At 44.0% G+C, this 144,179-nt stretch overlaps 2 protein-coding genes across 3 annotated transcripts; both read right to left on the minus strand.

The window, feature by feature from the left end:
* Positions 1 to 42,570: 42,570 nt before the first annotated feature.
* LOC106851394 (monocarboxylate transporter 2-like) lies at positions 42,571 to 67,599 on the minus strand. Of its 2 annotated transcripts, none has more exons than XM_088171288.1 (5): positions 67,487 to 67,599; positions 66,625 to 66,869; positions 53,159 to 53,302; positions 46,987 to 47,835; positions 42,571 to 44,525 (listed from the first exon to the last, which is right to left on the minus strand). In XM_088171288.1, the coding sequence occupies exons 2-5, from the start codon at positions 66,839 to 66,841 to the stop codon at positions 44,233 to 44,235; spliced, it is 1,503 nt and encodes a 500-aa protein (XP_088027414.1). In that variant the 5' UTR covers positions 66,842 to 66,869; positions 67,487 to 67,599; the 3' UTR covers positions 42,571 to 44,232. The 2 variants fall into 2 exon arrangements, with proteins under 2 accessions (XP_088027414.1, XP_014728799.2); XM_014873313.2 differs by having other exon boundaries at positions 67,366 to 67,567.
* A 17,768-nt stretch (positions 67,600 to 85,367) lies between these two features.
* KBTBD8 (kelch repeat and BTB domain containing 8) lies at positions 85,368 to 94,594 on the minus strand. Its single transcript, XM_014873293.2, has 4 exons — positions 94,483 to 94,594; positions 93,021 to 93,231; positions 91,272 to 92,386; positions 85,368 to 89,036 (listed from the first exon to the last, which is right to left on the minus strand). The coding sequence occupies exons 1-4, from the start codon at positions 94,496 to 94,498 to the stop codon at positions 88,573 to 88,575; spliced, it is 1,806 nt and encodes a 601-aa protein (XP_014728779.1). The 5' UTR covers positions 94,499 to 94,594; the 3' UTR covers positions 85,368 to 88,572.
* Positions 94,595 to 144,179: the final 49,585 nt, after the last annotated feature.

Here is a 144,179-nt window from a genome sequence, read left to right on the forward strand (position 1 = left end):
GCTCAGGCCAGTACAGAGGGATTTACATGTGTATGGAAACTTCCAATAAAAGTTAATTTGCGTTTGTAGAAATCCCTTTGCATAGGGATGAGACTATATTTTGAGCCTTCACCATCTGCTCTGTCCTCTAATGATGAACCCAACATCATAATATTCAAAATCCACTTCTTCAAACACAGCTCTACCTGCATTTCTCCTCTGTAGAGAAACTTGCCTCTGTCTTGTTTACTGAGAGCAAGGTACCCTGAACAACACAGTTTTTCAAGGGAAAAATCTATTTTTCTTTGCTATGCTGATCCCAGAAAGCCCAAGAACTGTTGATGCAGTTGCAATATCAAAATTTAAGCTTACTGTCCCTCAAAAATGGAGCATGAATATTCTCTGGGCTGTGTTTAAGAGCTGTGTTATGAGCAGGGCTCTGTTAATGTATGTGTATTTTGCTCTGACGCTGTCAGCCTCATTTCCTTACAGAATTATAGAACCTGCTCTGTTTTGCTGTGATTCTGATGATAATATAAGTTTAATGGCCAACATGAAAGGGTAAGAAAGGGGAGATTTGTTTAGCTCCTGAAATCTTATAGCCCGATATTACTGCCTGATGCAAGGAGCTAAGCGGTGTCATTAAAGCTCCTGTGACTCTAACACACAGTGACAGAAATGCTTAAATATGTATGCACACGTCAGAGAGAGCTCATTTCATTTTTACCTCTCACTCGGGTTTTTATCAAGGGTGGCAAAATTGTCAGGAAGGAACAATAGTGAAAAATGGAGCTGAAGCAAGGCAGCTGTTGGTGGAGCTGTCCCAGAGGTGCAGCGTTCCCTGTGTGTGAGTGCTGCAGCAGTGTGGGATTGCTCACAGGGGGAAGTGCATTTTTAATGTGCTCAGAGCTGTCTGGAGGCTGTTATCTGTCATGCTGACACAGACAGAGTGATCTCCCAAAGCTGCACTGAACACCTTTCCCAGCACATCGCTCCTGTCCTGCCGAGTGATGTGGCACTTACAAGGAGTCTGGTGCTGTTCCTCCCCCCTTGCAGTGGGTTTAGGAAATTTGGAGATGAGAAATGAAGAGTAGGTGGCTTGGAGTTGCTTTAAATTTCCTGTTTGCCCTTTCCACTCTGAATCCTCACTGGCCTTGGCCAAAAGCAAGTGTATCGCTGCAAATCTCAGGAGCAGAAGTTCAGGCTGGAGCAGTGGGGATGGAAGGGATAGATGACATATTGCATGCAAGGAAGGTGCTTTTTCTCCTTTGTAATCTTATTTTCTTTGCCTCATCTGTTAATCTTCAGGATCCAGAAGAAGCAGAAGTCTCCCAGCCCAGTCCCCTGTAGGGACACAGCAATGGATTCCCAATGACTCCTACAGGACTGTGGGCAAGCAAAAGCAGCCAGTGACCAGTAAAGCTGCTCAGGTGAGTAAGAGCTCTCCACCCAAGTACACCCAATCTCCTCTTGATTTCTGTCCCCCTGTCTGCAGAGACCACCCCACCAACTGCCTGGCATGGAAATTAAATATTCAAGCTAAGAATTTTCTGAGAGCGCTAAGGGATTTAGATGCACACTTTGCATTAATTTTAATGGACAATACACCTAAATTACCTGCTGTGCTTGGGAGAGTCTCAGCTTGAGGTTTTATTTATTATTTATTGAATATTCCCTGAGTAAACAGAACTTAGTAGCACAAAAATGATCTGGCAGGAATAACAGTCTTAAAATGGAAGCTATTATTCATGCAATTATACTGCATCACTCATTCTTTTTTATTATTGTTTGTATTACTGTAGCACCTTGAGCCCCACAACAGAGATGAAAGTCTCTCCATCTCAGCTTCTGTTTGAACACACATTAGCAGCCAAACCCCATCCTAAGAGCTTCCAATCTAAATGGATAAGGAAAAACAAACTGTGAGAAAGGCAAGTGTGGAATGAAAAAGTTTGCTTGTCCAAGGTCGTTCAACAGCTTGTCAGTAGAAACAGACCTAAACCCCAGGTATCTTAAACTCTTTGGACAGTTAGACCCTCCTGCTTCTCTTCTTCTTCACATAACACAGGCATGCACTAAGTCCTGCTCTCTGATTCTTTCCTGCTGGGTTTCATTAGCTCTAGTAAAACCATTCTCTTTTTTGCCTCTTCAGCATTCTCCATTTCCAAACTATCAATTTCATTTTGCCAGGCCTAATATTACAGGGGAAGAAATATGTAGAGGTTCACAACACAAAACTCCCATGTTGTTGGATTTCCTTAACTGGACCCATGGAAACAGAGTGCAGCCTGACAGTTTTATAAATCATAAATCTTTAGCGAATTCTGCAAAGAACCGAAAAAACAATGAAAGCCCAAAATACAGCATAGCAAATATGAATATTACATTCAATTTGGACCTAGTTAGAGGTTTAAATGCTTCATTCTCACCCATAATGCTGGTGTGGGGAGACTGGGTGTCATCTCTTCGTTCCTGATAGAAATTTTGTTATTCTTACAGAACCCCTGTAGAAACAATGCCATCCTCAATCAGGCAGTGAAGCTCTTGGGGTAGAGACCATTAACTGAGGTAGGAGGAATTGTTCCCTATATTCTCTTACAGGGCAGTGAGAAAAGAAAAATCATCCTTGCTGAGGCTCTTGCCTGCTGGCTCTACCAAGAGAGCCCTAACCTGCTTCTGGCTGTGTGGATATATGCTGCACGTCAAGGTTTACTGCACCTCTGTGCAGGATGAGTGCCTTGCCTGGTTATTGACCTCCCTTTGCAAATGGAGCCCTGCAGGGGAGGGGGAGGCTTGGCTTGTGTCCCCTCACCCCTCACTGTGCTGCTGGATGGGCTTCATCCCCTTCCCAGGTGACAAAGCAGCTTGACACATCCCCCTGCACCTCTGCAGGCACAGCCTGGGTAAGGAACAGAGTGTGCAGGAACCTTTTTCTCATTTACTTGTATTTATTTATTCCTTCTTCTGTATTCACCAGTGCAGATGTGACTGTATTTGCACAGGATGTGCCTCAGCAGGGTGGTGATTTTGCTGCCACAATGTCAATTGAGTAATGTTAGCACTTGGGTCAGGAACCTTGTGCTCCTCCTGGGTAAAGCTGAGTTCTCTCTTCTGTCCAACACCCCTGTGTAAATAAAGGTTGCACATGGGCGTTTGCCTGCTCACTGGATAATGTACCCCAAGAAACAGAGGTGGTCTAATCTCTCTCTTAGGTTTCTGGTATGACACGAGTCTTCTTTGGGAATATTCTGCTCTGTCCAAGCCTTTCTCATGGCCACAAAGGACATCTGTATTTGGGGAGAGCTGTGCATCACCTTCCAAGTGCAGCACAGTGCCCTTTCCCCCATCCTTTGCTGCAGGGCTGAATGATGACTTGAAAGGACACACCCAAAACCTTCCTTCCTTCAGCCACCTGTGGCTACAGAGTTTTCAGAGCTTTGGCTAGTGCTTTCTGATGTTATCCATTAGGAATCATGAATAACTGTCTGTTGGAGAGGACGGGTGTAATTCTTTTCACATCCACGTGCCAGAGACAAGTGCTCAGTTATTATTTTCTATCTCCTTGTCTGCACATTTTGGCTGGGTAGTTGAGCATGTGATTCTTTGGCATCATTTGCATGTAAGTGTGCCAGGATAAGATTTGGTACCTGAAGTTGCTTTGCTCTGTCCACACTTGCCCACACATCCTCCTGCTGGAATACAGCTGTGGGAAGGCTCTGCACCCCCTGTTTCATGTGCTGAGAGTTTGTTGCATCTCTCAAGGACTGAAAGGGGTGAAATGCAGTTCTCCTGCCTCCTGTCTTCGTTGTTTATTTCTAGGGAGACAATGATGCTTAATTTCAATTTTAAGAAGGGGGTGATTTGTAGAAAGATCAGTGTGAAGCTGAAGGAATTAATTGGGTAGAAAAGCTGGAAGAGAAGGAAAGAAGGAAAACACTGCTAGAGGAAAGGAGCTTCCAGAGGCAAACCAGGCTCTTCCAACCCTTGGCAAGGCAGAGCATAACCCTGGTGAGTCAAGCCCTGCAAGAGACACAAACCAGAGGGTGCTATTACTATTCCTTAAGGCACTGGGAAATCTCAGTGCCGCACTGCAGAAACTTGATAATATATTTCCAAATATTAGTCACTGAGATCTCATTAAAGTCATTCTTTCCCAGATCTCCACCCCATTTTCTGTCAAATAGTTATTTCTTGAATTGAACAATTAATAAGTAATGGTCAGATCTGTACTGATCTCATAATACTCCATAAACTTTTGAAGACTCTTTCAATTTGTATTTCAACAGTGCCTTGGGAGAAGGTTTGGTCCTGCATAGAGACAGCCTTTTGATATGAGCAGAGTCTCATCATCAGGCAATTAAATCAGATGACTAGAGAGAGGCAGGAAAAGGACAGAGGCTGGAACAGATAATAATGGATCAAATCAAACTAATTCAATATGGGCCCTTTGCAGAACTGCTGCTGGATTAAAAGGGGATCTGCAGACCCCAGAAATCTGGCAGAGCTATAAGTCTTTAAAAAAAAAATCTTCAATACCTGCCCCTGGTCCAGGTCAGAGGAGACATGTAGGAACAGTTCAGAACAAAAGCTTTTCGAATGGGAGAAATCCATGAGCTACTAAATTACTTCCAACAGTCATTCTGCCTTACCCTACAATGGCCCAGCAGTAACAGGGATAACCTGAAAGTGCAGTGCTGGGCTCCCACTCTCCAACTTGCCCTCCAGCTGATGGCTCAGAGGCAGCCTGGCTTTCAGCTCTGCTGCCAGTCTCCCTCTTTGGGGACTCTAATGATGCCCAAAAGCAGTTCCTAATCCCCAAGTTTACTTACACTGATCTTCCCAGCTATGCAGAATAAGCCCTCGCTCCTCATGGGGATGTTTCCATTCCTTAAGACTGGTGGAACCCCACAACACCTGCCAGCAGCAGCTGTGCCCCTTCCAGGACAGGCCAGAGGACACTGGGGCAGGAATCCTGAGCCAGAGCATCCTGTGGGATAATGACACTGAATTTCTTCCTTTTCAAACAACAGCTCACAAATCAGGGAATTTCAGCATGAGGAATGGAACACTCTTTCCTACTGTCTTTTTTTTTTTTTTTTTTTTTTGGCTGTCTCCAGGAAGCACCCATGTCACAGGGATAATCTCTCTCCCTTGGTAAGAGAATGATGTTTGGCATCATTTCTTTCATATGCCCTGCAGGAAGCAAGAGCAGGATTCGACTCAGATAAAAGTCTCAAATGACCCTTGTGAAAGCAGGGAACCATGCTGGCTTTCAGAGAACAGCAGGATGGATAAAGTGCATGTCGATACACCAGGTCCCAGGATTTCAATATTTCTCTGTGACTTACAAATCACTTTTCTGGTAGGCTCAGCACTCTGGTAGAGGGCAGAAATCACAGTGAGGTCACAGAAGCCACCAATTACAAAACCTCTTTGAACTCCTGGATGGAAAAACCTGCTCCTTTTAAAATGTGCATGCTCAGAATGCCCTGGGTGGAAGTCCTGTTTCACTTCACTGTTCTGCAGTACTCAGGAGGCAAAATATTGCTTTGTGTGAAATATCTCTTTTGGAGGCTTTGTGTACCAGGGGGTGACCATCCCCAAATACTCTGTGTTTGAAAGTTAACCCCTTCTGGTTTGTCTGTTCACGTGTTTGCTGCTTCTTTTACATGGAATGGAGAGATGTCTGTGCTTAATCCAAATCTCACATCAAGGCTGAGAGCAGGAGGCATAAATCCTTTACCAGTGAGAAAAAAGCCAAAATAAATGGAGCTCTAGAGAGAATACCCTGGGATTGGAGTGAGAGTGGGACAAGGCTCACTGTTGGGACTGCTGGCCCACAGCATAAATTATGAAAGCCGTGTTTTTCCTCTACCATGCACTAGATACCACATTCTTTTTATTGTGTCCATTGTTCTTCTCATATCTTGTCTTGCCCTATATTTTTTCCTTTTTTCTAAAGCCTTGCTAAAAAAAAAAGTCTCAATTTTATAAGGGAAAGCAATATATGACAGTTCTATTCCAACCATTATCTCCCAAAATAAATTAGAAAAAAATGCCTCCCTTCTGTCACACAGCAACTTCCAAACTGTTACTAACAGCAGACAGAGTCCATAAATCATTCCTAAATTGCCTATCAGGCCACAGTTGGACTTTTATGTACAAAATAAAGTAGGGCAAATATATAAGGTCTATAAAGTTTAAGGACATAGTATTTACCATTGGTAATTAAAACCCAAGTGCTCTACAAGCAGCACACTGTCACAGTGGACTCTAGGCTGATGTGAATGGGCACAGCTCCATTGGGCACAACGAGGCAAATCACATTAATTTTAGCTGAAGATTTATTCCTTACACATCTTATTTTGCCACCAAAAGACCAGGTGGTTCTTTCCTTCCTTGCATTCTATAATCCCAAATTGATTTCAGTGGGACTATTTGAGTTACAAGGTACTCCTCAGCACAAGAGGGGATGGTTGTACTCAGGGCCTTCGTGTGCAATAGATTTGTTTTTAAAGCCTATAAAAACAGACATTTTTCTTTACATATTCTCTTCAAGGACTATAATGCAAATAGTTATAACTCTTCACACCATTTGTTGCTCTTTTATTTCAGTGACAATGGCAACAAACAGAACTAGTCCTAATCATGGAGTGAGATGGTATAATTGGCTTCCTCATGCATTCATCCCACAAAAGGGTTAAGGGAGTGTGGTGATCCCTGTCCCTTGCTGGGACACATAGCGTGCTAATGTTGGATTTCTGGAGTCACACTGCTCTGTCAGCTCTCTCCCTGTCAAGCAGGTGCTGAGTGAAAAGTTATTCAAGAATGGTGTTATGTACCCTTCATGAATTATGCATCTTAAACAAACTTACATGATCTGAAGCACTCAAGTGGAAGCCTTTTAGCTGGAAGCAGGCCACTGGAGAGCTTAGCTACAGATCTCCAATAATGGTTTAAAGCAGCTCTCTGTAGCACACTGCTCTCCTTCCCTCTTGGACTCAGTGGCCCATGCTTCACTCTGTTGGCTTCTGCAGCTGCAATGGGGCTTCTGAAATCCCTGTAGGAAAAGTCCATCCTAAAACATCTTCAGTGGTTAAAAAGGCTGTGTGGCTTTGTGGGGCTTTGTCTTCTCATGGGCTTGGGGGAGAAGTGCTGCCTTGGCTGAGTTTTATTTTGAAAGACTCAGAAGGAGAGACAAATTCTGCCAAGGTCACGGTTTTCTTTCCCTTTCATGAAAAGATAATGACTGTTGTTTTAATATTTGCTTTCAGTGAAATGGAATCTTGCTGTGTCTTCATTGCAGCTCTGAGCTGGTTGGGGAAATGTACTGTGCACCTAATCAACCTGTGACAATATTACCTGGCACTAATTAATTGTTTCCTCTTCAGAATGGATTACTTGGGTGCAAGAGATGGCATTTCATTTCTGATTCTCTGATGATGTTAAATTGGTGCGAAGATGAGTGGACTGCCTACTTACACTCCATAAATCACAGATTTTTAGCACCTGATGTTCCCCAAGCAGAGAGAAAATTTAACTTTTATTTATTTAATTCAATTTGACTTTGTCACTCTGTGAAGCCTGCTTTGTCTATGCACTAAGTTATGGTTTCATTGTGGATACACCACCAAACTTGCATTGGAAGGGGCTTTATTCCACTCAGATTTCCTCATCCTGATATAAAGTGCTGCACAGAGAGCAGCAGCACACAAAGCAGGACATTACAGCACAGTTCATGGCAGCCTGGCTCCAGCAGCTCCAGTCACTGGGACTCAGCTGTGCTGCTGGTGCTAATCCTACATCTGGCTTCTCCAAACATGGCTTAAAATGAAACTTCAACAGCTTGAACAGAAGTGAATGACATGGAGAGAATTCAGGTTATGAGGCTCAAGATGCTCCACTTTCCTCTACATTTCTAAAGCAAACCTGAGCTGGTCCAGCAAGGCTTTAATTGCCAACACGTCCTTAAGAGAAGAGTGAGCTTTATTGAGTGCGAATGTTTTTTAAAAACAGTCAGAAGAACAAAGGAGCTCAGTTTGACCCTGCGAGATCCCCCTTTAATCAGAGCTTTGATCAGCCTTTTCCCCACAGAGCAGGAAAACATCCTCCCTGGCACGCAGGCAGGCTCCTCTTGGAGGGAGCACAGCACAGACACCCAGGGAGCAGCTGCTCTGGGGGCTCCCACTGCACCAGCTCTGCCCTTTGCTCACCCTCATTGCCATTTCTGAGCAGTCACATCCTCAGACGGGGATTACAGATATAAAATCTGTGAGAACCAAACCATTCGGATAATGAGCCTGAGAGTAGAATCCAGAGGGGTTTTTTTAAAGTGGATTTGAAAAGTCTGATTTTTCTCAACAGTGGTTGTAGTAAAAATACAAATAAGAGTTTTGGAAAGCAATTACTGCAATTACTTAAGAGTGGCAGTAAGTTGGCAAGCCTTAACTTTTTTGAGAGGAATCTGCTGCCCATATTGTTAAAAAGTCTAATTACTTGTAGAAGGGGGAGACAGAGCAATGGCAGTGTTTGTCATTGTGAGTGTGACTTGGCCTTGATGTCCCTCACTGACTCCCCACTGCTCACAGTCGTTCTGCTTTGACATTCTGCCTTGGATGCTGTTCATATCTGCTTAGTTCTGGACACTTATTAAAAGGTTAAAGTCATTTCTCCAGCTGTACTTTGACCAAATTCTGTTTGGAGGCTCCATGAGCCAGGCTGTGGCCAGAGCCCCTGGTGGGAACCTTGCACCCAGGTGGGAATCTCAGCAGCCATGGCTTTGCTGAGACCACAATCTGACCTTTTAGCAGAATACATCATGCCCGTTCTTATTTCATCCTGCTCGTGTTCCCAGAGCTAGTTAAGCCATTATGACAGACATTAGAAAGCCAACCTACAGCTAAATCATCACAGCAAATAAAGGGAAATTGTAATTATATAATGAAATTAAGTCCCAGTCCCCAGCTACCTGGCTAATCCTGTGGAACAGCGTGGGGCTGTTCCTCCCATCTCCCTTGGACATTACTGACAGTAAGCCTGCAGTTTTCTTCTGAGTGTTCCATTGGGTTCTTCCCTTCAGATAAAATTCTAATTTAAAACCAGCTATTCTAGGTTTATATGGTAAGGGAAAAAAAAAAAAAAAAGAAAAACAAATCCATAAGACTGAAAAATTGTTCTTAATTGTCACAAAAGGATTTAAGTAAATTTTTAAGTATGTATAGTGTCCATGGTCTAAATTGGAGGTCCTCAGTAAAGCCATTCTAAAGTATCTTTTAAAACCAACTCACTGAATTGCATTAAATCACTGAAAAGACAGTCTTATACAGAATTAGACTGGATTTAATTGAGCTTACCTTAATTCACTTTGGAAACAAAAATCAAATTATTGCTCTTTTAGTCATGAATAATGATCCCTACAAAAAAGTAAATATGATTCAACAAATTCATTTTATGCTGGTGTCTACTTTTAATGTGGATACATTTCCCTAGTTTTGCTAAGTAGACAAGCTCTACACCAAGGTAAATTTGGAATAAATCAGAAGTTATTTCATGATTTCAAGATTCAGGAAGACAAACACAGCTGACCTGAGCTATGCACATTGGCTCTTGCATGGAGAAGGAGTTTGCTCCAAATGACCCTAAAAATTCAGTCCCTCTCCAAAACACTGATGTGCACTGGTGTAATTGAGCACATTGTGCTGTTTTTTCTCACTGTCAACTTATTTTTAGAGCAGAATTTTTATAATGGGACTCCTAATATTTAAATACAAGTATTTATGAGTTTCCAGAACTATTTTTTGATAGAGACATATGATGATAATATCTCATCTAGGTTTTTTAAGTCCTGAACTTTGTTTTAAATTTAAGCAAATTTAATCTGTCAGAATAAATCTGCTTCATGATGCATAATGTTAAAGCCTTGGCTTTATTTGGCATGTACAAATAAAAAAACTGAAAAAAAAATTGATAGGACCTTTAAAGTGCTCTGGGGATAACATAGTCCATTTAAATCAATAGGAAAAGAGTCAGAAAATCTGGTTTTTAGAGGTTTTGGATTTACAAGAGCCCTTAGGGAAGAATTTTTGGTAGCACTGTGTTGCTGAATTGCAGAAGCGCTTTACTGGAGATAACAGCTGAGATTTATAAAGTCTCACAAATGCAGGCTGCTGGGTTTGATTTACCCAGACAGGCTGGATTTTACATGGATTTTCCCAGACATTTCCTGGGAATGTGCTGAGCCCTGCCCTGTTTCACAGGGTCTCTGGAAGGTGATGGCTTTGAGCTGCTGCTTCTCAGCTGGGCTGCCTTCACATCTTCTGTCTAAACCTTTAAACCTCCTCCTCCTACACCTGCTTACCCTTATCAGGCAATGTAAAAACTGATTTTTTGAGGTAGAAACTTGGTTGCCATCCACCCCAACACAGAGATGTCCTCGGGTGCCAGCCCAGGCCAACTTTCACCTGGACACGACCCTACAATGCCTCCAAACTCTCCAGTGCCACAGCACCTGGCAGTTAAATGTGAAAGGTGAACAAAATCATTAGCATTTCACTGAAACACTTCATATGGTGTAGAGAAAAATAATTAGGCTGATTTTCAGGTCTTTTATTGCTGCCTGCAAAATGCCTGGAGTTCAAGTGTCAGATATTGGTTGAAAACAAAAAGAAATAATGAAAAATAGCCAGTTTGGGACCATGTGAGTTCTTCCTGGGGGTGCACACTGCTTGAAGGAGCCAGAGCAAACTTTCTGTTGAAACCTGTAGTCCAATCCTTTAACCTGGACCATTCCTATTTTGTGACATTAGGGAAAGGAGCCACTTTAAACAATACATGGAGCAACCACGAAACCAAAGAGGATATAATTTGCTTTACTCTATTGGAAATTACCCTTCGGTGCATCCTAGAGGATCTGGCTTGTAGGGAATTAGTCTTTTCAATCTCCCCCTAGAAAAATCATTAAATGATGACTGACCTGAATGAAATAGGGCTCTTGATTTTTACCAGCTGAGATTTCTTTAGATGAAGGAGAAATCTGTATTTACAATAGTCTTCCCACCAGACCTCATTTATTCCTCTCAGGGTGCACCACACCCATTTTTAGATGCATTGAGCTGATTGTCTATTTTTTTTTGATTGCATCAGTAATATTTTATATGTTCTGAAGCAGGATTAAAATTTAAATTATTTCAACAAGCTAGTGATTTATTTTCTACCTGGCAGACAGACAGTCTCTCATGCATAAGAGTAGACAAGAAGAGTGAGAGATGCTGTATTGGATGTACTTTAAGACTAAAGCACCTTCTGCAGTCCTGGAGGGTGAAGAACAGACACTTTGATGTAGTCATTGTGGTTTATTGATCCTATTAACATTATCTTGTGGTAAAATCAATGCTGGAGTTTGTCTTGCAGGAGACATGTAAATGAGAAGATGAAAAAGCATGCCAAGGCAAATGGTTTCCTGATGGAAAAAGAGATATGAAAATAAATAATGGGAAGAGAGGGTGTGTTAAGCAAAGATAGTGCTTGGGGACAGGGGAGTGAGCACAGGACCTTGCCAGGAGTTGTCCTCAGGGATGTGCTGTGCCTCCCTGTCAACCCCTCAGCCACACAGAGCATTGAGAAAACCCAAAGATCTTGGACAGGAGAGACAAAAACATGAAAGGAAAATCTTGGGAATACCTTGCACTCTTTTTGAAGGGTTTTAAAGAGTTTTTAGGATCAGGTTTTCAAGTAACTGAAATCACAGCATTAACTTGCAATAAAATAGGGGGTTTTTTTCCATTGCAATTATTGAATCTTTTCTTTCTTAATATGACCAACTCTGCAATCACCATAAATTCATGCAGTCATTTGGCTGAAGGATGCTGCACTTTTAAAGGGAGCTTTAGAACTTTGAAGGAACACAGGATGTACCCAGGAAATGAGATCTGGAGGTAACTCTAACAGATTCTTTACCTTTGTGTGTGGCTGCAGTAAGGCAGCATCACTCACAGACAGCAGTGAAGGCTCAGGGATGCACCCAAGCTGAGAGGACCAAAATAAATCTGTGTTCTGTGATAGCTGAGACAAAATGAAACATCAATGTCCTCTGCATTCTTTTGGAGTGAATGGTGGTTTCTTTCTTTCAGAAGTTTGGGAGTTTTGTTCTTTACACACCAAGAATCCCACCTCTATAACAATGTGTTCTTAATGGCCAATTAGTGAGTTTGCAAGCCACAATCCATATTACAGAATGACAAATTAGAAGTTTGGTGTGAGATCATTTTCCTCCTGCAGTACATTTAAATTAGTGTGACTTCATTTGCTGGGCAGGTTGGTCAGATGAGCTGTCTTTGCATGAGTGAATGTATAACTATGTTGCTTTTTTTAAAGTTCATTTGATCTGTAAAATATGAACTTATCCAATCCTCTGCTCTACCAGTTCAGCCAGGTTATTAATGAAAGGTAAAATAATATTTCTGGTAGAAATTTCAGGGATGACACACAAGCTGTACATTAAATCCTCATCCCCCCAAGCCCCTCTCATCAATATTTATCAAACTATCACCTAAAAAAGAAGAAAATAGCTGTACTGTGTGAAAAGTGTCCTGTTCCTGACAGCAACCAGGTGCAAATGGTTTAGAACACAAGGATGGACAGGTCTAGGTGTTCTCTGATGTCTTTGGGCTTTATCTTTGATGGGGCTTCACCGAACTGGCATCTGGACCTTTAGGAGAAAATCTGACTATCAGTGAGTTCCCTTTTCCCCTTTTGAATAAATGTATGTTCTTGATCTTTAACATCTATTTTTGTCAGAAACTTTTGTGGGCATGTTTCTTGGGGTTATATTTCTTTTGGTTACTTTCATACCTGCTCCCTGGTACATTCCCCAGGTTCTCTAGAGCTCCTGCTTTTATGAGAAATAGGGAATAATCTTTCCTGCCTGTCCTTGATTCACCATTCATTGTCGATTTATATTGCATCCTCACTCAGTTTATTTTTAATTTTAGTACATAAAGGGACATTTAAGTACGAGGGAACCCTTGTGCAGAGCTTCTGCCTATGGCTCCTGGAGGTGCTGATGGTGTCCAGGGTGTGAATTTAGGACCTGGAGCTGCAGCCTGTTCATCCTGGAGCAAACCTTGCTCTCCCAGGCAGGATGAGGCCATAAGCACATCTGTGTTGCAGCATCTTTCCAATAAAACACCCACAAAACCCCATAGTTCAAAAACCCCACAATGACTAAACAAATAGATCAAGACTCATTAGTAAGCACAGACTCCATTGCCAGTTTAGCATGAGGAGCAATTTAATTGGGACTTAGACTGCTTTGTGTAGCTTCGTTAATGTAATTGAGTAATGCATATTGATTTTTCATGGGGCCCAAATCTTCTTTTCTTCATCTTGTCTAAGAAAGCCTGTTAAGGAATTATTAATCACATTATAATTGCTTTAAGATCTATGCTCTAATTAAAACCATAAATTCTTTATTACATCTTTATTTTAATTAGACATCCAGAAAGACAATAATTTTTACAAGAAAACTCATGCAATCAAATTACCCCACTTAGCAATGCTTCAAAGGGCCTGTGCTTAGGACACACAGACTCCAATAGGACTTTGTAAATGAAGACATGCATGATTCTAGTCATAATCAGAATTAGATGTCCCCTGAATATAATTAAGTAACTTTATAAAAAGATCTTCTCTATGTAACAAAACTGGGTTCATCCACAGGAGTCGGACTTTACTTTTTCTTCTTGTTTTTCTTTTTGTCTTTCAAAAATGTAGGCTCTGAGAAGCATGTTCTGAAATTTTAAAAGCCTAATGAAAGGTTTAAAATATAATCCTACTGTAATGAAAATAAGCTTATTATCATAACCTCCTTCTGGTATTTTCTTTTGGGTTTCTTTGTTCCAGCTGTGATAGGTATTCTTTAGTTGCCAGAACGAATTAAAAATAAGCATATGTCCTCATCTACGCGGAAGGACTTGGTATTTCTCTAATTTATGTTGGGAAACTAAATCCTGCAGATCAGAACTGGTGTGGTTGATTGTTCAGTTTTTGAACTGTGGATCCTATGTGTCTTTTTGCTAGAATTTGAAGAGTCTTTAAAAGAACACTTTCACTTTTTTTTTTCTTTTTTAATCTTTAAAGTTATCTCTGTAATGTGAAATAGCATTGTGGTTTGAAATACTTGCTAGCCCACAACTTACTTGGTTTGGAATCCAAAACATCAAAAAGGTTAAAGGCTCAGACTGAAATTGACTATCCAAGCATGACTGGGAGTTCACCTTATCCCAACTAAGGATAAAATGCCTTAGTGTTCAAAATATTCACAGAGAAAACCTTTTGGATCCCCCACTTGAAGGTGGGCTTTGTGCTAGAAATCTTTATCACAATTTTGCAATCTCTGCCTGCCAAGGGTGATTTGGTCATGGCCAAATTCTCATTGCAGCCAGGAGAAGAACCTGCACTAAGCAAAACATGCTTTTATCCATATTTGTGGAGAAATGTGCAGGTTCATTCCTTATTGCCAGGCAGATTTTAAGCTGTGGCTGTGAGCAAACACCGGGTGTAAACTGCAGTGATGTGCTTGTAACAGCAATGAATGGCCTTAACCCATTTTCCTTGAAGGATCTGGAGTGTCTCCTTTCAAATCCCAGAGCAGCACTCCAGAGTGTGCTGCTATTTAGGCTGACAAGACCTGACTGAAAATCCAGCTCACAGCCTAGCAGTTGGTAGGTGGTAAAAAGATTGGTTTATTTGCCTCTAACTCCCCCACTCATCACCAGAGGAAGTGGAAGTGCACAGACAGTGCAGTGCCAGACACATCACTTGTCAGGTTATGTCTTAATGGTCACTCCATGCTCAGAATAGATGAGGAAGGTGTTGCTGGAGGTTTTGTGATAGTGGAAATTCGATGTGCAGCTCTGGCTCAGCTGTGACCCTCACCTGTGCTGGGCACTGCCTGCCCATCTCAGTGTGCCAGAGACAAATTCTGATGGCAGCTGACACACAGACAGATATTAGTGGCTAAATTCTTTTTCCTCTGCCTTCAGTCAGAGTCAGGATTGAAGCACAAGAGATGACTTTTCATGTTCAGATTCGGTTGTTTATTAAATCTTATCTATAGTACAGTGAATTCTACAGCACTTCTAGTTAACAAGCTGAAAATGACAAAACAGAGCTGGATCTTGCTCGTTACAAGTTATTTTAAAGGCAAACAGTCCAATTAAAAGCTAACATCTATGTTATTTATACTTTTGACCCAATGACCAAACACTTGTGACCCGCAGTGCAGTACTTTTATCCAACCAAAAACTACAACCTAAAACTAAGAAGAAGAAGGAGCAAGAATGAAGAAGAGCCAACTCTCCAGAACCTCCATTTTGTCCCATACCTATTACTATATTCTAACCCCCCAAATTCCAAACCCTTCACCATGTGATATTACACACTTCTATTCAAACTACACACCAGTGATTCCAACTCCATCACTCAATTTTGGGAGCCTTTTCCAAGGCCCCAGGTCAAAAGCAGTGTTCTTTTGAGGGTCAGTGCCAGAAAGCACAGAAAGTTCAAAACTCCCAGGCTTCAGGGTTCCAACAGAAAGAGGGACTTGCAAATATTCTGGTACTGCCTCTCCTCTCTTCTTCTTTCCTTTTTGATCACCTATCACTGTTTCCCAGCATTTTTTCACAGTTCTGTGTGGCTGTAGCTTTAATTTAATCTCTGCTTATTTGTGGACTAAACTGCTGATAGCTTTCTCATCTCTAAGGCATGGCAGATGATGACAGAGTAAATGAGCTCAAGGTTTAGGTGCCTCATCCTCAAAGCATTGCCTCCACCTGGAACCTGGCACCAAAACCACTGCCATGGGGACTTTTCCCTTTGTTTTAGTGCATCGTGGATCAGGAAACCTTGATACAGTGCAGGAAAAAAATGTGAATGGAAATGTTTGAAATTCCTAGAAACAGCTGACCTGGCAATGCAGAGTAGTCCCTCAGAAGGATGATAGGTTTCATGTCATGTAGGAAATTATTTATTTGGTAAATACATTTCAGCAATTTATCAAAAGAGGTTTTTGACATGTCTGGATTTTGGGCTCCACTTAATGTTAAAGACTGCCATTAATTTCCTGGGAATCCCTGGGTAGATATCCTACTCAGAGATTCAATATCTATTCCTTTAAGAATCAAAGAATATACATTAAGCATCTCTTTATTCAGATAATTTGTATGTATTTAGTATCCCTGAGTCTCTGATCTTATGAGTGAAATGTTTCCCCTCTTTGAGAAGCAAATAGCCTTTTTTACTACTCCAAATGTCAGGGAACTTAATTCGCAGTTTTTCATGAATGTGACAAAGGGAGGGAGATACCACATGACACTACTGAACAGAAATGTAAAAAAGGAAAAGCCTAAAGAAATTGTGGAACTCGTGGCTGCAGGATGCTGCAGGACCAAGAGAATAAAAAAAAAAAAATGAGGAAATTAATTGAAAAAATAAGTATATTGGAGGCCATTTAGCAGATCTCTAGGTTTCAGATTTCTAGGAACTGGGGGCATTGGATAGCTCAAGGCCATGCAATTGTAAGAAATAGGGCATCAGTTACTGGACACTTTGAGAGAGGATATTAGGCTAGAAATTCCTGTAAATGAGCAGCAAAGCAACAAACATCCAGAGCAATAACTTATTTAAGCATGGCCAGCAAACCTGGGAACACCAAACCTGGCCAAGTGTCTGTGTCCTGTTCAGATTGATGAAGAGCATGGTCTTCTCCTCCTTCCTCTCCTGGCTCTGTACATGTGATGGGAGTAGAGTTTGTTAAGAAAATGGATATTGAGGCCATTTTGTAGTTTTATTAATTTAAAATTTTTCATAACCCCAAATTCCTTGTTCTTAAGTAGTTTCTCTGCTCTGGATCCACGTGTCCCAAATCCACCCTGGCTGCCCCCAGCCTTGTGGGTTCTGTAGAAATAATCTTTGTGCAGCTGCATCCACCTGCCCTGTGATCCTTCAAAGTGGTGACTTCAGACTCCCTTCCCCCAGCCATGGGGGTGGATTTTAGGGTGATGTAAAGTGCGCCTTTCCACTTCCACACTGGCTTCCAAATTCCTGACCTGGAGCAATAGCCAAAACACCTCCTCTCCCCTCCAGTTTGCTTCAACAGGAGCCAGCTTCCTTTGCCATTAGAGCTGGGTGAGCCTACAGGGCCGTGAGGCTGTTTCTGTATTTCTTGGGAACAGTGTGACAAGGCTGCAGAAGAAATGGACTGGAGACATTTTCCCTCCATTATTACAGTTCCTGTCTGCACTATGGATCTTTATTGCACAGCCCCTGCCTGTTCTGCATTCAGAATGTCCCCATGGATGTGGATGCAAATTCCACACATTAGAGCCCTGACAGGTATTTAATATGAGCAGAGAAAGCCAAGTGAAGATTGAAATCTTCAGTCCTTCAGGCATCCATCCCAGCAATGAAACTGCTAACTGTTACAAATGCCTGTTGACAGTGCAGCTGAATTCCAGGTTTATTCCAGTAAAGAGGCAGAAATTTTATTGCTTCTATGGTCTGAGAACACCCCAAAGGCTGCTTGTGGTGGCACAGCTTGATTCATATGGATTAGGAAAAAAAAACTGGGAAGCCCGTGCTCCACCCAGCTGCAGTTGGCAGCTTTGGCTCAGGCCTCACTGCCCACCCTGGATTTGGGGGCACACAGATCATGGTGCCAACTGCTCACAGTAAAAAGGTAATTTTACCTGCACACTGATTGTCCTCAGCACCAACAGTGGGACCCTGTCAGTGTGGCACTCAGGGATTAAGTTGTATGGGAAGTTGTTTCAAGTTGTTGTGTGTTTCTTACCTCCATGCAAATAGGAGCTAAATTTATGCCAGGGAGCTTTGCCCTCACCACTGACACCTCTCCTCCCTTCCCAAATTCTGCCTGGCTGTGTGATTTTCTCCTGACCTGCCACCTGATCAGAGGCAGAATCTGCCCCTTCCCTTCTGTGTTTGCCCCTTGTGAGAGAGCAGAGGAGATGGAGAACGATGCTCTGGTGGTGCCTCGAGGCTCCCAGGCTGCCCCAGGCTCCCAGCACCAGCCCAGGAGCTGCTGTGCTGATGCTCAGGGCACTCAGGTACCTGCAGGGAAAGCTGTTTGCCAGTGGGACCAGTCTGTCCAGTGAGACCAGTCTGTCCAGCCTGCTGCCTCCTGCACTGGAAGAGCTATTGTAGCTGTGAAACCCCAGATTTGAGCACTTTGTGTGTGAACAAGCCCTCAGCTGTCAGTTTTGGGGTCCTTGAGATCCATAACTACCCTACAAGTTTATCGCCACTGCTGAGGATGGGCTGCTCTGTGGAGGCTGTGCTGTAGCTGAATGAATAAAGGCAATGAGAGGAAGAGGCAGCTAGAATGCAGCAAGTGTTTTGCCAATCAATTACCCCCAATTCTTCATCCAGAAAGATTAAAGGCTGTTTGTTTGCAGTTATGTGTAATGTCATGCTCTGTTTGTCATCTTATCAGCTCTCCTGGGATCACAAGACAGGCCTAAATGCTACAGTGCCACCTTTCAGAAAACAGCCTACTAAAACTAATTAATAGTGCACCCTAGTTAACACATGCAAACTTGGCATTATTAGTCTAATTAAAAGGATTTTAACAATCCAAGTTTCCTTCTCTCTCCCCCTCATAAATTCCAACATATGCAAGTCAAGTAAATTAAAGCCATTAATCACCATTGGTGCAAATGATATAGGTGCTTGTAATGCAGACTCGTCTCTGAAGAGAGGCACTAACAGACCTCGTTATGTTTAATTTCACTCCTTAGCAAAGGATAATAAATACAAATTGTAACATCACAATAAAATATTTAATTATTCACGAGTTTGGTAAGAAACATAATTAGCTTACTGGTATGTGTCTTCATTTGGGTGATAATGGATCCAATTTAGGAGCTTAACCATTTCTGGGTAAAGGCTGAAAATGCAAGGTTTGCCAGGACATTATTGCTTAAACACAGAGAGAATAAGCCCATTTCCACAATCTCCATTACCTCCTGTGGAGAAAGCTGTGTGGACATCCCAGCTCAAAGGAAAAGTGCCCCAGGAACCTGGAACTCTCCTGCCTGTGAACAGGTTTGAGTTGATCTCTTCAGTCTTGTACAGATAAGGAAAATTAATAGAGGGCTAATAACGTTTCCATAGATGATACTGGAGTTAAACCCAAAGAATAATATGTTGGTATTTCAGGCTTAATAATGGTGTGTTTTGATGTGCTGAAGGAAGAGACTGCTTTGGCTTTTGCAGCCAGTTTGAAATTCGGGTGTTTTCATTCAGCTCCATGAAAGGTGAGGCACAGCTGTCACAAGGTTTTGCCCCATTTGCAAAGGGGAATGAGCTGGATGGAGAGCCTGCTTGTCCTTCTCACCTCCATCCCTGGGCACCAGCCTGGCCATAATAAAAATGCCCCAGGAGCTGCTGGGGATGGGCCTGTGTCTTGCAGAGCTGGTGCTGCTGCAGTTGGGGTTCAAGAGTTAAAGTAGGAGGCACCCGAGCTGGCAATTCAGCTGCTGCTGTTTGCTTTTATGGGATCCTAATTTTATTTATTTTATGTTCTCCTTATTGCACGTATTTAGGTGACAGGTGTGTGCGTTCCTTAATCTCTTTCTCATTACCCTATGAAATTGTAGCTGCGTTTTGACAGCTTTCAGACAAAGATAAAAGAGGAGAGGAGAACTTCAAACATATGGAAATTTGCAGATACCCTGGACTGCCTCCTGGTGAGGAGAGCACTGAGCACAGTCAGAGGAATTAGTTAAGACTGGTGGCCCTTGAGTTCCTGGTGTCTGCCTGCAGATGTGAGGGGAAGTATTGCCCCAGCAGCCACCATCCCAGCTTCTGATTATGTATCCTACAGGAGCGAAGGGAGCTTAGGAGTGGATTAATGCTCTGAACAGATTAGCTCAAAATTGTGTTTCAGTGCATTTGCCACACGCCCCCACACTGTAAACTTTGCTGAAGAAAAGCAAAAACCACCAGGAAACCCAGGATGTCTGAGCACCTGCATGATGCAGCCAGTGCCATTCAAATTTCCTTTGCAAGGTAATTAACAGTGGATCGCTGGGTTTGGCAGAATACAGTATCTTACCACAAAGGGCTTGGGAGCTTTACACCAAAATAAATAAGAACGAGGCTCTGTATTTTTGCTTCATCTCAATTGTTTTGCATTATTTGCCATACCCATTTTCTTTACCTTATCACCTTTACCCTATCTCTACCCCACTCACCATTTCCAATCTAAACAGATTTTCAAAGAAACCCTTAAACCATAAATTTTATTATCTCTCTAAAGAAGACATTCGAATTAGTGCAAGAGAGTGTGAATATAATCTTGCAAGCAATGTAATAAATGTGGTGTGTTATTTCTTTCTCCACTAATTCTTCTGAGCAAGATTTACTGCCTGGGCGAGGTTTTTTTAAATAAATTAAATATAACATGAACTAGATAGTTGTTCATATGGAGCTAGAGCTGGAGAGGCTCATTAATCACTGGTTTAAATCCCAGAGTATCCAGTCATCCTAATTAATGATTCAGTGCTGAACTTTACTCTGGCAGTGGCAGCAGCAGCAGGCTATTACCCAGCTCAGCTGATAGGGACTGAGTGAGCCAGAGGAAATGGGGCAGCCCCTTGGGCTGGAGAGAATGAGCTGCTCCCTGGGCAGCTCTGCACCCCCCTGCCAGGCAGTGCTGGCCATTGGTGGTGCCAAAATCTGCTGTCCCTGTCACCAAATAGCCACTGGTGCAGGTTTGGGGTTTGGGGTTTGGGGTTTGGGGCTGAGCTCCCACCCTGCAGCCACTCCTGCTCCCCAAACAGCAGCAGCTCCCTGATGCATTACAGGGAGGATCCTGCAGCCTAAATGGCATATCTGTCTCCAGCAGGTGCTCCAGGAAGCATTTAAGTGGAAAGGGGCATATTTATTTATTTATCCAGGGTTTCCAGCCCCCTGGATTCCTGGGGAGCTCCAGGCCAAGGGACTCCTCTTGGCAGAGATGCAGGACCTCGGGAAAGAAGCCCTGACTATCCATGGTGCCTGAATCCTATCCATGCTGCCCTGAACCCTGTCTGGGCTCCTGGTGTTCCATGCATGGCAGCAGAGCAGCTTTTGTGCAACCAGTGCATAATTAAAGCTTGTGGAATTGAAGCTCGCTCTTGCAATGGGAAAATCATAAATCATAATCCCATTATTCAAATGAATTTACCTGCTCTTTAGGGTTCCATTTGTTCTGTATTTCATTTATCTGTGTTTCTAAGACAAATAACTCACACTGTTTCAGTGCCTTTTTTTTTTTTATTAAATGTTTTAGGATGTAAATTTTTTGCATTCCTCACAAATTCCAGGGAAAATACATTGTCTTTTGGTTTTTTTTATAGGAGTTTATTATACATTGGTAAGAAACTCCACTAGGAAAGTGTTTCATCCTGCCTTTGAGAATGAGGGACCCACTCAGGCCCTAGATTAGCAAAGCAACAAATTACCAACTCCTTTGCTTTTCTGCAGCCCTGCTGTCTGGAAGTTAATTAATTAGGTGGTCTTGAAGGGCTGAACTTTGCAGACTTTGGGGATAGCAGAGGTTTTTTTCCTCTTTTGTTTTGTTACGGGCAAATTCATCCAGGAGAAAGTGAACCTGAACTCAGTCTCAGCACATGGAAAATCTGCATAAAATGAGTTTTGCAGTTGCATCATTACTTTAGGCTTTAAGTTTTTCTCAACTGTTGTTATAATTAATTTAACCACAAGAGCTCTCAAGGTTCTACTTGCCTAATTCTTAACATAGAATCAAGGGTTTGCAGCAGCAAATAATTTTTATTCTTGTTGATTTTTAGCCTGGCTAGTGGGAGCTGGGAAATTTTAGCATATGTAATTTGAATTATTTCATGAAACATTTAACAAGAGCCTATTTCATTCTTCACTAAGGCAAGTTGATATAAGAAGGATGATGTTATGGTTAATGTAAATCATAATTATTACCAGGTGCATCACTGAACTGGGAAATTGTGCTAAAAATGTAAGTTTTGCTCCGTTTCATATTGAAAAATTACTTTGCAGCCTGACAGCCATTAATCTCAGTTACAGGAATATTATTCTTTATTTTGGTAAATTACAGAGCTAAAGCATAACAAGGCATAAATTACCAGGCCACAGGAGTCCACTTTGCTGAGCTGAGCTGGGCTCAAGCAGCCCCTGATGGTGAGAAGAACCAAACCACCCACAGCCCATGTCCCCACCCCAGTGCTGCCCACCCTGGGGACACCTCAGCCCCACACAGAGCCAAGCCTTGAGCAACTCTGCTCCCCAAAACTTTTCTTTTGGACATACCTAAAATGCTTTGCCAGACCAGCATTCCATCTTCATAGCTCCCACGAGGCTGTAACCTGGGCAGATTTGTGGGCTGGGTGCACTTCTGTTTGCTAAATCCTCTCTAAAAATAGGTTTTCCCATAAAAGAGGGCTCCAGGAAGAATTTAATCCAACAGCTTCACTCTAGTGCAGGATGGGATATCTGTGTTTGGTACTGAGCTCTGAAGGGGGGATGCAAAACTCTGCTGCTTTATTTGTTCCCAGGGGTGAGTTTGCTATTCCATGGTAGAAGCATGAAGTACATCCTAAGTTGTAATAAAGATGCTTTTCCAGAGGTGATTATCTCTCTGTTGGGCTTGGTGGATGGGGAAGCAGCATGGGAAGTAGGGCTCTAATAGTGCTGTGTGTAGTAAGGTCTGTTCTACTAACAGGGAGAGTGATGTACAAAGGAATTTTTATCAGAAAATACCTAAACTTCCTCAGAACAAAGTGCTGCTCACCTCAGTTTATGCCATAACATCAGAAATATAGATTCCTAGTATTTTGTGTTTTATAAGCAGAAGAAACAACTAAACATGAGTTCCAAGCACTGAATAATTCAATAGGAGTGTGCAGGTTTTTGAGATGATTCTCCACAAGGCTTTTCTTCTGCTTGCACTGAAATAGTTTTGGTTGACCCTGCTCTATTTACTGTGAGTCCAGATTCCAGGCTACTGATTCCATGAATGGTATGAAATTCAGAATACACTTCACTTTTTGATAGCTATGTCTTTCTGCATACAAATGATAACTCTTCTCTTCCTCTCACTTTTGGCAGCTATTCCAAATCAGTGTAATCATTGTCACTCTTCACAGCAGTTTTTTAAAAAACAGCACAAGACTGTCCATCAGCACATCATCACCTGCCACACAACACTTAAACCTAAGGAGGTGAATCTCAGTGACCCGTCTGAAATGCCTGTATCTCCCATTTTGTCAAAGCTCCTTTTATTCAAATCACTGCCTAAAAGCCCTGAGAATCCCTCCAAAGCTTTTTATTGATTGTGCAAACAATATTTCTCAGAAGAATCTTCATTAAATCCACCCTCACATTTGTTCTGCATACTTCATCTTTGACAGCTTCCCAGGACAGGATGATCAGTTTTGATAACATGACTGAGGGATAGACCAGAGCAAAGCCTGCCTGCCTTTAGTGACCATTTGTAATTTTGGCTGTCATCCTCAGGCTGCCAGGGAAAGGAGCTGGGCTGGACACATCAGCATCTCTGGTCTCCTCACTTGCAGAATGCAATATTGAAAGTGTTAGAAGTGCACAGCAAAGCTGAAGTGCAGCCTGTGAAAATGATGATAGCAGCAAACGGGAAACCATTTAATACGAGATGTGTTGGTCAGGGTGACAGCACTGTGAGAGTCTTGCCAAGCCTGAAATGTGTGCCCTGACAGCACAGAGTCAGCAGGAAAGTCCTGAGGCAGCTGATGATTCTGTTCAAAGAAATGGCTCAACAGATGCAACTCCTGTTGCATTCAGGGTTTGCTGCAAGCAGGTGACAGCAATGTGGAGCTGCCTTTTACCTTAGCAAGGCAAGGAATGGAACTCAATATGTTTCCCTAAAGTTGGTGCTCAGCCCAAATGATGCTCACAGGCTCATTAGGAACTAACCTGATGGAATTTGTTTGCCTAGGAATGCAATTCTGGGCATCTAGCTTCAAAAGATTGCTGAAAAATTATTGGCATTTTCCATGCCTTAGCATCTGGCATATTGTTCTATAGAAAGCTTATTTCTCCTGGAAAATACTGAAGCGAAAGTGGTTTTAGTAGGACCATTGCCTGCACCACAAACATTTCTCTATGTGCCATTTTCTGAGCTCTTCAAAGAAATGTAGTGTCTCAGCCAGAAAGAACAGATGTGAGGAAATTGCAAAATGGATGCCAAGCATCATGAATTAACTCTGCTGGTCAGATGTTCAACACCCCTGGATGATTGTGTGCTAATCTAAGGGTAGAGTAAATCAATCATTACCCAGGCTTGGGATATCTAGGTAGACCATAGGAAGTCTCTTGATTAATATGCACATCCTCACCTAGATGATGGTTGGCTCTGCAATTCATGGTTAAACTGAAGGCAGAAAGAATTGCTTTTTAATAACCTTGATAATAACCCTTCTGATAGCTCCATTTAGGCATCATTATTGAATAATAGCCTGTGCATGTCATCGAGTCACTCTGACATTAGAACAGAAAATACACAAATATCCTGGTCATGCCACTGATCAAAACAAGAGACAAATTCTCTTCTGGGGCATATTAACACAGTTCCCCTGGTATTAACAGAATGGAGTAGAATTTCTAAACAGACACCAAGGCAAAATGATGCTTAAAATTTTGATGCAGTATGTAAAAAATTTTATAGGTTCTTGAAAAAGCCTTAATTGTTTCTCTGCTGTCATTCTGGCACTGCAGCATCAAAACTTGTGCTCAGTGGGTTTGGGATAGACTCAAAAGTCCGCATGGATGAGCAGCAGAGCTGGGGGAAGCTGAGCCACTGCAGACCACCAAACTGTGAGGAGATAATCAGGGATATTGCAGGGTGGTGAACCAAAGTTTCCTGTCCCCATGATTTACAGAGGCACTTATCACAGCTGCTCTTGTGGCAAAGGCAAGCAAGTCCGGGGAGATGTGGTGTGCACACACACAGAAAAGGAAAAGTTGGGACATTCCTGCACCACTTGGAACGCCTCACAGAGGAGGAGATGTGCTCATTACTGGAATATGCTGCCATCAGCTCACAAGTGCCAGCGTCAGTAACACCACAGTGAATTACAGCAACTGCTCGTTATCTGCTCCATGACATCCTGCATCTGAGCCTGCTCCCACCCTGAATGTCTCTGCTGATTTCACTGGGAGCAAGGCTGTGTCCAGCACAAAGCACTGATTCTCTGCACAGTTAACACAACTTCAGCCATGCATGGCATGTGAAATACTCTTTTCATTGAGGCTTTTGGTTTTTTCTTCCAATAAACCAATTACTAGCTAATCATTTTGTATAAAATAACACAGTATGACACTAAAAGATCTGATCCATGCAAGCCCTTCATGTATAACAGCTTTGGTTTAATTTCATTTGTAGGATTAACAAACAAACCAACTTAACAGCAAAACTGGGATTAACGAAAACACAAATGAAGGCAAATCATTGTCACCCATGTTCAAGCAGTGTTAAATTATGTAAGTTTTGTTTAAATTTTCAGCTCTGGTTGCATGAACCCAAGAGGAATCTTCATGTCAGATAGACAGCAAAGAGAACTGAAATGATACAATCATATTATTGGCTGTTTCTGTCAGGCTAACACTCCATGATCCCTGTCAAACTCCTTTCTCTTTTCTTTTTGTGGTAATAATGCATTTGTTATGGTACCAGCCCTCTGTGTGTGCACCCATTCCCCTGAATGGCTCCAGCATGAAGCATTTACTGGCTGGGCAGAGAGGTGAGACCTGGGTGAACAGTAAAAATCAGTGACAGGAGAACAAAATGTGGATGTGATTCTAGAGGTACAGGGATGTGACAGCATTCCCGCTGCCTTATAATTTGTGGGCCCTAAATATTGCTGCCAAGGAGCTTGTAAAAAACATTTCACTGCTTTGAAATCAGTGCCAGCCACTCCTAGCAGCTTTCCAAGGAGATCAGGATTGTCCTCCAGCTCCAAATGGGCAAGATGAGGGAGGAGGAGAAGAGTCAATGTGTTGAGGTTGCTCAGCATGTGCAGACCAAGCCCTTCTTTTGGATGCCTTGTGCACCAAGAGACTGCTCTGTCCTGCTGCAAAGAGTGAGAAAGAGGTGACAAAGCCAACGAGGTGGTGATGGAAAGGAGCAATGTTCCAACCACTTGACCTCTTCCAGATGTATTAATCAGGGCAAGAGATACTTTTCCTGATTTAGGAAAGGAAGGACATATTTGCTCAAAGTTCTGTTCTGAATGGGTCCTTACAGGCTGTAAGACTCAGACGGCAAAGAAATGCTGCAGAAGAACCAGATTTTTTTTGAGGGAGGATTTGAAAGAGCATTTGCAGGGTAAACATTTCTTACTGCCCTTGTTCAGAGCACTCTGGCTCTGTAAGGTTGTACAGCAGCTATTGCTCCTGAGCTGCCAAGTCCTTCATGACTTGCTGTGGTCTGGTGCTTTGCAAGTGCCAGTGCAAAACTCCCTAAAGAAGCAAATCCCACTCTAAGTAAATCAAAGATGTAAACTGAAAGGTGCCTATAAATCACAGCACACTTTCATAACTCCACTCATGTGTGAACAATATCTGAGGGCCCTTATATTAACAAGCTGAGGTGAACAGCTCTGTGGACAAATCTGTATTAGCTGCCAAGAAAATATGATTTATCCAAAAACTCTGCGACACAGAAAACTGATGCTCTCTCCCAGGTGGCTTTTTTTTACCCCCATTCCTACTACTTATGGCAGAAAGGAATATTTAGAACTATCTGCCAAGCCAATTAACTGTCAATTAGCTGTTGATGTGCCCAGCACTGTGCAGCTGGACAGACTGTCAGAGCCTGGAACCAGGAGCTCACTCTGAGCTTGTGCCTTCCTGCCCTGCTTCCTTCTAAGTGGGTGTCAGGCTTCATCCAGGAGTACAAACAAATTTTAGTGAAGAAGCCCCCCCCTGGGTTTTGCACTTTCACTGCCACCACAGCCTTGTGTTTGGGTGGATTTAGAATGATTTTTGATTCTCTAAGTTTTACTTTGCCAAACTTCAGAATCCATGGTAGCAAGAGTGAGGAGGATCTCATCATCACTGCTTCCTGGGCTGGGAGATTTTGTTCTATCACCTCTACTAATGCTTAGTTACAGTTACATTTATTCCCAACAGTGCTGAGGCAAAAAACACAATTTGCTGTAAAAAACCCCCAAGAATTTGGTTTTTTTTAAATAGAATACCTCCAATTCTTTATTTATCCTCTCCTTTGACTACCCAGTCAGAGCTTCTTCTTATGCATTGGTTATACATTACAGATTTCTTATTCCCTATATCAGTGGCTCTTTATTCAGCTACCCTGTAGAAGGAAAAGGGATACAAACCTGCTAATATTAGCATCACAAGACTTAAATATGCTCCTTTCTTGCTCCTTCTCTCTCAATGGAAGCTGACTTCTAATTTCCGAGCTTGATGCCTTCAAAAAGCCAGATGATACCCATTTGTCTGCATGCTAGAATTGTTCAATAGCTAAAATAATTTTTCTCCTTCTCTAGGACTTGTTCCCCTTATGTAATGGTCTTTAAAATTTTCCAGTGGTTTAAACCAGTATTTGCTGCATTAATTTTTTTCCACATTTCCTAAAGCTTCTCTTTAAAGATGAAGATAAAAATGAATCCTTCTCAACAGTGAGTGGGTCTCTTCTCTCACTTATTAGTGTGATGGTTTTGAGATGCTGATAGAGAGCAGTTAATCCTTATGGAAAAGGGAGAGGGAGATTCCCTCTCCATGTCCCTGGGTCTATCTCTGTTTTCCCTCCCTTTCTGCAGTGTCTGATGAGACTGTTTCGCAAAGCAGTTGTGTAGTGCCCACAATAACTGTAAAATTCAGATAAATCAGCAACTTGAAGCTGTGTATGTGCACCGTTTTCAAAGCAATAGTGGATTTTAAACTCTTATCTCCAGATGTTAATCCTTAATGGGAGCAAAGATGGAGCTTGGCTTCCACAGCTCAATTTGTAAAATAGCAGCCACATGTTCCCTTCATCCCCTCATTGCTTTATTAAATAAAATGCAAAATTTCAATTCCCCTGCTTATTTTTTTTTTGTCCTATACAGTATTCCCATTTAAAAGAGTTCTCATCCAAAAACCCATTAATGGATTTGTCTCTTACATGAAGTCTTAATGCAAAAGGTTGCAGCTTTCAGAGGGTTGAGTTGAAGTTCATTATGAGCTTAAATTTTTAGTCCATTTTGACTTCTAGAGGCCAGAGTCTTACCTGGCAGGGACTAGGCCACCTTCCAGTGCAGCCTGGGGTTGCTGTGGTATCTGCTGGCCATCCATACCTTCTGCCCTGCTGTTCTGGGCAGCAGAAGACAGCTTGTTGTAATCCTACTTGTTGTCATTACATTATGTGTGATTTTGCACATAGCTACAGAAAGGCAAAATCCCTTTTTATTTCCATGCTTTCATTTTAGAGGATTTTCAAGTTTCAATTAGTCTGTGCAATGAGAAATGGGCTCCAATGAGTATGCAGGTGTCTAGTTTAGTTCTACAAGGAGGAGCTCCTAAAGTTCAGCTCCTCATTTGTTTGTGTGTACTTGGGAAAAAAAACAAACCTGCTTTTCTGCCAAAGTGGCAGCTGCTGAATTGGAGGGAAAAAAAGATTTATTAAAGGTGGTAAGCAAGAAATTTGGAGAGGATGGAGAAAACTATACAGCACTCAGGGGGAAATGATTCATCAATCCAGTCTGCAGCTTTTTGGGGCCACAGGGAAGAGCAGTTGGATGAAGATGGTGGATGTTTAATCCATTTTCCCTCTGTGGGGCTGACAGTCCCAGTGCCAGGGTGACAGCAGTAACAGGAGCAGCTCAGCACACTCCTCACCATGTGCCAGACAGGACATCTGCTCTGGCTGGACAGGAGGCAGAAACCTCTCACTGCCATTCTTCCTGCATTGGTTTCCTTCAGGTGAGATCTGAATTTCCCACTGTTTATCCAGGGCCTGGGGAAACTACAGGGAAGGCAGAATGAGGCACATCTGGAGTGGTGCAGCAGCTGGGAAATGCCCAGTGCTGGTATCATGTGAATGGCTGTGACCTTTTCAGTATTCCAGGTTTGGATTGATTGGCCATTTCTCCTCTTTCCCATGCTGTAAACAGGGGAGCTGTGAAATAGGTAGCCAAAGTAAACACAGACTTACGTAGGCTAAGACAAATTTATATTGAATTTATGAGAGAGGAAATTTTGCTAACTCATTCTACCCATACAAATTATAAAGGGGAAAGAAAGTGACATAAAATCAATCCATTTCCATGACAAAGCTCATTATGAGAAGAGAAAATATAGTCCCATACTAACTTGTTCTCATTACTGTTCTAAGATTTATCATGTCAGGTGCAATGTGCAAGGGAGGAAAGGAAAACCTTCCTTGCTCTCACCTGAAAAAAATTCCAAAACTATCCTCATCATGTCCAGTGAGCATATATTTTGTCAAGCTTCATAAGGGACATGATTAACTCAAACGTGTGACTTTGAGGAGCCCTTCCAGGCTGGATGCTCCAGGGCAGGGCAGGTCACCTTGTCCTGGCTGTCACTAACAAACCAGCTCTTCCCTTGGTGTCAGTGAAAACTGGAACTCTGGATGGAAGATGCTGCTTGAGGGCTTGACCAGATGAAGGAAAGCCCAGTTAACAGTCCTTAGCTGGTGAGAGCAGGATTTGGAGTGGGAATGAGCTGATGGAAGTAAAGCAGACCTGAGTTGCTCAGAGCTGGGAAGGGGAATTGCTGTGTTCAGGCCAGCCCCAAGGTCAGTGTGACTGCTGCATTTTGCCTGCAGTTCTCATCTCAGCTTAAGCACAGCAACAAGTCTAGGACAAAAGCCCAAGGCTGCCTTTGCAGATGGACTCGTTGCTGTATTTGCCATGCAAGCCCACATCCCTGGCTCTGAGGGGCCATTCCAGAGTCTGCTCTCATCCTCTCATGCATTGCTCCTTGTGTACTGCTGAACAGATGCAGCTCATTTTGGAGCTGACATCTGGTGCTGTCAGAGTACATAACTGGTGCTGATTTGCAATGCCAGCTGAATACTCTGACCTTTTTGGTGCATTCATAAGAGATGATGGTCTGTGTGTGCTCTGTGGATACACCAGGCACTGTGTGGTGTGTGTGTGTTTGTTTGCAGGGATGACAAGGAAGGAGTAAGTACACAAAACATTGCCTGCCAGATCTGGCCAGGGTAAAATCTCACTGGTCAGCTGAAGAAGGGAAGAGATGACAGATAAATGGAGGGTGTAATGCCCTGATAAACACAGGCATCTCCTCAAGTCAGAATTACAAATGTTGCTTCTCAATTCAACCAGTCTTCTCCTTATCCATGCAAATAACATTCCCAGTCGTGTCTTCTTACCTGTGGAATATGGCACAGAAATTCTGTGATGCTTTAATAGGATGCTGCCTTCATCATCCCAAAATCTGGGAGAGCACTATGAGATATCACAAAAGCTCAGGGATAATCATACTTCACGTCATGAAATGAATCCTGAGCTATCCTTGACACCTAACCTAGCATGACTCGAGTGGGAATTGCATTTGGGGTAATGCAGCACCCTGTAGCAAGAACAGCTCCAGTCTGGAAGTAGAGGCTCTCAGGACAGCTTAGGCTTGCTTTCCCATACATTTTTCTGGGATTTATATTGCTGTATGGCTGTAGTTGATTAAGGTTTTTGGCTTGCTTATCTTGTCCCACTTTTATGGTGTGGCCAGATTGGGATCTGGGGAATTGAGAGGCTCTTTAGGGATATGCTTTGCTCTACTTGGCTGTTAGCATCCAACTCTCACCCACCCCAAAGCCTGTTGGCACAGGGAAATGTAGGATCTAACAGTGCAGACCCTCAGCTCTCAGCTGAGAAGGGCACCTGGTGAAATGTGAAATGTGAAATGTGAAATGTGAAATGTGAAATGAAGAGGCGGAGGGAGGGGGAAGAGGCCAGGACCTCTCTTCAAATCCTCGGTGTCACACCCTGCTAGGAAGGAGTTGTGCATCCTCAGCTCTCCTTTGAACTTGCCCTGTGTTTTGAATTGCATCAAGTGATAGAAAACTGAGCGATCACAGGGCTGGGGTGGAACAGCAGAGCAGCTTCCACAGTGTCAGTGCAGACAGAAGTGAGGTACAAATGTTTAACTGCCAAGGTCTGAGCACTAAGTGACAGGGTTAAGGGAGAATTGAACATGGCTGTCCAAAGCCACAGGTTAGCCCATCCTTCCTGCATTCAGGATCAGGATCTCATACCTGTGTAAAGACCAACACGTGCCTATTGAAGGGCAAAACCTCATGCTTGAGTCCGTCAGATGCTTGGATCCTTAAGCCTAAGAGAGACACAGTCTGTTTCTTGCATTGGCCTTGAGATCTGTGTCTAAAAATGAGAAATAAAAAGCTCTCTCCTTACAAAACTTGCTCAGAAAAGTCGAATTTCAAATGAGCCACTCCTTCAGCAGTGGGATTAACAGAAGCTGATTTCTTCCAGTTGTACTCTGCAGTTTGATTTTCTGGTGCCAGGAAGGAGCAGGCTCCAGATGAACATTTTCCTGGGGATTGGGTGTTGATAACATCTTTTCTTTTGTGGATTCCGCCATATCATAGTAAGGGTGAGGTCTGGCTGCAGCCTTTCCACCAGTTGGAATAGGAGTACCTGTTTTCATGACAGCCAAGGGATCTCGGTTGCCTTTACAATTGTTGTTCCTTTTCAAACTTTGTGCAGAGGGCCCCATGGATTAAAAAATTACCCATGAGGAACAGACAGGGAGGCGTAGAGGTGTGTGGAGTACGAGTGTGTGAACCTCCTTTGCTTGGGAAAATAAGCTAAAAAATAATAAAATGTAGAAGTCATGTTATTATCCCAGCTGAACAGTCCTCCCTGGCATATTCTATTAAGTCACTTCTGTTTTTTCACTTAGGTTTTGCATTACTGACTCTCCTTTTCACAAATGACCTTTTTCATACCAGCCTCTGTAAAACTATTGCCATTCTTCATTTAAAAATTAGCTAAAGTGTGTTTGCAGAAGCCTTAGACTCCTTTTCTGATGAATCTTCCCTTTTTGGGGAAAGGAGTAAAAAATTATGTTACTGACCTTTCTTTAGATTTAACAGGATCTTTTTGCAAGTTGAATATCATACCATCGACTCTAGATAGGAATAGGTCTTCCTGTTCTGTGTCAGTGTTTATTCAGCCATTTCTCAGGTACATCTGTAATGGTATTTATAGCACATGTTTTGTGGGAAAACCTCACTTTATCATTCCACATAAAATGTAACATAAAACGTAACTGAGAAAATGAAAGAATATTATTAAAGCATTTAAGAGGACAAGGATAAGTTAATAGAGTGAAGCACTTGGTGTCCTTTATTTTGATGAGAGAGAGCAAAATCTATACTTTATTCAGCCATATTGCAGTTGTTTTGCATCTTTTGGGGTGTACTCAGGGTTACTCTCTCAGGCACAGCACCACTGTCTCCCCAGAGCAGGGAGGGAGCAGGGCTCTGATGCCCAGCACTGATTAATTAATTGTCTTACTGCTCTACACCACCATGGCCACAGGAGAGAACAGGAGGAAAACAAGATTTACCTTGACCTCCCTGGTTTTATAAAAGCTTGGTTCAATGTGCACACAACACCTGCTCTGTGCAGTTGTTATTTCCTGCCCCAGTAGTGTTATTTATTACTTAGGTCATGAGGACTTTTTGGTGTAGGATTTTAACTTCTGCACGAAAAACCCACTAACCTTTACCACTAAATTGGTTTTTGCAGCCATTCTGTTGCCTACCCTTGCAATGTACCTAAGCCTTGGTGATACACAACATCTCCTGGTGCACTGAGCACTGATGCTCACCAGTGCTGTGTGATCCCATGGTATGTCCTAAGGGCAGATGGATGAAATCATGCAATCTTCTTTGTGCCTGTCAAGGTCTACAAGAGCAAAGCTATAGCTGTTGATTTCCGTCTTTCTGAGCTGGCACATTACAGACTTAGGAGCTCGTGTCCAATTTCAACGTGATTCCTTCTTTAAAACCTGGCTCTTGGAAGTCAGCCCAGCTACATCTTGTGCTGGGATCATGCCAGACTGCTCCCCATGGCTGTGCACAGAGTTTGGGAATATTGCTGGTTGTCCCCATAAATCACTGCTGTCCATCCCTTCTGAGTGTGTCCACAATGGGTTTTTGTTCTCCCAGCATCTGGTCGTGCCTCACAGCACTGAGCAGACACCTGAGCCTGAGGCACCACACTCTGCTCTTCCACCTAATGCTCTACTGTTGCATATAGGTAAAACCTTACAAAAGGAAGGCCTGGAGAACCATGGATCATGGATTCTGCTAGTTTGGCTAAGCAGAACAGGACAGTGGGAAAGAGACTCAGCTGAATTAGAGGTAGAAAAACAAGTTCTATAACCACTGTGTGTTCACATCTTGGTGATTGGTGGAATTGTGTTTATTATGATTTAAAACTATGTAACTGATAATGGGCTAACTGCTTAAAAAGGCCTGTTTTTTTGCAATAAAGCAGCTGTTCTTTGCACCTGCCTGGGGACTCTGTGTCACTATGGACCCTCATCCACATTCTGCTGTGAAATACGTCCAGGTGAGAAAACCTGGTGCTGCAGCCCCTTCCTGTGCCACAATCCCCACCCAGGGCTGATCTGCAAAGCTGCCACTGTCGGTGCTGCAGCTGACTGAGGAGCCCAGCCCAGGAGCAGGGAGGGGGCACCAAGGAGCCCTGCTCATATCACCAGCCTCAGCCTGGGCTGCCAAAAGCCACAGCTGACTCAATTCTCTTTCATTCTCTCTCCTTGTTTCATGCAGTACATAAAAATAAATCCTCCAAGGACCAGAGCATTTAGGCTTAGCGTGTTCCTGTTTGCTCAGAGCACATCAGTCTGTTGTTCTTCCTGGCTAATCAGATAGAGCGGAAACTAAAACAATCTAAATTTGTTGTTCCGTTTCATTCTATACATAATCACTGCTTCTCGTTTGCTTCTAAATAGCTGCATAAATACACATTAAATGCAGTGCCATCTCTTTTGGGACTCAGCCCAGTGTTTCCTGATTATTTTCTCACTTTCAAAGAGATTGGGTTCTCAGATATTGTCACATTTCTTGTAAAATCCTCTGTACTGTGTACAATGGATATTATAATGCTGGGCTCATTCTTGTCCTCTGCAGGCATAAGGGAGTTGGTGACACTAAATGAATGTGGAAGAGGAGCATGGGCCCACATACCATGTGTGAAAGCAGAAAAGAGCTCTCACTCTGGGCAGACATGAAGGTTATTTGGGACTGACACTTCTTGCAGTGCTCCCCCTTCACCCAGCCCTCTCTCCTTCCACTCTCTCAAGCTCCCACCCCAGTTTGCAGGGAACACTTTGGGTTAGTGGTTCTGGTCTGGTTTCCATCACCCAGGACAGGTACTGTCACTTTTGGCTTTTCAAAGCTTCCTGCACATCACAAGCCTAATGGCACTTCAGGCTTTCAAGACTTAGGTAGATACAAGTCTCAGAATCTGAATTTTTGACTGGCCAATAACTTTCCCTCCAGTTCAAAAAGAGATATTTGATGCTGTATACATTGACTGCACCTCTAGAAAACTGAGCACTGCAATCTCTGCAGAATTCATAAACTAATTTTGGCCACCTTCCAGTACTTTCTGAATTTGTTTCCCAGAGATGGGCAGGAGGAGGTATATTCTCAGCCCCTGAGGACAGTGGCTTCCAAATTCACCCATTCAGACAGTTGCACAGCTTTATTCCCAGAGCAGCAGTGACCTCAGACAGGCACATCCCCAGGCCAGCTCAAAGCTGGAGAAGACTGAGCCTACATCTGTCCTCAGTCACATTGGTTTTTTAGCTTTCATTTATAAGTTTTTTTTTCTATTTTAGTGTAGAATCACAAGATCAGTCTTATCAGTTTAAGCCAAGCCACTGGCAGGTTTTTGCAGCATGGCACAATGAAATCTGATACACATTTTCCCAGAAAGGGCTGTAAGTAGTTAAAAATATCTACTGCAGTCTAACCATTTCACTGTAATAGTAAAGCATGTGTCCAAAACACGTGCACATCATGTGAGAGGCACATATGAACATAAACAGTGATTTGGTAAAGGACTGGGACAAATCCTGTGGGAAAACACAGCTCTGCCTGACACAAAGGTGTCTGAGGTGCTGTAAGGCAGGTGAAGCTGAAGCCCAGGCCATGGCATTTCACATCCTTTGCTATGCCAGGCGCTCCTCACATCTACACCACGATTTGTCACAGCCGGTTACATCCGCACATCATGTTCAATACATCTCCCAGGCGCAAAATGAGAGGTGATCAGAGAAGTTCTGAAATGCCTGACATGGGGAAAGTGGGAGATGAATTGCAGCATTAAGGCTGAGTGTGGCACAGAATGGGAGCTGGAAGAGCTCTGATCCATGAGGGAGCATCTGTAGAGTTGCTCCTTGTGGAGGACCACTGTGCACCACTTTGGCATTTTGGTTAAAATAAATAGCAGTGTGATATCACAGCCCCCAGCATCCCCAGTGTAAAAATGAACTGAGGTGGGCATGGGATGGAGGATGGATGCCCACCAGCCCTGCCCTGAGCCCACACAGAAATGCTGGGCTCGTCCTGCTGCCTCCAATCCCAGACAGCATGCGGCAGGTTGGGATAGGAGAACCTTTGTAGAAAAGCAAAATATCCTTCTCCTTTGTCTGTTTTTATCCCCTCCCTCCCAGATCCATGTGTATCTTAGGATGGAAAATGTCAGGCATAGCATTAAGACAGTAATCTCTCAGCAGATGGGAGTCGGGGGGGGAAAACAGAGCTCTAAAAGTTTATAGCAGAGGGTAGTATAAAAAAGCAGCTAAAGCAAAGCAAACAGCCTCGGGGACAGAGGGAGCTCGGCGTCTCTGCCGCAGAGACATGCACAGGCTCTGCCTGCAGGAAAATGTGCCTCTCGTGTCTCCAGCTAACTCACCACGGCCCAAAGTTTTTGGGGAAAGCAGGGAGGGTGTGGGAAGGCAGGGGGGAGAGCAGGCACATTGTATTGAGGCGGGATGCGAGCGGAGCATCCTGCGGGGCCAGCGCGGCGAGCGCGGGGCAAGGCTGATCTCTAGCGGTGCGCTGCGGCTCCCGCGGCTCCACACTCGCCCGCATTATTAGTATTATTTTTTTAATTTTTTTTTTTTTTTTTTAACTTTTAAGTAACACATCAGAATGTGTTTTCTCCCGCCAAAGCCGTTTCTGTTGCAGCGCTACGTGCATCTCTTGGAGCGGCGCTCCTCTGGAGTGCTGGGCTTCTTGACAAAGTTTGTTTGGATAAAAAAGGAGAACATTGATTTTCGATTCTTTCTAGAATATTTCGAATCGTTGTTCAAAGCTATTATTTCTCTTTCTTATCTGCTGAATACTTGTTTTTTATTTACTTCCCTGTCATGCGCACTCTAGTTCCTCCTATGACTGATGGAAGGAGAAAAGGTGGAGGAAGGGGAAATAAAATACCCCTTTCTTACCTGAGTCAAATCCCCCTGATGTTCCTCACACTTGAAAATCTCAGTGATGAGCATGTCTTTGGGCATGTCTCACTCAGTAGTGGAGCTGCTGCTCTCAGCAGTGCTCACAAACTGGGTGTGTTTGTTGAGGGCAGAGCCCTGCTCTGCTCATGTGCTCACTGTCATTTCTCACAGGTAATGGCTGCTGCTAAATCAGCCCCAAATCGGTTCTCCAAACACTGCTTAACTGCTTACATGCTTAGAAGTAAACCACGTTTAGCTGCCTTTGACTCTTTTCCATCTTTATTTTTATGCATTAAGATCAATTTCATGAACTTTCCTAGGTAAGATGATTGCCATCGGCAGGAAGAATGTAGTAAATTAATTATAGATGTGTGTTAAATTACTTTCATTACCACTCTGAGTTCTGGGAGGGAGTTGTGTGAGCGGGATGACTGATGAAACAGTGTTTTTACATATTCACCCAGTAATGGATATTTTTACTTGGCTGCCAGTGTTGTTGTTTCTCAGCCCAGAGAACTGGAATCACACATTTCAGAAAATGGAGGTTCACTCTAAAATTGATCTCCAAAGATTGCCAGAAAGCTGTGGCTAAGACAGGCTGGATGGAACACAAGCTGTCTGTTCAGGGCCCTGGTGATGCACAGAGGTGAACTGAGGGAGGATTCATCCTGTTTACATCAGACACACCCAAATCCAAGGGACTCACATGCATTTGGGGTGTTGTTCCTAACACTGACTAAGCCAAGACAAAAGCCAACATGAGTGGAAAGTTATTTTCCATATTCACCTTATAACAACCTTGGTGCAGGGTATTTTCCAGGGATTAATGGGCAGGCCAGTTTAATAGCTCTCTGCTGAACTTCAGGCTATCAACTTTTCACAGTGTATCATTAATCCCTGGAAAATATCTAGGTTCATAGCAGATATGAGTGAAAAATAATACACATGTGAAGGTAAGTATAGTGTTATATATACTGGGATTGGTGAAGGTAAGTGTTTAATCATGTCCTGGCCCTAATTGCTAACTCCAGATGCACTTCAGAATACAAGTAAATGAGGTATGGCTTAGTTACCCTGTAATTACAAAGCAGCTTCACTGCACTTCTATTTATATGGTATATAATTACTATCTTCTCTGGCTGAAAGCTGAAATCATAATATCATTGTTCTTCATGTTTCATACTGAAATGTGCTACAGAATACTGTATTTTGAAGGATTTCTGTAACAGGTAAGTCAGAGAACAAATACCTACTCAGTAAGTTAATTCAATTTATTTCTAGCCACTGCACTCACAGTCTTTTTTTTGATTAAAAAACCAAAAAGTCTAAAGAAATAATAAATACGAATCAATATACATCATGTCCCAGGTCATGAGCTGTGAACAAACTATATTATATTATTTGTCCTGCCTGGAAGAGTGGAAAGTGGATCCCAGACATGGAGAGCAGCCTGTGTTCCCTCCCTCCCCAGTCCCTGGCTGTGGTTTGGGGGTGTGATGAAAAGAGCTCCCTTCTCCCTTCCCATTGTGACTGACACCTCTGGGATCAAAGATGTAACATCAAAGATGCTTTGAGAATCCCTTCTGATACCATATTTGAGTATCCAGACATCCCAGAGGAATGCAGCCCGTGCATCCCAGCCTTCAGCAGGTGGAATTTCCCTTCGATCTGCCAGAGCAATGCTGGGTGTGGGTGTGTGCACATGCACACGAGGTAGGGCTATCTCAGAAGCCTGAAGCACATCACAGAGATTTCCCTGCCCACGCTGCCTCTGCAGGAGCAGGGCTGTGGAGGTTTCCATTAGAATTGTAGAAGTGCCAAAAAAAACCTCCACAGTCTGCTGGGAGAATAATTAGTGTTGGCAAGTTTGCTCAACAAGCACTTCTTATACATAGTATTAATGGGTGATAGGTGGTTTTTTCACTTAATAATGCATGGAACCTCCTAGATATTCTAAGGATCTCTCTCTGGAGCTGTGCTTTGTGATCACAGGCATAACTAATGGTCGGGACTGATTACATACTGATTAAAACTACTTAAGAATCTCATCTGTCCAGGAAGGGAATGCCAGGCTCTGCAGCAGGAGGCAAGTGCTTGTCCCTATTTCATTTCAATCATACCCATTCATGTGAAAGGTTCTGCTTTGCACATCAAACAGGATCCAGGATTCGTAAGGAATCTGATGTGTCAGAATTAGACCTTGAAGCTGACATCTTTGGTGAATTAATATCTTCCCCTTCTTGAAAACCAATGGATACAGGAAAGTGTAGAAGCACATTCTTGTTTGGTGCCTGTCCCAAACAGCAGTGTTCCCACAGGAGGTGGGAGTTTCTTCATGTAACACATTTTGTTGGGATACCTTTGCACCCAGCAGACAGAAGCCCAAAAGACTCTGGAGAGCCTTGGGAAGTCTGTGTTTCTCTATGTCTCTCTTTCCATGGATTTAGTCTGATGTGAAAAATAACAAATTCATGGGCTGGGGAGTTAGACCATGGGCTGGACCATGCAGAGATGATGATGGTGTGAGGGTGGGCAGTACCAGCCAAGGTGTTTACTCCATCAGACTGCCAGATACTTTCTGAAGTAGATGCAGACTTTGGCTCCTAAGGGCAAAGTGTCCTGTGTGTGCATTGAGGGACATCCCTGTCCTTTCCAGCATAAGATACATTGGCAATAGATCTATTTCCTTCTTATTCCTCCTAAAATCTTCTGGACTTGTATGCCTTGATAGGTGAGACATAAAACAGGCCTGTGTTCACCAAAAGACTTTGAACTCTACACTAGCTTGTTGGTTTTGCCTCCAGCCCTTGCCCCAGCATGGGCTGGGAAACACAAACTCAGCCACCTGCAAGCTTCTGGTGTGACATTAATAATCCTTGGCAGAGGAGCAGTGCTGGACATGCAGTCTGTGAAGAGGCTTTGCAGCACCAATGATCTCCAGAGGTCCTTTCCAACTTCAACCATCCTGGGATTGTGTGTGTGGTTCTGTGACAGCTGACACACACAGCCTTGGGCACCAAGAACCTGTCCCTGAGTTACCTGTGACATCAGAGCCATCAAAATGTAAATGCATCTTTTGAACACTGGGAGGGACTGCTGTATCTGGAGGGTGCAAACCTGGGTGTCTGTGCCAGACTCTCCATGAATTTCATGGTCCCTGCTTGGTGCTGCTCCTCTGAAGGTGTCCCTGTCTGACTTGTGCTGTAACAAACTTCTTAGGCTGTTCAGCAAACTGCATCCTGAATGGCTGACTAAAATATGATCTGCAACTCCTAAATGATTTTTTAGTACTTCAGAAATGTAGGAATAGGGGGGAAATATACTGTTAGAAAGTATAAAAGCAGAATGTTATGAGATCCAAGAGTTGTGTAAAGTTAGTGTGGCTGAATAAGGGAGTTTTGAAAGAGCTAAGAAAGGGAAGAATTTGCAGTCCGAAATCATCAGTAATACTAAAGTTGAAGAGACATACAGTACATTTCAGAAAGTAGTAACACATAAACAAACAAATACTGAAAAAATACAGATCATATTTAAATATTGTCCAAATTTATCCTTTTTGGAGGGAGGATACATACAATTCTCCCCTTATACAGACATCCTCTCTAACAGTTTGATTGATGGGCAAAGGGCTTGGATATCTCAAGCCTTTAGACACCTTCACTGTCAAACATGGGGAGCTTCACCTTCTGCAGAAAGTGCAGCACAAATGCCACACAAGGTCACACCTTGACCTGTGCAGGGTTCTGCAGGACAAAAGGTTGTGCAGTGTATAAAAAGGGAATTTCATGATGCTGTTACTGGTGATAGCAGGGTCTCAACCACAGTGACACAGAACACCCCATTTACTCGTGGATGTTCATATTTTTGGTGTCAGAATGTAAATGAACCTCTTTTCAAATCCCAAGTAAAGCACAGCAATACTTTAGTGAGTGTCAGAGCAGACAGCAAATCAAATCTGTGTTTCTGAGCCACAGAAACCATTGTGGGAAGCTTTGCTGACAGTTATGAATGTCACTCATCAAAACGCCCTCACACAGTTCTGATAAGTCTAAATAATACTATTTTATAGACAATGTCACTGTCACTGCAGAGGGCACGAAAGCCATCTTTTAAATTCATTCCAGATGTAATCTGAATGCACCTGTATTGTCTACGAGGCGTTTTCTGAACACAACCAAATAAATTTGGTGTCAGCTGCCATGGGAACTGTCCTTCTGAATTATCTCCTGTGTCGTCTAAAATGATTGCATATTTCAAACATATAGCTTGGCACTTCATTTGTTTGTTTGCTTGCTTACTAATTTTTAACACAGTTACTACCAAGTTGCCTCTATTTATTTGTGGTTCCAGACTTCTCGAGTCTCCTCGTGTGTTTTGTACTTTCTAGACATGGTTCATTCTTTCTGTTTAAATTATGTTTATGTGTGGGGCAAAGCAGCACCTGGCCCAAGGTGTGATGGCAGAAAATGTCCCCTTTCAGTAGCATAACACTCCATCTGGTGTCAGTCACTTCTCTAACATTCTTTTAAAAAGGGAGGGAGGAAGTTGTACAAATTTTGCCACGCCAAAGTAGTGAAATATTTGAATTCTACCTCCATATCTTTGAATTTAGAAAGCTAAATATAGGGAGGATAAAAGTGAGGGGAACTGCAAACAAAAAACAAGTACATGGGATAAATCTAAATCCAATCTGTGGTACTTGTCACACCTCCCCATCAAACACCACTGTCTTGGCTTCTTTTGTGGTTGTTGGGAATGATGGTTCAGCATCCTAATCAGGCTCTTTATGGAGTTTGAGCAGCCCTGGAAACAATGGCAATTGCTTCTAATAAGGTCACAAGCTAATGAAATATGAAAAAAAGTCTCATAACTGCACTCCAAAGAAAGTGTTTGCAATCATCTGATATCCCAAATATCCCCCATGTGCCTACCACACATATTTATGGCACAACACTCACACCTCTTGACTTGCTTACACAGGTGCTTTCCAAACCTAAGCAAATATGAATACTGTGTTCAATTTGCCACTCAAATCACTAAATTAGATGCACAGGCAGCTTCTACTGTGTCACAAGAGCTTTTTGCAATGGTTATTTCATATTGCACTAGTCCTTTTTAATAACTGAAAATGTTCTTAGGAAAGTTTGAGAGCTTTCCAAGAAAGGATTACAGCTTGAGTCTGCAAGGTGTTGAATTCATAGGATTTGAGTCAAGGAAGCATTTCTAGGGCTTATAAGTAAAAGTACAGAGTTATTTGGCATTTCTTTGCTGCAGTGATGAGTGGGATGTCATGATCAGAGGTTTGAGTGTAGGGTGGCAGCAGGAGCAGGTAACAGGGAAGAGTCAGGCCACCCACCACTGGAAACCAGCCATAATCACCAAAATGGTCCTAAAATAGTCTGGTTTCCTACCTGACAGAAATAGTGCCATAATCTTAAAGGCAGTGTAGGTTTCTTTGACAGCAGGGTGAGTAGGTTAAATGAAGTAGCTGCTTCATGTTAGAAGAATTCTGAAGCCTTAAAGATCTACTTATCCAGTGAAATATTTTTTGCCCTCAGGGGCAGTTTAACAAAGGCATCTTTTCCAGAGGATTTTCACAGATAGCTGAACAGAACGCCTTTTTATTAAAAATCTTACCTGTATTAACAAAGTTTTATGACCTAAAAAGCTTGCTTGGGGTTTCTGAGAGACGAGGAGCCCGAGTATCAGCTCCTGCTGTAAGGACAGCTGGGTATCTGGGTCATTGCACTGAGGATTAATTGTACAAACTGGTGGAAAGGTATGAGAATCATCTTGTCAGGTCCTTACCAGGTCATTCTGCACTGTTTCAGGCTGGCCCAGACCACCAAGGATGTCAAAGGAATCCAAATCAACACGAACATGAGGTTGTGACCAAGAGTTGTGTGACCCTGTGCATGGAGCCAGGACTAGAAACCCCCTGAGGATAAACGCCTTACTGAATCAAAAGGCTGCATTACACACACAGGAAAATGCAAACTAATGTAATTTTAAAAAATAGTTTTATTAAGTATATGACAGTATATGACAGAAGGCATACTGGAAAATATTCACGATCTTCTACTAATGCCTTTTTAAATGAAATATCACAGATATATTTGACAGCAATAAAGAGTATTAAAAACAAGCACTGAAGGCCTAATTAATTCATGTATGTTTTGGTTTTTTTTCAGAGAAAATACAATTATGATGTAAGGCTAAAATTTAAGTCCGACTGAAATCAAAGACCACTATTCTTCAAAGAAATTCACAGAAAAGGTTTTGTACAAGAAGACAAGAATGACCTAATTTTAAGAGTACAATGTATTTATGAAAGTATTCTTACAAGCCTTTCTTCATATTGTGTACACAAGTGACAAGAAAATAGAGTTGTTCGAAGGCAAAACTATGAAAAAATATTACCTGATTAGATATGGGTACCATTGAAATAAAGAAAAAGGAGAACTAACTTTTGGTCTAGTTTTAGCTTTGAATTTGGCTAATCTGCCTGAAAAAATCCTTGTTTTTAACTAATCAAATCCATGAAATTCCACAAAAGTCTGATGCTTCAACTGCATGATGCCTTGCTCAGCATGCACAGCTCTTGGGCAACAGCTGCTTGGTATAAAATACATCAGAGTGCAAATCCTCCCAGATCAGAATTATCACCACAGGATGGGAGCTTCCTAAGCGGTGTCAGCTCCACCTCTGCATCACTGACCCGGGCAAACATTACTGAATGCAAACAGGGTGGCAAGGGGCCAGCAGGTATTGCAGTGCCAGCACCAGGGAGCTGCCTACTCCAGCCCAAACAAGGGGAGGCAGCTGCGTTTGGATTCCCTCCAGGAGGGATGCAACTGAAGCAGGTTAAAAAAAAAATATATATAGCACAAGGTCCCAGCTGTGAGAGAGGGTTCAAAATCAGTAATCCTGAGTAGTGTGAGGCACACAGTGAGCAGAGTGCACTGTGGAGCAGGCTGTGGTTTAATGCACCACTGTCCTTTGTATTCCCTATTTTCTAGCAAGAGGATCCCTGTGCTCAGCAGGGCTTGTAGGCAGCTGAGGGCAGTGGATTCCATTTCAGCTCTGGCATGCCTAAGCTTTATTCACTGATGCAATGATGCCCAAAGCTCCTCTGTGCTTCAGTTCTTCATTTGTGCAATTAATTAATAGTGGCAACACTTACTGTCTCACCAGGGTGTTGTAAAGAAAAAGCTCACTAGAAATGGTAAGGCACTCAGAAATTGGATAATAAGGACTTTGTAACTTCCTAGGGAAAAATTAAATTTCACTGTTTGAATGTAGGTCAAGAGTTAAGCTTAAGACTAAAATTCTGCCCCGCACAGACAAAGCACCTGAAGAAGGACTCCTGTCTCATGTCAGCCTCGTCCTGGCCCCCTGTAAAACATCACCTTTCCCTTTTCTCTGGGAAATGGGGAATATCTAAAGGAAAATCTTGTAGGGTGTTTGGTATGCAAGTGGATACTGCAGTGTCCCAGCAGTTTATGTGAATAAGGACTTGTTTCTGTTCTAGTCTTCTCCTACAACAAAGAAGAGGATGCACATGGCAGAGAATAGAGTAAAATTTTAAATCCTAGTGTGATTTCAGAGCTGGTACTCACTTGAGCAACCCAGAAGTCATTTCCCATTGAGCCCATGAGAAAAAGTTTAAACTTCATTTGTGCCATTCATTTCCTTCTTTACTCCTTCTCTCTTCTCTCTCAAAGGTTCCAGCTCAGGCCCATCCTGTATGGAGTCTTTGTTCCAGTTTATTTTGCCTTCATTTTCTGTCCTTACAGATTTAGGATCCTCTTCTTTTATTTTTCTTTTCTTCTCCTCCTTGGCAAGCATACGATAATTATAATAATTCATGATGAACAGAAAGGTTCCTGCCAGGACCATCACAGCTCCACATTTAATGAACATATATTTATAGTCCCCAAAGGTATCAATAAGAATTCCTGTAAAATATATATTAAAAAAAAAAAAAAAAAAGAGGAAATTTAGAGATGAAGGCAAGGATATTGGGTTTTCAGATCCTATATATCAAGGAACACCCTTGTGGCTTTAGGATAAAACATTCTCTGAACTTCTGATCTCTTCCACGATCACTCTGAACCTACAAATACTGGACATGTGTTGCACTATACAGCCTGTGAGTAGTTGACATTGGTACAGGTAATGCTCTGATAATTTGCACAGTTCATTAGAAGGGGACAGAACCTACACTGCAAAGCCTGGACTTTTCCAGCACATCTAATTTTTCCATGCTAAACTACTCCTCTGATCACAGAGCCTGCAGGCAGCCTTTCCACTGACTCCAATGATCAACTACAAGGATATCCATTTGGTTTGGCAGTCAAAATGCAGCAGCAGGGAAGACTTCCATGAGATGTCACCTGCCCACTGGGTCTCATCTCAGACTCTTGGCAAAGAGTGTCTGTGATTTATTCCACCATGGGTCACCCACCAGCATTAGAGGGGACTCAGCTTTTGGTCACAGCTGCCCTTTCTGCAGTTACACTCATGACCTAAAGAGGAAAGGGCACAGCGTGAAACTGGAAAACATTAGTTCCAGGGAAAGCAAAGATGATGCTGTCAATGTCAGATAATTTCAATGCCAAGACAAATGTGACAGGTTCTTCTCAAAGGTTAATGCCTCTGCTACGGAGTTACAGAGTAATTGAAGGGAGACAGCTTAATTGAAATGTCACCATTCTCCATTACGTCAAAATGTAATGCAAATCTTATTGGGATTATGATCCTGAGCATTAATTCCCATTTACTGGGCAACACAGACCATTCTTAACATCCCAAATCCTAATTAAAGTAAGACCCACTCCTAACCTGGCCTTCACACTACAGACAATCTTCCCTGAAACTGGCCCATCATCCATTAGCTCTCTGACGTTTTGGAAAATGTTCTCCTCCTCAAAAAGAGGGACCTTCAATTACTTCCCAATTGACCCTTAACATTGAAAAGCTGATGATTAATTATCCCACTGCATTGCACTAACAAGAGTTTCTATGGTCACCAAATAGATTTTCTGATCACAAAAATAATAATTTTTAAGTGGTTTTGGTCAGTGGTTTTTCCTGAATCATCCCTAGCTGACTTGGTACACCATTTTCAATGCACTGTGTTTTTCATGCTACTGGTGAAACATCAACCAAATGCTAATTGCAACAATTTTTCCTTTTCTGCTCATCAGGATGACCTAGAGGTCTCCTAAATAGGTTTCAATGAGAGTTTTAATGAGTAGAGTATTGGAAAATTCAACAGTAGGATAGTCTTGCCTCTTTTCCTTTGAGAATAAGATAAAGTCATAAAACACATTGGGAACAATTTACTTAGTTCATTAAAGCAGAACCCTGCAGTAGGTTATTAAAATGCCAAAGAACCAATAAATTTGCTGCTTATTAAAATGGTGGGGAAAACCATACAAAACTAATATTACTGATTATTACACAGAACTCTTTTAGCCTCATTAGCAGTCTCTAGTCATTAACTTAATCTCCCACACAGAAAATTATATAATTCAGAAAACGGTCATTTAAAAATGGTATTTTCTTTTGTTTGTCATTAATTAAATAATGAATCTCTAAGACAGCAAGGGGATACAGCTGCTTCTGTCACACTGTATGAGCTACCCAGTAATATGCAGAATTAAACAGCTCTGCAGGATGTGTCATATGAAGCATTAGCCAGATCTCAGTTTTGAATCCAGGAAAGGGTTCAAACTGCAAAAGGAGCACATGCTATAGAGGGAATATTAAGGCTGTTAAATCACAGGAGATCACTGCCCTTACTTATCTTTAGATGACTGAAACTCCTCCTGGAGACTCAGCATTGTCCACATGGACTTTTGTGGGCTCTGCCTTTTGATATTTCAAACCATGCCATCCAAAATAAATCTTTTTTTAAAAATTCTTTTTGGAACAGCCTTAAATCTTTCAGCTGCACTAAGATGACTGAAATTCCTAAGTGGCATACTCAGAGTTTTAGAGACAAACAGCAAGGTTTGAGTCAACAAGAGGCTGTCATAGAACTGTTGTGTTTTTCTTAAAGTGTGGTGGGCTCCAGCCTTTTGCAAAAGGAGGAATCTCCAGGAGGAGCTGTCTGAAATGCAAGGTTCTTGGTGAAAGTCCCACTCTGCAAGTTCAGTTCAAGTGTCTGAAGGGATCCAGGATTAAAAGATGACTCTCCAAGACTCACTTCAACCAGAGGACTACACAGAAAGGAGGAAAGAGGAAACGCTGGAGAAGACATCAAGAGCATCTTTCCCTGTCCAGTTACTAGTGGGAAAACAGTGATTGTGAGGCCGAGAAAACACATTTAGAATAATTTCCCACAAAACTGTGCTTGCAAAAGTCTAAACCCCAGCGGCAGCCCAGTGTTAGAGAGGAGGAAAGCCCACTCACCTCCAATGGGTGGTCCCAGCAGTATGGTGCAGCACTCGGCGATGGTGACGAGGCCGACGGCGCTGGTGAAGCGGGCAGCTCCCACCAGGTCCATCAGCGTCTCGAAGAGCATGGCACACACCATGCCAAAGGCCAAGCCAAAGAAGCTGGAGTACACAATGAGCCCCGTGTAGCCTGAGGCCAGCGGGCACAGGAGGTGGCAGGCGCCGTTGAAAGCGATGGCGAAGCTGAAGAAGTACTGGATCCTTGGCCTCACCCACCTGCTGTTGGCAACGATGCCGGTGGCAGGGCGAGCAACCATGTCCACAATAGCAAGGATGGAAAGCAGGAAAGCAGCTGAATATTCATCAATGCCAGTGTGCTTTGCATAGGGTGCCAGGAAAACGATGGGGGCGAAGAACCCCAGGAACATGAGCACGTTTCCAATCAGGTAAATCAAGAAGCCTCTGTGTTTAAAGAGGGAGAAATCAAGGTACTGATTGACTTTTTCAAAGCAGTCCTTTCCTTCTTCCTCTTCTAATTTTTTCTCCATGGGGCCATCTTCAATGACCTTTTCTTTCAGAGCATCCTTCTCTTCCTTGCTCACCTGGGTTTTGATCGGTGCTGTGCCTGCCCCGATGGGTCTGAAGAGAGCTCCTGCCACGCAGCAGTTTAATAAAATTGCCCCAAGAATTAAAAAGCTGCCTCTCCATCCAAAATTGTCAAAAAGGAATTGGTTGAGAGGTGCCAGGGTGCAAAGCATCACGGGGCTCCCTGCCATAGCAAGGCCATTGGCAATGGGTCTTCTCTTCAAGAAGTATTTGCCTATGATTATCACTGATGGCTGAAGGTTGAGAGCGAGGCCAAATCCTGGAAAACAGTTCAGACAAACAAAGGAAGATTTGAGACCCATTTCTCTCCAGCTCATTGTTTAAGGAAATTCACAGCCAATTGGTTCACTAGTGGCTCTCCAATGCAATAATCTGGATGCAAATGTTGCTCAGGGTGTCTCTGAGTTCTGGCTGCCACATTTGGGTAACCAGACCCCAGAAACATTCAGAAAATCCCCCCTCCTTCTGTACTGCAAATCTCTTGTGTGGCAAAACTAGCACCAAGGGTTTGCTTCAGAGTGAACCAAAACAGCAGCAGCAGCCTTGCTGGGAGAGAGGATGAATCTATTTTTTAAAAATAGCAACTCCCAGTTTGAGGAAAGTTGTTTTGGCTTGGACAGTGCCAACCAACAAAGTGCATTTATCAAGGGCTGGCTTCCCCTTCCATGGGCACCCAAATCTGCTGCTGGGCAGCCAGACCTGCACAGAAAATAACATCATCCTCCTCAGCCACAACTGATTTGGTGCTGTGAGCAATTCAGGTCTGATGCAAAAAATTAAAAGGTCTGCAAGCACGCAGCAAAACAGTTACTGAGAATGCTGATTACACAGGACCCTAGAGTGTTTCTTTTAATTAGAATTTATTTTTATTGCATTTAGATATATAAATGCCATTATAAATCTGCATTGCTAATTTAGTTGGCCAGCTTCTCCTGCACAGGTGGAATCTGCAGGCACAGATACCAAATGCTGTGATGGTCTCAGTTTTCTGTGGTTCTGTTTGAGAGCACTGCCATATAGAACCATAGAATCACACAATCAGTAAGGCTGGAAAGGACCCCCAAGGCCATGGAGTCCAACCTTTGACCAATCATCACTTTATGAACTGGATCAGAGCACTGAGTGCCACATCCAGCTTGTTCTTGAACACTTCCAAGGATGGTGAATCCACCATCTCCCTGGGCAGCCCATTCCAATGCTTCATCACCTTTTCAGTGAAAAAATTCTTCCTGATGTCCAACATCAATAATCAATAATTAAACATCAAGAATATTTTCAAGCATTTCTTTGACATGCAGTATTTTCATAAAAAGTTCATTTTTCTGAACGCCATCAAAATGGCATTTAAAAATCATGCCACATATTTTCCACTCCATCATCCAGGAAAGAAAGCAACATTAGAACAAAGCAGAAATGTAATACTTGAAGTGATTATATCAGTGAACATGAATCCTGAAAATAGGGTCATGCAGATTTTTTCTTGTTCATTAGTTGATATAATTAGTTTGTTTAACTGTGCAGTACATAATTAGGCATATTGCTTTACAGAAGAGAATTTACAAAGGTCAAGGTCCTCAAAATTAATTAAGGAACACTATCATTAGTCACTGATAGAGTAGAATCCAACTGATGCAGCAGAATCCAGCCAATGCTGGATAGCTTCAGTTTAAATGGGTTTACAAAATTATGATTTTTGCCAAGTCTAAAGTTCTTTTTTTAAATTACTTTGAAGTTTACAACATTAAGAATAAATTGAGATGGCAACATATTAAAATAATTCTGGATAAAAAACATTTTCAGCATGAATTTTTTTAGATAGTCCACACATTAGGCAGAGCACATTTTTGCGAAGTGAAGCCTTCTTGTAATGCATTTAGGCCAAATTCAGGGTGACCTGGGAACTACAGAGGAAAACCATAGCCCTGCTTAGAGAATACCTTTGGACAGTGTTGAAATATAGAAATTTATTTTTTTCCACCTGAGAAGATGCAGCACAGCAGGTGAGAGTTTGCAATAACTCCCCATTTCCCAGGCTGGTCAGTAAGGGCAGAAATTGAACCATCATTTCCACAGAGTCATTTTTGTTAGGGACACTCCACATGTCTTCCAAAAGAGGAAAATCAGACTGGATGCCAGCTACCCACTTAAACAATAATCATCTCAATTTTTTTTATTATGTGAACATTAATTTGCTAGTCAGACAAATCTAATTTAATATTACCTCATGCTCTTCCCATTAATTAAATCTGGAGAGTTTCAAATTGAATAACTGGAATTTCAATTTACTTTAAGCTTTTGGCTGACTTTAGTGGGAAATATTTACATCCATTTTATTGCAGTTTTCAGAAACTACAGCAGCTTTTCCATAGCTGGAATTGTTACTCAATAACCACATTTTCTCCCCAGGGATATGATAGAGAGGTCTGTCAGTGGTGTTGCAAGAGCAGAAGCAAACCTGTGCCAGAGGGAGAGCCCTTTCCTGGATTAAATACATCTCACTCATATTAGAAGGAAATAAGTGGTGCTACAGGACTCAGCTGTGTACTTATTGATCTTGTTCTTACTTTATTAGCAAGGAACAATCTGACCAGGTATTTCAGTGCTCAGCATTTACAGCCATGGCAAAGACTCTGCTCTCATGAGTCCACATGCCTCACTCAAGATCCCATTTTATTTCATGGCAGTCTAATTGGTGCAGATTGAACTAAACTCTGACCAGTTGTTACTACCTTGCAATTAGCTTTGAAATTTGCTGCTTCTGCCTCCGATTTCAGAAGAGGTTGCATGCTGAAACACCTATTGAATGCATCCAGGCTGGCACCTGTCCAGGTGGACAGCTTGCAAACCCCATTTCTTTTTCTAAGCACTGTAGGGAAACAAATGGGAAGAGGCTGTGGGGTTTCCAGTGCATGCAAAACACCTCGTGCAGCCCGGAGTGCCATCAAGGACAGAGCTGCCTCCACCAGCAGAGCCTGGTTCCTGCTCTGCATGCAAATGGAAACAGGCATAATCGAGTCAGCAGCTGAGATTGCCGTGTCTAATCCCTGCACTGCAAACAGATACTTCCTGCTCTGCTCCTCCGAGGAGATTTCTGTTAATATGCCAAAGGCACAGGGCTGTAGAGAGACCTCATACCAAGACCTTGTTTTTACCCCCATCCCTGTGATTTACATGAGGCTTTTACATCGGGCTGTTTTCTTTCCAGGCTATTAGGAAGGAGGCTAGAAAGAGTGTGATGTTTACAGGTTGCTTTACAGTTTTGCAAATCCCCTTTACAAAAGCCTCTCTCCTCCTGCAGCCTCGTGATGGGCAGGCAGCCTCGTAATTGCCCTTGAATGCTCCATGTTAGGCCTGACCAGCAAAGATACTTCAAGCTTAATTAGAGGCATCAAGCATGTTAGCAGGCTTACAAGCATCTTCCCTTCTCTGTCAAATTAATCTTCCTTCCCCAGCACACACCCCGTGCCTGGAGATGATGAGTGATCAGCCAGCACCTCATCCACACAGCTGCCCTTGTTCAGCAGGCAGGGGGAGAAGATGCACACAAAAGATGTGCTTTGCTCAGAGGAAACAACAGCACTGCAGACAAAGAGATGTGGGTGATTTAGGTCTGTACCCTGGGGCTGGCACAAGGGTCACCTGTGTGCACTGAGCACTGCCCACACCGTCAGCTCTCTGTGCTGGACCAGACTTGCAGACACATCCAGGGACCAAGAGCAAGGTCTTTATCAATCCCAAGTCCATTGGGGTTATGCACAGAATTCCCTTCTGTCACTTTTTTAGCCAACTGCTTTAGAACACAGCAGCTGGTGCCTTCCTACAGCCCTGATTCTTGTCTGAGTCCTTCTGCTCACCAAAATGCATGGAAGTTTTTTAGCAAAGGATTTATGGTTTCCGTATGGTAATCCAGCATTAGTCAACTTAGAATCTCAGAATGGTTTAGGTTGGAAGGGATCTTAAAACTCATCCCATTCCAAATCCTTTGCCATGGGCAGGGACACCTTTCACTATCCCAGGCTGTCCCAAGCCTCATCCAACCTTGGACACTTCCAGGGATGGGGCAGCCACAGCTTCTCTGGGCACCCTGTGCCAGGGCCTCACCACCCTCACATAAAGAATTCCTTCCTAGCATCTAATCTAAACTGCCCTCTGTCAGCTGAAACTCATTCCCCCTTGTCCTGTCCCCCTTTGCCTTCCTAGAGGACATTTGCTGAGCAGGAAATGATGTAAGCTCATGCATTAAGAAATATTGGGAGACATTGGTTATTTTTTATTTCCCATCACATTGTTCCTGGAGTCTCTTTCAAGGAATCTTCAAGATTTATTCATGCAATAATTACACAGTTTCACTTAATTAAAATGACAGTCCTTAGGAAGAATAAGGTTTAAGAGAGGGAATCCTACACGGGGATTTATTCACTACTGTACAGATTTAATAAAGGAATATTGATATAGAAGAACAGATGACAAACTTTCTGTCCCAATTTACTTTGCTAGTGGCTGGTTTTATTGATTTTAAATGTTGAGCTCACATTTTCACATTCAGAAAGCAGCAACACTTAATGCATCTACAGAGAGATTGGGAACATTCATTAAACCATACACCTGGCAACCTCCTCAAAAGCCAATTTTGAACTCATTGTGTCATGTTTTCAAGCAGATGTCCTAGCTGCACTGGAATAAACTTTGGCTGTACCTTATCCAAAATAATAAAACAAAAATACTTACAATTAAGCATCTATACTCACACAGGTGGAGAGCCTTTATCCATCTACCTTTAAAAGCAATAACCTGGCACCTGCAGGCTTTAAAGATGCTGGACTGAGCCTATGCCTTATTCTGCTTGAGTTTCCAATATTGAATTTCATATTTCAATATAGGCAACTCAAATTAGAACTTCAAGAAGGAAATATAGGGTGGTTTTTTTTTTTTCACAAAAGGGAGATTGTTGCCTACTTTCAGTCAACTCCAGCAGTTCTTATTTTCAGATAAAGGACCTCCTCACCTCACAAGCTGGCAAAGGGCAAGTAAATTGAAGCAAACCCCTGAAACCTCATCTCAGGTATCTCCCAGAGGGAAGATAACACACAGTAACATAGGAGCAAGGGTGCTTTCTTTAGAGTCATACTTGTACCCAGAAGGACTTGCCTTGCCCAGGGCAGAGCACAGGCAACCTGGCTTTGCTTCAGGGAGACCTGAGGCCACTGATGGCCACCATCCCCAGCAGCCTGGCCCAGAGCACCCAGAGCTGCAGAGAGCACAGCCCTGCCGGGTCCCACACCTGCATCCCACACCTGGATCTCACACCTGCATCCCACACCTGGATCTCACACCTGGATCCCAGCCCTGCCTGGATCCCACGCCAGGAACAGCACTCAGCAGGGAACATGCTCTTTGCTAAAGTCCATCTGAAGCATTGATAAGGAGGGCTTTTGTCCCACCAGATTTTCATCCCACAGGATTTCTACCTCCCCAGCTTCCCACTGTGTTTGTGCTGGTGCACACATTGCCCAGGTGTGGAAACCCCAAGCCACCAGAAGGGAACCTCGCAGGTGGAGGGGAAGGAGGCGCTTTGTTCTCACCTGTGATGAAGCCCACACAGATGTAGAGCTGCAGGATGCTGGTGCAGAAGGCAGCTGAGATCATCCCCACACCACACAGGAGGCCCCCAAACATGACCACGGGGCGGCTGCCATAGCGGTTCACTAAAATGCTGCTGATGGGACCTGGGGAAAGAGGGCAAAAGGGTCCTTGAGGTCACATCTTCTGACAGAAGTCATGTTTGACACAAAGCAGGTAAAGCTCTGCCACATCAGTGGTCCTGAGTGCTGCTGACAGTTCCTAGACTGCGTTCAGGAAGAAAATGGAAAAGCAGAGATGCTCCGCATGGAGATGGCAGCATGTCCAATGCCATGGGTGTGTAGTCAGTGACAGCTCCTGACCCAGGATTTCCAAGTGTCACCAGAGAAGGCAAAGACCAACAACAAACCATGTGAACACAGCATCCCAGCACAGGAGCTTCTTGATTTATGATGATGTTAAACTATACACACAAAGCAGTGGCTCATATTGCAAAGCTAATATCACAAATGCTGTTGCATTTTTAATGCCTCTATTTTAATGCAATTCCAATACTGCTGACCAGGACCTAAGCTTTAGCAGAACAGTTGTTAATTAAATCTTAATTGCAGTCCATGTACGGAGAAGGTTTGGGATGATTGATTAGCCAAAGCTCGAAAGAACCAGTTTGGACTTGCATTTATGCAAAGAGGAGGTTCAGGGCAGTAGAAAATTATGAAAGAGGGAAATGGCTTGACAAAAACTGTGCACACTGAAACAAAGCATTGAAATCTGAGGAAGGGAGACCAATAAAAATCAGAATCACAGGATGAGATGTATTGGAGGGACTATGATGGTACCTCAGGACCAACCTCCTGCTCAGAGAAAAGCCAGCTCTGAAGTTAGAACAGACTGAGAAGTCAGAACTAGAGAAGGCAAACTGCACAGAAAAGAGCAGTCCAGAAGTACAAGCCATGAGATGTAAGGAAAAGATTCTGTATTACTCAAAACTCTCAATCAAAATGCTTCAAAAGTGATACTGGAAATGAGGAAGATGAATACAGGCAGATTTAATATCTGAACTTAACTGGCCCTTTGTTGTGCTACTCATCATGCAGTAATGGTGTTTCAGAGCCCAGTCTGCCTATCTGCCTTCATTCCTGCCACTTCCCACACCACCCACATGTACAATACTGCAAACAGGTATTTTAAACTCACGGGCTTCTTTGAAGAGTTTGGCTGTGGGACCTACCTCACCAAAGAGTCATGGTAGAATATTAACCTTTACTTAAATAAACTCAGCAGGAAATAGCTTCAGAGCTCTCTCCAGACCCTGCAAACCACAGCACTCCTGATGACAGGAATGAAACCCAGAAACCCCAACACTCCCTCAGCATGGCTGACAGCATCCAAACAAGTTCTCAGCTGTTAGAATGTGCAAGAATAGAAAACAGTAGGTATGGCTGGTTTAATGTGGGGAATGAATCCCATAGAAATACTTTCCACTTGATGTCTGAGGTCAAAAAGCTCATAAATTAAATGCACACAAGCACAGTCTCAACAACATCCCTGTAACTGTGTGAGCTGTGATCTAGTCCCATCAAATGCACCATTCAATTAAAATTTCTGTGTGTGTATAATTACATGGAGAGTTTTTCTGCTAATTCTGTAACTAGATTCACACACATGCATCCTTTTGCTGCACAGAGCACTACAGAATTCAATGAGAAGTTCTGGGGAAAGAGATACATATTTCAGATCAGCACAGTGAGAAAGAGACCCCCTTCTGTCTGAGTTTTCCCTGGTCAGGGCCTGAACTTGCATTGTGCTGAGCTGGTCTCAGCACGTCCTGTAATTCAATAGATCGAGCCAGTGTTCCTCAGAAAGGCACCAACATATTCATCTGCAGCCTAAGGGCATGCAACTCTTCCATTTTTCAATTTTCCACATGTCCGCATTTCTGCAGAATCAATCTAATTACTCAACTAAGAAAATGTGGTTTCAATTACCTTCGCCCACTGGCAGAGGGCTTTCACCCTATAGGATGTTGCACCATGGAGCAGAGCATTCAAAGCCCACAATATTCTGCTAAGGCTTCTCCCCTGCTCTGACCTGGGACAGCTACCATGGAGAGAAGCCCCTGCTATCAGAGGGAAAACAGAACTGCTCACATATGTCCTGCTCTTGCAGCATCCAGCTTAGGAGAAGGGAAATTGGGATTTATGTATTGGCTTCACCCATCAGGAAGGATGGGCTTGGACCATGACAGCACATAATGAACTGGAAGGGGCTGAGGGTAGGATACATTCTGCCCAGCTATGGGGACAGCCCAGGGCAGAGGCTGAAAAACAGGAAAATAAATGTTTGTATGCCAATGACTGGCTTTACAAATGAGAGCAGCCTTTCTGTGTCCCTGGGGACACTCCATGTGTGCTGTGTCCTCAGCCACATCCCAGCTTCACAGCAAGCATTTATTAAGCCATGAGACTGAAACTTTTCCCCATTCTTGTCATGTGTGATCTCTCAGCAATGTTTTACAGGAGGTCTGCATGACATTCAGCAAGCAGCCTTCATCTGCTGCAACCAGAACAATCAGTTTTACAAGAGGAAAATCAGATCCATGTTTGCCAGTCCGGGTGGCAAAGCTGTGCTCTCAAGGGTGTCACCTGCCTGGGCTGGGCTGAGTGGAGCTCACGGGGAGCTGTGACGAAATTCAGAAGCACAGAAGCTTTTCTCCTTCCTGAAAGTGTCCAGGCTCTTTGAGCCTGCTTTGGAAAAAGCCACAGCCCAGAGGATCACAGCCCATGCCTGTGAGGGACAGCACCTGAGCAGCCTCACCCATGCAGAACTGGGGATCAGAGACCTCTCAGGCACTGACTGCATCCAGTTAGAGGAGAAAACAGGAGCAGAACATCTGGACTAAACTTTCTCAGCCACAGGGAATCTACAGTAAAAGCCATGATGAACACTCAACCTGCAGGGAAAACTGGAACCAGGAGGAAAAGCTAGACTTACAAGAGACACCAAAAAATCCAACCCAGAGCCTCAAACAGTTGGGAAATCAAACTTCTTTGAGTTGTTGCTCAAAGGCTGAAGGGTTTCTAACAGTCCTGAGCAGACCTTTCAAATGCATTGAAACAAATGGAAAATCACATCCCCAAAATTACTTCCACTTAAGTCACTTGAACCTACAGAAACATGCACAGGCTTCAGCAGAGCAGCCTTTCAAAATCTGTCCCATCTCTAGGTGGGAAGTGGTAATCTGTAACATTTGGGGGCTGTGCACACTTCAGCCCCCAACCCTGCCAGTCTGGGCAGGTGACAGAGCACACCCAGACCCCTCATCCTGCCCAGTGCCATCAGCATCACACCCAGCAGATCTGAGTGCACCCTCCTGCCCTGCTCTGCCCCGTGCCTCCTGCAGCGCATTTCTTGAGGGGGAAGTTGATTAAACATCAAACATTAGATAAGTTTAACAGCAGCATTGTGGGGTAGCTTCAGAAAACATTAAATAGCTCAAGTCGGGGCAGAGGACTGAAGAAGAGCGAACACAAAGCCAGCACTGCAGTTGTGGGAAATGTGAAACACAATTACTGCTATGCTTGCAGCTATTGCACAAATTAAAAGCATGACAGGCCCTGGCAGCACGGTGGAATTGAAAAGCAGGACCTGTCATTTACCAGTTACTCAGCTGGCATGGAAAGAATAAAGATATTGTATATTACCACAGAGAAACCATTTACGGTAACAGTGTGTGCAGCTTGGATCCCAAGGCCCCTTTAGCTGCTAATACCTGCCTGGTCAAATGTGCAGCAACCACAGGCTCCCTGTCCTGGCATCCAAATGAAGTCATTGTTCCTCCTGCAAGCCTGCAGTGGGAGAAGCTAAGAGGAGTCAGGGTGATTTTTCGCTTTTTAATTTACAGCATCAGGTGAGAAGAGGGCAGGAGGAACAGCTGGCAAAGCTCTCAGAAAGCTGCCATTTACCCAGCTTGACCTTGCAGGAGCAGCCACACAAACGCTGTGCAAGTCCCTGAAACGTCAGAGCAGGCAGCAAAAGCCATCCCAGCTGTCGGGAATGTCCCCAGTGCACTGAGGCTTCCCAGGGAGCAGAGCAGTCAGGGCTGTCCCCACAGCCCCACCAATACAGCACAGCAACTCCCCACGATGAAACTAGAGGCATCATTTAGTTAACCCCTTGCACCCCAGTGCATTCCCATGACAAGAATGCTGACATGAGGGTGGTGTTTTGGTGCAGGAAGGAATGGCATTCCCCCACCCAAACACATGGCAGCTCCTCCCATGACCCAGTGACTTCCTCCCTTCCAGTGAACTTCCAGCCATTATCATTTTTATCACCCATTGCAGGGGGACAACACAGGACAGCAGAGGACACGGTGGGGATGCTCATCCTGCTGCTGGCTTCCCCCAGAGCTGTGCCTGTGGCTCTGCACCTCCCCTGGCTCACAGGGACACGCTCTCCATCATCTCCATCAGCCCATGGTAAGAGCAAGGAATGCCTGCTCACAAGTGCTTCACTTTACACCCCAAGCCTTTGCAGAGAAGGGTGCCCACCATGAGGCTTCCACTTCTTCCTGCAGTAAAGTTCTGCAGCCTGGAGAGCAACAGTTTGCACCAAATATCCCTAAAAGATGCAGCTGGGATCATGGAGCCCCTGGAAGACTGATGAAATGTAAAGCACTATCCTCAGCCTATATAAATCAGACTGGTTTAGTGCCTGTCCTGTTTAAAGCCTCTTTTCTCATACCTGTGGCAGATTTCCATTCTTTGTTAGTTGGTACATGAAAGGCCGTGTCAAAGAGGCTGCTCTTGGTGGCAAGAGAAACACGGAGACTCGCCAGTGGGGATTGCAGTAAGCCTGAACTCATTTGTTAGCTTGTCCAATTACTTTTCACCTTGAGTTTTGTGTTTGCAGAAGTGAAAAGGACCCTGAAGAGGAGACTGTAAAACCATAAAGAAAAAGCAAAATACCCTGGACTCTCCTCTCTTCTCCTCCACAAAGCCAGGCCACCTTGTCATTCATTCTTTTTGAGTCACTGAACTATGATCCAGAGAGGATCATAATGCAGAGTTGGCATATAACAAGAAATATCAATCCAGACTGGCTTAAACTCTTGCAAGTATGACAGTGCTCAAAAAATAGACACCTGAATTGCCTTCCTGTTTTCCTCAGCAAGCCTTATGAATTTTTTATGAGCTGCAAAACTTCCAGTGCCGGTGTGAAACACTGATGTATTTCTAATAGGGACTAAAACATTCTTCTCTCCCATACCTCTGACCCTGTGTGTGTATATATATCCCTTATTTGTAAGGTTTGTCTTTCTTTTTCTTTTTTTTTTAATGTAACCTAGTACTAATAGTAACAATATTCCTCTTTTCTGGTGGAACTCATCCTGGACGAATTTCTGCTGCAATATTTCTGTGTAGGGCTTTCAGATAAGCAGCTAAGAGCTTAGGCCCTGAAAATCTGTAACCCAGAGGCTTCCAGCAATGTGGATGTTTTCCCAGGTTTCACAACACTGACCTTCTGACAGTGCAAAATGGCACAGAGGGGGGAGTCTAGGTCTGCTGTTCAGACCATTTGATGACCACACAGGCAATAAAACAACAATACTTTAAAATATTCAACTGCACAGACCACAGGGCCGGAAGATTTGGGACCACCAGTGTCCCCACGGCTGGGGCTGCAGCAGGCAGCTCAGCTTTTCCTGCTTTTCAACATGATGAGTGGCTCTAAAGGGCTGTTCCTGCACAGGGACATCGGTCAGCACCAAAAGAACTGCCCAGATAGTTAATATTTGCCAAACTATTGTGGAAGTACAAATAGGAACTCAGCATGCCATGATTGCCACTGACTCTGGGGAGTCACTGGGGACATAAGAAGGAGTGCAAAACATACTCAGCAAAGAGGGAAAGGGGGGGAAAATCGTTTATACTAATGAAACCAAGTCTATTATTACACCAGTAGTAAAACAACGGCAGGAGCAGGCCTGCAATTTCCTCAGTAATAATCTCACTCCCTCCATGGAATAACAGCACTGCCTTTGGCTTTGTAATTTATCCACCAGGGTACCAGCCCATCATTACAGAGCAACCTCCTCATTGCCCCCCAATGAAAGTACCCCACATTATTAATGTGCTGCCAGAGCCCACCAGCCTCTGGAGATGGAGGGATCAGCCACCAGCTCCTGGTAACAATGCACAGCCTGCAAGGGAGGCAGCCAGAGAAAACACAGCTGTAACGTGGGGGGAAAGGCTGAAAGGGCTAAAGCTGCAGCCTTTCACTCTTTGTCATGCCAGAAAAAACTTGGCTAGCTCATGCTTTTAGGTGTTTGTGTCACCAGGGTGTGGAGAACTGCTGCTCACCCTCAGTGACTGAGCCCTTGCTCCAGATCACTGGAGAATAACTGGTGATACCTGCTAATAATGAAGCCTAATAATTATTAGTCTCAGCTGCTTGGTTCAGATGGTTTGGTTTGAGGAGCCCATAGACAACCAGTCCTTCCTCAGGCAGTGCTGCTGGAGGCAGGATGGTCACACACCAAGGACAAGTGGCAGCGAGCACACACCCCAGGTGACAACCACAGCCCCAAATACTCCTCTGCCAGAGCTGACAGAGCAGCTTCCAAAGACTTGTCCACACCTAGATCATCCTGATGCCTTCTATTAGCATTACTTTACATTGCAAATAATTGATTTTAAATAAGGAGGCTGAAATCCAACACATGCCACAGCAGCTCCAAAAGCTAACCTTGGCCCCAGAGATGCTTCATTTGCTTCCTCATAGATGAGGAAAACAGTCAGAGTTAAGGTTTTTAACAGTTTTTGTCAGTTTCATTTAAGGGGGTAATGGCTGCAGCTTCAGCACAATCCCTATGAGATGATGCATAAGCCAAGCTTGGGAGAAATTGTCTGGACATGCATTATTCAGTCATCAGACTGGTCAGTCCTGTGCTGCTGGGTCTCCTGGGCAGGACTGGCACTGTATTCAGCTGGGAAAGTAGTGAGAGCAGTGATCCACTGCAGCAACCAGGCTGCAGCAATCCTCCCTCCCCTGCACCCACCAGGCACACCCTTGGGAGCACAGGGACCCTGACCTCCCAGCAGAAATACTTACATTTGCACTGCAGCAACCTGATGTTAAAAAAATAAAATAAAGAAAGAAGAAGAAAAACAAAGCAGACAAGGCCCAACCTTCAGAAAGACAAAGTGTTCTCTTCCTTATTCAGTAGTCTTATCTGATCAGTGCTCTGGCTTTTCAATTTCCAGGTTACCCAGCTTAGATGCTGCTCCTGCAGCACAAGGAGGAGCCACAGGCCAGCAGCTCCCAAACTGGGGCTGGGGACAAGGTTCTTCATGTCACTTTGTATTGAGGCAATTAAATAACCTCTCCTGCAAAGGGACAGCACTCAGTGGTTTCCCCAGCTGCAGGTTTGGATCTCACCATGCAGCAGATCACAGCTTCATAAGGTCACAATATCACCGTGTTGGAGCTGCTCTCCTGTGGTTTCTTTAGCTGTCTTTTTGCCTTGGCAGGACCTCTGGCTTTGATCCCCTCCATCACTGGAAGCCCAGCTGCAGAACAGGAGTTCCCTGTGTGGCTGGAACATCCATTCCTGGAGGTCAGCAGTCCTTTGTTACCACTCTTAACATGCTGCTCCAAAAGCAATTTAGCCCTTGCCTGCTCGTGATGTCCAAAGGGCTCTGCCCACCCTGGGAAGCCCTGCATGACTTGGCCAAGAGATCAGTGGAGTGTCCATCCAGGGGCAGAAAGAGCTGCAGTGCTCTGGGATAGGTTGGCATCTGGGGGAAGAAGCTTTCACAGGTTTGAATTCCACTTGGGGGGAATGGATTATAACTTACTCCTTGGCTTAACACCATTAACAACCCCCCAGCCAAAACTCTTCACTTCCTTCTCCCTAGTTCTTATTAATCTTGGTTTTTATTAAGTCTATCACATCTCTATTACTGCTGACCTTGTTAGCTCCAATGAAGGGCAAAATGATAAAGCTTTGTGACCAAGTCCACGAACACAGAAATATTTCACCTGAACCTATAGTGCTATTATGGCTCTTAAGTAGAACAGAGCTATTTAAAAAAATAAAAAATATAAGCCCATACATGGTGACCTTGCAGAGCTGGAGTGCTCTCTGAGAGTCAGGAGAAGCATATGAATCTGCAGCACCATTCATTACAGAAATCAAATCATTCCTCATCCAGCTTTCTTATCAAAATCTAGATTCTAATAGTGCTGCTACCCCAGGGATTGCCCCTGCACAGGGGGCACAGGAAGATGTCTTGTTTCCACAGCATGAGGAGGCTGATTGAGTGGGACTCCAAGAGGTGGGGAAGAGAAGGAAAAAGGTGAAGTCCAGCATCAGGCAGCTCCAGGGAGCACCTGCCAGGGACTGGGCCAGGATAGCAGGATGCTGGATATCCACAGCACTGTGAATAAACAGAATAATCTTCCTCCTTTTGTTTCAGCCTCCATGAAGCACCCAGGTGGAAAAGCACACGCCTAGGGAAATCCTGGTAAAAGCTCCACTCGGGAATGAAAGTTTGTTAAACCAGTGCTGTAAGCACAGCACTAGAGAGAGCTGACATAGGTGAAAAAAAAACTCCCTCCCATGCCTCAGTTTCCCCTTGTAGTGCTGTGGTGCTTCACGGCTGTTTGGAGGCAATTGAGATGGGTGGGGAGCCCTGGGTGGAGTCTTCTGGAGGCAGAGAAGGTTTTGATAGAGTCTGGACCAGAGCAGGAAAGAACATTGGCAGTTTTGATTAAGTTAAAAACTGCAGAATCAAACTCATTATTAGTATAGCTTTACGCCACTGCATGTTGTAAGGCGCTTTCTAAACTTGTCACTGCAATTTATCATGCTAGCAGTGTAATAAAATATAGCTATAAAATTTTGGATTAAATGTTCAAGGTCAATGGTGGACTTTTCAGCTTCCCTATCTTTTCCTTGCTGCTTTAGCAGATGCTCTATTAAGCACTTAAAAGCTCTGGGAGAAAGTTTTTTTGGAGAAAAGATTTAGTTGTGGAGCATTTCCAGAATTAAATCTTCAGGTAATTTGATCTTCACCAAATTACTAACCAATAAATAACAAAACTAATAAACACCGGTTGGTTTCAGGTGGAGGCTTTTTACCACAAACACACTCATTTTTCTTGTGCTTGCAAATTGTGGCTCTCTGATGCTGCCTTTGTAAAATAGACAGACAGTGATTCCTTAATTTTAATGGAAATTTGGATGTGCTAGAGCAGCACCCTGCCGATTTTGGGGGGAGTTTTACAGCAGGGTATAAAGATTCTGAGGCAAGACTCCACTGCAGTACATTCTGAACAATTCATGGTGCTGATGCTGAGCTTTTTATGTATTGAAGGACAACAGAAGCACATATTTACACCTACAAGTGATACACAAACATGCACAGCAATCACAAAAGAGTGAAATTCTTCAAAATTACTAAAGAGAAGCTCCAATGTCCCCTGGTGTAGCCCCAGCTATTCAGGCCAAGCAGCTGAAATGACTCTGCAGGAGGATCTGCTCTCTGAGCTCCCCTTGGATGATTCCTGTTATTCCATTATAAAGATGAAGGAAGCATTTGGCCACGCAGTCACCATTTAAAAAATAAATAAATAAAATGCAGATCCTGTCCTAGTATTAAATTATTCTCTCTATTCTGGCACATGTGCCAAGAGGCTGGCTCGTTGTTCAAGCTCTAACAGTTGGCCATAATAAAAGATATTATTTCTTCCCATGATCCTTACCTCTCTTACAGCCTTACAGGACATCACAAGAGCTACAAGAGCATTACTGCTATTAAATTAGTGGCATCACTATTTCTTATTTTTAGAATGTTTGGCTGTTTCTCCTGATGCTGAATAGGGCAACTAATTTACTAGCAAATTAATACTGCTTATCTTTTCTTTCCTGAGAGCTCTTCTGCCTCCTGCTTTCCCTGGGTAATGGCTATCCCCAGGGACACATCTGTGGCTTAGCTTGAAATGTGTCACCCTTAAAAGTGGGAAAAGGGCAGCTGAGTTCAGTGAACCTGGCACCAAAACACAGCCCAAATCAGGAGATACAAATGCCAAAGGCTTTTAGCTTTGCAATTAAATTGTTTCCTAAACAAAACTCACCCCTGTACGTGAGGCAAAACCTTGGGAATCTTGGTCTTGTGCTGGCACAGCAAACAGTGCCCTAGAAGGCAGTTTGCAAAAAGCAGCCCTGCCCAGGGCATCTGGCAGCATGATGGGTACCCAGGGGTGCTCCACATTTTGGGACATTTGTTGTGTCCTCCTCACCCCTAGAGCCTGTTACCTGGGTGCTGGGGTGCAGCTGAAAGCACCTTTAGGGAAGGATGATGCCATGGCCCTTGGTCCCTTATAGAGTCAGGGAGTCATTAAGGTTGGAAAAGACCTCTCAGATCATTGATCAGATCCTTTTTCCTTTTTTTTTTCCATACATCAAAGACTCTGCTCTGTAATACCTTTCTCATTTGGGGTAAGGAATGAGCTCTTCACCCATGACAAGAAAAAAAAGAAAAGTAGAAACATTGTAAAACAAATCCTTCTTTATCAGATTGATAGGGCTTCAGCCTGTGGGATCTGGTCAGAGAAAAGCAATGTTCCTTCATGCTCCTCACTCTCAAACCTCCCAGTCTGCCTTCTGCAATTGGAAATGTGGAAATGCTGAACAGGAGTTCTGGCAAGAACTACAAGTACCCCATCATAAAGTCTAGGCTATCCACTTTACTGCACAGTAATCTGTTTTACTACTTTTGTTATAGTGACAGGATTGTTTTCTGCAACCTAGTTCAGATTAAGAAACTGAGGGATAAGACACATTAACTCCTGTAATATATATTACCAGAGCCTTGGCTGGTATAAAACAGCTTCCTGGGGGAATTCAGCAGAAAGTGAAGGGCAGAAACAGTCCTGGCTGCTGATTTTCAGTTTTAGACTGAAAAACTGAAACTCCTTCGGTGCTACAAGCAAAGCCTCAGGTGGTCACTGTAAATCTGCATCCATGCTGTCAAAATCAACACAGCTTCTCCAGTGGAGATTTGGGTTAGTTCATGTATTTTCAGAAAATAAGCTTCATTTGCATTATTTATGAAATGCAAACACAAGCTCTGTTACAGTGTAAGCAGCACAGTCCAAAAACAAGTCCTTAGACCAACAAGAACACCAAGGAAACCAAGCACCGTGTCAACAAAAGCTGTGGTCAGTGAAAACATCATCCTCTGAGTGCCCTGCCAGGGCACTGGGCAGCTGTGATGCTCCCGGGGATGGAAGGAGCTGGGATGGGTCAGTCCTCATGGGAATTTCCTTCCATGGCCCACACCCGGCATCAGCAAATGCACCACTGGCCCCTGCAGCCCCCCAGGGACGTGTGCCTGGTGTTTCATGTGGGAGATGCTCAATGCCCCCCATTATCCCCACAGGGCAGCATCACCTACACCTGCACACAGCCTGTGACCATTCTGCCTTTGGGAAAGGAAGGGAAGGGATGGACATGCTATGGCAACAATCATCTGGTTTGGTAGCTCTGTTAGTTACTCAGGAGTATGTTGAAACCTTGGCATTTTAAGAATTTGGTTTTTTGGCGGGGGAAGATTAGCAAAAATCCAGTGTTAAACTGTTTTCTAGTTTTTCAGCAGAGCAAATCAAGCCTTGTGTCCTCACAGTTCTAACAGGCACTGCCACAGAGCAAAACCTGGGCAGCTCAGAGGAGCTGTCCTTTAATGAGAATTTCCAAACCACTGGAGTCATTCATAAACTACACCTGCCCTGGTGTTAAATGCCCAGTCAATCAAAGCAGACGTGTTAAATACACTCTTGGGCACCCGTGTTTCATGGCTCCGTGTTCCATCAGCTCCCCCCATACCCTGTCTGCAGCCACTGAGCCACCCAGCAGCTCAGCCAGGGGCACAGGGAGGATCCAGCAAGCATCAGTCTCACCCCAGAGCAGAGCAGAGCAGAGCAGAGGAGGGGAGGGCTGGTAACTGGATATAACTGAGCAGCTGCAAGGCAAGGGATTGTACAAAGGTACAGTCACCTGAAATTCAGTTGTATCATCCCCCACATCACCAGGTAATGGCATTAACTAGGGTAAAGCTAAAGCTCCTGCAAAAAGGCAGGAGATGCTCAGTTAATCAGGATAAAATATCCCAGGTACAGAGCACACAGCACTGACTTGGAACTCTTGGAGAGACAGAGAAGAAGGTGGGTTGGAAAATGAGCAGCTGGGAGGAGGCAGAGGTGATCAGAGCAGCATTTCACCTGCTTCAGCACCATCTCTTTGGCCATGAGCTGAACCCCAGGAGGCTCAAGCTCCCCATCTAAATCCCTGTGAGCAACCTGAGGTGCTGCCAGTGCAGGGTTAATCTGCAGAGCATGTTCCTCCTTGGTCATGGTCAGGCACAAAGCATCTCTTCCATACCAGGGAGGGGACGACATTTTTTTATTGGAAGACAAAGCAGAGCTGCCAACAACTCACAGAGGCACCCCAGGGAGCCTCCAGCTCACAGGTAAATACTTTGGCACATTTATTGCCAAATAAATGGGACAGCCAGTGGGACAAAAGCACTAACACAAGCAGAGGATTTCTCTTTCTAAATCACTGCTTGGGTTCTGCCCTCCCAGTGCTCCATTTGTGGGTTCTCGTATAGGAAATCAGCCTTGCAGAGCTCATCTCTGTAGGACCCAGTCAGGGTTACAACAGAGTGGATTACAATCGCTCTGACTCAAGCCTTGCTTCCACCTTAGAAACTTATACAAAGCAACTTTATTTTCATTAAAATGTGAGCAACTGTGCTCTTCAAAAAACACTACAGTGCATTATTACGGGGGAAAAAAAGAAACCTTTGTAAAAACAAAGATTCGTTTCAGAATTTCTTTAATAGACAGGATAAATGTTAATGAAGCTTCCTCCAATTGCAGAGTGTGTTTCTTGTCCACTTCAACTGAAGATTTAATCAAGGGCAGCCCATGTATTTCATTCAGTCATGGAAGTGATATTGAAATAATGAAAAAGATCAGAGCTACATGTACTGTTTTACAACTGATAAGAGCAACTGGCGATTTTATTGCTGTGATTATCAGCACAATAAACAAGGAGCTACTTCATTTATTATTCTACTCCACACTCAGCTCTGGCTGAAACCCAGATCTAGTTATTTCCACCAGCCTATTCTCAGGGCTTTTTCCCTGATGCCCACAGAAAGTTTTCGTAGGTAATCTTCTGATTTCTGGGTAGGAGCCCCTCAGGCTCCACATATGACTTGTCTGCCTAAACAAACCTTCGGAAACATGATCAGAAAGTAAAGCTGTGGATGGCGCCGGTACAGATGGACACTGGTTGCTGTCCCTCTACTCTCCAGAGCGGCGATTCCTGCTCTTACACCTTTTATTCCTGCTCTTACACCACACCATGCCCCGGGGGCTGTGCAGGACCACTCACCTGCGCCGTAGGTCGTGGCCAGCATGATGGAGGAGACCCACGCGATCTCGCTATAGGACGTGCCAAAGAAATCCTGGATTTCTTTGAAGAAGATGGCCAAGCCTTTGGGGAAGGCGTAGGCGAAGCCGATGGAAACGAAGGCTCCGAAAACCACCACCCATCCCCAGCCGCCATCCGGCGGGCCGGGGGCTCGCCCTGCCTCGGCGGGGGCCGGCATGGCCGGGGGGCCACGCTCCCCGGGAGCCCTGGAATACAAAGGGGGGAATTGCGGGGTCAGTCCCGGGATGCTGCTGCTTTGGACCCTTAGTCCTGGGATGATGCTCCCCTGGACCCCCAATCCTGAGATTCTGCTCCTCTGGACTTCCAGTCCTGGGGTGCTGTTCCCCAAACCTCCAGTCCCGAGATTCTGCTCCCCTGGACCCCCAGTCCCGGAATGCTGCTCCTCTGGACCCCCAGACCCGGGATGCTGTTCCCCAAATCCCTAATCCTGAGATTCTGCTCCCTTGGACCCCCAGTCCAGGGATGCTGCTCCGCCAGACCCCAATCCTGAGATTCTGCTCCCTTGGACCACCAGTCCAGGGATGCTGCTCCTCCAGACCCCAATCCTGAGGTTCTGCTCCCCTGGACCCCTCGTCCCGGGATGCTGCTCCTCCAGACCTCATTCTCGGGGTGTTGCTCCCTAGACCCCCAGTCCCGGGATGCTGCTCCCACCCTGCAGCGCAGCACTGTCCCCACGCACACCTTGGTTCAGGTGAGTCCCGTGTGCTGTGGCTCCCACCCGAGCCCCCAGACGCTGACCGCGGAGCGCTCCAGCCGCTGGCGGCGGGACAGGGCAGGAATGCCACGTGTAAACGGGACAAACCTGAAACCGCGGCTCCAACAGCTGCTCCGCCCTCCTGCGGTGCCTGCCGAGCCCCCGGGACACTGGTGGGACACCGGTGGGACACTGGTGGGACACCGGTGGGATGCGGGACCCCGCGGCAGGACCCGCCTGCGGAGCGCGGCTCTGCCCCGGGGGAGCGGCACCGCTCCGGGCGGGACCGGCCCGCCCCGGCCCAGGGGACACCTCCAAACCTCCCCGGGACTCACGTCCCTTATCCAGCACCCCGGCCCCTCGTGTTTCCGAGCCCCCCGGCCGAGGCAGCAGCGCCAGTCACCCCGCGGGCATTAATTAAACCGCCCTCAGTCACTTAAATGCAAATTGTTCTTTACTTCCCGTGTGTTTCCACCTGCATCCCTCCCCTTTTCCATACTAAATCCCAGCTCTTTTCTCCTCCATACCAAGTTGTTTGCTGCTCTCCTGCCCCTGCCCCTGGATCACATCATCATTATTTAAAAAAAAAGGGACAGTGATTTTTTACACGGGTAGATGGTGGTCGGACAAGAGGGAACAGTTTTAAACTGCGAGAGGGGAGATTGAGATTAGATGTTGGGAGAAAATTCTTCATGGTGAGTGTGAGTTCTCCGGTTGCCCAGAGAACCTGTGGATGCCCCATCTCTGGAAGTGTTCAAGGACAGGTTGGACGGGGCTTGCAGCAAGCTGGGATAGGGGAAAGTAGCAGGGGGGTTAGAACAGGATGGCTCTAAGGTCCCTTCCAACCCAATTCAGAATTCTCTGATTCTCTGATCATTGCAGACTTCTGGCCCTTGTTCACATTCACCAGTTTGCTGTGTATTCTAGTTTTCTGTGGAGCTCTGGTTAGGAAAACATTAAGCTGTGTTTGCTCTGGCTGGAATGGTGCAGTTTCACCTCAGACCTTGTATCTTACTCAACCTTGCCTCCCCCTGGCAAGCCTAAGAGCCCCATGTGCATCTCATTTTTCTACTTGCACCATGAAGCAACTGAGAGCAGGAAAAATCAGGGCTTTGCTCTGCAGTTTACCTGGCACAGAATCTGCAGCTTTAAAATCTCCTCACAACACGGCTGTAAGATGTTTTATTACTGCCATTTCTTTCTTCCTATAAAACTGAGCAAACTCAAAATGATCAGAAACCTTTTCTCTCAGCTGTAGGGTCATAGCATGATGACTTGAAGAGTTTTATTTTAGGACAGCCCTGACCCACTTTATGGGCTGTGAGGATACCAGCATTCAGTTGTTTCAGCAGCTGGTTTCTGTGTTCTGTTAAAAATCAAAAATAAGACCAAATAAACACACCTAAGATTGAACTTGGCACATCCTTAGCAGCAGCATGGAAGGTGGGAGGAGAGATGGAAAGCCCAGGGAGCAGAGGGATGAAGAAGCAGGTACAACTTCAGCCATGGAAGATGCAACAACTCTCAGCCGGAAGGTGAAAATTTCCTTCTCCAGAACTACTAAATTGTGTGTCATGCTAAAGAATGGCCCCTGCAGCCAGCCCCAGCAGGACACCTCTGGGTAAACATTCACACAAACTCTTGGCAAACTCAGAACTGGAGTAGGAAACCAGTTGCAGCAGGTGGTATTGGGGACAAACAAATGATTTCTAAAGATGTCTAAATGTGGTATTTGCTCTGCTGTTGCTGCTCTGAAGAGAACTCACAAGCAAAGCAGAGCAGCCCGAGGGCAGAGGGTGGCACTGACCCTGGAAATCCTGGGCTCAGCAGGTCCAAGAGGACTTCCTAGCAATTTGGGAGGCCTGTGCTCATGTCCCAGCAGCTGCCTGTGCCAGTGCTCCCCTGCACAGACTGTCCCCTGGGACCAGGCTCTGCTCCCTCATCCACTGACAGCAGACACTTCCTGCAGGGCAGGCTTTTTAAATTTGCTGGCAAGCAACAACAAAATTGATTAAACTTGCAAAACACCTTTTCAAATGACTCATTTCCCTATCACAGTATTCCATGTAAATAAGTGACTGCTGCTGTAATTCCCAGTGCTCTGCTCCAGAGCTGTTCAAAGAAGAGGTGCACGCCAGGAAAAGGGGCCAGGAGCAAAACAGAATCTGAAACTCTTCCTTTCCCCACATTTTCTAACCTTCACAAAGCTTTAAGTGACAGTTCCCAGGTCATAATTTTTTAATCAAATGAACTAACACCCTTTATTTATTGAAGCCCAAGTTTTGGTGAGCAATATTTAAAATTATAGAACCACAGAATGCCTTGGGAGGACAGGGACCATTCCCCTGCCATGGGCAGGGACACTTTCCACCAGACCAGGTTGTTCCAAGCCCTATGCAACCTGGTCTTGAACATTTTCAGAGATGGGGCAGCCACAGTTTCCCTGGGCAAGCTGTGCCAGGGCCTCACTTAATTTCACCCATATACAGTGGAGCACTTAAGTTCCCCCCAAAAAAGTGACTAGTGAGGACAATTTGAGTGTTTTTTTCTTGCCTTGGAAAAAGAAAAAACAACAGGGTCAGGGGAAAACCCCTAGGCCCCCTCAAGAATCAAAACCATTTCTATTTGTTTTCAGCAAACGATTTTGGTATTTGGAAATAATTTTATTCAATGCCTTTTATGCAAAGCACTTTATAGCAGCCAAAGCTAAGAGCTACAACTCCTTAACTCCAACAGTTTTCCTTCACTGAGTCTTTGCAAATCAATTAAAATCTTTAGAAATTGCTTCCACATTAAATTAAAAAAAATCCATACCTAGCTCTGCTTCTTGAAAACAGCATCTTGTAAATGCCAAAAGAGGCACCTCTGCACTTCTTTAAAGGGCCTTTAAGGCACACCCCATTTCTTGAAACTGCTCTATTGTCATGTTCCATTTGCTCATAAAATGCAGCAGCAGTGAAATCCAATCCATAACCACAGTTAAAATGGAGCTCCTGAATTAAGGAATGAGACTATAGGCGGAAATTTTCTGCAAAACCAAAGGGCTGGACCCATGTGATATCATGCCTGGAAGATGAGAATTCCCTTCTCCAGAAACACTAAATTGGATGCCATTCTAAAGAACATGCCCTGCAGTTGCCTTGTGTGACCTGTCTTAGGAAGGGAGACATCCCAGTCCTCAAAAAAAGACCCATACATTTATGTTCCTAACAAAATTCTTAACTTTTTCCAAGGGATCAATCCATACAGATACAGAGTAATACTTGAGAGTAGATTTCAAGTCACCAAAATTATTGGCTCTGGACTCCAACCAGATGCCACCACAAAGTACCACATCACTTCCCTTCCCAGTGAGTGCAGAATTACCCTTATACCTTGTGTTCTCCCCACCACTGAGCATGACCAGGCTGATAAAACACATTCCTCTGTGTTTAGCCACAAGACTCCAGCATTCAGGGATTTACCACTAATATTTTCATGCCTGAGTTTTTAATTAAAGGGAACCTAACTCTGGCTGGTGGCTCCTGGGGCACTGAGCAGCAGGAGAGGTGCAGGCAGCACCCAACCAACATGCTCCAATGTGTTGGTCAAACATGGTCAATCCACATCCCCTGACATCTCCATGGCTATTTGGGAGTGAGGGGAATCTTTAATTTCCAGGCAGCCTCTTTGGTGCTGTGTGAGAGGCTCTGCTGCAGGCAGAGCCACCAGCCCCTCACCCCCTGCAGCTGGTGATGGGGTGACACTGCACAGAGCCAAGTGACATCAGTGCTGGCACCAAAACCACCTGGGACACTGGCAGAGCCTCCTGGCTTTGTTTTTCACTGAGTAATAGGTTTTACAAGGAGGGCAAGGAGAGGTCAAAATAGAAAGCTATGAAATGTCAAACTTGCTTTTTGCTAAACCCCGGTATTAATAGCGTGAAGCGCAGACAGGCAGAGAGATTCATGACATGAAATAAGTTTCTCTAGAGCCAGGAAACCTCTCAGACAGCCCCAGCCCTGTGCCATCAAACCAGCTAGGTACATGAAGCATCACTGCAGGATGTGCTGGTTTCCTGGAGAAAACAGAATAAATGAAGCAGTAACATCACTTCTGTTTTTCCCTTGTTGCAGGAGTTTAATCAGCAGCTCAAACCAAAACATTCTTGTTGGTAAAAAGATGGTGACAATTAATCTAGATCTAATAACAGGAATGTTTTCACTGGGGAATTAAAACAAATTATTCCTTTGCTATTGCATCTTTGTCTCATTTACATTTTAATCCCAGAAGGATCTTCCTCTGTTATATTTGGAAAATGACTGCATAGAAAGAAAAAAACAACATGGTTGAAGCACTCAGAGATGCATCAAGAATTTAGCTATTAAGTTTTATGGCAGAAGTCTGGTTATGCCAAGACTAAATGGCTGAAAATGAGGAGAAATACTGTGTTTTTTCCAAACACTGCTGAATGCAGAGCCTGAAGGCATTTAAGATTGTGCACACAAAGACAGGCAAACAAACAGCTGGGGCAGGAGGTTGTGTTGAAGATGTAATTACACATTAGCCAGAGCAGAGCAGGTCACTCTTTCATTTGTACTGAAAGTAAAGGGGACTCCACTGGTGACACTGTGCAGAGGGAAACCTCTGCCTTCCCCACCCTGTGACTCTGCAGTTCCAGACTCAAGCCTTGTCCTTGCTGTGAAGTTTTACCACAGGATAATGAGTCCATACATTTTTGCTCAAGGTGAACACATAATGAATAAAAACTCCTTAGTGTTGCCCAAGTAAAATCAGAGTGGTATCCCACCTTCTCCCAGTCTGTCTTACACACTTAGCCCGTCTGTGATTTCTGGTGGAAATATTCTTGGGAGGGTTTCCTTACTCCCTTCAGTGAAAAGAAACGAGGTTAGCAAAGATCTGCAGCTTAGACTGCCAAAACTAAAGAGATGAATTGTGACACATCCAGCCCCTCCACAGCATGGCCCTCAGCAGCTGTGGCACATCTGGGTCCAGAAATCCACTGCTGTCTCCAGCCCACTTCCAAGTAAACTCTTAAGTAGCTGTCAACAGGGCAGAAAAAGGATCAGCTGCCTCAAGGCTGCCTGAATAGCACCACCAAGCTGGAGAGCTTTAGATCTCATTAAACCCTCATGATGATGGAAAGAGATGTTGCAGGATCACCATGAAGAGTGATTTCCACTCCAGAGCAGCAAAAACTAGGAACTGCACAATGTTGACTGAGCCTGAATTGAGGGTCAGTGACCTGGGGACTGGGGGATGTCACAGCAGTTTCCAGGTAGTCTCTGGAACACCATTGTTTGCAGATCAAAGTACTCCTAGTCATTACGTAATGCAGGTGTTTTCCACAAAATTAACCCCACCTCACTCAAGTTCTAAGATGATGGAGAGATAGTCAATTATAAGTACAGACAAATATCATGAAGAGGCAGCTGGGGCTTTGGTTCCCCACCAAATAAAATTGTGACAAGTGATTGTAGCTCCACAAAGGTGTCTCCTCTTGACGTAAGAGTTTCCCCAAGAAATCTCCCTCTAGGATTGCAGTGTTCTGGCAGCAGGTATTGCTTTTTGCTGAGTGTGTGTAGGGCACTTTGATCTGCTTCAAGGACAAGGATGGTCTGAGCAGGAGAAGTCTCAGCTGGCACCAGTGCTTGTCACCAGCGAGGCTCTGGGCACTGTAAGAGAGCAGGTGGGAAGCAGGACAACAGGAGCAAGTCTGCAGCTCCTTGGAACACAACCAGCTCCTCCTGGTGGGGTGGAGGAAAGCCAAGAGGTTCCTCATTACCCTTCAAAATCCTCTAAAACGCTGGGATATGGAAACGAGAGATAGATAAACAAACCTGAGAGGAGCTGAGTGCAGAGAGCTGTGTGTAACATGCCGGTGCCCTTAACACAGAGTGATGCAACACAGGATTGCTGGGGGTAAACTCAGCCACGCTCCTGGGCCTGAATTCTCTGCTGCTTTGCCCTTCTGGCTGACCATTGCCCAGCAGATCAAGCACGATGCTTTAGCATTAACTTTCAAGGACTTACACAGAGTGTTCTTAAGGAACTTGCTGAACTTCTGACATTGCACATCCCTGTTACCTCACAAGAACAAAAAGAGGAGACTTTTTGGTCCCAGTGTGATATTTACTCAAGTCTGCTGTAATCCCAGGCTTACAGACTGACCTTCCCAAGAGGCCCCTAAGTTGCACAGAAATGACTCCTTGTGATATATGCTTCAAAGAGGCACCCATTACCTAGGTAAGAGTTACAGGGCACTCCATTACTTCCCATTCCTGAAGACCTTTGGGGAAGCCTCCTTTCCCAAAATGCTTGAGGTTGAAATTTGCCAGGCTTCTAGTGCTACAGTTCAACAGGTCAAACTCAGCATCTGAAACATGAAATCCTGCCTCCACTAAAGGTGATGGCAAGATGCCTGATGACTTCAGCACAGCCCAGGCTATACCCAAAAATTATGTTCAATGTTTGTTGAAGTTTTTTTTTCTATTTACTCTAATGCAGGCTGTCATAATCAGCTGTTTTATATACAGATAGCTGCAGCTTTTCTGAATATTATAAAATAAAAGTTGGGGTTTGAAGGGATCCCCTGCATTCTTTCAACCACTCTGGGCAGGCTTTGTTGGTGCTTTCCTCCTTCCCCAAACACAGCATGCAGCTTCACTGGATGCTACAGAATTGCTGTAGAAAGGAAGATCAAGATGAGTATTCAATTACTTATGCACTCAAAGGTATTTATTCCCCCAAGATCAAACTCCTAAATCTGTTATTATTGCCATTCCCTCTCCTATTACTGTTAGCAGGCTGCTGCTTTCAGATCTATGGAGATGTCAACACCACTTACTGGCAGCAAAACTGAAAGATGAGAACATGACAGGGAAATGTTTAGAATTATGAATCATGTGCAAAAACGGATGAGACACTTGATCTTCCTTAATTCTAGAAGACTACACAGGGATTTTTCCTCAGATTTATGTTTTTCCAAGACCTATTTCAGATGCTGCAGTGATTTAAAAGCTGAGTGAGATAAAGAGCAACAGGTACTGTCTGGAGGACAGACCTCCAGAGAGGAAAGGTGCTCTTGGAACAATGAACACAGGTGTTTGTGAAAGGGACAGGACTCCCCTACCAGCACTGAGGTCTTCACTCAGAGAAGAAGAACTGAGTGAATATAAATGCAATGCTGAAAAGGAAAAGTCAGCTTGCTTCACAGCGTCTCATATTTTCCTGCTTGTGCTGCACCCTCCTGTTGCTGCAAGGTGGCATCAGAAAAAGTCAAGCACTTGCACACACAGCTGTAGTTTATAATAACAGCTCTGCTGCAAGATGTTGTCATAAACGTCTGTATCTAAAGACGAGAAGATAGCGACGAAAACCACTGATACTGTAATGGCTTCTTCCCCATCAATACCACAGCCTGCAGCTCCCTTGCTGTTCCTTCTCTCCTCTCTTTCAATCCAGATGTCAAGGGCCCTTGCTCAGGGAACGAGGAGAATAAAAAGCCAGAAATCCCAACCACTCTGAGACATGTGCAATGTCTGGTGCTCAGTTTCAGACATCCAGCTTCCAGAGGGCTCTGAACAGCCACCCTAAGGAAATGAGCCCTCTAAATGAATCTCTGTTCAGTCTCTTGCTCTCACTCTGTCAGCCTTTCTCAGCTCCTGACACGAAACCACCAGAGCCAAACAGCAGAGGATCCACAGCCATTGTTCCAAGGGGAAATCAGTGCTCAGTAGAGCTGGTGATTTATTCCCCCTGGAAGTGAATCCTGTCCATCTGTAGCAGAGAGCACAGCCTAAAAAGCTCAGGGAATCTGCCTCACTGGCAGTCTGATCCACTCCAGCCAGATCTGAAAAGGCTCATTCTGCAAGCAGCTCATCCCTCACCCCACTCTGGTCAGGTACATCTCCTTTCACCTTAATCCATCCCACACCAGCTCCTTTTTTTAACGCCATGTAAAACCAGTTCCTAAAGGACCCAAGTGTGTGAGCCTGCTGTAACAGGGTGTATCCCTGATCTTTGCAATGAGTGACCCAGGAAGCCTCCAAACCACCCTGACCTGAAGGGAGAGGCTGCCAAGGAGATCCCTCCATCGACAAATTTTTTTGTAATAGTCTTCACCAAAAAGGGTCAGTGACTTGTTTTAGGAAAAATACATGTTTGGGTAGGTGTGAGGCTACTCACACTTGGGTGGCTATTCTTGTGCTGTTAAGTGTTAATCCTTTTACCTTTCACCCTTGCAAAACCAGCTAAGAACCGCCAGGATCTGCTAAGAGCCCAGGAATTACTGCCAGCAGCTGCACCTCACAGGCATCAGCAGCCTAAACCAGATGATCTCTACTAACCATTAACAGCAAGATTAACCAGCTACTCAGATCAAAGTGGCAGACTGATAACCTGGAAACATCCCTCAGGGAACATCTTGTTGATGATTTCATTATGAGGACAGTAGATACCTTCCCACAACAGCAACCTTTGTGGCCAAGGTACAGGTACCCCGTGAACATTTTAATTTGAAGAAACCGGTGAATGTATTTTTTCTTTTAGAAAGATTCTGCAGAGAAAAGTCTAAAACATCATCTCTTACTTATTTGAAGCAAGATTTTAGCAACAGAAAAACCATATTTCAATGCTGTCTCAAGATATACTTGCACATATTCCATGTCTGTACATCAGCAAAACTTGGGGTTTGAGTTTCAGTGGCTTCTCTACAATCATGAGTACAAGTTACACATTTTTGTTTGAAAAAGAAAGACAAGATTAGGAACAGAACAAAAGATTATGTATACTGAAATAAATGCCCAGACCCAAATAATTCCAAGCCTCCACTCACCCATGCATAGCAAGATTTCTGATTAAATAATAATATATATCATCAGAAAGCCAGAGTTAGAGTTAGCACTTTCCAGGAACTTTCTCAAAGAAATACCTTCTCCCCTTTTGGTGCAGAGATCAGATCTTCTCTTTCCAAAGGAAGATACAGCCTTGCTTCACTTACCTCCTCCATAGGTGGTGGCACACATGATGGATGTTGTCCAGGCAAGCTGGCTGTAGGAGATGCTGAAAACAGCCTGGATCTCTTTGAAGTAGACTGTGAAAGCTTTGGGAAAGGTAAATGCAAAGCCAATAGAGATGGAGGCTCCAAACACCACTGCCCAGCCCCATCCACCATCGGGGGGGACATAGCCCAGGTCTGAGAGGACTGGAGGAGCCATGGTCAGAGCAGATTCCAGAGCAAACCCTGCTTCCCGGTGTCCTGCAGAGCAGAGGAGATGTGTGTTCTACAGAATGTTCATAACATGTGGTCAGGCAGCATTTTAAAGCAAATTAAAATAATTTAGAGGTACAGAGAATCACCCACTCTTGAAGCCTTAATCCTTTTGCTGCCTTTTAACAGTTCTATTGTTCAATTCTAACACAACCCAGATCACCCTTCCCTCTCCAATAACCCTGCCCAGCTCTTCCACCTGTATTTCAAATACATACCCTCAAAATTCTCCTATGGCCTCCATGCCCAGGAACAGACCTCAGTCCCAGATGAATTCAGTGCCTCCACTTTCTGTTCTCTGCCACATCCAGCCTGTGGCTCTGTGTCCCACCTTGGGAGATGGCTTCTGGAGGTTACTTCTGTCACAGTCCCTCTGGAAAGAACACAATGCTGTGGCTGTACCTTTTTTAGCGTGAATCCTTCATTGAGTGGGTGGAAATCCTTATGATTTCAGGTTATTCCTGCTTAAAAGAATAATCCCCATGATGTAAGCAGCAGGTGAGCAGCCCCACAGTGGGCCCAGCTCCCCTGTTCTGCAGGGGGACAGGGCTCTTTTGGCTGTTGCTTCCCTCAAACCAACAACCAAACTGAGAAACAAAGGGGCTGAAGTTCCTTCCTACTTATGGGCAGCAATTCCACTCGTGCCTGATGCCTGCCAGGTTACCAGATTATGCTCAGGAACAGCACAGATCAAAGAGGGCATTCACTCATTTGCATTCTTCCCATTTTCCCTGGTCATTAAAACAAAATGAGGATAAAAAGAAAAGTAAGTAAAACATACAATGTCTTTTCTGTGAATCTTTCAGATGGAATCCCCTTGCAAAATAGTCAGACCTCCATTGAAAACTCTCAGTCCTGTCCTGAAAGATAATCATTGACTTTTGTTCTTGTTGTAGCCTTTCTTCACTGTTTTCTTGATAGAGTCCAAGACCATTCATCTCCATTTATTTTTAATTGAAGGAAATTCCTGTAAGCCCATGTTCAGTGCTCTAAAGGATTACTGCTGGTTCTGGATCTCAGAATCTCACCCAAAAAGGTGAGAGCTTACACTAAAAAAGGATCACCACACTCCTGTTCCATCCTCACCCTCATCCCTGGGCATCCACTCCCAGCCTCTGTGGGTGAGGAGTCCTGGTCAGATCCAATCTATAGGGCAAAGATTGCCCCAGATGTGGCTCCATGAGAGGATTCACTGCCATTTACACTGAACCACAGAATGGTTTGGGTTGGAAGGGACCTTAAAGATCATCCAGCTCCAACCCCTTTCCAAGGATTTCCCTGGAACATGAGAGGAACTTGATTGCAACTGGAAAAATTATTAGCCCAGAACGCTAATAATTAATAAATCCAGTCTTTAAGAACTCTAATTTCTATCTGGATAATATCCAGGATGGCAAGTTGTTTGGTTTCCTAAGATTTCCTTGCTATAGCAAGAGACGGCCAACTAAGTATTTGACAATAAAATGATAAATAATAAGGAAAATGCCCTGATACTCTATGAGGGATGCTATGTTTTAATTTCAGGATCAAGGAAGATTGTACTTGGAAAATTTCTCTTGCTCAGATATTAGGTAATAAAGTGGTCTGATAGATATTCATGGAACATTATTTTTCCCCTACAGGTATCTACAGTATATGGAACATTCTGATGCAGAGTCTGTTACACCCCATCATCTAAGCCTTTCCATAAAAAGAAATCATTTTCTTTTAGAATTGCATTAACCCTACTTCATTACTATAGGGTGAGATTTTAAAAGGAAAACCCAAGTTAAAAAGTAATAGAGGTGATGTTGGAATGCCTGTCTGTTGATGTTTAAGAGATCTTATTATTCATCAAATTGCATTTCATTGCACTGCTTCTTTCTTTTATGGCTATTCTAACCAGCTTAGGCCATTCAAATATTATAGAGAATACCAAGCTCCCAAAACTACTGACATATACTAGTGGTTCTGAAATGAGGCAAAATAAAACTGATTAAGGAGTGGTTAGAGTGAGGACATGTTTCCTTATTTAACATTATGTTTGGTATTCACAATCTACCAAAATTTAGGATATGCAAAATTCTCAGGCCTCTCAAATTCATTTTTTTTTGTAGTCCTTTAAAAAGGTTGAGCCTGAACTTTATATACGGGATTTAAAAGAAAGGCTATTTTTCATTACCACCAATTCTAAAACTAACAATTATACACCACCTTTAGAAGTCTTCCATGATGAATATATTTGTGCATTTAATTAGATTTTTTGTTTAATGAGAGATACATTGAGAAGACATTAGCATAAAATAAGATTATGGTATCAGATCATTGTCCAGCTTTTATGTATCAAGGCAAATTAATACAGAAAACCAAAGAGAGGAACCAAAGTTAAATGAAAATGTAGTGTACAGTCAAAAATAAAAATCACACCAGCTGACTCATGCTTCCCCAACTGTAAAACAAGGCTTCCAGAAGAAGATTTAGGGGAATCCAACTTGGGGATTATAAAATTTGGGATTATTTTTAGAGGGTTGGATAGCCTGAGCAATCAGCAGACAGTGATGTGATACAGTCCCAGTCTCCCCTCATTTCTCCTGTGGCAGCCCCTGTGGTTTGTGAGACATCAGCACTAAGGAGGGCCCAGCACCATTCCCTCACAGACATTACATCCCTTCTGCTACCACCCTTTTAACCACAACTTCATAATTTTAAAGCAAGAGTTGTCTTTGTTGGCACAAATTTACTTGTCAGCTCTCTCATTTTACCCCTCTTTCCTTTTTGTGGAGTTAAAGTCTGGATGTCCCATTTTTCCACCTACCATTCCCTGTAGGCTTCCTGCTTAATTTCTGTTCATTCATTTAGACTTACTCTTTAGACAGGTATTCTGGATCTTTTCTCCACTATTCTTCAATCCTATTCAGGAACCTCTCTGAGGCTACTAACAACAGCTGGAAATAAAGGAATTCCAGGTCTCTTGCAGAATCAAGGCTCTTCTTCTGGACATCTCAGTCCAGTTGATATTTACCATCTTCTTTCCTTGATTTATTGAACAGCTGTCTTTTGGAACCAACACATGCAACCAAAATCTTCATTCTGTAGCCTGGACCAACTGGGGACTATTCATGGGTTGTACAATTATTTTTCTACACCACTTGTTTAATTTGGTTGGGGCTGGGTTGTTTTTTTTTTTTTTTTTTTGCTAAATGAGAGCACCATGAAAAATCAAACTGGAGTCTAATGAAGCTTCACCTGCTGATCCAAGGACTCCATGGGGCCAAGATCCCTGAAGCCAAGCACTCCACCACCCCAAACACTCACTGAGCACTGGCTGCTGGCTGCTCCCTGTCCGGCCGAGGCAGGCACTGCTCACACTCCTGTCCCTTGGGAATGCTGCTGGCTCCACTGGGAGGGACCTGCTGGCTTTTAAACCCATCTGCTGACCTTGTCTCCCACCCCAGATGCAGCTGAGATCAAAGGTTGACATCAGAGGTTCCATTCTCACTTGTTAGACCCAAAGGCTACCATGTCTCACATTAACTCCTCTTGACTGGGGGTGGCCTTTCACCTACCCCAGAACAAATCCAGGGCAAACTCTCCATCCACTGTGCTTGGAATGCTGGCATGTCTCAGCTCCCCGGGGATGTTGATAAATTATTTGTCAGATATCACTTTTCCTTGTACATATTAACTGATTCTTTCTTTACAATGTGTTTTTGCAGGCTCTGCTCCCACTCTCGTCCCAGGAAATTTGCATATGGAGGTCTTTGCCCATCCTGCTAAAGGCAATTTTACCCTTCTCCCTGAAGTTCTCCTGCATGACTTCTGTGTCACCCAAAATCCTGCATCACATTGATTTTGGTCACCCAAGAAATGAAGGAATTGATAAGCCACAGCAACACTTATCAAGGGGTAAATGTCACTCTGGAGTGAGGGGAAAACATACAGAAAATTCCTGAATTTTTTTACCAGTAACGAAGTGGTTGACTTGGACTATTAAATGAGCAATATCTACAGTGTGAGTCCATGCTTTGTAAAGGTTAATGCAACCCAATTTCAGCAGGAATGTTTCCACCAGACTTATGTTGCAAATCCCCATTTGGGAGATTTAAAACATTCCCCTGCCGTGTTTATAATCCCAACGCTGCAATACATGACTGAAGCACAAAAAACATAGTAAAAAAACTGATTGTAGGTGGGCCAGGGAAATGTTTTCATCCAATCTGTGTAGAAAATTCGTCAGAAAGGTAAATGGAGACAGAAAAATGATACATCCAAGTTAACTTTGCCAGTCAGCATCTCCTGTAGCCCATATTTCCTGCCTTGTAGCCACATGCAGTCATCCATCCTCTTCCATGTGGCCCCAGCAGAAATATCTTCCTTGTAAGGACACAATAAATGCCCAAACCCACACACAAGTTCCCAGTTTGCACTGGCACAAAAGGCTGCAAATGGTGCTCTCCCAGCCAGCTCAGATGTTCTTCTCACAACACAGGACACACAATACACATCTCCCATTTAAAAAGATTTTCTACCAGGCAGTTGTAACAGCTTGATAAAAAAGTCCCCAGTGGTCAAAAGACAGCAAGATAAATTCTGGGAAGAAATCCATTGAGGGCTATTAAACACAGGGATGTCACCTCTGGCATTGCAGATGGCAAATTGCTGGAGCTTGGGGAGTATTGACAGGCAGCTCCATGCTTGTGTCCCCAGGCACCCACCATTAGTTCAGAGTCAGGGAGAGAATTCCAATTGCACGTTCCTTGGGCTGATCGATCTTGTGGTCCAGCTCTTTCTGCCTCACCAGTCATGGCTCCCACCAGTTATTCTCTCTAAAAATGTTTTACAGCCAGAAACACAACAAGCTTATCTGCTGCTTTTTCTGTCTTCTGAAATGAGTAAACCCAAAGCACCTATAACTGCCTTTATGGAGATTCATTACAGATTGCTGGGGGTGCATGTGGTCCTCTGTGCTCCACCCCATGGGAGGGCAGCAGGAGCTGCCTGCTGAGAATGCAACCACACCAGACCTAGAGTTCAGGGGAGTTATTTATTCCTGCAGGTATAGTGTTGGAAGAATGGTACCATAAAAAAGGATGGCATTGCAAGAGGTGAAATTCCTTCAGACTTTCAGAAGAAATTCGCTTCTACAATTCCAATGATGTACTTTCTATTTTGATAGTGGATACTTCACAGTTCCCTTGGCACTGAGCCATTTTAGACTGGTGCTTTACCAAATCAAAATATGGATTTGCCTTTGTTAGATATTGGCCCTCCTTCCATCTCTGTGTTAACAGCAATTGCCTAATTTATAAAGGTTTTTGCTGATGGTTACTGGGTTGTGACCATTTCTAGTGCCCTTCAGACACAAGAGCAATTCATGCTATTGATACTGCTCTTCAAAACTACTTTGGAAAATCTTTGACACCTCCCTTGTGGCTGAGATGGACAAAAGCAGCAGAAACTCTCCTTTGTTATTTCACTGCCCTATGAAAAATTGAAACTTGAATGATTAATCCAATGGCTCTTTCTTCCTAACATTTCCCCTCCATATACTAGTTTTGATATAAAATGTGGTATAACTTTTACTTAAGAAAAACAAAATGTAAATTTGCAGAGTAAAGACAACTTCAGTACTTAATTTATTGGCTGTTGGAGAAGGTTAATTTGCTATTCACCAAATATTCCTGCCCCTGAAACTTTCAGAATCTATAAAGAAATCTGTTACTGAGGGAATATGAACTGAATCAAACTGGAAGGTTTCAAGGTAATTCAGAATTTATCTGCAAATCTTTTTCTGCGATTGATGTGTTACACACCATTTTGACTTCAAAATAACTAATGAAATTTAGAACTGAGTTTATAGATAATTAAAAATTAGATATGTATAATTAAATAAAAGGTTCAAAAACTGGCACAAAGTGAGCATAGAGTTCTTACACTTGGACTGGACATTGCTACTTTTGTGTGACAGTGAGGGCAGCAAAAGAGGGCACCTGCAGATCTAAGGAGACATGGGGGAACAGAGGGCATTCCTTAAAATAGAAAGATTTGGTACCATTTTGGTTGATGTTTTACAGGTATGTTATCATTGCTAGCACTCAGTGACACTTAAAGGTCTAAATGTGCATGTACCATGCGTAAATTGTGGAGCTGATCTGTTAAAAGACAGCAGCTCGAGGCTATCTGGGCACAAGCTCCAGTCCTGTTACCCTGGAAAGGCTTTGGGACCAGGCTATGGACTGGCCCACAGCCACAGAAAGAGGGAGGGCAGAGGAGAAAGCTGTAGGAATTTGTATCAACTACACAGAGGTGCTTCCATGCTGGGAATGTCCCCCCATCACCCAGGTACCACAAAGAGTAGGGCATCATGCTTTACCTACTTCTCTTTTGTTCCTTTTCAGGCAGATCTAGGCCTTCTTCACTCAAAGCTTGTGACATGCAGGAATTCACCTAATCCTTCAAAAACAATCAAACCCAGTCAAATGTTCTCCAAGTGAGGATTTTTTAGTACTTCTTCCATGATGAAACACAATATTGAGGGTTTTATACATGTGCTTGATCACTCTCACTGTCTGCTCATCACCCCCCAACTCCTCAGGTGGTGGCTGCTTTAAATTGTATTTGTTGGAGGCCAAAAAGCTTTCAAAGATATAGATATTTGTGTCCTACTGATTGGTTGAAAACCAAGAGATCTCATCAGCACCTTCTGAATGGGAAAGCTAACACCTTTGTTGTAATTCAGAAATTCCTCTTGGAGAGATGTTAGAAATCAGTTGGTTTTGCTGCTTTTACTTGTTAAGTAACTTGATCACAATCTTTGTAAAAGTTAACAAATACCTGCCTCTTATAGCAGATATTTGCATCATTACTTGTGTAAAACAAAAATCAGCAATGAGGCACGGGGACTTTAGTGAGATATTAAGAAATGGAGGAGGTTCCAGCTTTGTTGGTCTCACTCTTCCATCTTAGAGGCCCAGAGGGGAGAACATGTGCAAAGAGATAAGGAGAAAGCAACAGCTGGATCGTTGTTTCCCCACCTATTGGCTGCACACCAGTGCCAAGCTCTGAGATATTCCCCTGCATGCAGCATGCACTGCACAGCTCTGGGGCACAAACACAGTGGAAAAGTTCATTTAAGTAATGCTACTTTGTTTTAGGGGGTATGCAGGGGTTGGTGAGTTCCTGTCCTTCAGCAGACACTTCCAAAATAACATGACTCATTTTCAAAAGGATGTCTGAAAGGAAAAACATGCCCAGCAAATAATTCCACCCACAACCTGTAGAGGGAAAGAATCTCTCAAGGGCTCAGCTACTTCTCTCTTCAAAAAAATACATTGGAATTTACCTTAGTATCCAAAGAAGGAAAATCCTTATTGACACTTAAAAGAGTATAATCATTTGCAAACCTGTGGCTCTCCAGCTCCCTCAGTTAGCTGCTCACCCTCCTTGCACCTGAGCAGGTTAACCTGACCTTGCAAAATGATCTCATCCTCTTCTGTTCTAGCACTGGCATTGTAACACATGCCAGCATTGAAAGGATTTCACAAGAGTGCCACAGGAACTTGGGGCACTGGGGGACAATCCATGGCTCTGTTCCTTGCCACGACAGCAGAAGAGAAATTAGGGAATCAAAGAGCATGGTTGAAACACTCTTGTCCCTTTCTTGTTCTGATGCTGCTTCCATCTCCGGTGTATTTCCTACTTATGCAGGAACTGAATCCCTTTTTTTTACTCACACAGGTGTCTTTCCCCTTTTACCCAATTTTTTGTTCCATCAGGTTGCATTATTTTAGACCCTGAAGGAAGTGATCCTTTTAATATCAACCAGCTCTCTTGGACCCCTGTTCCCTTCAGGGCCTGTTCCTATGGGATCGTTCCAAGATCTCTCAAGAGGCAGCCTGGAGAAAGCCTCATCCTCTCGTGCTCAGGTGGCCTGTAGCAAACACCCACAGCAGGTCACCCTTGCTACACTGCCCTACGAGCAGAGCCCATAAATCTGGACTCACTCATCATCCACCTCCATGTAGACTTTGATACATTCCCGGTATTGCCAGCAGATCCACGGTGCCTTCCTGTGGGTCTGTGTTTCCCAACCAGCACAGCTCTGCAGTCACAGCAACAACAGAGCCCTGGCACTGTGCACAGACACTGCCTGGAGAGCCTGACAACCTCAGCATCATCCCAAACAAGAGAATTCCATGGTGCTTTCCTAGGCTGCCATGACCTGGCATCTCCACTGGTCATGAGAATCTCTGGAACAAAGATTCTCAAACAACCGGCATCATGTCCAAGCAGCTCTGTAAGCACCATCACTGCAGCAAAACCACAAATGATGTTGGAGCTTTGTTTTAAAAAGGCAGGGGCCTCTAGTTCTCAGCTCTGCAGCAAGGGTGATGGGAAATTCAGTGTGAATGGGGTTGGGGCTTTCCAATATACAGTGCTCTCAGGCTGGAAAGCCCCACCGGACACTCCTGCTGGGATGCCAGCTGCAGACAAAGGCAAGGAGAAAGGGAAGGGAAAGACCAAGTCACCTGGGTATAAACAAATGAGAAGTTACACTTGAACAGCCACAAGGAATGAGACAAAAGAACAAAGCACCTTCCACCGTAAAAGAAAAAAAAGACATTACACACAGGCAAGACAAGTGCAGAAACAGAAGAACTGAACAAAAATACATCAGCTTAATTTTCAGAAATTTACTAAAATGCACACAGATTTGTCACAAAAACAGTTGAACTCTACTGTATTTCAACAATAGGTTTATTTTAAGAAACATAACATGACATTAAGTAAAAATGCAAAATTGTGCAATTATGGCAAAATGTTTAAAAATCCACACATTTGCCCTCATAGGACTACAGTACTTCTTACTAACATACCTGAGCACTGAATGTTGGATGCCACTTCTCAACAGCCTCGCAAACAGGGAGCTCTTGGATCTCTTGTAGAACATACACACACTGCATGTCTGGTGCACCAAAACTGCTTTGAGTTATTCTAAATTTCAGTGATGGAAGCAAGTGGAAATTACAAAATGTTTCCTTCTAAAGTAACTAATAATTTTGGAAGAGATTTACACTCACCTAAGTTCTTACAACACTAGAAATTCATTTCATAAAGGGAAATAAACTAATGCAAAAAAAAAAACTTCAAATGAGCAAAACGCACAGATTACTGCTCAAATATTATCAGTACCTTTGGTGCAATTATTTTTTTTTTTTTGTGCTGTGCAAGTTTACTTAAGCCTGACTCTAAAGCAAAACTTTACCAGGAATCTGACTTTCAGCATAACGTAGAAGCATTTAAGAATTGGCAAAATGTCACAGCTACATTACTGTCTCAACAAACTCCTCATGCAAAAGATTTAGTATATTCTACTCCCACAGCAAGTTCCAGGATTTAGCTTTCAAACACATGACAGACTTGGATCACACCCTCAGTTTGAATGGTTAAACAGAATGGAGATCTTCGTACTTTAGTGCAGATAAACAAAATTAACAAACCTACTGCAGAATTAACCACAGCATATTGTACTTCTATACATCACATGACCAGTCAACTGCTAACTCAATTCTATTTCATAGTTTCAAGTAATATATTGAAATTTGTTCTACTAAATAAATATAGATTGTCAAAAAGCAGCAAGAAATCTTGTAAATATTCAACCAAGCTCAAAAAAAACCAAAAAAAAGAAAAACAAACAAAAACAAGGAAAAAGTTACATAACACTTTGCAAAAATAAAAAGGGTCTCACACACAAATGCAACACTGTTAGGGAGGGTGCTTCAGAAAGCTTGCAGCTAGAGGCCTACAACAGCGCAAAGAGAGCTAGCCAAGGACTAAGGATCATTAGTTAAAAATTAAATTAGTTGTACTTTTCAGAAAACCCCTTATTCTTGGCTATGCATATAGATAAAACTAAACAAAGAAGCAATACACCTCAACACTTGGAAAATGCAGTCATAGCGAGAATTGCCAAATTCAGGAAAAAAAAAGAACAAAATGCAGGTGCTCGCATTGGAAGAAGAGTTTGGTGAATCTCTGGAAGATGAGGTATGTAATGCAAAGAGGCATTTTTATTTTGCTTCTCATTTCACAGTTTTTTGTTTGCTTTTGCCTCTCAAAACATTTTGTGCAAGAATTAATAAATAGAACCAGGCAAGTATTTTCATGTATTAGGAAGATTCCATTTGGGATCAGGAAGACCACATAGTAAACAAACATTATCCAAATCCTCAGCCATGCCAGGGGGATAAACAATGAGCTAAATATTTGGCTGACTGAAGTATCAGCTGTTAAGCCAGATAATGGTAAGCACTTTCAGGCAGTGATGGCCAGTGCCATGTCAAGTTAACTGGTTTACTTAGGTCAACAGGAAAAACAGGAAAGAGTAAGATAACTTAAAGCTCTGCAAAAAGTAGAGCTGTAAGAAACCTGGTAAATTACAGCTGATGCAAGTTTTAGGAGTCCTCTTTTCCCTTTTAAATCCAATTTTCACTACTGAAGTAAAGGCTGAACTTTGAACTTATTTACTTTTTAAAAATAAGTTAAATGTTAAATACATAAAGAAAATTGTTGCAATATATTCCTTATTCTGTATTTCCCGAAAGATTATTTAAGCCATGGATGCTTAATGTCAATTTTGCTTTTATACAAACTGGATAATGCTGACAGCTCAGTAGTGCAATTTTTCACATTATCGATCAGAAGGAAAGAGAAGATATTTGGGGGCTCGACTGCAAAGAGAAAAGAAAAACAACTTGCAAAGTTAAACCACACTTTTCCAAATCACCAGAGCACATGCCAACTCTACACATAGCACTGTACTGTAGTGGAGACAGAATGAACACTCCACACAAAGGGAAAAAAGTAAAAGAGAATCAGTATTATTAAGGCCGTATCCTGTCACCATTCTGTGCAAGAACACCACTGCAGTAAAAATGTTATGTTAGAAAAGACAATCTGATGACAGGACAGGGCCTGAAGACAGACACACACTCCATGGAAAATAACAGGCTATCTTAAACAGTAGCAGAAGGCTGGCCCAGTTGAGACAAACAAGTATTAAAAGTGTACTAGCACCATCAAATTTTGGGTTAAAGCCCTTTACGGGGTGAAAAAAAAAGGTTTTAATCCGTGTTAAAAAAAAAAAAAAGTTTTTACAGCACTACACCTATGTGGCAAAAAAGAGGTGTTGGGTTTTCTCCCCACTATCATTAAGCTCAATCTCAACAAAAATCCACAGACAAGAACTGGTACAACAATATGAACAGGCCTCCATCCGGGGCAAAGGTACTCCACAATCCAATTCTGACTTGAGTTTTTCTCCCAAATTGCAGTGCACAAACAACATCACAAACATCTTAGCAGACTTCAAAAACAGTACAAAAAGAAGAGCTCATTATGCATCAGGATCTACCATTCCTCTCTATGTACTTTCAATCTATATTAAAAAAAAAAAAAAAAAAAAAAAAAGCAACAAAACTTAGTGATATTGCCTCAAATTTTACCCGTATTAAAAAAAAAAGAGAAAAAGAAGAAAAGTCACTTCAACACATCTTGGACATCCTTAACTATTAATGCTAGATTTTCTTTCACTGTAGTGCATAGTTATCCTTGCTCTTCCACTTAATTTGCTTTTACCACAAAAAAAACCCTTTAGTATGACATGATTAAGTGTCTACCAGAAAAAAAATGCTGATAATTGCACTTTGTAACCTCCTTCTCATTTCCCAGGAAAATATTAGTAAATATGAAACTGAATCAACAATTCCCTCCCTGGACTGCAACCTTTAAAGAGCACCCATCCCCATATACAAAAAACTGTCTGTTTCATCTTACAATAAATACTGACAGAATTTCTTTGTTTTCTTTTAAGACATGTTTTCTCTAGCATCAAATTACCACTGAAATCACTAAGGCCTGTTACTGAGAAAAAAAAAAAAAATTAAATAACTTTCTGAAGACACTGCGGATACAATTTAGCAACAACACATTCAAAATGCCGGCCTAAATCCCAGAGCCTGTCTGGAGTCTCGTAGACTTTCTGCCATTGGTCAGTGACCTCATCGTACTGGTAGAGAGAATTCTTCCTGCTGGTTCTGAAAACGTGCTCTTCAACAGTGACTTGAGTAGCTCTGACAAAGAGATGGAGTTTGTTTTTGAGGAGAACAAGTTTTATGTATGGGTTGATGGACTGGTCACAGGGGAAGTCTTTTTTTCGAGTCCACTTGTTCTGCTCGATGTCGTAGGCCTCGACGGTGAACATGCGCTGATGGTTCCCGCACGTGCCGGCTATGTAGTAGATGGAGTCGTTGTACACGGTCGCCAAGCCTTGGATTCTAGGCACAGTCATGGGGGTCAGAAAGCCCCAGTAATCCTTCTGAGGGTCGTAGCAAAGGAAAAACTCCCCTGAAAAGAGAGAGGAAAAGTAAAACGGAGCTCATGATTTGTTCCCAGGCCAACAGCTGTGTGGTAACGAAGCTCTCGGGTATGTTCTTCCACAGAGAGAAACACTTTAAATTTTCTAGAGCCTGGATCCCAAAACAAACACCCCAGCATCATCAACTGCTTTCCTTTACAAAAATATTAATAGTATGACTGAAACCTACTTTGAGTTTCTGTTTCAGCTGAAGCAGAGGGAATTTGAAGCATATCAGAAACACATTTTACAGTTTCTAAGTATCCTCTTTTACTTCTAAACCACGCTTATTAATCTGGGACAAAACCCTTCTAGATTCCAGTCTTGAAATGTCTGAAGTACATTTGTTTCACTCTTTAACATCTTCACAATGTGTCATCTGCAGATGGGGATCTCACAATTATTTGCTCAGGTTTAGCAGCTTTCATACCCTGAATTCTGTCTTATACTACATACACACAGATGTTGAAGCTACTGGTATCAGGTGGCTGGGTTACACATTTAGACTGATTTGCTTAAAAGGAGGCAAGGCGGGAACCTGCATGAAGCTACTGATTCACAGTTAGATTTGTGGTCAGGTTATAAAACACCTCTGCTGCTCAGTGCACAGAGCACCAGCCACAGACTGCAGAGACAGGAAATTCAGATGACCAAAAATTCGTGCTCTTACATTTCATGACAAGAACCTTGACTTTTGTAAAGCCCAGTGGGAGAAAGGCCTGACATCTGCTAAATACTAGCATAATTCAAATCATGTGGCTACCTTAAGAATTTTAACCAAGCTGTTGTATGACCAAGCACCTCAAGTATAACAAAGAACACAGAAGCGAAACAGTAAAATTGGTGGAGCAGAGTTTAAGAGATTAAGTCCTACAGGTAGCAATAATTTTGATTATCCAGTTTTGTTCCACAGTGCAATCTCCTGTGACTGCCATTTGCATTCCATAGACATTTTCACATTCTCATCAATTCTTATTGACCACTTCTGAGTTTTACCTAGAAAAATTACTAAAAGCTAACCTCTTTGTACTACAGCACAACTCAATCAAGGTTTTTTCTAGCCAGTCATAACATTAGTCTTCAGAATTTGCTGGTTAGCAGAGAAGCAGCTTATTTATATGAGCAATCAGTGGTCACAAAGTACTGAAGCACAGAATCAGTGCAGCTAAAACTTATGAACAAGGTGCACTCTTATTCTATAGGTTATAATATCATCCACCTTTTATCAGTTCTAAAAAACATTAAAAAGAACAAATACTAAGTTCAGTATGCTTCCAGCATTCATTTCTAACTACCTAAAGCAGACATCTAATCCGAGAGAGAGAGATTTAGAGAACTTTTTAGCATAAGACAGCTATTTAAAGCCACAACCAAAAAGAGTCAAACATGTTACAGAAACAATGGAAGAAGAAAACTGCAAATCCCATGGAAGATCATGACTGCAAAGTCAAGAAATAATGTTACCTTCTTCTGGTAAATAATAAGGATCTTACAGTACCCTCTATCCTGCTTGTTCCCCGTGATCCACCTTTGTATGGAAGTGACCCAAGAAGGAGCTGGTGTGCATGCAAGACCCCAACTTGTGCAGGTGTTTACAGAGGTGGCCCTCAGCAAAACAAAACTGGGACACCTCCCCCCTCCTTCCTTCTTTGCACTTCGTGGGCCTCTTACCACGGCCTCAGACCAGTCTCAGCATTTTTCAGTGTGCACTGAATGCAAAGGCAGTACTGTAATTACTGACCAAAGAAACAGAGGTGACTAAGACAGATGCTTTCTTTTTCTAGTTTCTGGGATGACTTCAGAAAGTAGGGTAGGGTAGGGCAGGAAATGAAGACTTAGAAGCCGTTAATCGACTTTTACAAGTCACCAAGAATAAAGACACCAGGAATTTTCTTAGCTTTAGCCAAGTAAAATACAAAGTGTTTTTTCACAGGACAGTACCTTTTCTTCGATATCGGTGCGTTTCATCCAGGTAAAGACTTAATGAAGAATTTTCAGAGTTAAGCTTAATACTATATTGTTGACTCAGAATACCACCAAAAATGCCCTCTGTGCAATAACTCAGTACTACAACTTAGTGACACGTTCCCGGGGCATGAGAATTCAAGCAGCAACCTCCCTCTTCCTATTTTCCTCCCCTCCTCCCCCCGGTTTTCCCAAATTGCTTAAGAAAACACAGTCAGGATGAACAATAGAACACCACCGAGGCAGTCAAACCACCTTACCCTGTAGAACATAGATGTTATCCTTATACTCCACAGCACTGTGGAACTCCATAGCTACCGGCATGGGACACACAGCTGTCCAGCAGTTCTCCCGGCTGTCATAGCACTCCACAGACTTGAGAGAGTTCCGCCCATCTCCTTCATAAACTCTGCCCCCGATGGCATACAGCTTCCCACAGCAGTGAACCAACTTGCAGCCTATTCTGGCCCGCAGCAGAGGAGCCTTCGGAATCCACCTATTGCCAGAGTGATCGTACATCCAAAAATCACTCTCTGCTCGGTGGTCGATGGAGACCTCGCTGCTGCTCGGCCTGTAACCACCCGCAATGTAAATATCATTATCAGGGGACACGAGAATTCCCACCTCCCTCAAGTCATTTGGTGGCTTGCATAGTTTGAACACTCTCCCTGTGACCGAATCTAAACAAGGCACTGTTTGCTTCTTTCCTGAGTGTTTGTGGGCAGCATCAAAGCAGATGATCATTTCGGAAGCGGTCATTCCAAGCCGTTGTGTGTAGCCGTTGGCACTGGGTTGTCCCTTTTGTACACAGCTTTTGGCCATCGCCTGTGCAAACACGGGAGGGATTTTCTCTAAAAATGTCTCATCCAACAGAGGCATGCGGATGCATTTGGCAAATATTTCTGGAAGGTGCACTTCTCTCTTATTTTGTTCATGCTCAAACCACCTTATAATGCTCTCATAAACATGTTCTTCTTTATCTACATTTAAATCATCACTGTTGAGGATACTTATCAGTTGGTCTTTTCTCAACTGAAGAAACTCTTGCTCTTTGGTGACACTCAGAAACTTCTTGCGAATGTAGTCTTGTGACCTGTCTTTGAGTTCCTGATGGCCATAGTGATCAGCAAAGATGAACACCCCAATGGAGTTCTGCGGGTCCAAGTGACTGATCATGTATTTAGCACACTGGTCTTGTATGGAAGGGATCTGGAAGATACTGGCTGCAGTGAACAAAGCTTGAACGTTGGCCTCTGTCAGCACTACTCTGGAGGTATATGCATAGTTCAACACTAAATGCATCGACTCTGCTTCCACACCAACGATCCGAACTTCCTTCTGGGTACTCTCGGTAAGGCCGCTCGTGAACATCGATCTGCAGAGCAACAACATCCAGCAGTTTGTCTGCAATTACCTTTAACTACAGGCACTAAATTAAATATAGTGTACAGCTAGTCCCAGTGTGTTTGAACCTCCATCAGCACAAACACATTTATCACAGGTGCTAAACTTTCCTGTTGGGATACCTAAGTCTGAGATCATTTCTACACTCACTGAAACAAAAGTGGAACTTCTTGCTTAATTATCTCACTAACCCCATATTAAAATTCACTGAGTTTACAAGCAAAGCTCTTGACATATCCAAGTCTTTGTATTCAACTTTCAACAAGTTATTTCATATGCATACTCCAGCATGCTAAAAAATGTAATTTGAAAAGAAAACAAGTAGTTTCAATATGTTCTTACTGTATCTCTGCTACCCTCAGTACCAGAGGCAGTTTTGCTTGGTTTAAAATTGTGTGACATTTTCCCCAATGAAATTTTCCTTTGAGAAATAGGCACTGATAATACATTGACCTTAAGAGAACAATAATCTTGGCTTGCTAGGTGCACTGTATTATCTATAAATACACAGAACTTATTTTCATTAAATGAAAAATTTTAAAAAAACATACTTATACTAATATTCTAATTGCTTTGATCACCACTAGAACAATGCACAGCTGTACCTGAAATAAGGACTGATTGCAGCAAGAACATTCCTATGACAGGAGAATGTTTTCCCATGATCCACTTCCACCACAATATCTGTCAGCTGTCCTTCATCATACATGGTCTTCAGCTGCTGGAGAATACTACAAGCATGGAAGGGGTCCATTCCACTGGTGACTTGGCTTGAGGGAGGAACTCCGTTCAGTGTTTGTGAAAACTGACTTGGTTCTACAAAGCAAAATTGAAATTTTAACAGAAAACAACCAACAAAAAAAGACCCTCCAAAAAAAATTCACACATGTGCCAAAAACCCATGCATGACCACGAATTAGCACAAATTGATATTCCATACTTCCTCAGCATCATTATCCATTGACAGCAAGCCAAACATTATCAAGGGTGAGTAAATATATAAAAATACCTCAATACTTTTTTTTCTTTTTCACAATGCAAATGTCAGTTACCATTCAACTATAAAGTTTATACCCCTATAAAGTTCATATCCATTAAGGAAAACAATACAAATACTTCATACAACTGGGGAAGGGGAAATCAAGTCAAGAAAAACAACACTTAACTGTAACAAAAAAGGGACACAGAGGAATAAAATAAGTCCCCAACCTACCTCACCATTACACAAGTCTGCATGTAAATATTTAACTTCACATTGAAACAGGAACTGGCTCCTGCCTTACAGGAGCAGTGGCTCATGAAGAAACAGCCCCACAGTAAGTCCACTGGGAAACAAACTTAAACTCACATAAATTTGTACATACAGTTACATGTTTTCTCGACACATAAAACTGAATTATAATTTGAAATTTCTCAGGTGTGAAGGAGCTCATATATCACCGTGGAAACATATTCAGTAAAGCATATGCTACTAAATAACATGTGATAAACCTAATGAAGCAAATCCCAAAGTGAAAATTGAGCAATAGCTCAAGCACAAAAATCTGTTTCGCAATAGCAGCAAAATTTTTACGCAACAACAACAACAAAGGAGAGCTCAAAAGAAAAACATGAGGTGGCAAGAGCTGCAAATCAGGTAAAGCTGCTGACTGCAACAGAGTGCTTCCAACAAAATTTAGGCAACACAAAGGGGCAAAGAGGAGAGAGAGCACACCCATTTTCATAGAAGCCTTTCATCAACACCGCTTCCCTCTCCCGGCTGCGCCCCCCTCCCACAGCAGGGGGGTCCCTCATGGGACAGCCTCCTTCCACCCTAACACAGCACACTGCCTCCACACCCCCTCTGCCACACAGCCCCGCTCAGGAGCCCTCTCCCCTCACGCCATCACCTCCTACACCGAGCACCGCTGCCCCTCCCAGCCCGGGCACCCCCGAGCCCCCTCACGCGGTGCTGCCCCCAGCACAGGCCCGAACCCCCCCAGACACCCCTCAACACACAGGCCCCGATACCCTTCACCAGGACCCCCCCCGCTGGCACCGAGCGCTCCCCTGTCGCCCCGCACCGACCTCCCAGCGCTGCCATCCTGGGCCCCGCTCGGGCAGCGGCTCCGGGGGCGGCCCGGCAGGAAATGTCACCGCACCGCTTCCCCCGCTCACCGCCGGCCGCGCACCCCGCAGTATCAACAACACCGATTGGCCGCTGTCCCCACCGGCTGCCGGGATATGTAGTGCCGGCCGGCCGCCTCCGGCACGCGGGACCTGCCGGGAGTTGTAGTCCTTCCACAGCGGGATGCCTGGGAGTTGTAGTTCTCGGGGGGAGGAGGGCCCTGCCGGTCGCGTAGCAACGAGGCGGCGGCGCCTCCGGGCTAGCCGCCATTTTGGGCCTTCGGGCAGGGCCGTGTGGGCAGCTCCAGCGCCTTGTCCCGGCGGTTTGGAGCCTGTTCCCTCCTCACCAGGGACACAGGCAGAAATGGCTTCTCCAGAGGAGTAATTACCCCCAACAGCCCCAGTCCCTGCAGTTCTCTGTCCGCGCTGAGCTGTGGTTCCTGGGGAGAGGCCTGGCTCAGGGAGCGGAGGTGTCACCCAGGGATGGCTGCCCAGCAGAGCTGCCACCACCATCACTGCTGAAAACCGGCAGGAAGGGGCACAGAAATGCCTGCCAGTCTCCTAATGCTGCAAGGATGTGCTGAGGGGCAGGGGAGCCTCAGGATGTGAGGCTCATAACTGTGCGAGGTTAAATTCGCCTTTAATAGAAACCAATAACCAGCTACTTGGTCTGTTACACCAGGAATATTCTTAATTTTTCCAGGATTGGTAACCCCAGCATGCTGTGGGCAATCAAATCAGCCCTTACGTGGCCACAGAGCTGCTGGATGACTGCAGCACACAAGGGACCGTTTTGTTGCCCCTGACTTTTAATATCACAAAGCACATTTCTGTCTCTATCCCAGAGGTCAAGCACATGATAGTCACCAGGTTTCCCAGTTTTCTGCATTAATTAGCCATTAGTCTCACTGTTGGGAACTATGACATTATCAGGCATTTGCTGTGGCAGAGGTTTTGAGGTTTTTCCTTTGTGAAACACAATTAATGAAGAATTAAGTAATGGAAGTAAAATCGTGTATATTTTTCCTGGTTTTACACAAAATAGATTTAATACAGCTTCACAGCTTTTAGCTGGGAAGTTTTGTTCAGAAAAAAAAAAAAAAAGCTAATAAAACCAATTTGAATAATATTTTTTAATTAATTTCCCATTGACTCTCAGAAATGAGTAGCCTGAGTACATGACCACTTCTCTAAAGCAGGTGAATTTAAAGGCAGTGCCACCCCGCTGGTTTTACTTTTGCTGGCAAGGCACAGCCTTCCCCTCACTCAGCAATTATCAGTGGTGTCCAGGCTGCTCCGATGATAATGCTGCACAATGCAGGAGTGATGGAGACTCTGATGAAGGAGGTGTAAAAGAAAATAGAACTTCACGTCTGCAAATCGATTCTGCAGTTTTCCAATTTCCCCATTCAGCAATGGCACGGCCTGTGAAATTGTCCCTAGAAATCTAAAACGAAGGGATGGAGGATTCCTCTACTCTTACCCTTTAGCAAATGACATTGCCTGATACAGTTCATTTCTTTCGGTGTGGGCTCGTAGGCCAGGCTGGATTAGTGTTAAAATGCAGAAGCTAAAATGTGGAATGTTTTTTAATACAGATCCCGCATTGAACTGGCACTTTGGAGCATGAGCCTTTCTTGAAATAGCTTTCCTTTCTATGGTTTTTGGTGAAGCAAGTAAATTGCCATACAAACAGGTTTAGATGTGCTTTAAGAGGCATCAATCGCAGCACTTTTGCTAAGGCTGAAGCCTTTCTCAAGAGGAATAACATCATCACCCTCTCCCCACCCTGGAAACCTCCATTAGCACTCCTAGGATGTAGCACTCCCATGGAAGTCAGGGGATCTGGATTTTTCACCCAGTTCTTCTCTGAAGAATGAGATGTTTTGCCTGTGCAAGCTGCTCTGAAATCCATGACAGTCACACACCATGTTAGAGCTTCATATAAATGGCATTTGCATTACACACAAATATTTGAGCCTGTTCTTTCAGAAATTACAAGATGCTTAAAGAATTCCCTCACCCTTCTGCTGCATCATTTTCTTTCTCCTGTCATTGTTTTGTCTGTGAAATGATGAAGGCCCATATTTGAGTGTAGAAGAGAAAAATTGGGTTCTTAGCTTGATGCTGCCACAAATTTCTTCATGCTGTTGATCAAATAATTTGATTTCATGACGTCTGGCTTCCCAGGAGACAATGAGGAGCTGTGAATAGATATTTTTATGTAAATCCTTTTATAACAGATTTTGGTATGTATTTTAATATTTTTGGTACTTTTTTTTTTTTTTTAGATCTTCTGGCAGCAAAGCACTGAAACCTCTTTTAGGATTTTGAAAGGATTCAAAGTCCTTGTTATGGAGGGACTGGGATGCTTTCACTTGTGCTTTAATTTCACACCTAATTCCTGGAGATAGAGCTTGAAAACAAACACCTAGTGGCAAAATTTTCCCATTTGATATTCTAGAGGTTCAAAATAAAAATGAAATTATGTCAGCTGATAAGGAACACAGAGTCTATGTCTGTCTTTTATAAGTGATTAGAGAGATTTGACTCCTTATAGACTAACAATTGGGACTGTGTTCTGGGATTCTTTCCTTCAGAATGAAAATGTCTTTGTCATGAGCTCAAGAGAGAAAAGAGGAAAAGGAAAAGGGTTCAGGTGACAAAATACAAACTTTTTCAGATATTTGAGGGCTTAGAAGATATCCATAAAAAGAGTGAGCAAACAATGAAGTTATTGAAAAGGTTTTCCTTTGTCATTGCACCTGCAGAAAACTGGTTCATCTGGTTTCCTTCAACACAGGGACAGAGAGAACATCATATCTATGAAATGGTTGGTTTGGCTCACCTGGAAGGAACCTTCCCCAGTGCTCCTGCTGCACAAGAGAGGGTGCACAGAGCACTTTTGGAACTGGCAGCTCTTGCCTCACAGTATGAGGTGTGTAGGAAACTTCCCATGTTTTCTCTCATCAGCAAAATGAAACCAAGAAATGCAACCAGACCAAAATTTAAAGAAAATGTGAACCAGGGTTGCAGCTTTAAAAGAGAATGAATACACGTGAATATTCTCATTTTCATTCTGGATATTATGTTTACTTTAAATATAAAGTTGTTGGAGGAAATCACTGCATCCTGTTTTCCTTTATTTCCTTTGTCCTTTTCTGTTTTTTTCACTGAAAAGAGGGAATCATGAAAGGAAGGCACAGCCTATCTCCACATGTGCCAAATAGCCTGAAGAGAGAAAACCAAGGGCTGCAGAAGGTCTATAGTTTTTCATGACAACATTATGAATGGTGGCATTTTTCATGACTCGAGTTTAAACAAGCAAACAAAAATCCCACCAAAATAACCCCACAGTGATTTCCAGCAAAATTGTTTACCTATAAAATTTAAATACAAACTAGTAAAAAAACCCCAGTATTACTTGCTAACTCCCAAATATGTCTCAATTACTATTTACAGTTCTTCAGTTATTTGTACCTGTTAATTTGCACTGTGACACTGTGAGAAGCAATAGAGCTGATGTAGCTCCAAAAACCCCTCATATTTTAATTGGAAAAATCTTGGTATTCACTGTGGAACAATCTAACCTTGAAAAACAATCTTTTACTAGGTTGTCTTTAATGCATAAAACACTGCTCATTTTCTGCAATTCTGTCACCAAGGGGCACATTAATTTAGTTGCACAATAATTTAATACATCGATCCATTGATTGAAGCAGAGAGGTTTTTGTTTAGCGGTTCCAAGAAATCACACATTTCTTGCAGAATCCGTAAAAAGACAGTTCTGGCTGCAGTTTAAGTAGGGGGAATTGCAGATCATGAGGGAAAGTTGCCCTTCAAAGCCAATCGATGCCACCACACTGAGCACAGTGGGCGTTACATCAGCAGAGAGGGCAGGCTGGCAGGGGGCAATTAATGGGGCAGATATCAGAGTGCTTCCCTCGTTACCCCATACCGGACACTGGGTCCGGCCATGCTGAGCCAGCCTGGTAGAAACAAGAACCCTGATGAGATATGGCTCTGCTAATGTCAAGAAGTGCCACTTCCTAGCAGCAGGAGCAACTTTATTGAAACCATCTGTTGTTTTGGAAGACACATGCGCACGCACACTCATACTTCCTCCTCCCAAAGTCTTTAACCTTTCTATTAAGGCTGGCTGAAATCGCAGAGCTAATCCCTCCTTAATCTCAGAATGACAGGCTCTGCTGTGGTCAGCAAGTCCCAGCAGCTGCTGCAAACCAGGGTGACTGGTGCCATTTAGGTGACGTGACAGTGATGTATCCTGGAGCAGTCACTGCAAAACAAAACAGCCGTTCTTCCACTGTCAAAATAAAGTTTGGCAGGAGTAGTGTATGAAAAAGAGAAGGCTGGGGTACCTGCACCGAGACATGAACTCAGTGCTCTGCTGGATCTCACTGCTCTATGCAACACAGGGAACAGGAAGAAGAGACTGAGAGAGTTTGGTTCCCCTGAAAACCTTATTTTTCAGCAGGTATAACCCAAAGCCATCTGAAAGGGCACAGCCCTGTTCCAGCTTGTGAAGTCTCTAATCATCAGTTTTACAGTGATCCTTCCTTAAGGCACCAGGATCTTTAAGCTTCTCATGGCTGTGTTAGAGGTGAGCATCAGAGCCCAGGTTGCCAGCAGAAAATGCAGCACTACCAGAACATCCTCTGAGACTGAATTACCTCCAGCCTCTTTGCAAGTAAAGTATTTTTGTTGGTGTTTCATACATATGTGTGTGCTTCTTATTTCTTATTCCTAAAAATGGTGTTTAACAGCACCACTTAAAAAATTACCAGCTCCCAGCTCTTTGGAACAGACCTGGAATCTCCAAAATCCCTCTTGCCAGCAAACATGACCCATATCCCCCAGGCTTCTGGTCACTCTGTAACACAAACCACACACAGATGTCAAGTAATGCTCCATGCAGAGCAGGAAAGGTGTGTTTCTATCCTTGTCTCCAGGACTTGAACAAGTGGTTCAATCTCATCTCCAAGCCCAGATCAAACAGACCCTTGAAATGATGAAAGAGGTAAGAACAGAGAAGAGCAATGATGTCTTGCTGCCTCTTTCCTCCATCCAGTTTTGCTTCTGCCTGCATGTGTGTCACTAAAACTCTGCAGCTTGCATGGACAAACCCATAGCAGCCTCCACAGAAATATGTCACTGGTGGCCTGAGCAGTGACAACAAAGAGCTGGTTTAATGCACTGCTGCAGATGCAAACTGCTCTCTCAGTGGTCAGAATGTGATTCAACTGTGGGAAAGGTGCAGCCCTTTCCTGAAGAGCACAGATGGATAGAAGAAGGTGAGAGCAAAAATAAAGTGCCATTTCTGCCTGGAACAAGCCAAGAAAGGCAAGAGCAAACTGGTTTTCCTCCTTAATTGTGGGAGCAGTGAAGCCAGAGGGATCTTTTAGCAGAAAGTAAACTTGAATTACTCAACACCATCCTGTACCCTTGGGCTATTCTGAAGTCATCACTCAGAGCTAGTGTGTTTTTGAGTTCTTCGTCTTTTCAGTAACTCTTTTTCTTTTGCATTTTGAAGAATTTAAATATAAGACATACAATCCCCAGAGCTGCAATAGGAAGGAATGTAGCATTCCCCTTCATCCTTTCAGCCTAAAGAAAACTGGAAGCTTAATACACTGGAGTTCTTTTTACATCTCAGAAGTCCTGTACCTTAAAAATGAACATCTCAGACCTTCAACTTTTAATGGCTATTTTTGAGTCAGTACTATCTGAAAATAGGGGGCAGTGTGGTGTTACTCAAAATGCAGAAAGGTAACAACCAGAAACAATCTTAACATCTTGGAGAAGGTAATAGATAGTGTGGCCCTTTTGATAACAGAGGAAAGCTCCATGTGGGGCTTTGCATAAGGAATAATTTTAATACAGGACATTAGTTTTTTTTTTTTTTAAATAATAAAATAATGGGTGTGTTACAGGTACCCAAATAGCTTCCCTTATTTACTTGCCCCATCCAAATTCAATTGCATAATTTATATTATATGGACAATGATTATATTCAATTTGACTGTATATTTGACTGTAAAACTTCAGTTCACATATTTCTGTTTACTGGCAATTTTTATTTTCTCCTTTTGGTCAGTATCTTTATCATTGAATGGAAGGACATTGAGCTGAGGTCCAGAATTAATAAGATAATTGGAGGTCAGACAGTGGCTGGATTCCTAGAAATTATGTGCAAATACTGCATTAAAGTATACAAAAAGGAAGATGGATAGTGGGGTTTTCCATCATGTGACCCCCCACCACCCACAAATAAGGTCACACAGATTTTGCTCACTCATTCTTTTCCCAGGTAAGGCTGTGTCTAACTGCAGCCACTCAGCTTCAGCCTGACCCAGGGGGATCCCAGCAGCAGTGGGGCTGTGGTGATGCCAGCTGGGATGGGCCCCCAGTTTGGGCTCCTAAAGCCTCAGGGGCTAAGCTGCTCTTGGGTCCCTGGGCTTGTCACACTGTACCTGGCTGCACTTCCCCACATCCTGCCACTGCACCTCTGAAGCAGAGGAACCCTTCCAAACTGAATTCTTTTCATTTCTTCTCTACAAGTCTGTCTTAATGATCTATGGGAGATAATTGCCAGTTTAAAAGGCCATTTGGAAAACTGCCTTTTTGAAAGTCCTGACACGGCCCAGCTTTAAAGCCTGGAACTGTGTTCCATGTACAGGAGGCCTTGAACTCTCTCTGGGCAGCCCACTTTCATATCCTCTTGGATGGAACACTTTCATATCCTCTGAGCTTATGTATTTCATGGTAATAAGCTGTGGGATTTAACTGTGCTGAGACAACATGCCTGCTCCCAACCTAGCAGAATAAATAAGAGCTTTCCAAATAAAAATAGTTAAGATGAAATGGTTTATATTATACTTTGACCTGGCAGAGCATTCACTGTTTGCTGTTGGGTAGCAAGGGGAAGGCTGTCCAAGGTTTCAATTCAGATGTTTTAAAAATTACACTGAATACCACTATGTTGACTACTGAACATCCCTAGGGTGTTTTAATAAACTGACATATAAATAAAAGTAGAAATTCATATATAGCTATCTGTATTATCCTGCTGAAACATCCATTCATATTTAAACTTAATTATTTTGGTCTGCTACACAAGTTTAAGAGCAAACACTGAAGGCCACATTGGAATTGAAAATCAGGATTCTTATTTATTCATTTGCCTCAAGTCTCATGACAGAGAAGCACAGGACATACAATTCCCATAGGAAATCGGAGACAGTCACAGTAGAGATCAGGATAACATCCCCTGGGGGGATCCATCACTGCAACATCTGCACTCTTTTTAAAGCTTGATTGTGCCTCCAGAGCTAAACCTGCTGATCAGCCAAAGAGCCAGGCTACAAACTGGTCTGCCTGGGCCAGCCTGTGTTCCCATGGGCTCCTTGTGAAATCTTCAGGCCACTGCAGGCTCAGCCTTCCCTGCCCACACCTGGCTTGGGAAGAGCTCCTCCCTGGCTGGGAAATGACCTTTATCTCCTGCTGCCCCAAACAAACAGGAAGGGAAAACTTGTCAGCCACATGAGGAGCCCAGGAATTGAAGGGCAGAGAAAAAGGAATTAACGTCTTAACTCATTTTCCGATTTGTCATGCTTGCTTTTCATAGGCATGAAAAGCTCTGAGTTTGCTTCTTTTTATTAATAGTAGCAATAGTACAAATGCTAAAAGGGAAAGTAATTTTATTGCCATTTCCTTCTTGCAGAGACTATTCTCATTTCAAGCATGTGCTGTGCAGGCAAGATCTCAGGACAGTCCCTCTTAGTCACCACTCTTTTTACATTTCAAATCAGGGGAAATTAAAATTTTCCTCTGTTTGCCAAAGATGGCAATTGCACCTTGGAGACCTAGTAATAAAACAATTAAGTACCATTTTTTTGCAGCCAGCATAGCCACTCATCTAAAAGATTCTAATCTTTATAAATAAGGCTTTTATAAATTCAGATATGCATAAAGGTTCATCTTTTTATCATTAAAAAAATTTAAACTTGGTCCTGTCATAGTCAATATAAATGTCCCTTGGAGGCAAAAGGAAATGCTGGGAGAAAATTCACTATAAGCCAGACATTTCTCCACAGAGCAGTGGAAATGAAACTTGGGGCAGAACTTCATTCTTTCAGTGATTGAAATATCAACAATTGGGAAAGCAAAAGCATTTACTTGTTGAGAGGGGCTCCTGTGTGCTAATGCTGGCAGTCTTTTATGTCTTCCTGAATTTATATGCAGACTATTGATCCTGGCATTGCAGCTTTTATGTCAGGAGTAATGGACCAGAGCATACACGTATTAAACATAATATACATAATTTGGGCATATATGTAATCCATTATGTATTGTATCTACTTTCCATTAAATATATAGGCCTGTCATTCAGCTAAACAGAGATAGACCTGGAATTAGATACAACACACATTCTTAAGTGTAAAGCATATGTTTCAACTAATATATTAAACCCTTTACCTTCGAGCCAGAGGCCAGGTTTAGCTCCTGCCTCATTGTTCTCCTCTCGAGCTGAAATGTGGGATTAGTTCCACTCCCTGAATTCAATGCATAGCTAAGCTCACCTGGTGTGACTTGAGGACAGCTCCTCAGCAGGGAGGTTTGAAACCTGAGAGTGGAGCAGGAGCAAAGAAACTCCCCAGCGAGTCCAGAGCAGCAGCATGTGAAAGCCAGAGCTGCCACTCCAGCCAGGGTCGGGTGGGGGCTGAGGACTGCTCCTGGCAGCCACACATGGCAGGATGCAGATCCAGGGGAAGAGGCTGGAACAGTATCAGTGAGGGAAGGAGGAGAAAATCAGTGTCAGCCTTTTGGAAAATTAGCTTGGTTGGAAAGTTCGAATTGCAAAGTTTGGGATTTAACATAGGAGTCTCTTCCAAAAGCTGTTTGGTTTTTCAAGAGCATCCCGGTTTTCTTTCTTGAATGTTACAGCATAGAGAGGAAAACAAAAGAATTAGCAGTTGCAAAAAGCAGATGAGCCAACTCTGAGTGCCAGAGAAAGGTGTGAATGTCACACCACAGCACTCCACACTCAACAGATGTGGCCACATCCTGATTTCTGCCACCTCATCCCCTGCCAGACCTTACCTGGTGTGTCAGATGAAAATTCAGAGTGAAAGAAAGAGCACAGAGAATAAAGAGAACACACAGACCAGCAGAGAGCAGAGATGCCTTGCAGAGACAGGGAATTTGTGTCCTGTAGCAGTGATCTCACTCCAACCTCTGCTTCACCAAATGCGTCCACAGAGCTCTGCACATATCAGCATTTCTCTGTGAAATCTGCCAGCACCACAGCCCCAACACTGTCCCCTTCAGTGACACACTCCTGCCAGCAGGACTTGGCTGCTGCTGCATGCCACTGATTTTAGTTTGCTCAGACATAAAGGGCTGGTGCAGATCCACAGACAAAGGGAATGTGTCACCAGTTTAGTGATTTCTGGGTCAGGAGCAGCTCCCAGACAAGAGGCCAGGACAGTGGGCTGCCTGCTGTCATCATCCCAGCAGCTCTGCTGGGCTCTTTCCATAAGGAATACAGGATGGATGCTTAATGGTGCCTCTAATTCAAGTTTTCACTTTTAATTTACACAAAAACCAAAAAAGTCAAAACCAAAAAACCAAAGACTTTGCGTGACTAAGGTGGAAGCAAAGAAAACACATCCCAACCCTGTATTTGCCCGGACTGGCATTTCCTCCTCACTTTGCTCTGAGCCAGACCCTTGACTTTTACCTCCATTCTGTTGATTTTGAGGCTGAGTATTTCTGAACTCCAACTGTGCAGCTCAGCATCACTTCAGAACCGAACAGAGCTTTGCTGTTTTACAGCAGTGGAGCATCCTTAATCGAGGAAAAAACTCAGGAGAACGGCAGCATGTAATGAATGCAGTCCAATTTCCAACCAGCAATATTCATTTCAAGGCCAGGATCTTTCAGCCTCCCTGCACTGCCACAGATTACCTGCCAAACCTTCCCACACTTGTGGACTGGAACAATACCAGAAATGTTGATTAGAGTTAGTCAGTAAATAACATAGGATGAAAACAAATTAGGTAGTAAAAGGACCCTTGAGAAATTAGGAAAAAAGCTCTCTAGCCTTTCAGCTTATTCATGATTTACCAGAATGTTGTATAATGTAGCAGGCCTAAGAGCTAGCTAAAATACTTCTAAGACCAAAATATCCCAATTTGAATTGTTATAGTACCTACTGAAAGCCTAGGGAAGTGTTTAAAACAAGTTAAAAAGAAAACTGACACTCTCCCTTCCCCCCACCCCAAACCTTTGATTAAAAAAAAAAGAAAAGCAACAAAAATGCTAATCTTCTGTGGTTAAGCAGAAAGGCTTAAGAAGTGGCTGACAAACAACATGAATTATTCAGGGACAAGGTTACTGCTATTCCATACACATTGCTCCAGAATGCCAGTGCAAAGCTACACAAGCACAATAATTTCTACGAGTGTTACAGTGATAAAATAGTTTCGAGTAACCTCCTTTAATTGCATCAACATAATATAGCCTTTCTGGATCTTTAATGCTCCATAAAAGACTCTCTAAAAATGAAGGGCCTGATCCCAGCTGAAATTGAACAAGTTTTATATATTATAGGACTTCAGGAGAGCAAGTATTCTGCTGTGCTGGATGGGTATGGTTAGAAGCAGTCCCATTCTTCTATCTGTTACCTTGACTCAGGTTTAGAGTTTCCATGTTCATAATCATTGCCATCTTCCCTAAGCCCACCAGAAACCTTGTCCAGTTGCAGCCACATCTCTGTATCTGTACACAGGTACATGTCTTTAGCAAGAAAAGGGGAGGAGGAGCAGGCAGTCCAGTTTTAGAGATGAATGACCAGAGCAACTGCCCAGAGCTCAAACCACAGGAGGGAACCTGTGTGAGACACGTCCTGCAGTGTTTGGGAGGAGGCATTAACAGCCTCCACAAGCCTATTCTTGGCCCAGCTCCCAGCTCCCAACTCAGCAGCTTGGGGTCCTGCTGAGAGGCACTGGGACACCTTTGTCTCCATTATATCTTACTTTGTGCCTCACCTGCAGGTCTAAAAACCCTTTGGCCTGCTGCCCCACAGAGCTCGTTAAGGAAACAAGTTAAAGGGAATCAGAGTAAGGGACTTATTAATGAGCTATTCAAAGGGGGCTGCACATGACCCAGCATCTCCAAAGCACAAAGCAGGGTCAAGTCAGTGAATATATCTCTGACCAAACACCTACAGAACCAAGGGCCAGTCAGAACCATACTTGCAGTCCTGTTAAGGACCCTTTCAGCCCAGAAAGACCCTTTATTGCCACTCATATCTACACAGCTGTGATTAGACTCTAAGGGAGACAACTTGGTGCTGATGTCACAAGGAAGATCATCTGATGCTGCAGCACATCTGGTTGATGAGGATGCCAATGTGGGTGCAAACAGCAATGCTGTTGACTGCTCAGCTGTATGCAATGATTTGTCTTCTGTCAGTGGGTTTTGGAAGAGGATGGAAAGTAGAAAAACAGTCACAGAGAAGCTCAGTTAGAAAAAAAACCAAAGGTAAAGCTTCCAATTAAGCACATAGCAGTCAAGTTAAAATTATAGGTGACAATTACTGTAACTTGATTAGGCACAATAGCAAATTCACTTCCCTAAATCACTTTCACAACTCTCCTAGGAGGTCTGAAAGATGTAGTATATGAGGTTCATTTAATTTCTAATGTAGTAATTATCACTACTGAAAAAAAAAATAGCGGTGACAGACCCAGGAAATAAATTTAGCACTTGAGGTTTTAATAAAATTTTTATGTGCAACCCCGTTGCTTAGAAATTGTTTAATCAATCTTATCTGGTTCACAGACTTTCTGCTGAGCTTTTGCTTCATGTTATTACAAGGCAATATGCTGCAGCACCTTCTCAGCATCCCAAGTTGCAAAGTCACAACGCTGTTGTATCCAAAGCCAGTGCAAGCTCCTCTTTCAGTTGTGAACACCCACAGCTTTGTTCATGTGCCACCAGTTGTTTCCAGGTTGTAGAGTGGTTTAAGAGCTGATAACTCCAGAATAGGGTCCAGTCCACTCTGCCTGGTGTTGAAGGGGTCTCTGCTCTAGATGATAAGAGTTATCTAGTGAGCTAAATCAGGTTTTCACGATAGCAGTGTGTAGGAGACACTGCCAGTCCTGTCTGAAGGGGCTTTATGTTCCATACTCTGATACAGCACCTTGGGAGGAATCCACCCCAGCCTCTCCTGGCTCCTCCAGGCTCATCCCATGGGCACACCTGGAGACCAATCCAGTGGTTTGCTCAGGGGTAGTGGAAACAGCTAAAAGAAGCTAAGCCTGCAATCCAGGATGAATGGATTTTCTGAATTTTTCCTGACACCGTATGTTTTTCCTTAAAGTTTGAATTTTCCCAAGCTCCTGGGCACAGGTAAAGAGATGACTGAGCCCAGGTCTCCTATCCTGCTACTTACTTACTTACTTGCAGGGTCACTGCCCTGCATAAATTAAGCTGTAATGGTTTGTTTCTGTTTGCAAACCAGGTCACTGGGAGTAGCAGAGAAGTTAAAATGCAATAATTAGTATCTAGGAGGAAAAAGCCAGCAGGATTCCTGGACTATATCAGTATTTCTCTTATTTAGCCTAAAAAAGTCCAGCTCCTCTGTTGAACCAAGTGGTTCTCACTGCTGAGCTGCTTTAAATTGTTATAAAGTGTGCCAGTGGGAATGACTTTGTGCCATTTTAGCTGGTTTTGGTACCAATCCGAAATCCAAGGAATGGGCATGGCACTTACTGGGCTTTCTCCAATTTTCTCCATCACCAAAAGGTCTTCCCTCAGCCAGTGGGATTTAGTTCTGTTCTTTCTCTTTGCTGGAACTCTCTGTCCCAGCACCCAGAACCATAAATCATCCAAGTTGGCTATTCTCTTTTCCTGTTTGCAGTTAGTACAGTAATAATTTCTGGAGTGGCTAACAGGTAAATTGATAGCCTCCAGATCAATTAAAAGAAATTCAATAAATATTTGAGCATCATCATAAAGAAAATGCATTCAGGGTTCCATATTCCACTCCTGCAAAGGAGGTTTGTTAGCTGAGAGCATCTTAAAAAGACACAGCCTGTGGTCTCCTGGCCCAGCTTTTGGTCCTTGCCACAGTTTTAGTGCTGAGGGCAGGAGTGGCATGCAGGACTGGTACCAGGGCACAGTGGACAGGAGGCTCTAAACTGATGAAGCCAGAGGCATCCAACATCTTCCAAAGCCTCATGAGACCAAGGGCCAAAGATGCAGGATGCCACAATCCTCACTTACCCCTGGGGAGCTCCTCAGATGGCCACTTAACAATTGCTTTAACCAGGCACCCCAAAATCCCCATGGCCTTCAAAAACCCTGGTCCTTGCTCTCACTTCTCAGTGCACCATCAAAGCCACAAAATGATTAATTAAAGCACGCCTGAAGATAGGAATTCTCTTTCTTGACATTCTAAGTTGGCCTCTGTGTGTCATTTTGACACACTAAATAACTACAGCATGTAGATACTCAGTGCAATCTCATTTTGATGGCCCATGTGGGAACGGATTGAGCTGAAGGAAAGTACCAAGGGAAGCTGTCCTCGAAAAAGCTGGGATGCAGAGAAACATTTGCCAGCGTGTTCACCCAGAGCTGGATCCAAAGGCCACTGCTGCCATCTGGTGTCACTGTCACCGATGAGGAGAGCTGGGACATGGCAGGCAGGACCTGCTGCTGGATAAATGAGAAGTGACTTGATCCCAGACACAGGAAGGACAAAGAGTTCCCTGGCAAAGGAGAGCTCTGCACATCCAAACTGCCTCGCATCCATCTCTATCTCAAAAGAACCAGTTTGTGTGCTTGAAGGTAACAGCAGAAGACACAAGAAAGAAGGGAAATTTTGCTTTTTGTTGACAGGAGACACAACCTGGCAGTGTGAGTTATGGATCAGCAGCTCTGGACATCCTGCTCCATAAAAGCCACGGAGAAATGTTCATGAAAAGAGAAGGTTTGCAAAACTACAGAGCAGAGCAAGAACTTCAGGTCTTTGGGAGCTCAGACTGGAGCTGTGTGGAGAGGAGGAGGAGGCAGTGTCTCTGTCATGAGTCCAAGGTCTTCAAGCCTTGGCCTTAAGTTTTATATAAGAAGACAACATTCTCTGAAGACTAAAATGCATCTCACATCTCCCAGAGAGTGGGATCTAATTACACCCCTGCCCTCGTTAGAGGGGCTAATGGCCCCAGCGTTAACAGCCATGGTGCACATCAGTAAAAACCCCATGGGAGATGGGTTTCAGAACTCATCAGCAGACAAGACCCCCCAGAATGGCTCTAGGTTTGGGCAGCTGAACATTAATCATAACCTGGGCTTTGGTCCTCAAATCTCACCAGGGTTTGTCAGCCCCATAGCCACAGACACATCTCTGCATTTGCATAGGGACTAATAAAGGGATACAGCAGCAGTGGTTTTCTGCTGTAAATCCTACAAGATTGCAAATCCCACAAGGATTTAGATGTTAATTTGACTTTACACACTGTGAAGAGCTCCAGAAAAGTTGCAGGAGGGTGATAAATGGGGATTGGGATGTTGGCCACAGGAGGAGCTGTGTTCAATTCCCTGCTTTGGCAGAAATCTCCAGTGCTGTTTTAAGCAAATCATGTAGGTTCAGCACCTCAAAGGATGGGAATCATCCTTTTGCATCCCTGGAGACTTAGCCCAAGAGCCACAGCTCTAAAATGAAATTCCCCTGCCTTCCAAAGGTGCCCTGATACTAAATCTCATCATGGGACTTGGGTGCAAAGCTAATGTTAGTCAAGAGCCTTGGGGAAGATTGGAAAGGCAAACAGCCAGGACAGACCTGTATAGCCTGGTTAAACCACGAAACTGCTTCAGAAAAGAAGAAAATACCTGTTAGGAGAGTCTGTATGGATAGAAATGTGATTTTGGGATCATTCCCCAGGTAATTTCTGCATCCTCTCTAATCTTGGTGTGGCCAGTTCCCTGCAGCATCTCCCACTCAGAAGCCCCAAGATGCCAGTGCTGGGGCAGGATGGGACCAGCAGCTCTCACCCCTCTGTGCTCTCTGAGATCTGAGTGAGCTCCTCAGGCTCTCTTGGATACAGCAGAGCCACAGAACACCAAGAAATACATACAAAATTTTTCCAAAATCCTTCCTTTTGCAGCAATTCCTGTTCTTCAGGCCCTGTCCTATTTAAAAAAAAAAAAAAAGAAAAAAAAAAAAAAAAAAAAAGATCCACAAGTTAAGCATGAAATAAAACCAGCAGTAAGGGAATAGTAATTATTTGATCAGCTCCCAGGGTATCAAACGGCAGTAAATTGAGCTTCAGTTTAAAAAGCAGACAATTTTCAGTGTCATACCACGACATTTTTCAAAGCTAATTTAACTATTCCATTAAAAAATGAAAACATATTCAAATTAAAACACCCATAAGATATGAAAGGAGGGAAAAAAGCCTTGTTGGAGAGAGGACATGAAATGCATCAGTAATTTCCCATCAGGCAACAGTTCCCTTAACTGACCATGACAGTCAAAGATGAAATAGAAATTTCTATATCAAATAGGAACACAAAGGAGAACTGACCTTTGATCAAATGTCTGTTTGTAGTTTTGACAAGAAAATTTGCATTAAAATAATTTATGCTGGACACTTACAGGAGAAGTTAACTCCCAGCATGTAAAGGAAGAGAGAGGTCAAACCATCCTTAAACAGCCTGTCAGATGAAAGCCACACTCTCCCAGCTGCAGAGCTATGTGAAGTTTCCAGCCATTCAGGCTCTTTTTCTAAAATCCCAATGCTGTGGGTTTTGTGATGCAATTTTTCAAAGTGTTATTTATGCAGGGGTGGGAAAAGCCTGTTTCAGGCAAACAAAGGCTTTCTCACACAAAGAAAACCCACTTTTAGCATAGCAGCAAGAGGGATATAAAAAAAACCAAAAAGCACCAATTAATTATAATATTTAAGCTATAGGTTTAGCTAATCCTCCTTGTCTTCCAGCAGGAAAAAGAAATAAAAAAAAAAAAAAAGGAAACTGAGAAGGGAGATGTGGATCTGTTTGGACCCAGAGCACTGCCAGGGAGCTGCAGAGGGGTGAGTGCTGCCCCTTCCTGAAAGCAAATGTGAGTTCCCAGCTTATAGCTCAGCTCTGCTGTGAGGTGCAGGTGTTAAAATAAGCAGCTGAGAAATATCAGTCGATTGAGGTATTTTGAGATGGTTACATAAGTAAGAGGAATTTGTAGAAATCCGTAAGAATAGGGAGATGTTTGGCTTATCTTGTGAGGAAAATTACTGCTGCTGCTTATTTGAATTCTTACTACATCTGGACAATAACAACCATTTTTCATACAGGTTTTTACAGATGGTCCTACTAAGAGATGTACCAGATTCCTTCAGGGAATGATGCCCTCTCAAATACATTGGCTAACCTCTTGGATTTTCTCCTTTCTTCCTAATACTTATTTAATATTTCCCAGGTTGCCCAGTTTCTTCACGGGCATCATTTAGCAGCCCTCAGTTTTACCCCTAATTTTCTCCCAGTAAGGACTGTAGCATTGAGATGGATTTTTAGATGTTTCCAGGTCTCCTTTGTCCCTATACTGTGATTTATTTCTGCAATAATAACTCACAATCACAGATGCTTTTAGTTTGTTAAAGATACCACGGGAGATCTCCTGCGTGTCCCCAGAGGGTTGGTTCTGCCTCTCTTGCTGCCTTTTAACTGTGAGTTGTGTCCTGTCACTGTTTCCCAGCAGGAATATTCTCCCAGCTGGCTGAGAGTTGCCTGGGTCTGGCCAGGAGAGGTCAGTGAACACCCACACACCGAGCCCACAGCCTGCAAACCTGCCTGAAACTTCTGCATCCCATAAAAACGAGCCTTTGGCTGGGGCTGCCAGCAGTGGAAGTGAACATCTCATCCCATGGAGAGAAAGCACTCAACGTCTTGGGAATGCTCTGGGTGCAGGAGAGACATCTCAAACTGATGTTTTCCATGGGTCAGTGTCTCTGCTTCCTTCTCCACCTCCCATCGGACTGACCTGCAAGAGCCCAGGCAGGTGATGGGAACAGTGGCCTTTGTGCCAAGGTGACACCAGGGGATTGCTCTCCTGAGAGAGCTGGGAGTGGGAAGAGAAACTGAGCTGGAGTTGTGCAGCAACAGACAAGTAACCAAGGTTTCTCTGCTCCATCTGTTCCTTGGGAGTCACTGCTTTCATTCCTGTTCAATTAATTTTATAGATTTTGAGAACTCTCCATGAAAACATCCATTTCCTGAACCTATTATGGTGTGCTGCTTATTTCAAATGTTCACACTCTTGGTGTTTCCTCTCTCTGTGCTTTGAGATTTAATTAAAGATTTCTTCTGTTTCTTAGTAAAAAAGTCCTTCAAAATTATGGTAGATTTTAAATAAACTTCAGTTTGAATCAAGCATCTGCAGCACTGTCAGCACAGGCCCTTCCTTCCATCATCAGGCCCTTTAAAGGACAGGGTTACAAATATCATGTTGACCCTTTAACATATTTAGGTAATAGATAGTAGATACATGCTGATAACAGGCACACACTCTTGTCCTGGGGACTGCCAGGATATTAAATTCATGTTTGGGAAGTGCAGTGAAATGCTTCTGCTGGGAACAGGTGCACAGCTCAAATGCTACCATGGCATTTAGGTCAGGAGAGGAACTCTCCTGGTAAAGCTTACAGACAATTTACAGCACCCATGAAGAGGGAGATGGGGACTCATGACTGAATTAAAATGAATTTAATCTCAGGGGGTGGGATCAGGGCTGTGATCCCCAAGAGCAGCACAGGCAGATTTGCCTTCGCCACCCCCTTTCTGCTGCCTGCTTAGTGCTCAAAAGGAAAGACTTCAGCTGAGCAACTTGAGCTGCTTTTCCTGCTGCTTGGAAATTAGAGCATCTCATTTCAAGCAGATATTATCCAACTTCATTTGAGCTATACCATTTCATGCCAGCCATGAATCTTGTTCTCTAAATCAGAGCTGCCATACAAGGAGGAGATTCCTGACTTAGTCCACCTGCTTCTTTACCCCAGGGCAGGGATTTTCATTCTGGAAATCACCTTTTATGAGTGTGGAAGAGTCTCCACCTGCTCCCTAAGTATGCACAAGGGTGAAGGAAGCCACATCCCGAGGTTCCTAAATTGCTGCAGCTGATTTCCTACCATAAATAATGAGTGAAACTTATGGGTGAGAAATCACCACAGTGCTTGGAAGGCAAAGTCCAAGTTTGATGGCTATTGCTTGTCCACAGTGTTTTCCACCCAAGCTCCTGACTGCGAGCTAAGAGAAGCCAAAAATGGCTTATGAGTTATTACTTGCCAGCCTCTATGACACAAGATCTAAGTGTTGCAGGAAAGCAAAACCCCCTGGAGCAGAGGGCTGGGAAGGGTGAGGCTACCTGAGGCTAGGGCAGCTCTCTGCAGCAAACCATATCAAGCCATGGGAGAAGAACAATGTGTTCTGCTTGAAAAAAAACACCAAGCAAACAAAATAAAAATAAAAAGTAAACCCACAGCAAAAGCAGCAGCACAGCACTAAGAAGCAATGCACCCAGCTATGCTTAGGACAGCCAGCCTGTCTCTGTTAGCAGCAGCTGTGCAGCAGCTCACAGCAGTCTGTTTTGGGGCTGAGCTGATCTGGCTGTCAATATCCCAATATTTCACTCTAGGGGGGTGCTGTCTGCTCCTCCCCTGTGCCCTCTGTGTTCTTGGTGGTTTGATTTGCAACCCAAAGCCACAGAAGCTCTGAGTGAGGACAGAGGGGTCTGTCCATCTTATTTCAAGTGTAGCCTTCCAGCTCCATAAAGGCACATCATAAATCCCTCCAGCACTGGGAAGAAGCAGATGAAGGTCACAGGAGGTGGAAGGAAGCAGGTGGCCTTCTGTCCTGGCCACCCATCCCTCCTTCACCACCACGACAGGGACAGCAAAGCCAAGGCAGTGTCAGAGCTGCTTTGATGTCCTGCCAGCACACTCCCCCAGCCCCAGCTCCCTCCAGAGAAGGGGTGGGGGGTCGAGGAGCCTTTCCCACTCTGGCACCATTCCTGGGGTCAGGACTGGGGCTCAGCACCCCCTGGCAGGGCTGTGAACCTACTGGTGTGACTTGTCCCCACTTTGTCCCCTCTTGTGACCACTGAAAGTATTTTATTTTCCTCCCCTGGCTAGTCCTTGGATATATCAGCTCTTTTCCTTGCATGTTTAGGAAGGTGGCCAGAGACTATTATAACATAGAAAAGGTTCCAAATAACCTCAAAAATAAAAGACTTCCAGCACACGCCCTCATAAGCACTGGTTGGGAAAGGCCTCATTAAACCAGAGAACATTCAAGGACACACTCAAGCCCCACTGGCACCTGTGTTCTCCTGCAGAGAGGCCAGGATCCCAGAGCAAAGGTGGAAAGCTATCACCTGGTCCCTGGATGGTGTCTCCAGCAGGGTTTTTGGTTCCATTTCACTGTTACCTCATTGCTACCAAACCAAACAAGAGCTGAAACAACCCTCAGTCTGTCATCCTGCTGGTGTTCCCTGCAAGTGTCCTGCTCAGAGCCTGGTGAGCAGTGACAGGCATTGCACAGGTCAGCTGCAACAGAGGGAGAGCATCCAAAAACAAAGCAGAAGGATTTGGTAAGGAAAACTGGCACGTTCCTTGTGCTGTGTGTGAAGTGGGTTCACCTGGAGGAGTGCAGAAAGCTGAACCCCAGCCAGAGGAATAATCTGGTAAACTTCCTAATGAATATTTCTGCAACACAAAGTCTCTTTGTGGATTTAAATTAATCTAAAGCACATTCATTAATTCATAGCTAGGAATTGAATTATATTTCGTTGCTGACCTCCATGTTGTTTGTCTGTAACTAGATTTCCCCTTAAAGGCAGCAGCACTATTTAATCATAATGCCAACCTTTGGATCTACTTCAGCAGCAATTACCCTGAGGTTTGACTTTGATATAATTTATATTTCAGAACACATCATAAATAACTCTTTCTTCTCCTTTCAGTACGGCTGTGTGAATGTGCACAAAGCCATGGAAATATGAATCACAGCCTATTGATCTCATTCAGGCTGTGTGAGCAAATGCTGCTGCCCTGGCCACGTGTCCCTGGCCACCCCTGTCTGCCCCATGGTGACATTTTCATGTTCTGGTGGTGTGAGATGAGAGCTGTGTGTGCTTGTCATGGAGCTCCACCAGCAAAACCACCAGGCAGAGGGTCCTGAAAGTGTCATAAGATGGACCAAAACCCCGTGCTTGGATACAGAAGAAAGACAAATTCAGTGCAGGTGTCAGTTAGGAAGAGCCTAAGAACAAAATTTGAAAGCCAGCAGTATGAGATTCCCAACAACCCTAATAAAATTAACCCCAAATCATCAAAAATCCCATGAAATTCTGCTGGTTTGGATCAGGTAGCTACAGAGCTGCAATTAGCAGGAGAGGTGACTCGTGCTAGAGCAAACCTGGTGGCAATGGCCACATTTAGATGCTGTGTGTTTGCACCCACAAGGGAGTGTTAATCCTGATCCTGCTGATTTACATTCCAGCTGTTGTGGAAACACCCTGTGAATGCACAGGAGGGTTTGCAGGCTGTGTCCATGAGGGAACATAACAGTGAAGGTGCAGCATGAGCTCTGTCACTCTGCTTTTCCAGCTGCTGTCAGTAAAGTGCAGCATTTTAAATGTGTCTGTCAAGACTGGCAGGAAGAGGGGGGGAAGCTGCAGAAATCTTCAGTGTGTAATGAGCAGAGTTGGGTCTTCACAGAACAAGTGGGTTTTTACTGTTCTTTATTTTGTTCTGGATGAGTTTCACCCAAGAGGATGGCAGATTGTGAAAATCATTATGCATTGATTTCTTTTTTTTTTTTTTCATTTTTATCTTGATGTGAAAATAAGACTACAAAGTGCTTCTGCAGGAGTCCAACGTAGCCTTGCAATTAAATTCACGTTGCTTTCATGAAGAATGGCAGCCCAGTGGTGGGAAGAAACCTGCAAAAGCAATGCCTAACACTGTCAAAGCAATCAAATAACATCTGTTAACTTCTGCTCAGGAACAGAACTTCTGGCATCTCTCAAAACCTCCTTAATCTCAACAAACACACAATAAACCTGCATGATGAAGGCACAGCTTTCATGAATCCAGTAAAAACCCGTGGCTTCCCAAATCCTGAAGTGTTGTTTCACAGAAATGTTTGTCACATCCCAGTGGCTGGGTACAACCCCTGCCTTTTGGCTACCCTGGGGGCTGGTGAATCCCAGATGAGGCAGCCCAAAGGAGAACCTGAAACCCCAAACATCTAAACCATAAATTTAGGCATTTTTAAAGGATGGGAAATTCCCATAAGTCTTTCATGTTGCTCAGCCAGCACAAGGGAGGACCTGAAATGTGGGGGCTTTGGAACACCACGATGTCCCTTGGCTTTACAGTGATTTTTCAAGGCAGTTTCTATCCATCATCTGCTTTTCATACTGACCAGGTGGGCCCAAAAACAATCTCCCTGGCAGCAGCTTGTGTTGAAAAAGAGCTCCTGCCATCACTGTCTGGCCTCTCCCACCACTGAGAGAGCTCAACCAGTGGCTTCTGCATCAAGTTTAGCTTTGTGCATCAGGCTGGTTGGTCAGGAACCCCCACTGAAGGCTCCAAGTGGGAGAGACATCACTAATGCTCTTCCTTTCAAAGTAAAATTCCTGTTCAAGTCAAGTCTCTGCTTCTCAGCTTGGACAAGGCTCCATCACCCTGTCAGGACATCAGTCCTGCCAGAGGTGCCTTTCCTGGCCACAAGTCACTCAATGGCTGATCCAGCTGCACAATCCTCTGCCACTTTTCACTGTGTCTCAATAAAAAGCCTTTGAGGTAACAACCTGTGGTTTTTCTATCTGATTATTCTTCATTGGGATGCTTATAAGTGAAGTGCCATCCAGAGACAGTGGCCACGGCCCATAAATTTAATTACTAACCTTTAATTCATGGGTGGCAGAAACAGTTCTTCAAGCATCTGAGTTAATCAGGCTTTGCTGACAGTGGCAATCAATTGTTCAGCAGCCTGCTTTTTGCTTAATTACTGTTGGACTACATTGCATTTTCAAAATGTCAAGAATCCTCTTTTAGAAATGCAATAAATCATTTCCATGTGGTGTGCCAGCCTGGGGTAGGAGACTATTATTCTCTCACACCTGACCTTGGTTACAAGGAACAGAAATTGATCATTTACTGTACCAGTGAAATATCATTTAAGGAAAAATGAGTATTAACTAAGAACTTCAGCTCACTGAAAGAAAGGGAGTTACTTTCTGGCCAAGGAAGATGCTGGCAGGGGGATGTGGCTCCATTAAAACTCATCTGTTAATGAGGCACCATCTACACTGAGAATCAATATCAGAGTATCAATTTCAGCAGGAATCCACAAAGCACTTGTGGCCCAGGTTTTCACTGTGTCCCAGGCAGAGACATCCTGATTCCTGTTCTTCTGGTATGAGGCCAGGATATTTCCATGTCAACCAAAGAGTCATCCAGTCCTCTGAGTTTCAGAAAGGATGTTCCAGTGAAGACAGTTTAGCCAGTTTGAACTTGTCGAAGACAAAAAACTTGACTGTTGGGATTGCATTAATTAGAAAAATTAAGGCACTTCTCAGAACACATTTCTGGGGCCCACCAGCCTTAATGCCAGCCAGGGGCTTTGAGCACAAGAGCACAAAAGGGACGGGACTGCTGTGGAACGCATCTCGAGCTGCTTTATTATTATTTTTTCCTCCCAAGCATCAGTCTCATTACAAGGCTGGGACAGTGGGAAGATGGCAGCAGCTCACATCCTCAGCAGCAGCCACAGAACGTGATGTTACCATGGACTTTGAAAGTTTTTTGACCAATCACAAAAAGCATAAACATATTGGCAGTAGTTCTATCCAACCGCTATAAGTACACGTGCCTTTGGTTAAAATAATGCTTGCTTATTTCAAATACAATACCTGCTTGTAAGCCTTAAAATCCAATGCACAGAGCTCCATTATTAAGCTTAGACCTTCCTAATATCTTGCTAGATAGACTTTTCTGCAGCTTAGAGAGTTATTGTAGCCAGGCGTTAATACACAGACCATTGTTCTATTTGTCCTTGCTTTCTACATTTCACATAACTTTTCTGCTGACATGCCTTATGTTTTCCACTTAGCTCTAATTGCAGTTTGCTGTCTCTGAGGCCTTCTCTTTTGCAGCTGTCCCAAAACTCTCTGATTTTAGGCATTCCCACACAGCCTCACCTGGAACATCTCAGTGCTGGCACCCAGGCTGGCTCATGAGCTCTGGAGGGATGGAGCTGGAGATGGAGCTGTGGCCTTCACAGCAAGGACCTGAGGCAGAGAAGAGACAAATTTCCATAGCACAGCTCTGCTCCAGCACCTCACTGGCCCTGGGTCTGCCCTAAGGGACTGTGCCAAACTCTGTCCATTCCCACTGGTCTCCACCTTTAAGAATCAGTGAGCAATTTTTAATTGTGTGTATTTACATCAACTAACACAGAAGAAGCCTGCTCCCCACTCAGTCCCCGGAGACCAATGGGGTAGAAGTGATAAATGGCACCTTCCTGGCTGGGAAATGGGAGGTGTTTTCAGCAGCAAGACTGTGCTCAAGTGTGTTGAGAGCAGTACATGGGTTGTGGCTGGTGTCAGCCAAGATGATATGAAGATAAAAGACATCCTCTGAGAATGCTGCCAGAAATAAGAAGGAAGAGGCTGTGTGGAATCATATGTATCAAATTTCCTTTCTCATTGTGTTTAATAGAAAAGTTTTTCACCTCCCAAGGGTACCAATGAAAATTTTCTTCAAACCAGAGGTGGGATGAGTTTTTGGGCTTTCTTTTTTCATTAAACATACATGCATTCAGAAAAGAAAAACCTTTTTTCCCTTCTAAAAAGCAGAGCTGATTAGAGCCAGGAGCCAACAGCAAACAAACTGTGATCAAGAAATAAAATGAAGCAATAAAATGTTCAACACTTGCAAGACAATAGAAAACATTTCTTAGAGGAAAAAATAAAAGGAAGAAAGTTACAAAAGAAGTCTCTAGCCTAAACTAACATTGCTGTTTTTCTAATTCAAAACAGATTTAACTTTCCTCCCCATTTTTGGCAGTGGCACCTGTCTCCCCAGCAGTGTGACTGAGTGTCATCACCTCTTGGTTGAAACGTGGTGCTGTGGTGGCAGCAGAGTGGGACAGCTTGTAAAGGAGCTCCCCAGCATGAGTGTGCCACAGGTTTGGAGAGATCCTTGCCACCAGACTGAGGACAGAAGGCACCACCAGGAGAGGACATCCCACCACCCCTTATCTGTGCTCTTCCTGGGATTCCCATTCCAGATCTTCCTGGGATTCCAGGGGGAAATCCACTGTCTGTGTCTCACCTCTCCACAGTGTGCCAGTCTCTCCTCACCACTGGCCACCACGGCCACCACAATGCAGCTCCTCCAGGAGAAGGACAACCATGACCAGCCCATGCCCAGGGTGCTGGCAGAACTTAGGGATTTCTGTCCTTCTCTCTGTGCTGTCAGCTCTGACTAGAGCTTTGCTCTCTGTTTTTCTCGTTATTTCACATTCCCAGCTTTGTCCAAAAGGCAGCAGCACTAGAGGGCACTGCCTGCACGTGTGAGAAAAGGGGACACATCTCCAGCCATCTCCCAGGACACCCAATTTTGGCTGTTTGCTGGCACCTTCCCTCCTCACCTGTGCCCTTTCTCTAGGGAAAAACACGGAGCCAACTGGGGCTGTTAATTTTCCTGGCTGCAGATGAGGTTGGCAGCACAAGGTGATGTACAAGAGCACTCCCAACAAAGAGATTTGGGGAAGCCAAAGTGAGACAGTCAGGCGAGTTTGTTCCAGGCCCAAAGCAGGCAGTGAAACAGCTGCACACATGTTTAGGCCAAAAGATCAAGTCATGCTGGGGGGTGTCCAGGAGCACAGGGAAGACAGAGCCTCACAGAGCCCCTTCCTGGGGTGGCCAGCTGTGCTGGGGGGAACCTCACTGCTGCATCTCTGCTCCAAGCCTCTCCTGTGCACAGAAATTCCCTTCTGGATCCAGCCACATGGGTAAAAACAGCCCAGTCCTCCTGCTGCAGCAGCAAAGACTCATGGCTGGAGAAAGCTGCTAATTCAGATTAACCCAGAGTGAGTGAGCTAAAGCCTTCAAACAGAGTCGAGCTCTGCAGGGCTGGCCTGGGTTACAAGGAGCTTCTAGCCCAGGAGATGGGGAACTGAACCCCTTGTGTTGCCAAAAGCATCTCACTGAGCCCAGAAGGAGCCAGGCTCTGCTACCAGCACATGTCACAGCTGTAAAGTCCCCAGCAGCGTGGCTGGTGCTTTGGACCCTCTTTCTCCATGCCACATCCAGCCTCACCTTGCCCACAGATCCTCACAGGCTCCCTGGATGTCACTTCCACACCAAAAAGCCATCAGGCCTGGCCAGTCTGCCGTGTTAGATGAAGTCCAGACAGAGCCAAACTCCTCCAATCTTTCCTCTGGGGCCCTGTGCAGCTGAATTGACACTCCCGTGACTGATTCCTTCCAGCCTGAACTATTTCCCTTGATGATCTGCCCTAATGGAAAAACAGCTTTTCCACCTTTCAAATGAAAGCAAGATAAAAAATGCCTTCCTGGTTCAAAAAGCACGTGGAAATGCTGCCAAAGAATATGCATGTTAATAACATATCCTTTGTATGAGAAGACAGTGCTGAAATTTCAAGTGATCTCCCCAGAATACAAACAATACCCAGAGAATGGCAAGGAGATTAAAATAATCCTTGTGATGCCTTTCAGTTTTCATGGCTCTTGTCAAATAAATAAATAAGTACAAATTAGCAGTGTATTACAGTCTTCCAAAAGCTGGTGTTTTCATCCCAAAGGATTCCTCTCTGCAGTTAATAAAAACTACTTGCATAGATAGCAGGTCCCTGAGGCTGAGGTGTTATTTCTGAAATAAATTGCTTATTTGAAAAATCACAGGGAAATCATTGTGTTTGGGATGTTTGAAGACTTTTCTAATTAATCCAGGAGCATGAGGGGAAGGCACAGATTCCCTTGTCAGAACAGGGTTTCTCCAAGTGCTCAGTGTAAAACTGATCCTGCAGCCCTGAGGAGTCTGGGGACTTGTTCTGGAGGAGAATGACTTGATGATGCTGTTAAGACACCTTTTTTCACCAATCAGAATTCAACCCAGCTATTTGTTTTGCAGGAATCAGGATCAGGGAATGCAGCACCACAGCCACCTCCACAACAGAAGATATTTCTGTAGAGAGGGACAAATCTGCCTTTTCTGGGGTAATGCCTGGGCTCTGCTGCAGGGGAGCATGTTTCCTTTTCCCACAGAGGGAAATGATGCTGCTTTGACACCCCCTGAGCCTTCCTTGGCTGGGAGCTGCAGGGCCAGAGCAGCTTCAGAAATCTGCATGAACTTTATGACGATTTTTTCTCTCTCTTGAGTAGAAAAAAGAAAAAGAAACACTGGCATTCCCAAAACAAGGAGGTGACATCCTGACTCAGCAAAGCCATCTCCTGTGCTTTGTGAGAGTCCTTTCCACATGCTGGCACTTCCCTGTAGAGCTCTCCCATGGGATGTGCAGCCCAGTGCCCAGCTCAGCCCTGCAGAAGATCCCTGGGGCTGTGGCCCTTCCATAGGGCACCACACATCCAGATGGGATGAGTCCTGGAGCCCCTCCAGGACAGGGCTGTCCCTTAAAGACACAGTGCAAAGGCCCAGGATGTCTTTTGGGCTTTGATTTGTTGAAAGGGGAATATTCTATGTTAATTAAAAATGAAAGTGGTAGTCTGTGATGAAACTGCCATGAGATATTCCTTGCTGCTGGAGGAAGCCATGGGCAGATTCAGAGATCAGAGAAGTCCACACAGTCCTTCTGGCCTGGAAATGCTCAAGTTCTTGTGAGTGACCAAAGATCCACCCCCTTGAGTGCTGAGCTGAGGCTGCCTTGGGGATTTTGGCCCCAGGGAGATGAGCTCACTGGGACACAGGGCTACCAAGGAGCAAACACAGCCATGAAGACAAGGTGCATAGGCTGCACCTGGAGATGCTGTGTGTTCCCACACAGCTCCTGCAGGTACAGGTCATTCCTAGCAGGACCCACTCCTCCAGTCCCTCCACCACTTCCTGCACCTGTGAACTCAGCCTTCTGGAAAAGAACATAAAAGTAAATGGGAACACTTGAAAATTTCTATAGCATTGAGCAATTTCAGGATACTGATATGTGGAAATGACTGTGAACCCTACTGTATTTACTTTAGGAAAAAAAACACAAACAATCTCCCACCCCAAAAAAACCTCAAAACCAAAATAACAAAACCAAGGTTCCCATTTTTAAATTAATTTAATTAAAATATAAATAAATATGGGGCCTTGCTTTGTTAATGTGTACTTATAGAGACCCTTCTTAGCCTTCATCTCTGCCAGACTAAGGGCTGGTTTAGCTGCTTTTCTGACAGACTCCCCATTGCTTCCCCATCCCCAGGCTTCCCATGCACCCTCTCTGGGTCTGTGAGTTCTGGATGGTGCCTCACCCACAGCTTCTACAAGCTTGATCTATCCATCCCTGCTCCTCCTGGAAACATTTGGCCTGCATCATTCTCAGAAAATATTTTGGGCATCACAAGCACTCTGCAGAACTTTTTCTCTAAGGACTTTCCAACACTTTTGCAATTGAGAAGGACAATGAGAGCTTTGGTTTCCATTTTTTCATCCCCTTGGTGTCCTTCTGGAGCCCAGTCTCTTTTCACACTAGTGACAGCTGAGGAGCACAGCTCATCACAGGCATGGGTGAAGCAGTAGGATGCACTTGGATCTGCTCTTTTCCCAGTTCCTGAAATCCCTGCCAGCTCCTGGAGGCAGGCATGTTGGTCTGCCATGAATACATGTCATGAGAGAGGTGCAGGTGGACAGGACATCCTCAGCCTCCTTTCTATTAGATGGAAATCACACTGGTTTGCCCACTCATGGCTTATCCCAGACTCCAGCCTTGCCCCTTTCCTGGCTGGCTGCACCCAGTCATGGACAGGACTGAGAACTTAAACCACCAACCTTAACCCATCCCATTCCCCTGACTGTGCTGGGATTTCCCAAAATTGAAGTGTGTGCATGGAGACAGAGAGAAGGGACAGTGTGTGCAGCACTGAGGAAGCCCATGGCCTCCTTTGGTTAATGGCCCTTGCAGTGGGCAGCACAGTATATTTTTACTCATTAAATCAAAGTGGCTGCTCCTTGCCCTTCAAGTCCCCAGAGAGCAACTATTCCTGATAACAGCCAGTCCCCACAGACTCATTAAGCTTTCTGGAAGCTGTTTGCAGAGGCAGGGTGCTAATCTATGAAGATAAGAAGTCAAACCTTTCACTACGAGGACGTTTTTTACTACTTGTCTCCTGCTCTCCCTCGTAATTTCATCAAAGGCCAAACCTAAAAACCTATCTAATCTGTCAGAAAGGCCAATCTAATCTATCATTATTAAACACTTTTATGGAGAAAAATGGATTGCAACATTAGAGAACTTGTGATTTAGCACATGAAAGAGATGGAAAAAATGTCTCTGAAATGACAAACAATACAAAATCTGCTTTCCCAAAAGAACAGATTAGCTGGTGACACAAATAAATAAGTAAATGCAGTTAAAACTGCCTAGGTTTATGGCAAGAGGTGTAGAAAATGCCTGAGACTTGCCAGTGATAGCCTTTTATGGCAGAAGTAGATTTTATTGGACTTACATTGAAATGAACCTTCACCTACTCTGGGAGCTCTGGGAGCCAAGTGCCTTGGAAGCAAACCATGCAAGGTCTGTTCTGGGCTTGAAAAAGCCATTGAAAGGTGGTGGGTGAAGAGAGGGGTGGTCTTTAATGCAGGAAGCATGATGGGGAGAAGATTAATACTCATATAGTCTGTGGAGAAAAACGGGCTTTTCCAGAAGATAATCAAAGAAAGGGATAAAAATCCAGCTCAAATGTCCTTGTGGAGCAATTCTCAGCACTTCCCTCTCCAGGCAAAGACCTGGGAGGGATGGGACTTTTCCCTGTAGACACAGAAGCATTGTTTGCTCCATCATTTCCACCTGAACAGGGAAAGCAAAGGCCTGGCCAGAGGAGTTTTGGATGGTCTGGAAAATTCAGAGTCTGAGCCTTTCTTGCACCCACAGCTGAGGTGCTCAGTGAGGTTCAGAGCTGCTCACAGCCAGCAGCAGGGCTCTGGCACTTTGGGTGCCATGCTGAGCCCAGGGCTTTCTGCTAGAATAATGAGTCTGATTTCAACAAGGGGAAACTTGTCATCATCACAGACAGATTAATTAGACTTGGCAGGTTTCTCACTAGCTGGAAACGAGATCTGTTGCCATGAAAATGAGGGGAGAAAGAGAGGCACGGGGTGATTTGTACAGGGATATATTTGCCTGGGCACTGGCTGGGAGCACTCCCTGGAATAGTCATGGTCTAAAGCTCAGTCTGTGCACAGCCAGGGCTGAAGATGGCATTGGGATGCAGCAGCAACCCCAACCCTCTCCTCCCTCAGCTCCTGCAGTGTCAGGGCAGGGCTGGGGCTGGGGATGACTGGGGTGTTCAGCCATCCCTTGCATTGCTCCAGTGTGTGCTCACCCAGGGATTAACTCCCACCCGTGGGCTACCAGGCCACCAAACTGCAGCATGAGCCATGGATGGCATCGTCTCCCTGCAGAGCAAATGCCCCCACAGCAGGGGAGGGATGCTGTGACACCTTCAGCTTTAGCTTTCATATTTTCCAGATTCTGTTCTGCATTAGCATATAACTCGGAACTTCAAATAAAGTGTTAGCAAATTCTCCTCACAGCTCAGTCAGACAAAACAATCCTTTTGCAGCCTGAGAAGCAAGGACATTGTTGCAGCTTCAGGCCCAAAAAGTGCAAACAACAGCGAATTGAGGAGAGAATCTGGGAGGATGGGACTGCAGAACCTGGAGCTGGAATTGGACAATTAATCCCAGTATGGAAATGGACCAGAACTTATAAAAGTGTGAAAATTCATGACAAGCCATCCATCTTGGGTCCATCTTGGCTGGAGCCACAGCCAGGCTCTTGTGCTGCCCAAGGTGAATCCTTTGAAGGCCTTTTAATAAATACCCACTTTATTCCTTTAGCACTGTCTAGCCTCTGTTCTAAGTAGCCCTGAAGGCATCAGCTGTGCCTGCAAAGGGCTGAGAACACGACGATCCCACCTGCAAAGCAGGATATGTGTCCCGACCCCTCCACTGACATTTGGTTAGAAATCTGCTCTTTAACTGTGCTGAACACTTCCAGATTTCCAGCATTTCAAGGGAGATTTGGCAGGGCTCGCTTGTGCTTGATTTTATTTCAGATGCCATAACATTTGGGCCTTTTTATGCAGCTTTTGGCTGGTGTTGAAGCAATTTCTGTCTGTTTCTTCTTTCTCTTCCTCCTCTCCCTTGCCATCCATGGTGGGAGGCTGACAAAAGTCAGTGACTCAGCCATAGAAGAGAATGGAAAACTCCAACAGGGCTTTGAATTGAAATGCAGGCAAGGAAGGAGAGACCCAAGGGGAGGTTGGAGAAAGGGGAGGAAAGGGATTGTAATGAGAAAAAACATGAAGAGAGCAAATAAACGCTCTATTTGAATAAGCAAGCAAGAATAAATTCTTACAGAAAAGTCACTTCTACTTCACAGGCTGGGGAAAGAGAAATTTGCATACAAAAAAATCCCAAATTATTTTAACAAACAAGGAATTTCAGAAGCTGCAGAACTATGGCTTTATTAAGCACAAATTTGTGTCTTCTATGCCCTTACCAACACCTCCTTTCTCTGTAGCTCTTATCAAGTATGAAAGAGACTGTGTTAGGGCTTAAAATGTGAGCAGAGGGATAAGCAGGAAAGAAAAGAAGTGCCCCTAAACTTCATGGGGTGTAGGAGACACACTAGTAAAATCCAGAAGTGGGTTTGAATGCCAGCCCTTCTATCAGATTCCCACATATCACACAGGGGCTTTGCAAGTTTTTCAGTTTCTCAGGACAGCCAGCTTCTCTGCTACCCCAGGCATTTGTGTACACCCCGAGCACACTCTGTGATGGGTGTGAGCATATCCACGTCCTCCCAGGCCATCCCAACACCAAATTACTCAGCTGTTTGCTGCCCTGGGTCCTTGACACATCTGTGCAACACACCATGGAAAAATTTCAGAGTCCAAATCTGCCATTTTGGGCTGTGGGTCTCCCTCAATGCCTCCTTGTGGGCGACAACCAAGGCATTGTCCTGGCAAGCATTTCTCACTGTTCTGGGTGAGCCTGGCCCACTCTAAAGAGCTGTTGTCTTTTGCCTGCCACCACACCACCATAACATATCTCACACTTCCATGGCAGCCTCCTCGCTTCCCATTCACAAATTCCTGTCCTGAATAACACCAAAGAGTTAAGGCTTTGTCAAAAGGTTGCTCTCTGGGAAGGGAAACTGAAGGGAAAATGGCTTTCAATGCAAGGCGAGCATAGACAATACTGTTTTGTAACTGCGCCGTTTGATGTGCAGTGACAGGAATTAATCATTTTACTTAACAGAATTACTCTTTGTTATGTAAACTTTGTAAAGTCAGTCTCATGTGACCTCTTTCAATTAGGAACAAATTGTTTAAAACTGTCGTCTTTCTGAAGGCGCAGTATTCCTAAGAGCGACCTCGGGGATGGGTTGTCATTTCACCCTGGAGTACTCACAGCTGTGCAGTTCCACACCAAATGGAGACCAAAATGTGCAGAATTACTCTCCTTTTTTTTCTTTTTTTTTTTTTTCCAACAGAGCAAGCAGTCCCTCTGCATTTATTCTAATATGGGTTGAACATTTGTTTACCATTTCATTTTCAGTTCTGACAGAGCTGGATATGTTTTTATAGGTTTCTCATCACCTCGGTCTGTAAGCACCTCAGTGGTGAGAACAGACATGCATCCTGAGAACCCCTTGGAGAAAAGGAAGCATTTTTCATCTACCAAGAGAGAACCCCGACCTGAAAAAATGAAGGACCCCATCGTCAGCAAATGAAAATAATTTCTTCACAAAAAAAAAAAAGTAGAGCTAATGTAATGCAGAAAGCCAACAGCATGGCCAAGAAGAGCCTCCAGAGGTCCACGATTTCACCCCAACATCTCAGCCTCCTCTCCTGGTTCCCATAACCTCGAGAGCTGCTGCAGCTCCCTTTGCTGTCAAACATTTTCACACAAACTATTTGACCTGGGAAGGCTGGAAGTGTCCTCTGTTACACACAGGGGTGCTCAGACTTTGCTGTATTGGCCATATTAAGGCACAAGGTGAGACTGCCAGGCTGGTGTGGGCACCACAGGTTTGCTTTCAGAGCTGCTTGCAGAAGTGAGGCAGCAGCAGCCTCAGGATGTGCACACCCTGACAAGCTGGGAATAACAGCCAAGCTGACAAGCTGGGAATAACCTGATGGGCTGGGAGTTCAGCCCTCTTTGGAGATCCCATTTCACCTCTGCAGCCCATGGAGGTGGCTGCCCGTGTTCCCACTCCAGTCTTGTTTCTCAGAGTGAAAAACTCATTGCACCCCATAACCTCTCTGAGCAGCATCAACACATTCAATTTTTGTCCTCTTAATGCTGTGTTCAGCTACTAACCAGCCCTGATTGCTCTGGGTGATAAAAGCATTTGCTCTGGGTGTTTCCCATGCATAATGCAAGGTTTATGCTGGGTCCAGGCACTTTCAAAGGGTGGCTTTAGTTAAGAGCCCAATCAGAAGTTTTTTGCTGCTTTGCTTTGAAAGGCTTCGGCTGAACTTTGATCTCATTTCCCTGCCTGCCCTGCCCAGCAGCATTGGCTGCATTAAGAAAAACCACCCTGCCTTGTCAGACAAGGAGAAGGATCACATCCAAGGGCTTTCAAGTGGAGTTGAGCCATTATATACATCCCCCTGAAATCAAACATGGTCAGAGATTGCAGGAGCAGTGATAGTGGCGCCTGTCAGCTGAGCTTGTCCCTCATATGGCACTGCCCTACAACTCCCTGAAAGGAAGCTGTAGACAGGTGAAGGTCAGTCTTTTCTTCCAGGTAACAAGAGATAGAACAAGAAGAAACTGGCTGAAGTTGCACCAGGAGAGGTTTAGATTGGATATTAGGAAATATTTCTTCACTGAAAGGGTGGTCAGGCATTGGAAGAGGCCACCAGGGAAGTGGTTGAATCACCATCCCTGGAAGTGTTCAAATAGCAGGTATATGTCATACTTAGGGACATGGTTTGGTGGTGGGCTTGTCAGTGTTAGATTAATGATTGGACTCAATAATCTGAGAGCTCTTCTTCAGCTTTAATTATTCTGTAGTTCTGTCCTGGCCCATATGGACTTTCCCAGCCTGCAAATCACCAGCATGACTGGTATGGCCTAGGACTCACTTACTGCTTACCCCAATGTAAAGTGAGGAATCTGTGGGGTCTACAAGGCTAGATTAAAGCTGCAGCCACAGCCCTGTTAAACAGCAGCCCAGAGTTGTCCCAGGAATTCAGCCACTGCAGTGGGTTTTTCTCGACATCTTCCCATGGGAGTATCTGAACACCACCCCCATCCCCTCCAGGGGAAAGGTGCAGAAGGATGAAGCCCAAGGAGGTTAAACAGGTGCATGAAGGGGTCTGGGGAGACTGCAGCACGGCTCATATCACAGCTGACATCCCCAGGGACACCAGGCTGGACCTTGCAGGATGCTGTCACAGGATGGAAACCATGCTCTGCAATAAGCCATGCTGCAAACCAAACCCCACGAGCAGCAGTTTATTGAACAGGCAGGCTGCAAGGATCTGCAGGAGCTAATAATAGTGTCTTCCTCTAACGAGCTTATTAGCTTCTGGAACAGTGAAATCATCTCTGGCATATCCCTCTTGATCACTGTGGTTGTATCTTGTGTTTCTATCGAGACATTACTAATAGCTAATATTCATTGTGGTATTTCAATATGGGATTTACTCCCACTCTGCAAAATAGCCCTGGTTCAGCCCCAGGGAATAAAAACAACAGCAGCTATCGGAAGTGTTAAGTAGTTGAGGATTTTTCTCCTCTGTTTCTGCCAGTCTTTTACATCATTTCATCAGTTCTTTGTGAAAAGGAGCCCTTCCTCCCTGGGACAGAGGCTGTGTGTGCTGGGCAGAGCCTGACCCAGGGAGCAGCTGGGCGTGCCCCAGCATCGAGGAGGGGAAAGAACCTTGGCTGTACCATGGGTGGAAACAAGCTTTTATCTTGGCACTACCATGAACACATCCCTGCAAACAACAGCCAGTGCCGTTGGCCCCCCTGAGCCAAGGAAATCAGCTAATGGTGGGGAACCAAGCACTGATCCCATGAAAGAATAAGGCTTGAGCCCACGAGACCAAACTACCTCACAACTGAAACACCAGACAACAGGATGCCCACTCTGCAAAACCATTTCTCATCCTTTAGTGTCTTTCTCAGTCCTCTTCTGGTCTCTTTCTGTGATGCTGCGTTTACATTCCCAACTGCTGCCTCCATGTCCAATAATGTTCAGGTACTCTATGGACCCAGACCACCCACACAGCTCACTGGAAGCCACCAGCACCACTCACAAGCTACACGACCTAACAGTGTTGCAGTTCCTTCCCCTGCAGCATGGTTGTTGGTAGCATTAACAGAAAGTGTGGAAATTCTCCAGCCCCAGCTTGGATCCTGTGGATGGAGCCAATGTTATCAGCAGAGTCTGCCCTCATCCCAGCCTCCTGCCTTGTTTTCAGTTACAAGCTCCATTCCTCTGGGTTTTATTTTCACTAAGAATTCTTCATAACTTGTATTTATTTACTCAGTGTCAGTTAAATGTCTGCTTTTCTGCCTGGGCTATCTTTAGCTTACAAAATGTTTTGCATTTCAGGGAAGTATTTGGGCAACTTTTCTGAGAAGAAATAAGGCAGAGCATCATCCCACAGAAACTGTCCTATTTGCTTTTTCTCTTTTCTATGTGGGGGCATCCTGTACTGAAATGACTGAGCGAGGCTTGTACCCAAGGTTAGATTAGTGTGGCTCATGGAAATAGGATGGGCATGGCAGCACACAGCCATGCACAGCCCAGCTCACAGTTTTTCACTAAAGAAGGATTTCCAGGGAGGAAATGTGAATAAAACTGAACTCCCAGAAAACTTGCAGGATTAATTTTCTCTTTTTGTTGTCACTGAGACAGTTGTTTGCCTGTAATACTTGCCATGTGGTTTGGGTCCTGTTTTTTTCTTCTCAAGTGTTTTCCTTTAAGAATCAGTGCCTGCACTATTCGTAAGTAATCATTAATTAGCATGTTAACTTCTGTTTTGCATATGCAAATTATCCATTTGCCTTTTCTATTTTAATTTTAGCACATAAAAATAGCAAGCAAAGAAAATAACAAGAACATACTACGTTATAAAAATTTAATGGTAGGAAGTCCCCTCTGAGGTAAGTGAACAGGAGAGGTTTGACAGTGTCTGTCTAGGGCTGGCACAGTCCCCAACCACCCATCCTTCCCATGCAGGCTGTCACATTGCAGAGCAGCTCTGGTGAATGCAGTCTGGGGTCAGTTGGGACCATGAGCATCACTCAGGGTGGGGATTAATCCATCCCAGTGACCTTCAGAGGCCTCTGCCACTTATGAGGACAACTCACTGGGAGCTGGAGCAGATCTGGCTCCTCTCAGCCATCCCAGCACACACGGGTAGACCTCACCACTGTGGCATTGTGCTGATGCCCAGCTCCCTCCATCCGTGGTGCTGCAGAGCTGGCAGGGTCATTTCCTCTGCTGTAGCTGTTCCTCAAAGCCCTGCCTCTGTGTGTGTATGTGTGTGTGTGTGTGTGTGTGAGGGGGGTACACAGCGGGCTGCAGAGTGGCCCAGTGGAGCTTGTCATCGTTAATGAGATTACACTGCCCTAATCTCACAGCAAATCCAATTGTCATGGTGTGCACACCGATGGCGCAGGGAGCGCGCAGCGCACAGCAGGGCTCTGCAGCACAGGGCATCCACTCCTTTGGTGTCTCCTGAAACCAGACAGGAGGGGCTGGTGGCTTTGCCTTGGATCCCGGGGCTGGGAGCGAGTGTGACCACGCAGGAGAGGGGAAGGGAGCCCATCCGAGCACACACCTCTGGCAGGGAGCAGAGCGCAGCTCTTGGCGCGCTGTCCGGCACGAACAGCTGCGCTGTTTTCTACAGGGTTATGCAACTGCTTTGTTCCCAAATAACATAACCAGTGTTATGTTTAAATTCATACTAAATCTTGTTTATCTTGCTGAAGTTTCACAGAGAAATCATGTGTGAAATTCTAGTGGGGCCTGAGGATGGCTGGCCACAACCGCAGCGCTCGCTGCCTCTTGTGGATCCTTCCGGGCAGGTTGGGGGCTCTTCCAGCCCTCCAGACCCTCGCTGGGGAGTGGCTTCTGCTCCTGTCTGGGGGACACAGCCTCTTGGCTGATCACAGCTTGTCCTATCTCAATATGAGCTGCAATCCCAGAGCAACACCCCCGTGGTGAAACCCTGCTGCCTGATCCATGCGGACATGGAGCAGGAGATGAGATGGGGCCCGAGGGAAAGGCATCCCCGAAAACGACCCAGTAGGAAGAGCAAGTGCCCAAACCACAGAACATCCCTCAGCCTAAAAGAGACCTTTCATCTCCTGGTAAGCCCAAAGCAACAATTACATCTACCACTGGCTGATGTGACAAAACAGCCACATTTCTTTTCAAGCACTCATCAGAAACATGGTAAAATTCCAAGGTCCCACTTTGAGTGAGGAAAAGAGGTTCCTATAACCTCTCTGGGCTCCTGCTGCAGCCAAACCCACACTTCTGTGAAATGCAGCTACAAACTCAGTGTCTGTGGCATTGCTGGAGGTGGGAGCAGCATCCCTGCATGTGCTGGGCAGAAACTGCACGGGAAGTCATGTGTGCACAACTGAAATGTAGCAGTCCAGCCCAACTGTTCAGCCGCATATTTAGGACAAAGCTGCAATAACCAGAGAGGCTTTTGAACTTGGGAACAATAGGAGCTATTTTCAATGGGTGAATAATGTTGAAAATCTGTCCCTTAATGTCAGCTCGCAGAATCATCATTTTTCCCAGCAAATAATATAAAAGTTTAATTTTTTTCTCAATGGATTTCAATGCAACATTTACTCTGAGACTGTTTGTTCCTCCTCCAAGAATAACAGGGAGACACACTTAAAAGGGACAAGTTGATCTTTATCATTTTAAATAGAGCAATTCCAATTTTTTGAATCATCTCACTGTAGTTCTGCATGCTTAAATGCATGCCATAAAAACAATTTTACGAAATAATTTCTTTTCATGTTTTGCATCACATGCTTTTGATGAAGAGAAATAAATCTGAAGCTCACAGATATTGCTACTGTTGGTGTAAAAAAATAAAATAATTCGTTTTCTATGCAAAAATTAAGCATGTCTGAAGTAATGTACTTCAGGAGGCTGTTTTGATGTTTAAAGGAAAAGAAACATTATTCAACTGGATTATTTTTCATGGTAATAATTTACAAATGTTCACTGAAGGCTTAAATATTGTAGGAGACACATATTGTGACTGGCATAATATTTTGACACTACTAAAAAAACTTTCTGAATAGATACATTTCAGAAATCCAACTTGGAATGGAAACTAATTTTGAAATGCTGGCATCTCTCTGATTTCAAAGTAGGTCTCCTCATTACTCAGTGGAAGTATCTCTTCTTAATTAAAAGAATACTTAGAAGCATTTTTCATAGCCTGGCAGCAGTGTGCTGGGCAAATAATGAATCTTGCATTGTCTTTTTGGCAGTGTAGCCCTTTCCTGCAACACCACTTGGACAGAAGTTTATCCCTGTATGAACTAGGAGCAGGCTCTGCTAAAATAAATTTCTGATGCGGATATATTACAAGGACTGAAATTTTATTGTCACAAAAGCAGCTTTGCACAACAATTAGAAAATAGCAGCTTATTTAATCCTGTGTTTAATGAACATGGCTCTCGTTTTGTCAATTCAGAGATACCATCCTGCTCATGTCAGGCTCTGTGCTTGCAGTATTTTCTTTTTTGCTTCTTGTTGCACACATTTAAACATCTGTTTTCCATTACTGACCCCCCGAAATGCAACTTGCCACTGTAGCACAGGCAAAAGCGTTGAGGATGGCCATGAAACCCCAGCTTTTGTTTAGAACAGAGTGCCAGATAAGATTATTTAAACTGATAAAACTCCACACAATCTCACGGTCACCAGTGTTGCCGTTCTGGCCCACTTCTCTTTATGAGATGGTTTTGGCCCAGGGGCTCCTGCTGATCTTGTGGCCATTGCTCGTAGCCTCCTGCCCAGTGATGATTTCAGCTGCTTCTTGACACCGTTCTGCTGTGATTAGAAATGATCGTCTGATAACAGGCCTGGAGCAGAGGGATGGGCAGAGCTTATGTCTCAGACAGATGTGGGCAGGGTTCTCTGCTGCAATTCCGTGAGTGATCAGCTGTGGCACCCATTTCTGTGCTGCATCCTCTGACACCAGCTTGGTACAACGGGAGTGTCCCCATGCCAGTGTCCCACCCTGCATCACCTTCACCTCACTGCTGACCACAGGCTGTTGCTGAAACAAGAGGGATTAAGTAGGTGGCAGCAAGGGAACCAGCAGTGTCCTTTGGTGATGTTCTACACATGGAGGAGGCTGGAAATCCATTAGGTTAAAGAAAAAAGCGAGGATGGGGATGTTGGCTCCCTGCAATGTACATCCCTTTAGGCAACAGCAAAGCAGAGCTGGAACAAACTGCATTTTCCCCATAGTGAAGTGACAACAGCAGCTGCTTCCCAAAGCTTCTGGGTGGCTGCTGTCCTTAAAAGCCACCTGCTATGCCACAGCCCCGGGCTGGGCTCACGGCACATCTGACAGCCACGCACCGAGCAATTTCCTGCCAGATTCCCACTGCCGTGAGAGAAGGTTATAAATGCCTGGGTAGCTGCTCCTCTGCACTAATTAATGCTGTAACTCTACACAGCCCTTTTTTAGGCCAGCAGTTTCTCATGCTTTGTAGCCCAGATGCTTTCCCTGTCTGTTCCAGCACTTGCTTCTCCTCTAACAGGACAGGACAGAGTCCAGTGAGAAGTTTCCACCTCCCCTCAAGGCACTGACACACTGGCAAGCAGAGGGAAGATCCCTTGAGTTTAAACTTGAACGGAACTGACTGAATGTGGCTGACTTTTGCCACAAGTTCAAGAACATGGAAATTTTTAATGCGTGTTTTGATATGTCCTGGGATAATCTATGGCCTTTTGAGTCCTTTTATATCCAAAGCAAACTTCAGAACACGATCCCGGAAGATTTCTCAGAATTGTGACGCTGAGGGATTCTACAGATATTCCAAGTGATGCTCTGAGAGGAATGAAAATATTTTCAAGTTATGTCCCATTTACCCAGGGATGAAAGTAAATAGTAAATACTGAGTGCTCATTGCATGGGAAGCTGTCAGAGCAATCCGTTTGTATGTCTGTATTGTGTATCCTAGTCCCAAAGGAATTCCTTGCATGTTTCTGTAAAATTTAAATAATGCCCACTCTTCAGAAAACAATTTGTTTCACAGCCTTCATATGCTCTTCCAGCGTTTGAGGGTAGGGAGTTCTGGTCTTTCTCAGGGTTGCAGTTTGTCTGAATCTGCCAATTTTACCAGCACCCAGAGTGTCCCGAGGCACAGCTGCCTGGGTACAGCACAGCCAGGTGTCCCTGCGTGACTGTCCCCATGGCCAGAGAAACGTCTGCATCATGTCCTTCACCCAGAGCAAAGCAAACTGCCCCAAAAATGGCATGGGACTTGCTGGAGACAGCTGTGGCTGAGCAGGCTTTGCTCAAGGACACCAGGACAGCAAGTTATGTTTTCAAAGTTGAGTTGCTCCTTGTGCATGCAGAGCATGAGGAACTCCTCATTATTATCTCATTGTAAAAGTCAAGAATTATTTTCCCTAACCCTGACCTGTCTAAACTCCTTGAGGAATTCCTCCTGCAGCATTACCATGGAGCAGGGCAGACTTGGTAAAGAGCCTTCAAATAAAGAAGATTTTAGCCCAGGTTTTCACTGCTCCCCTGCACCAGGAACAGAATTTCCTTCGCCCCTGAACTCTTGTGGCTGTATCTAACCCTACTGATGGCCAAGAGAAGATCATTCAGTGTTCCTCTAATGCCAAACACCCATTTAACGTGTTCCATTTTCAATACAACCCCTTCAGAAGCTCTGCAAACACCAGCTAAATGTGTCACAGCTGAAACCCCATCTCACAGATTTTAAACAAATGCTTGACTACTGCAGGCACAGCTCACCACCTTTCTCATTGATCCTGGTTTCTGGAGTGCTTAAAGGATTATCTTAGATACCTGCTAGCTAATGGTTTTGGCTGGATGAGCTTTTCTTCAGCTGCTCCCTTCATCATTGTTAAGGGAAGTCCAAGTTTGCCACAAAGAGGAAGAAGAGAGGACAATGATCTAAAACGACATAATGAAGACATAAACGCAGTGGCATCTGTCAGGAGATGTTGTTGTAGGAAACACAGTGTTTGTGTGTTTGTTTACTTCCAAATCACTTTGTTTAGCTGCCAGGAGGACATTGCATGAGGAACTTTCTTTCCAAACATCATGTAGATGCCATCAGCCCCCACTCCTTCCTACTCCAGATGAGTTTCTTGCATGTTATTCCCAAGCAGAACGAGTGGATGAACCTCTCTATTGAGCTTGTTCTCTTTCAATGGGAAAGAGAACAAGAAAAACACACAGTCTTGATTCTGGAGAGGACAGCAGCATGTGTGAAAGTCCATCTTTGTCCATCAAAGCACTTAAGCTCACACTTAAAGCTAAGAAAACGCTTAAGTGCTTTGATAAAAAGGGAAGATCCAATAATTTGGGATTAAAGAGATGCTACAGTTAATTGATTTCCTTTGAGAGCAGCCTGTGTTTTCCCCAAAGGGCTAATACTGTAGTTCTTCTATTCAACTCTAAAGCTGTTCCAAAGCTGCAGTAAGTTTGATAGGGTTGGCATTTCTTAGAAGCTATTTATTCACCCATGACCAAAGTATTAAGACTCTTTCTCTGCAGTAAATATGCACAAGTGGACACACACTGGGAAATTCTTTGTCTTGTCCTGTTCTGCTGCTGAAGGAAGACACATGGTTTCAATGATGTCTTTGTTATCTGATCAAGCATTCAGTCCAATTTGCAATTTTAATGAAAATCAGACACCTGCACTGCAACTGATCTCCACTCCCAGGATTAACAACAACAACAAGGAAAAGAAGCAATCCCCCTTATCGGCAGAACTGAAGCCACCAGTATCCTGTTACCAGAGCTCAGGCTGTGATTTCAGATGTTACCCAGAAGAAAGGAACCCTTTATCCCTCTTTGGACAGTGATCTCCTCAGATGGAGAACCAGCCCGAAATGGCCAGCTAGGGGTAACTTTAGCCCGAGGGCAGAGCCACAGGCTCGGGAGCTCTGGCTGCACCAAACCTCTGCAAGCTCCAGACAGGCTGTGCTGGCTGGCCCTGGAAGCACAAGCATTGCACTGACCACAGAGATAGCTCTCCTTTAAACATCATCTTCCCAGAATTGTTACCAGAACATGCAGCTTTTGGTGTTGATTCAAGTTTTTTTCCTCTTTTTTAAGTCTATACAGGTTCATTTTTAGTCTGTCTTTGGTATGAAGATGCCAAACACTGTAGCCTGAGAAAAACCCCAAAATGAAACTGGAAGGGGATTTGGAAATGGAACAGGTGTCCTGGATCTAATGCCACCCAGGAGAGGTCCCCCAGTACATCACCTTGTCACAGCTGAGCCTGAGTAATGCCCAGGAGGGAGAATGGGCAGAGGCTGCACAAGGGACATGCAGACAACAGGGGTAAAACAGCAGCTCGGCACACGCCTGGTACCTGCTTGCAAAGCCACAGCTCCAAATGTGTGCTCCAAAAATCTCCACAGCTCTCTAAAATGGGAAATCATGTAACAGACCGCATCAGAGTGTATCTTCCACTCCAAGATGTGAAGAAATCCACTTCCCCAGAGTTTTAGCCAATGTTTACTGAAGTGCTTTCCAAAATGTTTCCTGATTTCTCGTCTTGCCTGAAGCCCACTTCTTCCCGTCATCTGGGTTGTTTGTGTTTGTTGGTGTTTTTCACACAGGGAGAGAAGGATAAGAGAAGGAAAAGAGGAAGTAACAACATTAGTGAGCATCTTCAACGAGTTCATAAACTTCAAAGACTACCTCAAATCAAGCACTTCTACTGAAATAGGCATTTTTTTTCACACAGCCTTTGGTGTTAAAACTTGTTTCAATTGAACCCCTGGTCTGCTGTGATGATGCTCAGGTAGATCTGATGAGATCAGGGGAGTTTTACATGCCAGAACTCTTGGGATCTTCCTTGTCCTGGGAAGAAAGTTTTATCTGCAATAGGACCAGAAGAAATGGTCACAAATTGCACCGGGGGAGGTTTAGGTGAGGAGTTAGGAAAATCTTCACAGAAAGGGCTGTTTTGGAAAGCATTGGAACAGGCTGCCCAGGAAAGTGGTGGAGTCACCATTGCTGGAAGGATTTAAGAGATGTGCAGATGTGGCACTGGGGGACATGGTTTAGTGGTGATCGTGGGAATGGGGGAATGGTTGGACTCGATGCTCTCAGAGGTCTTTTCCAGCCGGAAGGATTCCGTGGTTCCCTGATCCATTGCACTGCTCTTTGTCTCCTTTAACTTGAGCTCCCTCTTTTGCCCTGCTGAAGGTAAGTCAGGCAGCTCCAAAGAAGGGACTTGTCAAATTGCTTCAAGCCGTGGCTCTCTTCCTGTCCTACAGCAAGGCAAACAATTTGGAGACCCCAGGTCACATGTATTGCTGAATTGAGCTCTTTATGTGCCTGGGCTTATGTTTCAGAGAGGCAGTGATGCTTTTTATAGCAAGACCATTTTCTATTCAGCTCTGAGTTGGGCTTTGCTTCCCTGATAAGGATTCTTCACCCCATTTTACAAAGGAAATTGCACTATTTTGAGACAACATTTAGTCACCCCAGCCTCAGAAAGTATTCTTGAAAACACTGTGCGCCTGAACCTACCAGCTATGGAATAACAGAGGGAGCTTTCTCCCCAGGCTGTTTCTCTTTCTGTGTGGTTTAGGGACAGCCACTCCACCATGCAGTGGTTTGTGTCCTATGGTAACACACCCAAGCCCAGCAGGCTGGTGCTGCTGCTGACAACGTGCACACTCATTTCTAACGTGATCCAGGGCTCGTGTAAGTTGATGGGAAAATTCTCCTGTTGATTCCAGGAGAGCTGGACACGCCTGTAGCATCCCTGTGTGGCATTTAGGCATACCAGTGCAAGTGCTGCAGCAATTCTAATGCAAAGGAGCTCCTTAAGAGCATTTTTTATGTCCTCCTGTTCATCCAAATGACACCCACTGCACCTCTCTCTCCCATCCGGTATCTTCCTGCCTCCTGTAAACACCAGGTCTGAAAAAGTTATTAAACAACCATAAAAAGTGTTTAAACACCAGGTTCAGGTCTCTATAATGCCTCAGACCTCTTCTCCAAGTCCCACTGTCCCTGTGCATGTTGGTTAAGAAGCATTTGGGGAAGATAGTCCAGAAACACAGTGGGACATTAACAGGAACTATGAGATGGCGTTTGCAAACACCATCCACGGGTGGGGTTATGTGACTTAGTGCTGAAAACTGGATGTTTGTGTCCTAAAGCTCAGGGCTGTGATTACCCCGTGGCCAGCTCTACCCTGCACAGCAGTCCTAGGAGAAGTCCTGGAGGCAGTGCAGCTGTGTTGGCTCTTTATCCAGTGAGGAGCTGTTCTGATACAGCTACACTTTCTAATAACCAAAGTTTGATTTTTGACAGCTTCCAGGAGGGTTTGTGACCAAGATGAGCAGAAGTGCCTAATTCAGTTGTGCCTAACTGATTTCAGTGCCCAAAGCTGACCCTGTAATAAAGGAGTTTTAGGAAAATTCTATGCAAAGACATCTATAAGCTGGAATGGAGGGGATGTCAAGGGCTGAGCACAGTTCCTGGGAATGTCCCCCTGCTCTGGGAAGGGCCAAAGCAGAAGCAAGCCTGTCTAAGAGCTGTGCACATGTCCTGGACACTATCCCTGCTCACTTGTCACTGGCTGTGCTCAGCATGTCCCTGTGGGCACAGAGGGGCCATCCAGGTTTCTTCCACCAGAGCCTCGAGGGGCCAGCACAGTCCAAAACCAAATCAGCAACTTCAGCTCTGCCTCCATCCAAGGTTTTTAGCAGTTGTGGTGTAACTGTTGGGAGAGAAAATTTAAAGCTTTGTTTTTTCCTTCCTCTCTCTCTCTCTCTCTCTCTCTCTCTCTGCTCCTTTTTTCTCTCCTTTTGTTTTTGAAGCAGGCAAACATCTGCAGAGCACTTTGAGATAACCATAGCAATGACATGAGGACAGTTGGCAGGCACTCTCTGTGCTCCTCAGCTGTGATTCACTGGCCCGAGCAGCCCAGCAAGGAGGGACCTCTCTGCATCGGGACCTTGCCCCGGGGTCAGAGATAGAGCAACGAGAACTTTCATTGGAGCAGAACGGGGGGAATGCAGATATCAGGGGATTTTCAATGGAAATCACAGGTGTTTCTTCCCTGCCTCCTCCCTGTGAGAGGCCCCTCTATGTTCTGTTACGATTTGTTTTTCTGGCAGCCAGCGTGCTCTATTTTTCTTGCCTGTGTTTTTATGACTTATGTTTGGTTTCTGCTAAAACAACAGAAAACAGCACAGGGCTGGGGGTGGGTTTTTTTGAGCCGGTTATTGTCTTTTTCCTTTTCCTTTTAGGAACTATGCAAAGGGTCATTTGGAAGCCCTGGTTCCAGTGAAACTTTGCAGAAGGATTGATGGAGGTTTCGGATCAGCTGAAGGTCACAGGTCAAATGGTTTACCCCCCAGGCGGGCGAGAAGATGAGATTTGCAGCCACGGCCGAGCCCTGAAAGGGGACACGGCTCCACAGGACACGCTCAGCAGCAGGAGGAAGACGAGCTTTAACAGTGGGCTTGCAAACAACTGTTCAAAAATGTCTCACTGAAGAGCCTCCCTTCCACCCCATCCCAGCAGAGAAAGTGAATTGCAGCTGGCCAGGAGTGAGGAATTGGAAGGAAGCAGATACAAATTCACACAAGAGCAGGAGAATAAATATCTCGTTTTTTAGTGGAAGAGATTTTTTTCATTTTGGTGGAGGACAAAGGGTTGCTTTTTTTTAAATAACTGATACTATGTTTAAAAGCAAAATCAATTGCAATTCAGTGTAGCAGGAAGTAAGAGCAAGTTAAAATAAATCTTTAGAGGAGTTGCTTTCAAAGGCATCTATGCTTTGCTCTAGACATGAAGCATTGGTGTTGGTAAAATGCATTATCCACACACTTCCATCTAGCCAGTGAAGGATTTTGGCTGTTTCAAAGACAAAAAATTCAGTGGCATATGGTCTGCATAAAGCATAAACATGACTTGTTCTTTTGGCTGATTTTGGCACAGGGGAGGTCACGAAATCATCTTTCAGAAGCCCCAGCTGGACTGAGACAGAGCCTTCTCCCATTCTCCTACTTCTCCTACCAAGACCCTTATTCAGAACTGTGACTGTCATCGTCATGAAACGTCTTCCCAGGACCAAAAATTTGCTGTTTTGAGTACAGAAGCATCTTGTTTTTTCACATGGAAAACAGGGATAGAGGTTTAAAAAAAAACCCAAGCAGACCAACAGGTACTATTTCCTGAGAAATGCACGTAATTCCTCTTCATCTTTCATTATCATTATCAGTAGGGTTGGAAAAGACCCTTGAGATCATTGGATCCAACTATTAACCTGGCATAGCCAAGCTCACCACTAAAGATGTCCCTTAAGAAGTGTCCACATTTCTTTCAAATACCTACAGGGACTTCTAACATTTCAGATTTTTCCCCCAGTGAATCTCTATTGCAGGGAGAGGAGTCCAGGCTCTCCACAAGGCTCAGGACCCAGCTCGTGTTGCACATTCAATATTCACAGCAGCAATTGCTGCCTGAGGTAATGAGGACCCCTAACTTCCATGAGTAACCCTACCTGCAAGGCAGCTTTCAGGGGGAGGAGGACAGTGGAAAGTCTGGAAACAGAATATGGAAAGGAAAAATCCAAGGCCTCCATGTTATATGAGCTCAGGAAGGGAAACTGCACAACTCTGTAAGCAAACCCAGCAGGGCTTGTTGGCATGAACAAGCATCCTTGCTCTGCCTTCACAAAAGGTTTGCAAAGCATGGAGGGTTTGGTGACTTGAGATCATGCAGAATGAACAAACCTTATTCCCTGGGTCCTTGAGATGGAAAGAAACGTGTTGTCCCCCAGCCCAGCTGAGAAATGTGTTTGCAGGATGGCCACAGCATTTACTTAGCTGGGAGGTATTGCAGAGGGTTGGTTCCTCAAAGCACAAAAAGAGGCTAGGCTGCCTTTTTCCTCTACACAAAAGGTCATTCATTTAAAGCCAAAAAGTGTGAAGGATTATCTTTTGAACCTGCCAAATTGGCTGCAAACATCCTGCAGAGCAGATTTTATTGTTATTATTTTGCATTATTCCCTTCTTAGAAGAATGAAGGAAGCATTAGAAGCAGAGAGATGAAAACTGGCTGTCCCTTGACATATTTATTCCCCAGATTAAGTGTGTGTAACTGTGTGCTAAACACACAGCACTGCAGATAACAGAGGTGTGACTGTGGGACACTGCAACATCCGGGATGTAATTTATATCTCTCCTCACGTCTTCACTCCCAGACACATGTGGTTCATCATACGAGGCATTGCTGGACTCTGGCAGGCCCCAGCATTTCAGCAGTCACTGCTCTTGAGGGGCTGGTTTGTCAATAGCCATTTCTGCTCTGTTTACACAGGTATTATTCAGCTTTGTACCACTCAGACAAGCTGGTTCACGCCAGCTCTGTTCCTCATATTGTTTATTCTCTGGCGTTTTTAACCTTTGAGTTCATCTGTGAAACGTGTCCAACCAGCACTTCTAGAAGCTGCTGGGGGGCTGCAGAGAGGAGGACAGGGATATAGGATAGGATAGGATAGGATAGGATAGGATAGGATAGGATAGGATAGGATAGGATAGGATAGGATAGGATAGGATAGGAGATGATGTTGGAGAACACCAGTAAGAAAAAGATGAATTTGACATTTCTATTGAACTTGATGTCTGCAAATTTAATACACAGCAGAGGCATCATTCCTCTGTCCTTAACCTCATAGCATGAAGGTCAATCACAGCTTGGGCAGACCTGTTGCCAATCCACTGAAGATAAGGCTGGGATATCTCAGGAAGGTACTTTTTTCCTTGTTTTACATTTAACGATCACAGATTTTGTCTCAAGGGGAAATTCTGCCCTTTTCCCACACCGGCCAAGTACAATTCTGAGGAAAATTAAAGTGTCACAGTACACCAGGTAACATTTGGAGCCCAACCCCTCTGCCCTCATGGAGCATGACTCTGGAAGAGCATCTGAGGATGCCAATAATGCTCCACCAAACCCAACTGCAACTATGAAAGTGTCTGCTCCACAAAAACCTCCAAGGACTGGGTGCAGACATTTCACAAGCCCAATTTAAGAGGACGGATATTCAAAGCTTTCTGAAAGCCAAAACCTTTAGAAGTTTCTTCAGCTGGACACCCAATAGCTGAGGTGTCCCAAATCCATGGCTATTTCTGATCATCTTGGCACACAGTGCTGAGCATAGGAAATGCATGAGATTAACGACTTCAAGTCACACATCGAACAGGATATGAAGGGCTATATGTGCTATGTGCATAATATGTCCCTTTTGCCAGTGTCAATCAAATTTTAAAGCAAAAAAAACCACTTTGTACCCACTTGGAGACCAAATATTTCACTTCTCTGGGTCAAAACTTAAGGGAAATATCCTCATTCTTCTCATCCTAATGCCATGGTCTGAGCTGGAGAATACAATTATCCAATATTAAAAATAAAAATAAATAGACCAGCAAGTTTACAAGCTAAAAATTCGGAGGGAACTTCTCCCTCTCTGTGAACTTCTCGTGTTCTTGTTGCCTGAGAGAAGATTGGGCTTTTCCAAAGGTGTATCCAAGGATCTGGCACAAACACGCTCTGCAGCAGCAGACATTCCTTATCAGCCTGGGACTGTGAAAGCCGTGATAGGAAATGTGCCATTCATTCACCGCCTGCTGCTGGGGATCTGAGGCGTATCTCGGGCGTGTTATCACACGCTTTGTATTGTCTACTCCATCCTGAGAAAGAAACACTGTAATCAGCCCGACATTTTCTCCTTCTGGAAATCACCAGCTTTTTTCTGTGCCTTTTGCGTTGATTAAACACCTTCCTGTTGAAACAGTAACTGGACAACCAAAAAAAAAAAAAAAAAAAACCACCTTGGAAACTCAGTATCAGCTTCCCAGATTCCTGTTGGCTTTCACATGAGAACAGATTTATTCTGAATGCACAGACAGGGAATACTTGGAGAAGGACTGGAAGAAGAAATTTGGGTGCTTGGTTTAATAATATTCACCTCCTAGTGCTACCCTGCACCCGTGTGCAAGTGGCTTGGATTTGATTCCTCTGGGTTTGGATTGTGCTCCCATGCACATCCCCAAGAAAGGATCTGCAGAAGATCTGCTGCTGCTGAACTCGGGGAGATTTCTTCCATGAGCAAATTCATACCTATTTGAAATATTGAGGCCAAAAAATTGAAATCTGACACTACCCAGAAATTCTGGGAAATTTTACATTTCACTAATTGAAACCAAGTCTGAATTTTTTCCAGTAGAATGTTTTTCCATTTTACTATGGAAAAAGGTTTTCCCATTTTTCTATCAAAAAGGTTTTCCCTTGCACCAGCTACACTCCTCATTTAGATATGTTCATTCTGATAAATTCCAGCTTTCCAAATACTTTTAACTGCACTTCCCAGCATGGGATACTTTTGCTGTGTCCTTTTACACCAGCTAAGGTGTAAAAGGATATTTTCTAATAGGAAGGAGACCTCAGTCATTAAAAATGTACACACACAAGCCTCTGAGGCGGTGCACATGTAAGAGTAACATTTATCTAATCACACCAATATCAACCTGCTGTGACACTGCCTCCCAGAAAGGGAAAAAATTACCCTAAAGTTAACATAGCACTAAGATAAAGGAGATTTTTAAAGTAATTGTGCTTTTCAATTAGCTTCTAGCACTTACTCTTCTAGGCTGCCCTCTTTACAATTGTCCTTTCCTTAAAGGCTGTTTTTAACTTTTTACTTCATGAAAATTCAGTGGAGGAAGACTAAAACTGCTCATCTTTTTTTCCTACACTAGCAAGCGTTTAGATCTCAGGCTTCTTCTGGGAATATCCAAGAAAAAAAATGCAAAAATGTAACATCCTGTCTATACGGAAATTAAACGTTGTGTGGATAACAAAATATTCCCTGTATTACAATTCTTATCAGCCAAAAGAAGAGGAATAATACGTTCCAGAAGTTATTTTAATTTCAGAAAGCCCATAGCAAAATTCTAACTGCGCAGGGAGAATCCTTAACCCTCTCTTGCTTATGTTTATAATAACCAAGTTGAGCACTTTCTCTCCTTCCCAGGCAAATCCTGCACTGGGCTTCAGGATGCTGC

Source organism: Sturnus vulgaris, chromosome 11 (genome assembly GCF_052056855.1).
Source record: "Sturnus vulgaris isolate bStuVul1 chromosome 11, bStuVul1.hap1, whole genome shotgun sequence".
Taxonomy (NCBI): domain Eukaryota; kingdom Metazoa; phylum Chordata; class Aves; order Passeriformes; family Sturnidae; genus Sturnus; species Sturnus vulgaris.

Bases quoted from the DNA above. Each gene is read 5' to 3' on its own strand.
- LOC106851394 (XM_088171288.1), bottom strand. From the start codon at position 66,841: ATGCCGGCCCCCGCCGAGGCAGGGCGAGCCCCCGGCCCGCCGGATGGC. The intron at 53,303-66,624 runs GTGAGTGGTCCT...CTCTTTCCCCAG, and splicing joins GGCCACGACCTACGGCGCAG to GTCCCATCAGCAGCATTTTA. The intron at 44,526-46,986 runs GTGAGTGGGCTT...TATATTTTACAG, and splicing joins GCTGGGACCACCCATTGGAG to GAATTCTTATTGATACCTTT.
- KBTBD8 (XM_014873293.2), bottom strand. The intron at 92,387-93,020 runs GTACAGCTGTGC...GTTGCTCTGCAG, and splicing joins GCAATCAGTCCTTATTTCAG to ATCGATGTTCACGAGCGGCC. The intron at 89,037-91,271 runs GTAAGGTGGTTT...CTCTCTTTTCAG, and splicing joins TAACATCTATGTTCTACAGG to GGGAGTTTTTCCTTTGCTAC.